General features: G+C 47.7%; 1 protein-coding gene across 1 annotated transcript; it reads right to left on the bottom strand.

Moving 5' to 3' along the window:
• Nucleotides 1-82,412: 82,412 nt before the first annotated feature.
• Nucleotides 82,413-141,774, bottom strand: WNT9A (Wnt family member 9A). The gene is made up of 4 exons (XM_032712397.1): nucleotides 141,640-141,774; nucleotides 103,216-103,475; nucleotides 97,195-97,457; nucleotides 82,413-86,105 (listed from the first exon to the last, which is right to left on the bottom strand). The coding sequence occupies exons 1-4, from the start codon at nucleotides 141,732-141,734 to the stop codon at nucleotides 85,632-85,634; spliced, it is 1,092 nt and encodes a 363-aa protein (XP_032568288.1). The 5' UTR covers nucleotides 141,735-141,774; the 3' UTR covers nucleotides 82,413-85,631.
• Nucleotides 141,775-143,800: the final 2,026 nt, after the last annotated feature.

Below are 143,800 nucleotides of genomic sequence, written 5' to 3'. Positions count from 1 at the left end.
TCCTTTTGGATCCCCAGGCACAAGCCATTTGCTCCTGTTCCATGATGTGGGAGTTGTGAGGCTGCTCTAGTACAGCTGTTGCTCTCAAAGTGTTCCCAAAGCTCCTGGAATTATAATGTGTATTTTGAATAAAGGACAAGCACCATGTTCTTCCTTTCTGCTGGCCATGGGGAGGGTGACAGTGCTCAAGTTCTTCCATCAGAAATCACCTCAGACATATCCAAGCCACGAGCTGGAGAGGATGAGATCAAGTGGTTCCCGCTGCCCATTTTATTTGGAGTGTTGGTAACATTTGGAAAAGACAGAGGATGTGGGGATGGGAGTGATGCTTGGATTCACAGCACCCAGAATCACCAGCTCTTGCCTGCCAGGTAACACCCCATGACAGCTGAAGAGCACAAATAAAACAGAAAGAAATAATTAGGGTAGAGGGAAGGAAAAAAAAAACATTTTATATCAGAACTACAGAAACTTTAAGATTGGAATAAACCTTTAAGATTATCAGGTCCAACCATCAAGCCAACACAACCACTGTGTGTTCACCACTAAACCATCTCCTCAGGTGCCACATCCACACGTTTTTGAACACTTTCAGGGATGGTGATTCCACCACTGCCCTGGGCAGCCTGTTCCAATGCTTTATAACCCTTTCCATGACTTTTTTTTCCCTAATATCCAATCTGAACCTCCCCTGGCATGACTTGAGGCCATTCCCTCTCCTCCTGTCCCTTGTTCCTTGGGAGCAGAGCCCGAACCCCCCCCTGGCTCCCCCCTCCTGTCAGGGAGTTGCAGAGCCAGAAGGTCCCCCCTGAGCCTCCTTTGCTCCAGGCTGAGCCCCCCCAGCTCCCTCAGCTACTCCTGCTGCTCCAGCCCCTTCCCAGTTCCATTGCCTTCCCTGTACGTGCCCCAGTCCCTCCGTATCTTGTCCTCAGGGGCCTAAAACCGAACTCAAAATTCGAGGAACCTCAGCAGTGCCAACACAGGGGAATGGTCACTTCCCTAATCCTCCTTGCCATGCTGTCGATGGCACGATCCAGTTATCACTTCCCAGCATTTACCAGGGCATCCCTAAAGCTGAGGAAGAGAAAGGAAGAGCAAGGCCTTCAGTTCCCTTCCCTTTAAGCATCATTTCCTACGCACACACCAGTAACAGGAACGCTGCAGTTACACAGCCAAGCGAACCGAAGACAGGACGAGGAGGAGGAGGAGGAGGGGGGGAGGAAAAAAACAGGGGGGAAAGATTTACAGCCCTTCCAAAAGATGGAATTGAAAAATGTAAAAGAGGGCAGCGCCGATTGCCAAAACGCTGGAGGTTTTTCTTCTCCTTGCTCCGTGTGTGCGCGTCGTGAGCGGGGTTTGGAATTGGGAGGGGGAGCGGGGAAGCGTTGGAATCTCAGGGTTTTCATTTCACCGTGAAACTTTAGCACGAGAAATTTTAATTGTGGATCCTTGTGGACAAGACCTTGAAATCCTACCCGGCCAAAGCTCTCCGGTCCCGGAGTGTTCTTGGAACTGGTCGTGGCTCCCAGTCACTCAGTTGCTTTATATCCAAGTCGGGCCCGTCAGTGGGATGTGGGATGGGGTGGAGGGTTTAACTGTTTGTTAGCCCTGCACTCCAGGCTTTGGCCAGGGGCTGTTTTGTTGCCAGGCAGTGTGTTCATACCTGTTTTGGAGGATATCCCTGCGGGAGTTTACCCTCTTTTTTCCCTGGCTCTGGGAAGCGGATCGGCCTTTAACGCACTTGGCACCCGCTCAAGAAGCTCTGGAGGAGGAACAGGAGTGGAGCCTCTCTGAGTAATGGATTGTGGCTACCGGGTGAGTCCGTGATAGCGTGAAACACAATCTCTTGGAGGGCCTCAAAATTATCAGGGCATTTAATCACGGGCTGGGCATGTCCCTGCTGTATTTATGTGTGTTACCGTCGCGGGGTCACTTGGGCAAGGCGCTGAGAGAATGGAAAGAAAGAGGCCTTGGAACGTCGGGGCAATAGATCTTGGTGTTCAAACTGAAATTTCCAGCAGTCCTTGGGAAATGCCAGTAGCCAGCTAATGCACCTCCACGTGATTAATCAGCTTTTTGGGGGGGGAATATTTTCATTCAGGGTACGAGGGGAGGTCCCCCCGTGACATTGATGCAGAGCAGAGGAAAATTCGGCTTTGGTTACGCCGGGAGGTGGGTCAGGAATCCACGGGAGAAATTTGGAGATTCTTATTTCCCAAGCCCAAATGTCTTATAAAACCAGAATTGTCCTGTTTCCAGCTCCCCCCCCAGAAAACCTGCTGAAAGATTGGAGAAGATCTGAAACCAAAAGGTGATTCAGTTGAACACTCAGCAAAATCTGGTTCGTGTTTTAAGGAGGCTTGAAAAACGATTTCTGCAGCAATGCTGGAATTTCCCCATTGTGTTCATTTCCCAGGAATCCATAGAAATAGTTTTTTCTTATATTCTAAATTTTCATAAAATTCTCCTCTTTATTTTTTTGTTTTGCCTTTTTTATTTAGTTTATTTTGTTTTCTTTTGCTTTGGGTTTTTTTTGGTTGGTTTTTGGGTGCTTTTTTTTTTGTGCAATTTGTTTTTTTTTTAATTTTTGTTGTTGTTGTTGTTGTTTTGGTTTTTGTTTTTAAATAAACGTAGCAATTAATTTCACCTCATCAAATTATTTTTAGCTACAAAGTTTCAGTAAATCCAAATTTCAGGAAACTGAACACCTTGATATCTACTTGCAGAACATTTTAATAGCAATGCTAACAAGGCTATAAAATTGTTACTAAAATAAGATTTTTCCTCCCCCTTCCTTCTGCCAGCAGTAACAACTATTTGTTGCAAAATCGTGCTGAAGAGCAGGGGAAAAAAATCCACCAGGGAGAAAGACAAAAAACAGGATGGCACATTTCATTACCTTGCTAATCCCACATAATATATTGGGAATACAGGCTGGGATTCATCTGCCCTGGTTTTATATGCCCAGAAATCAAACATCCAAATCTGAGCTATCAATTAAAGAGTCATAGCAGAGGAATTCAAACCTAAAATGGGTTTTTAAGTTCGTGGGATTCACTGATTGCACAGTTTTAGGGTGAATAGATCAGGCTTGGACGTGCAAAAGAGGGGTAAAGCCAAACATAGGGTGTTTGATCATCCTCTGTTCCTCCATCTCCAAAAATCCAGAGAAAAGCACAAAAATTCAGCTTTACCTCTAGGGAACCACACCCCAAAATTTAGTTAGACATCAAAATTTAGTTATACCCCAAAACTTAATTATGTCCCATGTCCAGGGCCAGCTCCTGCCCGTGAATAATTAAATGATCTCTCTAAGGAAGAACTTTTGAGTGGGTCAAATCTTTCAGATACCTAAATAAAAAATGATAGTGCTAAAATTTATTCCCAGTGCTTCCTATTTCCACAAACATCTTCCTGGATGAATGAGGAGTCGTGTCCTGGCTCATCTGATGTTTGGAGTGTTGTTGTTCCTCTGGACAAATCCCTGGGAGGGGTTGATCCAAGGCGTGGACTCACACCCTGCCTGATGAACCAGTGACATTTAGGGACATTTAGGGACAGGGACTGACTGGGAGAGGAGATCCTGGTGTGCCAAAGCAGAATCAATTCCCACACCAGTCCTGAAGATTTGAAATTGCAGTCCTAGCTCCAGAGTTGGGCAAAAGGAACATGAATTTCTTTGTCCTTTCTTTTCAGGATACTTCTGAGCAGGGAAAAGGAGGAAAAGGTGCCAGTGGCAGGAAAATGTGGGCTGAATCTTTAATCTCCTCACCTGAAAACCCAGAGCAAGGAAAGAGCTGGAGTGTCCTTGTCTTCCATGATAAACAGTTCCTCAGTGTCAGCTCCTCATGTTCGTGTCATGCTGACAAAACCTGACTGATTTAGGACAGGGAAAAATGTTCCAATTGCTGTCAACCAAAGCTGTCAACCAACATTCCTTATTCCAACCGTGTTATCTGCCTTTCTGTCTGCCTGGCTCCAATCTGCTGAATCATCACCTTTTTTTTCGTGGAAAGGAGCGTTTTCTTTTTGAAACTCTCTGTTTAAAATTAAAAAAAAAAAATGAAAAATCATGGAAAATGTAGCTGTAGTACTAGAAGCTGCTGTGCCAGATTCCCTCTTGGCCTGGATCATTATACCTCTGCTGACCTCAATAATAATTTAACTTGAGGGCAAGCAAAGAACGTGGTGTTCGCTCACAGAGTGACTGTGGCTGATCTGCTGAATAAATCAGAGGAGACCAACCAGTTGCTCCATAAATCCCCAGTAGCTCTTGGCCAGTGGATTACTCTCACCCAGTGGCACAGCAATTTAATTGGAATCTTGCACTGGTTTCTGTTGTTGCCATTATTTTTAAAGGTGTTGGCTTTTTTCCACGAGCCTTTGCCAAGATGCTCAACACTGTCACTGGCATCAAACTGGAGCTATTAAATTTTTTTTTTTCCCAGTGTGAGCACGAGCTACAAATTCGGTTTATTTCAGAGAAAAAAAGTGAAAACCTGCTCTTCTAAAGGCCCTTGGTTTTCAGCAGGGACAGCTTAGCATTTATCCCATCAATGAGAATTCCACAAGCCTTATTAATATCCCAGATTTATGTCCCCAGACGTGTCCCTGACTTTGCTGAACCACACAAATGGAGCTGGAGCAGTTTTGCCTTCTCTGGGTCCATGCAGGTACCTGTGAACCTTCCAGTTCTTCATTAATTGAGCCCAATGGAATTTTTATCCATGTTTTCCATAGCCAGATTCCATTTTCAATAGGGAGGGGGGAAAACAAAGCACCTTCAAGGCACTTCTGGTTTTGAAGGCACAAGAAAAGACGTGCCATTGCTCCCAACCCTTACCCGGGTTTTCCATGGTTTCTGTGCCTCCATGGGATAGTGGTGTGGTCCAGACTGTGCTTGGAATTACTAATAAACATTAAATTTATCTGCATAATGAAATATTTTGTGTTCAGGTGGTGTCAGGAGTGGGTTTGGGGACAAGGAAGGGGTAGAGTGGAGAAGCTGAGCTGTTTTCCCTGGTGGGACTGAGGCTTTAATTTGGGGGTTTTTTTGCTGCTACAGCTCTAAAAGACAGAAGAAGGAGAAATGAGGAGTGGGGTAAAATGAGGGAAAGGACAGAAATATTTCAGTCCTGATGCTGAACAGCTGACATGCAGAGGAAAGAGAGAGAAAGAGAGAGGAGCACGTTACCAAACCTCTATTTAAATCCCAACTTCCAAGTGAAAATGTGTTGGCTCCTCCTAAATCCCTGCAGAGATTTTGAGACATTGAAGGCAGCAGACACCCAATGATCATCTAACCTGACCTTTCTTAACTCAGACTAGAAACTTTACCCAGTGATTCCCGGAATGGGAGGAATTCTCCCCACTATGTGAGCGCATTTCTAAGATGCAGCTTTAATAAACTGATGATGGGTATCAGGTTGCCTTGTGAGAGCAGAGCACTGGATGCCACGGGCTGGTTCCCATGCTCCACTGGAGGAATGTCACCAATGACTTGTGGTTGAGCTAAGGCACATTCATCCCTTCTTCCTCCAGCTCCCACAAATTCCGGCGTTGCTGATGGAGCCGCCTCGTCACAGGTCCTGAAAAAATGATCCACAGCAGGGATGAAGGTGGCTCAGAATCCATAACCCTCATCCCACATAGCAATTATACAGCTGGGGAAGATGTTTACTCCTTTGTCTCATCCATTCCACTCCTGATAAGTCCATTTTGTAAAGGCTCTGACAGCTCAGCTCCCCATAAAAACGTCTTTTTTTTTTTCTTTTGCTACCCCAACATTTCACTGAGCAGAAAATTAAACCTTGACCATTCAGCCAGCACTTGTCACTTGACCAGCAGCTAAAGAATGTCCATCCCTGGCACAAACAAGCCCCAGCTCTACTTCACTTGGAAAAGGAAGGTTAACAGAGCCTGGATGATTTGGATGCCCAGAACCTGACACATCACGAAAGGACTGAGCTTTCTGTGCAGGTAACACAGTCATGGCCCTGTATCCTGGTCATCCTGGGCTCACTGATCATGCACAGCCTCTCTTGTGCTGCCTGGGGTTTTCCAGGTTAAATATGGGATCATCCCACTTTTGTCTGTCCTTATCTCAGAGTGTTAAGTGGTGGAACATGAGGCTCAGCTCTCCTGAACATGTAAAACAACAAAACTGGTGTTAAAAGGACAAACTGGGGCTCTTTAAAGCAGTAAAATTTTCCACCTCTTGGATTTCTCGTGGCCTTTGTACCCTCTTCTTGAAAACTGAGGGACCACAAAGTTAAAAGACCCTACAGACAATTAAAAAAATAAAGCTGGGCAAGGAAAGGGTTGTCAGGTTGTGGTGGAGTCACCATCCCTGGAAGTGTTCAAAAAATCTGTGAATGTGGCCTCTGAGGACATGGTTTAGTGGTGAATGTGGTGATGGTGCTGAATCCTGATCTTAGAGGTCTTTCCAACCTTCGTGGCTCTGTGATTCTGTGTCTGAGACACTTCAGGGTACCTTAACTAAAATTGAGCACCTCTGTGTGAGCAGGTGAATGTCTACACACACAGTCTTTTGCTGTCTCAGCTGAGAATTATATTTATCACCAGAAATCACCAACTTCTTCATCAGCACTGCCCGGAAAACTGAATAGTGTTGGTACAAACAACTTGTTTTGCTACAATATCTTGATTTCTTGTCATCACATCCCTGCCTTTTCTACTCTCCAGATTTTCTTCTCATAGAAAAATGCTATTTTCTAGTGAAAATCACTTTGACTGCTAACCATGAACTCTAGATGGGACTTTTAAGTGTCAGTAAGTCACTCTTGACTTTCTTCTTAATCTGAGAAAGAAACAGGCGCATCCAGGAAGGAGGAAAAAAACCCTTTAGAGACACATCTCCCACCCCAGAGAGCATCAAATGACCCTTGGATGAGCAGCTGCCGTGACCAGTTCAGCCACACGAGCTGAATCTCACGTTTGGGATCCATTTCCCAACAGGAATCAAGGATGTGTTTCATTTTCAAGATCCCACGTTTGCAGAAATATTGGCTTTTTGCCATTTCCTACCTTAAGCAAAAATGGGTTTCCTCATTCCAGAATAACTTTTTAACTATTAAAATAGGAAACATTTTAGACTTATTTTTCTGTTAATTCATCATTTTTAATTGGATAATGAAGAAAAATTGTTTCCCATTCACTGATTTGCTTCCTTATCACTTACCAGTTTCTTGTCAGGGATTGGCAGCTGTCGATTTGAACTTTATTTAATGCCAGTTAAAACTCCTTTCTAATTGAAAATTCTCTAATTCTGGTCAGAGATATATATAGAGAGAGTGTTAAAATTTATCTGTGAGAATTCCTGATTAGAAAACCATGAAATTGAGTCTTCTCAAGATGCATCAATATTCACTTTTTTTCCGTCTATTGCTCCTGTGAGTGTTCTCCACACATGGTAACAAGAAAGTTCTCTGGAGGAAAGACATAATTAATAATTTAGGATTTTTTTTTTTTTAAAATTACTGTGAGAATAAAGTCCCTCCAGTGTAGGATTCCAGCCCTGTGAGTCTCATGAAGGAAGAAGAGGATGTTCTAAGTCCATCAAGGATACATGTGCAGACTCACAGTGGTATCCAGAGTGGTCTGTTTTGAGGTAGATTCCTGCAGGAGAAGCTTCCAGGGATCAGCTGATGGGAACCAGAAGTTCTTCCACCTCTCCAAAACTCCATTTTCTATCACCTGGTCCTACCAGATCACTGAAAATTCACAGTTTATTTTATGACTTCTTTAAAACAAGAGATAACATTCTCTTAATTAATTGCAACATTTTAACTTCTTTCCGAAGGGGATGTTAATGGACATGATTTAAATGCAATTAAAAATGTCTGTACTCCTTAAAACAAAACAACCCTGCTCAGTGATGGTGTGCAGTTATTACACTTGTGCTGCAGTTATTACACGTGGAAATCATCTGTGCAGTGACTGTGGATCCCATCCCGAGCTTCAGGTCACTCTGGAGAGGAGAAGGTGGAGAGGACTTTATCTGGGAATGCTGAGGGGCAAGAGCAGTAACTGTAATAATTCCTCAGCCAGTGTAAAGAGTAGTAACTTTAATAATTCTTCCTCCAACTTAAAGGGTAGTAACTGTAATAATTCCTCATTCAATGTAAAAAGTAGTAACTGTAATAATTCCTCATTCAATGTAAAGAGTAGTAACTTTAATAATTCCTCCTCCAATGTAAAGAGTAGTAACTTTAATAATTCCTCCTCCAGTGTAAAGAGTAGTAACTGTAATAATTCCTCCTCCAATGTAAAGAGTAGTAACTGTAATAATTCCTCATTCAATGTAAAGAGTAGTAACTTTAATAATTCCTCCTCCAATGTAAAGAGTAGTAACTTTAATAATTCCTCCTCCAGTGTAAAGAGTAGTAACTGTAATAATTCCTCATTCAATGTAAAGAGTAGTAACTGTAATAATTCCTAATTCAACATAAAGAGTAGTAGCTGTAATAATTCCTCATTCAATGTAAAGAGTAGTAACTGTAATAATTCCTAATTCAACATAAAGAGTAGTAGCTGTAATAATTCCTCATTCAATATAAAGAGCAGTAACTGTAATAATTCCTCCTCCAGTGTAAAGAGTAGTAACTAATAATTCCTCATTCAATATAAAGAGCAGTAACTGTAATAATTCTCCTCCAATGTAAAGAGTAGTAGCTGTAATAATTCCTCATTCAATGTAAAGAGTAGTAACTTTAATAATTCCTCATTCAATGTAAAGAGTAGTAACTTTAATAATTCCTCCTCCAATGTAAAGAGTAGTAACTGTAATAATTCCTCCTCCAATGTAAAGAGTAGTAACTGTAATAATTCCTCATTCAATGTAAAGAGTAGTAACTGTAATAATTCCTAATTCAACATAAAGAGTAGTAGCTGTAATAATTCCTCATTCAATGTAAAGAGTAGTAACTGTAATAATTCCTAATTCAACATAAAGAGTAGTAGCTGTAATAATTCCTCATTCAATATAAAGAGTAGTAACTGTAATAATTCCTCCTCCAGTGTAAAGAGTAGTAACTAATAATTCCTCATTCAATATAAAGAGCAGTAACTGTAATAATTCTCCTCCAATGTAAAGAGTAGTAGCTGTAATAATTCCTCATTCAATATAAAGAGTAGTAACTGTAATAATTCCTCCTCCAATGTAAAGAGTAGTAACTGTAATAATTCCTCATTCAATATAAAGAGTAGTAATTGTAATAATTCCTCCTCCAATGTAAAGAGTAGTAATCGTAATAATTCTTCCTCCAATTTAAAGAGTAGTAACCGTAATAATTCTCCTCCAGTGTAAAGAGTAGTAACTGTAATAATTACTCCCCCTATGGAAAGAGTAGTAACTGTAATAATTCCTCATTCAATATAAAGAGTAGTAACTGTAATAATTCCTCCTCCAGTGTAAAGAGCAGTAACTACAATAATTCCTCTCCCAGTGAGCTGTTCAGAGGCTGAGGTGTAGAAGAGCTTCTCAGCCCAGAGGAGATGAATCTGTGAGTGGATCTAAGTGGCACAATAAATACAGTTTATCCCTGGATCCACAATCTGATGCTCCAGGGCTTCCTGTGCCCGCCCAGGCCATCAGTGCCCAACATGCCACCGGCGAGTTCAGGTGTCAAAGGGTTGTGGCCAATCAATCACTCCTTTGGCCACCACTTCTCCTCCCCTCAGGGAGGGGGGCAACACTCTGGTTTTTATTTTTCCCAGCCATCATTGATTTCTTTGGAAAGAACAAGCCCTTCTTTGTTTTGGGGCTCCTACAAGTTGCAGGGGGCGGGAGGGACGGGGGGGATCCTCTCCCAGGGTCTCCGAGGCACAGAGCCACAGCTGATTTTGTGAGTACACCACGTACCGCGGTGTCACGAAGATACCACAAACAGAGGAAAGTCATGCAGCCGTGTGCCTTACGGGAGCTGGGCCCCAGCTCCATGCCAAGATTCTGGATTTCCTGGCTCTCTAAAGCCCTTTGGACCACGGGGATTACACATTGCACGAGGTATCAGATGCCGAACGCTGACTTTTTGAAGGAAAAGCAGGCGGGAAACAAATCGAAATGACCTCTTCAAAAACAAACAAAAAATAAATAAATAAAAGAGGATCCTATGGATGTGTTTTTAACAATAACAGAGCAGGAAATTTTGCTCTTCTTAGACATTTAGCCAGCTTATCTGCCTGCTGGAATTCCTCAAGTGCACTTGGACACACGCTGGGATCCAGAGGGTTGGGATCCTCTCGGATTTCACAAACTGAGCAAGGTCAGCCCAGGGCAGAGGTTGGATGAGATTCCTCTCAGTGAAACCCCCCTTGTCCATCAAAAAGGGGGCTGTTCCATCAATTGGCAGTGAACTCTGTTTCAGTCAAAGATTATCCCAGAGCTGGGAGCAGAACTAGAGTTGTTCTTCTGGGCAATGAGTCAAACCCGTGTCCTTCTGACTGTGTGTCCATGGAAGACCTGGTGCACTCTGCACATCACTGGGAATATTCACCCAAAATGTCCTGGTCAAAGTGGCTTTTAACTTACCTTCCATCACTCCAAATGTCTTTGATAAATAAAATGCCACACCTGGGATCCGTCCTACTGATTTTCCTTTTTCAGGGAGGAGATGCAGCATAAAGAGAGTTCCCTGGTGTTCAAAATCCTTGCACACCTTCTCTGCCTTCAGCACAAGCAGTGCTGCCAAACTCACCTGCAGAATTTGGACCAGGAAACATCCACACAGATATTTCAGGACTCAAACTGTTCTCAGTGGGATCCAGGCAGCAAAAATAGAGATGTCCACAGTGCAGAAATCTACCTGAGTTTGTAACTCTTGGCTCTGCTTAGAGACAATAAAAAAGAGGTCTTAGGATGTAAGTCACATAATCAAGGTATCCACTTCAGGGTGAGTAAAATGAGGCTGTTCCATCAACTGGCCAAAAAAAATGTCTGAATAAATTCAGTGAGTTTATTTTCTGGGAACCTGCAGCATTTCTTGTTCATCACTAGAAGCCCTGAAGTCAGTTTAACATGTTCTCAAGCCCTGACATCAGGCTGTGCTTTCATTAACAGCTTAAATCATCACTGCCCATACAGGAATAAGTCCCATTTACCTCTGTCCTGTGCCATTCCTTCTCTCCAAAGCCACTAAAAGGGTTTCTACCCCAAAATCCCAGAACAAAAAAAAAGAATTACCCACTCATTTGGGGTTGAACTGGGAAAAACTCAAACCAAATGAAATTAGAAATAAAGCTGGTTGTAAACAAGCCTCCCCACCTGCCCTTGGTGGTCCCAGGGGCCTGAGGAGTCTCTCTGCACAGCTTTGTTTTCAGCCCAGGAACTGTCAGCACCATCCCAGATTGTAAATTATTCCACACAACCCCCTTTGGACAAATTCCCCTGGGGAATCAGTCTTGGTCACACTGGAAACCTGCCCTGTTGTGCTCACCAAAGTTCCCAGGAGCTCTGCTTTTCCTCTGGGCTCATTTTCTCTGTATCTCATTCTCTCCCTGCCCTCCATAAATGTCTTTTTCCTAGGAATGCTTTGCTGCTTTCAGGAGGGTTATAATTTCCATTTCCTCCCTTTGGCCCAAAGGGGAGCATCTGATACAAGACAAACAAGCACTCTTGCCTCCTGCTGCTCAGCTGCAATTTTTGTAAAGAACTGTCAATTATTGCACATCTATAGTTCCATCCCCCCCTTTTTTTTTAGAAAATGTTCATTTTCCAGCTGTCCTGTTGCCTTAAATAGATTAATTTTTATGCTGCTCTCTTACATTGACAGTGAGAGGAAGAGAAGGGAACCTGTATTCCATAAAAGACATGATTTCAGTCACCTTGGGTCAACCCAGGCTGATGTTGATCTGCAATTCCATCTCATTTTCTCAAGGCCAAAATTCTCATGCTTTCCTTGGAAGAATAGAGGTTGGGAAGTTAAAGGTTTTTTGGAGCATCACCACCAGGAACAGTCCAGATTATGAAGGCACAACCTGAGCCACCTCAGCACTGAACTACTCCCTGTGCTGTCGACCAAACAAATATGGAATCAAGATCCACATTCTCCTTTTCCCTTGGATACAGTGAGGAAGGGAACCTGTATTCCATAAAAGACATGATTTCAGTCACCTTGGGTCAGCCCAGGCTGATGTTGATCTGCATTTCCATCTCCAAATCTGTCACTTTGGTCAAGGCCAGAATTCTAATGCCTTCCTTGGAAGAATAGAGGTTGGGAAATTCAAGGTTTTTTTGGAACATCACCACCAGGAACAGTCTGGATTATGAAGGCACAGCCTGAGCCACCTCAGCACTGAACTACTCCCAGGGCTATTGACCAAATATAAAACCTAGATCCACATTACCCTTGGATACAGCGAGGAATCCCATAAAATGGGCATGAGGAAACTCATGGAGACAGACCAAAAATGGCAATTTTGGCTGAAATTGGATTAGAGAGACTGGAATTGTGACGGTACCTGCAAATACCTGCAGCAGCAGCAGCAGGGGAGAAGGTGGTTGCCACAGCAATGATGTGTGTTGTGCCAAACCCCACATCCCTGATAGAGAGCGCAGGGCAGGGCAGGAATCTGGGAAAGGGAGAGATGTGGGAAGCCAGATGAAAAGTTTTATGAGGTGATTATTAAACCCTTCTGCGGTGCCAAGCACGGCTCGAGGCTGCCAGCTTGTCTCCCTGCAAACCCAAAATTAAAATAATGAGGGGGGCCCGAATCACGGGCTGTCTGGTGGCTGATTTTCTATCTGTGCTGGCTGAGCTTCCCCACCCTCAGCAGGCCCAGGGAGAGACCCCAAGAACCTTCCTGCAAGGGATCTGTGCCTGTGAAGGGCTCTGGGGTGTCCTTCACAGGGATGGGATCCTACTCTGGTAATGCAAGTGGGATGAGAACCCAAAATACCCACCAGCCAGGGCTGCCAGAGACTGGCACCTTTCCCAGGGAGTGGAGAGAAGGAGGGATTGTGTCTCGACCACCTACTCGTGGAGCCGAACTGTGTTGTCGTGACTGCTTCGTTCCACAGGCACAGGGACAGAGCCCTGCAGCTCTAGGAGTGGGTGCTCTGAATTATTCATCACTGTCACATCTTGAAACACCATCTGGGGCATCTTCATCCACTTCAGGCACTTTAACAGGTGACCTAAATACAGCCCACTCTTCATCCATGAGGTACAGACGTCTGCCATTGAGAATCAGAGAATCCTGGAGGTACAGAATGGTTTGGGTTGGAAGGGGCCTTAAAGATCATCCCATTCCACCCCCTCCCATGGGCAGGGACACCTTCCACTAGCCCAGGCTGCTCCAACCTGGCCTTGGACACTTCCAGGGATCCAGGGGCAGCCACAGCTTCTCTGGGCAACCTGTACCAGGGCCTCCCCACCCTCACAGCCAAGAATTTCTTCCTCATATCTGATCAAAATCTCTCCTCTTTTAGTTTAAAACCATTCCTCCTTGTCCCATCACTATCTACCTGTGTGGAAAATTGCTCTCCCTCTTTTTCATATTTCTCATGGATGACACACAGTCCCAACCTGGCCTTGAACACTTCCAGTCAGGACAGTTGTCAAGAGATCAGTCAGGAACAGGGGTTCACAGTGTCTCCATGTGGACATAACAGCAACCACAGGTAGCTTGTGGAGATTGATTGAAAGAGATCCAGGTCCTGACAGAACGAAGAATTTTGAATCTTGAATTTAACTGTGGTTGCTGGGTCGTAAGTGAGTGTTTGGTATTGTCTTGTCAGAAGGAGGACTGAGATAAGAAAAACGGGCCATCACTCAGCAGGAGACTGATCCTACACCCACCCCATCCACCTGGGAACATCATGTGGACCAGGGGAAGAACTTCTTCAATATGGATCTTAACTTTTCCAATGGGCTGGTACAAGATTCCCTTTCTCTGACACCATCGACCTTCTGATTCTGCTGGGACCAATCTAATTATGAGTAACACGGGCAATCCAGCCCTGCTTAAATCACATCTCTGGGGACATTTCTGCTGTTTTAATTGAATTTCTTCTCTGTCTCAGGATAATTTCTCCACATCTACCTTTCATTTGTCTCAAAAAAGTGTCCAAAGGAGGGCAACAGATGTGGGGAAGGGCCTTGATTTGAAGCCATGTGAGGACACTGAGGGCACTTGATGTGTTCAGTTGGAGAAGAAGAGACTGAGGAGAGACCTCACTGCAGGTACAACGTCCTGGGCAGGGGCAGAGGAGGGGCAGGGACTGAGTTCTGCTCTGGGGGAACCAGGGACAGCACCCAGGGAATGGCTGGAGCTGTGTCAGGGCAGGCTCAGGTTGGATCTCAGTAAAAGGTTCTTCCTCCAGAGGGTGGTTGGGCACTGCCCAGGCTCCCCAGGGCAGTGGGCACAGCCCCAAGGCTGCCAGAGCTTCAGGAGGGTTTGGCTGATCCTCTGGGGCACAGGGTGGGACTCTTGGGGATGTTCCTGTGCAGGGCTGAGGGTGGGACTGGATGATCCTTGTGGTTCCCTCCCAACTCAGCATATTCAGGGATTCTGTGAACCTCCCGTTCCTCTCATTATCCCAGTGGTGGTGACCTTCTCACGTCCTTGGAGCAGTCCCAGGGATCTGGGAAGGTCACCATCACCTCACCGGGCTGGCACAGAGGAGGCAACACAAGCCTTCCCTGACCTATGATGTTGTCCACCCATGTGAACACGAGCGTTCCGTGGGATGTGTTAACTGGCTCTAAGGAGCTGGAAGGCCAGATTTCCATGCCTAGAACGAGCAGTGCTGGGAACTGTCCAAGAGATGAAAGGCAGGAATATCCAGCGCCGGGCGGAAAAGGCAGCGCCGTTCCCGGGGAGCCCTGCGGGGCTGACGTCATGGTCCGTGCCGGGATATTCCCAGCAGGAACATCTGAGTTTGGGTCACAGGTTTGTGGGGAGGTAACGTTTGTTGGTAACGTCATGGCAGCTCTGAGCAATCCATCCAGCCCCCGTTTTTCCACCGCCTGTGGATCCGTGCGGATCCGCCCGCCAGCACGGAATCGACGGGGCCGGGGCTGCCCTTTATGAAGCCCCTGCTTTGCCTTGGTCCCTTTCCCAGCAAACTGTTGGCTCACCGTTTTTCATGAGCTTCTCCTGGACAATTAACAGCTGGTGGGGCGGACGGAGAAAGACACCTCAGGGCTTCGGCGCTCGCAAATCCCACGGCGAGTTCCTGCGGGCTCCCACTCCTGCAGGAACGCCATGGCAACGGGCTCAAACTGTGCAAATTGGCTGCAAAGTGTTTTTCTTGAGTCAGTAACACAATACTTTTTCTTTCTCCACATCAAATAGACGCTTCACTCCCCCCTCAGCCCCCCCAAAACCACCCCTTTGCCAGCTCCCAACGTTGATAAGCAATTAGTTTGGTTTGGTTCAGGCTGCTTTTTTTTTAGGAGCTAAAGCTGTTGGAGTTGATGGGCTTGGAGGGGATGTGGAATCTGCTCTGTCCCAGTCCAGAGCGTTCATGTGGAACAGCAGCATCTCTCCTCTTGGACACGGAGATCCAAGGCATGGGAGAGCAGCTGTGGAGAGTGAAAACCCTTTTGAACCTCCTGCCATGGCTGAGAAGCCTTTGCATCATCAAAGGCATTTCTTCTGCTGGTCTTTAGGGCAAGACAAGATTTGGGTAGATTTTGGGGAGATTTGAGTGCTCAGGTCGTTTGGATCCAAACCTACAAAGCCCTTTTCTGAGGAACCAGATCCATTTCCACTGGGATTCAAATTGTCTTCCTCAGCACAGGTTAAAAAGAAAGTGTCAAAATGTGCTGTGACACACAAAATTGAGGGAGTCAAAGATGCTCTGAGGGCTGGAGCCAGGCTGGGAGAGCTGAGGGGATTCACCTGGAGAAGAGAAGGCTCCAGGGAGAGCTGAGAGCCCCTTCCAGGGCTTAAAGGGGCTTCAGGAGAGCTGGAGAGGGACTGGGAACAAGGGATGGAGGAACAGGATAAGGGAGAATGGCTTCAAACTGCCAGAGGGCAGGGTTAGATGGGATATTGGGGAGAAATTCTTCCCTGTGAGGGTGGGGAGGCCCTGGCACAGGTTACCCAGAGAAGCTGTGGCTGCCCCTGGATCCCTGGAAGTGTCCAAGGCCAGGTTGGAGCAACCTGGTCTAGTGGAAGGTGTCCCTGCCCATGACAGGAGGTGGAACTGGATGATCTTTAGGATCCTTTCCAGTACAATCCTGCTTGGTGCTCCTGTTCCATGTCCTCAGTGCAAATTCTGGATTCTTCTTTAGTTCAGAGACTGAGATGTTCAGTCTTAAAATGATATTCAAATGAAGGGAAGGGAAGGTATGGGAAGGGAAGGTTTGGGAAGGTTTGGGAAGGGAAGGGAAGGCTTGGGAAGGGAAGTGAATGGTGAAGGACAATTCCAGTTATAGCTCTGAATAAACCATACAGCCAAATGGAACATCAAGGGAAAGAACAAACAAAAGCTGTAGGGCAGGTCAGCAGCATCAATGGAGACATTCTTGTCTTTGAGTAGGAGAAGGGGCCTCTGGGCAGAAAAACAAATCAAAAATTATGAAAGTCGTGTCAGCAGCAGAAAGTTGGCAGGAAGCAGTGCCTGCACAGAGTGGTGCTGGGCTGCACAAGAAAAGCTGCTTATCATGTAGAATCACTTACTAAGTCCTCAAATTTGACTCCCTCACTCCTACCAGAGCAGCCTTTCCTCAGCTGAAGGGGTGACAGTCCCATGATGCTTTTTTTCCTTTTCCTCTGGTCTCAAAGGATCTCCATTTTGAAAGCAAAATTGAAGCTTCTAATCCAAATCAGGACGGTCCCACCATGAGCAGACTCACTCATTCCTTCACTGGCAAAGTTAAAAAAGCATCATAGTGAACAGGACAGGGAAAAAACCAAGTGGTTTGGGGGCACAATCCCTGCACTGGGAATTCCTGTGTGACATTTAACACGTCGTGAGTTACTGTAGGTGCACCTCCTTGACACAGACATAAGGAATAAAGGCATTTCCATTTGTTTGGATGGGCAAGGTTTGAGTGCAGATGAGTTCCTAGATGCTCTCCTGGATGAAATATTGACCTTTCCAGGAGGCAGGAATTACTCAGTTCGGTGTTCAGTGACAGCATCCTTTTTTTTTTTTTTCCCCAGGACCATTTTCCACCCTGGCCAGGAGCTTCCCATCTCTGTCCTGCTCCTCATACTCATTCCTCTCAGATAAAGTAACGTTTGCTTAAGGCTGGAAAATCTTTGGGAGCCTTTTACTTCAAGTCTTGGGTCCGGCTCTGCTGAGGAGCTCCGAGGCCGCACCTCACGTGGGATAAAATGGGAATCAGGCCATTTTCCACCAGGGAATGATCCAACCTCCCCTGGCAAGAACGAGCAGTGAGGGTTAACAGGGCTGTCCCGCCTCACTTTTAACATCATCTCCAACAAAAGGAGATGTAGGAAAGGAGCAAGAGATCTTCTGAGGGAGCACAAACATCACCACAGTCAGGGGCCGATATTTTCCGTGGTTTGAGTCATTCCCATCAATAAATGAACTTTTAACTTGCCTCCTAGCCCTGTTATCCCTTACTTTAATTACTTGGTGCCTGAGGAGCAGTTGGGACACTGAAGTCTGTCACCCCTTAAGCTGCCTGCCCGACCCTTCATTTCACCACCAGGACACACAGGCCCTCCCTCAGCCAATGGCAGCCTGGTCACACAAGTATTATGTTTTTCCTCTCGCTGTCTCCTGTTTCACCAGCGCAGGAATTACACGGCCAAGAGCACAGTAGGAATAATGGCTCTATTCATTTCCCCCTGGGACTAATTCTTACAGATGGCAAGCTCGGTGATGGGGCAAATTAGCTTCTTATTTCATTTGGAGGCTTAGGAGTTCTAAGCTCATTTTGTTGTTGTTTACGGGGTAGCTCCCGGCGGGGCGGTGCAAGCCTGTGCTCTGCTGCTGGCAGGGAAGGAGGCAAATCCTGTGCCAGCAGTGGCCAGAGGGCAGGGAAGGGGATGCTAGGAGGACCCTGTCACTGCTGAGCCCCTGCCCCTCGTGTGCTCAGCCCTGCAGCCACGGCAAAGCTCTCTGGCTGCCCGAGCTCCCGGTCAGGTGCTGACACGAACAGGAGGCTTAGCGAGCCGGGATCAGTTTGGGAAATCGGGATTTGTGAGTGCTCCCGGGGGAGAAGGTGGGGGGGAGAAAAACAAGCACAGTTTCCACTGCTGTTGGATGGCTTGGAGGAAAAACGGGGCGATCTTTGTTCACCTGAAGAGACCAAAAAAACACAGTTGCGTCCATGAATGTTTTCTTGCAGGGTCATTTTCCTCTCGGGACACACGAGACAGCAGCGGTTCCGAAGCTCAACAGAAGATCCTTGCAGAGGGAAGGCCATCCTTTCCCCTCAGCAATCACTGTGTGGTTGTGATCACCCACTGAGTTCTGGTCACCTGTGCCCCCCCACCTTCCCCAGATGGCATTTCCAGACGGGGCTGAGCCTTCCCGTACATCCCTGTCTGACTTTCCAAACGGAAAACAGAATGATGCATCCTCGGCTTCGAGTGAATCAGCATCTCCCCTGGAGATTTCCATTTATACCACTCGCCAATCTGGCCCATAATGTCACTTTTTATGGGAGATTTCGTGGGCAAAGCCTCTTCTCGTGAGTAGTGATGGACCAAGAGGAATAATAGATGTTGGGTGAGATTTTATCTTCTTCCAAAACCCTGGCAAACATGTCTCAGATAGACATTCTCAGTGAAATGAGTAACCATCATTCCTTATTTATTGTTCCTCATCCCTGGAAGTGTCCAGGACCTGGTTGGACGGGGCTTGGAGGAACCTGAACTAGTGGAAGGTGTCCCTGCCCATGGTAAAAGGTTGGAATGAGATGGTCCTTAAGTTCCCTTTCAACCCAAATTCTGTGTTCAGTGATGTTATTGAAGAGCTCTTTTCCTGCACCTCATGGTCGAGACAAAGGGTTTATTTTCTGCAGGGTCTCAGGAGATCACAGGGGATCTGTAACCTCTTCCCAGAGGGTTTATTTTCTGCAGGGTCTCAGGAGATCACAGGGGATCTGCAACCTCTGCCCAGAGAAGCTGAAGGAAAGTGAGTTCAGCCTCACATCAGAGAGGTTACAGGACTGACTTGAATGCCACCAGTGAGATGGTTTTCAATGCATGACAGACTCCAGCTTTTCAGTCTTTATCAGCCTTTGTTGGCCTGTTTCTGGGGATGAATTGCACCCTGAGTGCTCCCTCTTGTATTGACTCATTCTCTGTTCATTATCCAAGGCCTTGGTGTGTCTTTCCCAGACGTTCATCCCTACACTGTCCATGTCCTTCACCTCTCTCCAAGAGCTGTCACAGTCTGGGAGCTCCTTTGTTCCCTTCCCACCACAATCCTTATGCCTTTTCCACCACTCAGCCAAGCCCGTCCCACACCTCCTGTTACAGAGCCACAATCCTGCCATCCATGGGGATTTTCTCCTCCTTGGGATACATCCCAGAATGTTCCAGAGCCACAGACCCTGAACCTTTCTTCCACACTATGGCACGTCCCAGGAGGCGCTCAAGTGTTCAGACACGACCACGTGGAGTTCAGTTTTTCAGGTCCTTCACTCTCACAGTGTGAGAGGTCCCTCAATGACCCTGAGACCTTATTCCACTGCTCTTTCTTCCACATCCCATATTTTAGGATGGGAACTGGGAGATGTCTCCATGGCACAGCATAGAAAAAATCCACTACCTCCCAAAAACACATTTAGAAATAATCTTGCTCCTGGTCCCTCAACTAAGAGCAAGATTTCCACCTGTGACAACCTTCTGTGACTCTACTCCTTCCCCACACCCTGTGTAAAATTACTCCATAGATCCTACAGCTCTACTAAAGTTCTGCCATTAAATAACATCTTAATTCCATATTTTTCCTGTAGAATGAAACAACTGTTGCCTCTTTTCTTTACTTTTTCCTGCTGTTGGGGCTTGGAGAGACCTCACAGTTCATAGTTTTCGCAGTAGCAATGTTCACATAAAGCTCACGGGGCAAAAATGCACATTCTTAGATCATGTAGAGTGATTTACACCCATTTGTCAGTGAGGTTTTGATCAGAAAAATGTCTATCTTGTCTGCATCCGAGAAGTTTCTTGGTCTTTATAAAAATATGGACTTGTCTTTTCTGAAGTATTTCAAAATATCCAAAAAGAAAATCACTGCTGGCAACACCAAAAGAACCTGAAAATTATTTTTTTGAGGGAAAAGAACACAAAAAAAAAAAAAATGGATTAAAGACAAAGCTCTCGCAGGTATGAAATAGGTAAAGCCTGTAATAATAATTGATGGAATTATAATGGATATTATATCATATAAAACAGTTGAAAAGATGAAAAGTCACGACAACATGAAACTTGGTCGTTCTGTTTTCTGCCCAAGACGGAGACAGAACGTTTCCATCCCACAAAATACCACATTTGCATATGCACAGACACACACATATGTTTGCAAAACGCAGCCTGGGAGCAGACACAGCTCTTCTGCTCAAAGTTCCATTTCTTAAAAAAAAAGTAACATTTAAAAATACCCATCCTATTTTGAACGTAGGACTGTCTCTCCAGAAAACTTCTATTCCTGTAGAAAAGCAAAACTGGTTGTTCTGTAAAGCCGCCACCACACTTCTGGTGGAAGATTAAAGCAATTGTGTGAGGTTGCAGCTTCTCCTCAGCTTTTCTGGATGGATCCACCACCAGCACCTCGGCTTTAGAGGAAAGGGATGCTGCATGTTCCTTAAATCCATGTTTTTTGGCTCTGCTGCACAAGTGGGATGAGTTTTTGAAGTCATCCTGAGCTCAGCTGTCTCGTGCTCTGAGTCTCCTTGGCTCTGCAGAGGGATCTTGCTCCCTGTTGTACAGTGACCACCTCCAGTTCTGACCAAGGCAGGAAAAAAAAGGAAGAGAAGGAGAAGAAGAAGAAGAAAAACAATAAGAAAATGAACAAGAACAAGAAAATGAACAAGAACAACAGGAAGAGGGAGAAGGAGAAGGAGAAGAAGGAGAAAAAGGAGAAAGAAGGAGAAGGAGAAGGAGAAGGAGAAGGAGAAGGAGAAGGAGAAGGAGAAGGAGAAGGAGAAGGAGAAGGAGAAGGAGAAGGAGAAGGAGAAGGAGAAGGAGAAGGAGAAGGAGAAGGAGAAGGAGAAGGAGAAGGAGAAGGAGAAGGAGAAGGAGAAGGAGAAGGAGAAGGAGAAGGGAAGGGGAAGGGGAAGAAATAATAATAAGAAGAAGAAGGAAGAGGAGGAGGAGGAGGAGGAAAAAAAGAGAAAGAGGGGAAGAAAGAGGATAAGGAGAAGAAATAAACCCCCCCACATGTCAATTGTATTGGATCACAGAGCCAACATCATGCTGTGGTGAAAATTCCTTCCTCACCCTGATGCCTCCCCTCCTTGGCTTTCTGTCTTTGCTTGGAGCCAGCGGTTACTGGAACCACCAATTCCCATATTTTTGGGGGGCCAGGTCCTCTCCTGTGTCCACCACCACTGAGCCCCAAGGCCTGGAGGGGAAAGCCCGGCTGGAAAAGCCCTGCAAACCCCCTGCTGAAAGCAGAGTCAGCAAGATTTGCTTGCAAATCTTGCTCACAATTGCTGTGACAGCCTCGGGGCTGCTCCCACAGGCAGCGGGAAAAGGGGAGGAGGAGAGGGACGGGAGAGGGACAGGAGAGGGACGGGAGATGAGGCACCGACGACCTTTAATGACAAAACCCCGGGCAGCTCTGGCAGGGCCTTTCATTGTATAACCCTTCCTTGGGAAAGGAACGGAAATGATCAGAAATGCAGTCAAATTCCTGCACCTAAAAACCAGAAGTCTCCACGTTTCTCCAAGCTCCAGAATGAAGTGTTTGTAAAGCAACGCTGCCACTTTGGGGGTTGTTTCATTTTTCCAAGTCCAGCCTCCCATCACACTCTCTCTCTTTCTCTCTCTCTCTCTCTCTCTTCCTTCTCCTAACCTGTCACACTGAGGTCTCTGAAGCTGAATTCGTGTTACTACCTATGCTTGTAATGCCCAGTGTGCATATATAATATATAAATTGATAAATAAAGTGATATACAAATATATAAAATGATAACTTTATATCTATATTTATATATAATTTTATATATTTGTGAATATTCATATATATTATATATATTTATATATTTATATATATTTACATACATATTTTTATATATATGTTATATATTTATGTAGTATAAATTTATATATATCAACAGACTGACCAGCACATGTTTTCCCCCTTAAGACAAGAAAGCAGATGGATCAGCACTTAACTCCCCCAGAAGTACCTCCCCAGGTAAGGACCAACTTATTGGACCAAACTGTTTTCAAAGACCACTGCAGGGGTCAACAACCTTCCACAACTAATGCCAAACTTGTGGAATGACATCTCCACAAGCTAAAAAAAAAGCACTGTAAAGGTTAAGTTGGAGTCTGGAAGTGAACACACTTCTTCTCTCCTGCTGATGTGGCATCAAGATTCACTGTCTTGATGATCTTGATGATCCTCTGGAGCACAGGGTGTGGCTCTGGGGGATGAGCCTGTGTAGGGCTGAGGGTTGGACTGGGTGATCCTTCTGGGTCCCTTCCAATTCAAGATATTCTGGGATTCTGTGAAGGTTCATGGTGCTTGAAGAGCAGGCAGCAAAGGGGAGTCTGGCTGCATAATCCAGTGGTTAGTGGTCTCTGATCAAGGCCCTTTTTATCCAAGTATAAATATCCCTTATAGAAATCCCCCAAAAAAGCTTCTCAGAGTAGGAAAATGATTTCTGATGTCTCTTTTTCACCAGTTATAGCCCTAATCAAACACTGACCCTTTCCCAGCATCCCTTTTTGTTATTTCCAGTAGATATCATCCGCAGTTCTGGCTTTGGGAAGTTCATTCCAGGGGATTAATTCTCCTTAGCACCCATCAGAGATGGAATTAAGGTGCTGAAATCACCATCTCCCTTGCACTGGTTGCTGACCATTTTCCAGATGTTTCATTGTGGACTGTTGCAACATCTGCACCCCAGGAACCTGGAAAATGCTGCTCCTGCTCTTGACATAAAGTTGGGAGCAACTAAACAGAGACTTCTTGTTGTAGTTCATCAAAGATCTACTGTCAGTCCTTTTATTTCTATGCTGAGAAAAGGATTTAAAATAATTATCAAGGGGGTGTAAATTGTACAAAGGTTTTTTCTGTGCTCTGGAGAAGTTCAGATCTCCACATAAATTCTTGCCCCATCTCCCACATCTGGAGTCACAACAATGCCCAGACTCTTTAAATCATAAAACCAGAAAATCATGGAATGGTTTGGATTGGAAGAGTCCTTAAAGATCATCCAGTTCCACCCCCTGCCATGGGCAGGGACACCTTCCACTAGACCAGGTTGCTCCAACCTGGCCTTGAACACTTCCAGGGATGGGGCAGCCACAGCTTCTCTGGGCAAGTGAAGTCTGGATGGGCCAAGTGAATCGATGGGAACCCAGTGTCACTTCCTAGGGGCCTCCAAAAGTGCTTAAAATTAGTAAAGTTCGTATCATTCTATTTTTCCAAGGTATTCTTTTTATCCAGACACTCCTTTGCTTCTGTTATTAGCCTTTCTCATTGATTTTGCTACCTTTGTTTGCAAATTCTCCTGAGGATTTCCATCCAGAATTTTCACCCAGAATATGCCACCGTGGGCAGAGGGATCAGTGCAGGAAATATTTCAGCTGAAATCTGTTGGTTATTCACCTTCCTCAGGCGCAGAGGATGGAATCTGGTTCATATTCCCCATTCCCAGCTTGTTTGATCCTACCTTTGTCGAGTGAGGAATTGTTGACCCTTGAGTGAGGAATTGTTGACCACGACATGGAAGTGATGAGTTGTTCTTTTCAAAATCTGCTCTTAGTTTTACTTTTTTTTTTTTTTTCCCCTAAGTTGACCCCAGAAACGTGAGATTCTGACAGAATCCCCCCTCGGAGGTCAAGGAATACTCATGACACCATGAACTCACTTTGCCCTGCTCAACGCTACTTTTTGTCCTGTCTCAGCCCAAAAATGATCATTATTAATTCATAATGAAGCTCTAACACGATCTGTGCTGGTATTCCAAGCACTGGTTCCCAGAATTTCCTTGAATCCCAGAATGTGCTGAGTTCAAGAGGATTGCTGCATTAAGAAAGACGTCTCGAAGGTTTTACGAACCCCAAAAAGGAATGGAAAAGGCCAAATCATGGAAATGATTTGGAAATGGCAAAATCATGGAAATAAACCTTCATGGCTGGTGCAGAATCCCCAGAATCATGGAATCACAGAACTTTTAGGGTTGGAAATGACATTAAAGTTCATCTTGTTCCACCCCCTGCCATGGGCAGGGGCACCTTCCACTATCTCAGGTTGCCCCAAGCTCCATCCAACCTGGCCTTGGACACTTCCAGGGATCCAGGGGCAGCCACAACTTCTCTGGGAAAACCAGTGTCATTTTTCTGTTGCTCCATTCTCTGCCCTGGTAAGAGGAGCTTCCTTGTGCCACATCATCAGTGAAAGGCCACGGATGAAAAAAATATAAAGACATTTTTGGTCAACTTCTTCCCTCCCAGTGTGGACAATCCTTCTATGTGAGCTGTTATTCTAAAAACTGCTTCAAGTCCCAACATATTTCATCCCTCCCAGAGAATTCAGAAGCCTTTATTCCATATCCCTGCTATTTCATGGAAACTCTCAGCCAACGATGAACTCTGGCTGTTCCTGCTGGTAAATAAATGTTAGAGGTGAGGGAACTGCAGGATTTCTGCACTATTGTATTTCTGTTTATCAAACCTGGTTGCAGGGGTTATTTTCAGATGGAGTGAAAATCAAACTGCTCCTTTGTTGATCTATATTCCAAAAATCCCGGCCCCTCTTTTTCTCCTCTGAGCCGAGTTCACCAAGTCCCAGTGATTCCCCCCACTCAGCTTTTTCACCTGGGTTTCAGCTGGAGAAAAGCAAATTGTTTCTGGAGAAAAGGGAACGACCCAATGGGCAGGCCAGCTTCAAGCTGGGATAGAAATGCAGCTTAATATGCTGTCAAAAATGATTTGAAACAGATCCCTTCGTGCCAGCTGATAAAACTGAAACATTCTGCTCCGGGTTGAGCCACCGCAGGTTGGAAGGTAACTTTTTAACCTTTTCCCAGGAAAAAAAAAAATAAGAGAGAATCAAAAAAAACCCACACTTTTGAGGGGTAAAGTTAAAAAGGGAAAAAAAAAAAAAAAGTCAATATTGGAGTCTTGCCTTGAAGCATTTATAAAGGTGGTTTTATAAAACTGCTGCTGTGAGGCAGAGCAGGGGAGTGTGGAGGGCTGGTGGCAGACCAGGAGGACAAAGCAGGGCTTCTGGGTGGGATTCTGCTGGTCCTAATTCCTTGGTTTGGGTGCTGTAGGTGCTTCAGCAGTGCCAGACATCTCAGGCATGGCTTGTAGGAACCCACCCAACTGCAACCCTGCAGGTTTGCCAGAGTAGTTGTAGGAACCCACCCAACTGCAGCCCTGCAGGTTCACCAGGGGTGTGTGAACTGCTGGTGTCAGACCAGGAGGACAAGGCAGGGCCTCTAGATTGGGATCTGCTGGTCCCAATGACTTGGGATGATGTAGATGCTTCAACAGTGCCAGGCATGCTTTGTAGGAACCCACCCAACTGCAACCCTACATCTTCAACAGAGCAATTGTAGGCATCTCTCCAACTGCAGCCCTGCATGTTTGCCAGAGCAGTTGTAGGAATCCTTCCAACTTCAGCCCTGCGTGTTTACTGGAGCAATTGTAGGAACCCACCCAACTGCAGCCCTGTAGGTTTGCCAGGGGAGTGTGAACTGCTGGTGTCAGAGCAGGAGGACAAGGCAGGGCTTCTGGGTGGGACTCTGCTGGTCCTGATTCCTTGGTTTGGATGCTGTAGGTGCTTCAGCAGTGCCAGACATGGTTTGTAGGAACCCACCCAACTGCAGCCCCGCAGGTTTGCCAGAGCAGTTGTAGGAATCCCTCCAACTGTAGCCCTGCATGTAGGGCAGTGTGAAATGCCAGGGGAGTGTGAAATGCTGGTGTCAGACCAGGAGGACAAGGCAGGGGCCTCTGGGTGGGACTCTGCTGGTCCTGATTCCTTGGTTTGGATGCTGTAGGTGCTTCATCAGTGCCAGACATCTCAGGCATGGCTTGTAGGAACCCACCCAACTGCAGCCCTGCAGGTTTGCCAGGGAGCAATTTATGGCCACGACAACGTTGCACATCCAGCTCCTCCACCTGCCTGCCCCAAAAAGGAGGAGCTGTAAGAGATACGCCCCTGTTTGATTTATCTTAAGCTGATAACTCATTCCACTTATGCTGCAGCATCAAGGTTTAAAAAGGGATGACCCAGCTGACCTCCAGCCCCAGCCAGCCCCTCTCCCTGTTGGCTCCCGTCAAGGTCCTGTCTGTCAGGCGCTCGCAGACTTTCCCCCTCCGCAATCTCTGCAGCGAGAGTTTGTATACAAAGCTGTCACCACTCCGAGGAGTGGGTGGATTTTCCAGCTCATCTGTAACCTGAGTGGCACTCCAGCCCCGGGATCTTTCTTCCCAGTGTCAACAGCACGCAGCGCTGCCCTATCCCCTTACACATTATCTTCGATCAAGTTGATGGGCAGGAGGGAACAGAGCCAGAAGTAATTGTGACAGGCTGGGTGTTTTTACAGGCACAATAGTTAATGGGCTGGTTAATGTAAAGGATTAGCCCCTTCATCCCCAGGACATCTGAGAGGGGAGGAAGGGGGTGGTACTGCTCGGTAAGCCCCGGGAGGAAATGCCGTGATGGGCTCGTAACCAAACAGAAACAAATCGGGACGATCCTTCCCGGCGTTTTGGGGTTTGGCACAAGGGGTGGCATTTCGGGGTCCTGAGGCTCGTGGCATCGTGGTATGAAACGCAGAGACTTAATGTCGTGGTCTGCAGCTTCCTCCTGAGGGGAAGGGGAAGGGTAGCACCGATCTCTGCTCTCTGGTGACCGGTGACAGGACCAGAGGGAACGGAATGAAACAGTGCCAGGGGAGGTTTAGGTTGGGCATCAGGGAAAGGTTCTGCATCCAGAGGGTGGTCAGGCACTAGAACCTTCTCCCCAGAGAAGGTGTCATGACCACAAACCTGCCAGAGCTCTAGGAGCATTTGGAGAAGCTCTCAGGTACACGGTGTGATTCCTGAGGTTCCTCGGGTGTCTCTTCCAGCTCAGGATATTCTGTGATTCCCTGATTCTCTGAGCCACGCTTCAGGGGAGCAGGGAAGGGATGGGGAGGCCAAACATATGCTCTTCATCCTCAGCCAGGGGCCGAGAGGGGAAGGCCGGGGGGGAAGCTCTCAGCTGTGCCACGAGCACATCCCGCCGCCCTTCCCAAAACTCCTCCCGGCAGACGATGCCGAGTCCGTCTGTGTGCCGGGGGGTCAGGAAGCAGCTGCCCCGGGGGATCGCTGGGGCTGGAGCTGTCTGTGTGTACAGTGGACATTTGCCACATTGCCTGAGGCAGCAAAGCCCTCCAGTCCCTCCCTGCTGCATCCACCTTCCATTAGAGCAGCATTATCCGGAGGGGTCCATCCAGTGCTATTGGATCACCACTAAGTGCCCGAGCTTACAGGATTTATGGCCATATGCTCGCATGGCTTATGCATTGAGAGGCTTAGAAACCCTTCCTCCAAATTCCTCAGGCAGGCTAAAACCTCCTGCCTGACTGGATCAGCTTACAGCACGGAGACAGTCCCAGGGAGACCCTCCCCAGGAAAGCTGCTGAGCTCCAGGAGAAAAGGGAATGGTATCAGGAGCCTGGGAGACTCAGGGTTGGCTTAATAACACCCCAGTGAGGAAGGTAAATCACAGGGAGGCAGAAATTGGGGCACTACAGGACTGTGTTCCCTCCTCACCAAGCCCAAGACTGTCTGTGGCCAAATAGTTTTCAGATATGCTCCAGCATAAAATTATTTGGGGTTTCCATTCGGGATTTAACCAGGGATACTGGGATTTAAGTGTGTGCACACACCAGATCCTGTCATCTGCATTGCAAAGTGATGTGTAGCATCTCCCTCATCACTGTAGCTTTCAGCTGTGTCTCATGACAAGAACCACTCCGAAAAAAAATAGTTTAAGGTGGTGAAAATTAGGAGAAAAATTATCTCCTTCATCCCTTTCTTTTCCTAATTTCAGCAGCAAGGAATATGGGAATTAAAAATGTCGTTGCTACTTAGCTGTACTTTTTACCTCTTGTTGTGGTATATTTTAATTATTATTTCATATTCTGACATGTAGGTGAAGGGGAGAAATACAGGATAAAGTTTGGAAAGCAAGGTTGTGATTTTTCTCTCTTTGGTCATTTCATATTCACTTCAGCAGCTCTGAGAAGTGAAGGAGAGGTGGACCTGCCCCAGGGCTCTTCATCTGAACCTTGGGATTTGATGAGAGCAGGGATTTGGGCACAGGTAAGGGAGTTGATGAAGCCTCGAGCATGATTTTGGAACTGAAAGGCAGCAGCTCAGCTGAAGAATCTTCTCTATTATTACATTTTTATTATTATTTTGTAATAAAGGCCTGTGGTGACACCCCTGTGAACCAGTCCTTCATTTCTCCTTCTTCCTCTCTCCCAAACACGATTTAAATTCTGTATAAAAACACAAGTGGTTTTTGCTTCTGTTTCACAGGCACAAAAAAAAAAGCTCCCAGTTAACAGAGCTGAATTTTCTGCTGAAGGCACTTTGGATATTTTCTGTGTGTCCATATGTGCAGAAAGGTTGAAAGCCTTGTGAAATATGAGTGTCACGGAGAAGTCAAAAAGGAAAAGGGGTTGCTCTTTTCTCAGCTCAGGCCTTGAAGAGCTTTCAGAAAATCACCCAGGGGCAAAACCCCAAATGGTGTTAATAATACATGACATTAATGGGCAGTTTCTGAGAGGAACCCATTGATTTTTGGACAGTGAAAGGGCCAAAGGGGTTGTTCCAGTCCTACCTTCCAGGCAAGGGTTTTCTGACATCAGTTAGGATTTAGACATATGCTGTGTTTTGGGAAACAGGGAGTGTTGTAGCAGGTCCAACAAAGAACAAAGTCATCACTCACCAAGGGACTCCCAAAAGTGATGGAGCTGGAAATCACCCCGGATCAAAGAGCTTAAGGACAAAGCAAGTATTATCATGGTTGTTACAGATCAAGGCACCAAGAGATTAAAGGCTTGATTCTTGTATATATATATATAAATATAAATGTATACTCTATTCTACCATCATAAAGGGACCCTGAAGTGACACTTAATTGCACACAGTTATTATAAAACATGTTCTAAATGCTCTGTAGAAGGATCAGTGTCAAGAGATGAGACAAAGGGAGCACTTTTCATATTTTCCACCAATTCATAAATAAGGTAAAGAGGCAAGAAAACATTCCCAGGTTACCGAGGAAATCTGTGGCAAAGCTGTTAATGGAACCTAAAGAACCACGTTCTGATCAAGGACCTGTTATTTTTATTATTTTTTTCAGGGGTTATTTTTATTATTTTTATTTTAAGAAGTCATCTACACAAATTTATATTTTAGCAAAGCCTAGAGCTGTTTCAGCTGGAAGTGGACTTTTTTTTTTTTAAATCTAGGAAAAAAAACAACGTCCCGAGCCTCGGCGTAAGCGGGGAAAAGAAAACAAATCCCCTCAGGAAATACTTACAGCAAATTTGTCACCAACAAAGCAGGCCAGTAGTTGAAATTAGACACACCTCATTTGTAGATCTGTGTTGATTCCACCTGCAACAAAAAAAAAAGAAGAAGCCCCACAGAAATGCCTGTTTTCAGCAAACTTTGCAACGTTTGCTCTGCCTCAGCCCTAGAGAAAATCCATGCTGGCTGAATCAAGATAACCTTTTTATTCAACAAAGGGGGCCACAAAACAAACGAGAACAGTTGATTAATTAAGGTAAGAATTGGACCAAATCAATCCACGTGTTCCTTTCCAACCACTGAGCTTTGGGGTTCTGCACATGGAGCCTTCAGGTGGCTTTTCCACGCTGAGCAAACAGCAAACCTGGCTCAGTGTTCACAGCACGGACAGATGACATCAGTTTAGGATTTATTTATGCAAGGCAGGCTCAGATTAGAAGCAGCAGATGAGAAAAGGGAGGAGAAATGATGAGGGGGAAGCAAAAAAATGGTGGGGATCGAAGCCTTGGTTCAGCAAAGAGTCTGAGAACGTGGTGCACCTTAAGCACGTGCTTAAGTGCTCCTGGAGAAAAAAGCACATGTAAGTCAAGTGTGATCCTTAATTGCAGAAGAAAATGTCGCATTTATCCCCAAAAAAGCTGAAATATTAGTTGCTTTCGATTAAGGAAATAATTAGTTTCATTTTTTAGCAACTGTGCGTTTGAGAGAATCGTTGAATAATGGAATATCCTGGGTTGGAAAGGACCCACAAGGATCATCAGTCCAACTCCTGCCTCTGCACAGGACAAGCCCAAAAATCCCACCACATGCCTGAGAGTTTGGTACCTCAAAGGTTTCAAGAGCTCTGAGACTTCCTGCCAGGATGCCCAAATTATTGACAGTTTTCATTGGGAAATCGTCTGAGTCAGAAACCTCAGCTCCTCCAAGAAGAGTCACAGGGGATTGGTACTTTTTCCTGCTCTTATAATCATGTTTTTTAGCAACTTTTGGTCTTTTTAGAAGGTCTGATGTGTATTGTTGTGCAGTGGGAAGTCTCTTCTAGAAAGGCAGTAAAAGGCATCAGGTTGGACTGAGACATCTGTCCTTCAAGACTGTCTTTCATCTGTCCTTCAATCTCTTCAAGATCAGAAGACACAAATCCAAAGCAGGGACATTAAACAGTGGATTTCAGACTCACCCAGTGCTTCCCAAACATGGTGTAAGGTTTGATTTCTACCCAGGTGAGTTATTGAACCTTTATAAATTCAGCAGTGAAAATCAAATGCATTTTCTAATGCCCTTCATCACACACATCCAGTGCCAAAAAAAACAACCCCCTCCCACAGGCTGAGAGGGACACACTTCATGGGCTGAATTTCCTTCTTTCTCAAAGTATGGAAAAGGATGGTTTTGATGGGATGGGAGTTCTAAATGAGTCAAAACTGCAGAAATTCAGAACCGAGGACTGCCCTTAAAAACAGCCTTTCACAGACTCGTAGAACCCCAGAATGGTTTGGGTTGGAAGGGACCTTAAAGGTCATCTCCAAACTGATGCCCAGGACGTTCCACCTGGACACAAGGAAGAACTTCTTTCCTGTGCAGTGACCAAGCACTGGAAGAGATTGTCCAGAGGGGGTCTGGAGTCTCCCTCACTGAAGATATTCCAACACCATCTTGACACAACCTATGTGCTCTGGGATGGTCCTGCTGGAGCAGGGAGGTGACACCAGATGCCCCACTGTGGTCCCTTCCAGCCTGACCCACCCTGTGGTTGTGATTCTGTGAATATTGAAGATGATGCTCTGAACGTATAAAGTTCTGCATTAGCTTCCTGGAGAAAAAAAAAGGGATGGTTAAACATTGAAAATGAAACCAAAGCAAAAAGCAGGTTATTAAGTGGTTAATTCTAAACCTTTTATCAATAATCACCTGAAAATGCACTTCTTTTTTCGGCTTGCTACGTAGCTGTCTAGACAATCAACACCTGCTCTTAATTAATGACTAATATCCCAAATTTGTAACACAGACACGGCCTCTGATCATCTCCTTCCACCAGCAAATGTTCCAACAGCTGAGGGTGCCCCAGCCCAGTTATTGTTGCCCACCTGCTGCAGCCCCCGAGGCCCAGACTTGCTCCTCTGAGCTGAGCTCCCGAGGGCTTTGGCTGTGTTTTCTCTCCTGTGCTGAGTGCAGGGACCTGAACTGGCACCAATCCAGCACTTGCACGCTCCTGGTGTTGGGAAAAAAGAGGAGGAAAAAAAACTACCCAGGTGTTTGCTGTGTGTTTTCTTTCCAGAGAAAGGCACAGCTCTCGTGCACCCGACAGGAGTTTGTCTCCCAAGGCCCTTGGAAGGGTGGGAGTCTTTCATTCAGTGATCTCCAACTACAGATATCAGGGTCTCCCTGCAGGGACCATCTCCAATGAGCAAGAGCAGTGTCTATTTTAAAGCTGGTCAGACTCCACCACCAGCCCAACAACCCAGGAGAATCCTCAGAGCCAAGGTCTGGGGGAATCTGACTGAGGTCGGGAGGCAAAACTCCCAAAAAAGTGAGCAACAACTCTGGTCACCTGCAGGGAAACTTGTCTTTTTAGCTTCAGTCACAGGGATATGCCAAGAGAAGTCCAAGAGAAGTCCAGCTTTGATTCTAGAGGATCACAGACCGCTGGGATCTTCTCTCCAATGATGATCAGAGAATCACAGAATCAGGAAATGGTTTGGGTTGGAAGGGAACCCAAAGACCATCCAGTTCCACCCTCTTACCATGGGCTGGGACACCTTCCACCAAACCAGGTTACTCAGAGCCCCATCCAGGCTGGCTTTGAACAGCTCCAAGGATGGAGATGCTGATGTTGGGTCCTGTTTCTTTTATACTTTATTTTGTGTAAGTCAGATGCACAAGAGGGGACCTGTGGTGCCCTCACTTTAAAAGTTGGACCAAACTTAAAACCTTAATGCAAGAATGCCCCAGCTCACATTTTAAATCTAATAAACTATCAGTTTATTCCCAATCTAAAGCCTGAAGGTCATAAAAATCTACTGGATCCATCCAGGACACACTTTGCTGCTTCCTGTGACGTGTGACTTCAAAAAATCAATGACTTCAGCTGCTTGGGGTTCGACTGTGATCCAAATTTCTCTCCTCCAAGTTATTAATCCATTTTTTTTTGGACATCAGTCACCTCAGTCCATTCGAACCAGACCGTGCTGAGCATCCTCTGGTGATATGCAGAGGGAATATAATCACCCAGAGAAGTGAAAGTTGGCTTGTGAGGTCATGTGGAGCCATGGAACTGCTGATTTCACAGCAAGCAGAGATGTGACCTGATGTAATTCAATCCAGTGCCTTCAAGCAGAAGAATTCCCCTCCAGGAAAAAAAAAAAAAAAAAAAGATTCCATTGCTGAATGAGGAGAGCTGGGGTGGAGATTGAAACATAAAAGTTAAACGAGCTGAAAACTTGACGTTTGCTCCCATTCTCAGGCAAATTCCCTCCCAAACTCTCCACCCCTTCTGCGACAAGATGCAAGCAGCCTTGATGTGAAGGTTGTTTTCACACACCTAAATGTGCATTTTCAGGTGTGTGTGCACATGGATTTTCTCACTTCTTGCTGTGGCCGAGGTTTATACAACTGGTTAAGGGACATTGGGTTTAATCTTGATTTTTGACTTCGACTTGTGGGGTTTAATCTTGGTTTTTGACTTCGACTTGTGGGGGTTAATCTTGGTTTTTGACTTGGGCTTGAAGAGAGATTAGGCTGAGAGGGCAGAGTAGCAGAAGAGCGATGAGATGGGAAGGCAAAAAGAGGAAAGCAGAGGAATTTGTGGGCTTTGCTCGAGTTCATCCACCTCCTGGTAAAGGGCAAACGAGAAGTGACAGGGAGGTAACGCTGAGCAGGCCCCGTCATTCCCAACCCATTGCCCATAATTTCAGGGAGCAGGAACTCCGGCTGACAGATTTTTGGAGCCAGCCACGCTGCTGTCATGGGACTGGGGAGAGGAAGAGAGGAGGGGGGGTGGCTGGGAGAGGGGCAGAGCTGGTGGAGAGCAGACAGAGCAAGGCTGAGGTGTTGGTGGCAGCTCAGGTTCTCCCGGGTTTGGATGCGCCGGGAGAGGGAGCACTTCAGAAACTCCGGGCTGGAACGCGGCAGAGCTGGGAAAAGCCGAGCAGATTGTCCCCTCTCCGGGGTGGCTGCTCGCTCTGCATCACCTGACATTTCCCCCGACCCGGCTCTACATGACTCAAGTGCCGGGGGTTGCATTAAGGAGGTGTGAACATCATGACCCTGGAAAGCGGCCAAAGCTCGGGAAGGTCAAGGGAGGAATTTTTCCACCGAGTTCAACTGGACTTTCCATCATTTCCAGGTTCACCCCTGTGACTTTACCCCCCCCCATCCCCCGAAAAAATGAGGTGATGTGCCACGTAACGAGTGAGACCACACAGGGGTTCCTCTGTCATGGAAAGTTTGCTGAGGACATCTGGGAATTCTCCTTTGGAAAAACGGGTGCCCAGGCAGGTTCTTTTGCCGTCGCCTCCGAAGAAGTGGCCAAGACAACCTCATGGGCTAAAAATATGGAGGCAACATGCAAAATTAGAGCCGGAAAGATAAGATGGCGATTAGCAAATCCTGGGATGAGTTTATTGCTCTGGGGACCTTTTCAACCTGGGACAGACTGTTCAGAACAGCCAAACCTCAGCTGCTGCTCCTTCACTCAGAAACACAGAGCCACGGGAAGTTTCTAACACCACAGAAGGTGCTGGGAGGGTGAAAACGTTGAAATCGGGGAGGAAAGTCGACGTTGTGATGGAGAAGGAGTTGCTGCTTTACCTTGGTAGGTCCTCATCTGGTCCAGCTGCCTTTGCAGGTCCCCCCCCAACGTGCTGAAATGCATCTTCAGCTTTGCCATCAGCCCTCAGATAAATTGCCCTGGAGAGGTGTTTAGAGACCCCATAGTTAGCGAGGTGTTTGGGGAAAAAGAGCACTGAAGAATGATGAAGAGCTGGTGAAATTTTATGTTGCAAATATTTTTACAGCTTTAGCCCTATTTTTAGTTAACAAATCATCTATGGGCCAATTAGAATTTCCTTCACACATCTTAAGTACACAGAAGAATTTGCCAAACACACTGGTGCTAACCCCAAGCATTCAAAGAACATGAGTCAGCCTCTCACTGCCTTTCCACCCCCCCCCCCCTCCTCCCCTGGCCTTATTATCGACTTAAAAACTTCATCAGACTTTTACAAAAATAAATGCAGGCTCTTTATTTGCCTTCTCACGCTGGAATTTTGTTTCCATTTTGCCTTTTTTTAAGGTTTCTTCTGCACTTTCTGAGGGTTACGACTCGATTTTCTTGATCTTTCCTCCTAATTGCTTGTCTTCCAGAGTGTGGGATTCCTAAAAGTCTCTCCAGTAAAGACTGGGACAGCAGCACATACAATCCCTGGATTCCCCCACTCTGGTTGTAGCCACGTGGTCTTACCTGCTTTTATATTCCTGATGTGGAATATGCAAGTGAAAAAACACTGTGGTTACTGCTTCATCTTCCCAGTGGGACTGGGGGCATGGCCAGGCCCCTGTACGTTGGAATTTTATAGTTTTTTTAAAGGGAGAATCATTTCCCCTTTCTCCAAGCTGCTCATGGAGATTAAAATCCTTTATTCACTACCTTAAATATGAGTTCCAATGCTCTCTGAGGTGCTCCTGGGTATCCCTCCAGCACCTGGAGGACCAGGAGTCTTCCACAAGACCTGTCTGATACCAACCACCCTCGTGTTTGAGACTCCCAAGAGCCTTGAGACATCTGTTTTTAGGGAACCACGTGCCCTTTCTCCAGTGCAGAGAGATCCATGGAAATTAGGACTTTGCATGGACTTGTGGTCAAGCTGCAGCTCGTCCACGGCAGGACAACCTCCCCCTTCCAGAAGGAAATCCTAAAGGTGAAGGAGCAGGATGTCAAAAGATGAACCCAGGGGTAAGACCAGCCTGGCTGAACAGAGAGGTTGGGCCAGAACTCGGGAAAAAAAGGAGAGTTTATGACCTTTGGAAGAAGAGGAAGGTGACTCAGGAGGACTCCAAGGATGTCAGGAGGTTATTCAGGGAGAAATATCTCCAGGTAGAGAGCAGAAAGGCAGCTTGTTCAAAGCAAAGCACCACCTGTTTTCTCTCCTGGCAAACCAAAGAATGTTATTTTAGCAGCAGATATAAATTTACACGACTCATCTAATAGAAATTATCTAAGTTGTTAATAAATAATACAAGTACATAATACAAATTACATAAATTAGCAGCAATACTGTCCTGACATTTTATCTTAGGGATGAGGTCGTGGAAGAACATTCCACCACAGTGTTCCAAAATCCTCAATTTGTGCTCATGGTGAAGATCCATCTCCAGTCTCCCTAAAATTTTCTTTGTACCTTGCTGTGCTGAACCAAAATTCCAGGGGATTTTTTTGTCCTGAAGCCACCGGTGAAGTTTTATTTTTGTGCAAAGCTGTCTTTAGCTTTGAACATTAACATTCACCTTCTTATTCACGTTGTACTTATTTCTTAAGCATCAAACATCCATGCGTTAATTTTCCATGAGTTTCCATTTTGCTGATGGGGTCATGAAGGAAAAAAAAAGGGGAAAAAAAGAAAAAAAGAAAGGAAAAAAAAAAAAGGAAAACAATCCTTGTCCCCTTTGTTTTCACCTGTCCCAGAGGACTCCAGTCCTGGTTGTACCAGAGGAAAAGTCACAGACTCATCATCCAGCGCTCAGGGATGTGAAGCAAAACTCCAGGAGGATCCCACCCTTCTTTATGAGTGTCCACCAAACCCCTTGGAAAAGCAGGAGCAGAGAACTGGATGGGTGATCCTGGAAAACCAGGACCATGCACAGCTGGAGAAGGTCCAGAAAAGCTGCAGGAAGAGAAGAGCCTGGGAGGAAAAAGGGAATTTGGGGTTGGTTTGACACCTCCAAATCAAGCAGAGCTGGTCCTGTCTGGCTGATTGTCTTCACAGGGGATATGTAGAGACTTGATTTCCATTTTAAAGCTGTTATTTAAGTCTATATTTAACTTCTAATAGAGATAGACATGAGCTGTGTCTGGCTTTCCATAGGAGGGAAGCTTAGGAGAGAATTTCGGTGCTCTTTGCACTTCAGGACTCTCTTTTTATCAGCTCAAACAGGGCCACAGAAATGCTCAGCACACACAACATCCTCTGCAAAAAGCTTCTTTTTGGACCTGGGCACACGCTGAAGTAAATCCCTCCTGGCCTGTGTGTGGTTTTGTGAGAATCCAGGAAAATGCAAAAAAAAAATTAAAAAAAAAATAAAGGAATAAAGTAAAATTCACCAGATCAGCTTTCTAAGCAGTGACTTTCCCTGAGCTTTCCTAGAAACCCTGCTCTGCTTTTCCCATCTCCTGCCAAGCTCCATAGAATTGGATGAGCCCTAATCCTTCTTCTTCTCCTTCTCCACGAGCTCGTGCCAGCCCGAGGAAGTTTGTTTTTGTAACTTAACCCCCTCTTGCAAAGTGCATTTGGAGCACCTGGCTTTGCCTTTTTGGAATTCAACCAGACCTGACCCTGCTGTAGCTGAAAATTTAGCTGCCTCTTTATTTGACTTGCAGGGTTTTTAAGTCAGCTGCAGTGGGCCGGGGTTAAGAGAGTCCCTGGTGAGGAAAAACTGAGGAGGGGAGAGAGCAGCTGGAATAAAATTGGCTTTAAAAAAAATCCCTGACACGCTCAGAGACAGTCATGCCTGTCAGCCTTCCAATTCTACCTGTCCTGATGCAAAAAAACCCCTATTTTTGGGGTTGGGTTGGTTTGCTTGGTTGGATTTTTTTTGATTTTAAGCAGGTTTGTGGAGGCCTTTAATGAAATTAAACCTGGAGGCCAAGGAGTGAGTGGGTGTCTGGAGGCTGTGAAGGCAGAATCGAGTGACTAGAACAGACTTCAATAATTTGCAGACATTTGATATTAAAATGAGAGAAATCCCCCCCCCTCATCCACTGCCTGGGAACTCTGCCCTGCAGACACTTCCAATGGCTCATGTGGCTCCATGCATTCTGACCTTCCAGGAAGGCTTTTTTTTTCCTGGGATATTTCTTGATTTTTAGGTTTTTTTCTAGAGCTAAACAAAAACCCAGGAAAGACAAAATAATAATAATAATAATAATAATAATAATAAAAGACTAATTCATTAAAAAAAAAAATCTAGATGAAATTCAACCCTTTTTTTTTTTCTGCAAAGGCATCCTGGAGATGTGGAAGCTTCAAAGATGTGGTAGAACCAGGTCAGGACAAGGGGAGTTAGGGGAGTTAATGAAGTTGGGAGAAATTGCTGAGCAGGAGGAATTAAGGGCTCTGAAGTCTCATCTGCTCTCAGGGAGAAGCCCATGAGCAGAGAACAGGAAACCCAGGCTTCAAAGGGGAAAATGGGTTTATATCAGTACCTGGAATGTCCCAAGGACCAATAACAAACTAATCTGGAGGTTTATGTCCTTGTTATTGCTGAATGTTGGTGCAGGAGTTTTAAGCAAACCAGATCTTTCAAATCAGAGGCGATATTCTGAAATCCTTCAGCTCACTTTGCATCCTCCTTTTCATTTCCAATCATCAGTGACCCTCTGATGGAGTTATTTACAACAGATTCCTCTGAAACAAGTTAATTTGCCCTCTAAACTTGCATGTCTTGCTTCAGCTATACCAGGAAAACATGTAGAAGAGACCAATTTATAGAAGATATCACATTTTAGATGGATAATATTGACTGAAATGGACACTACCCTGACTCTTCCATTTAGACCACTCCCAGTTTCCACTTGCAGAATGAGGATATTACCACTGCACACCTCAGATGGTGCAGTCAGACACCAAAAATAACCCAATTCAGTGGCAGGGAGACCTCTGAAAACATTTTCTAGAGCTGCCAGACTTACAGAGTGTTGTCTCCAACACAAACTCTTTGTCCTTTAATTTAGCTCTGGATCTTCCATTCTGCTCTGAATTCCATCTTTTGATTCCACTCTAAGTGATGAACAATGTGGAATTCAGACGAATCCCTGGAATGAAACAAAGGTTTTTCTTCACAACTTTGGGACATTTTTGCCCCAAATTGGCTTTTTTCAGTGGTTGAAAGGCCATGCTGGGCAGAGCAGGAATTCTGCCAGCCTGAACTCATCGTTTGCCACAGGGCTGGGGATGAAAAGGGAAATGTCATCCTGCCTGATCCATGAACTGCTGTCCTTCGTGGCACATCCTAAAGAATCTTTGTCTTTCACATTGTCCTTTCCCATTGTCCTTTCCCAAGCACTGGGTTTAAGGTGGGTTGTCCTCACCTCCAACCCTGTTTTGAGGAAGAGGTTGGAAAAGGCGACCTGAAGTCTCCTCTGAGCTGAATTTCCCTGCATTATGCTCTGGATTCCAGGGAAAAGGTTGTCTTGGAAGTGGGGAGGAAAGGGAGAGCTTCTCCCAGGAGACTGAGGTTCACCATGCAAGGATTTGGTGGGAGCTTGGCAAATCCAGCAGAGCTCAGCTTGGAGAGACTGAACCAGGAGGGGACAATCCTGAAACCATTAAGGTTGGAAAAGACCTCTGAGCTGGAGTCCAACCCCCAGGACAGCACTGCCACGTCCACCAATAAACCTGGTCTCATCCACGGATTATTTGAACACTTCCAGGGATGGTGATTCCACCACTTCCCTGGGCAGCCTGTTCCAAGCCTTGACCACCCTTCCAGTGAAGAAATTTTCCCTCATATCCAACCTAGAGAACAAACTCCATCCCAGGAACCACTGTGCCTGGATGAGTCACTCCAATACTTGCATTTGGGTCTTGCTCCCACGGCTGTTTGATCCCATTGCTGCTTCAGAACCTTCTTCCTGCCTCCAAACTTCCCAGATTTGTCTGTTGCTGCTGTTCCTGACCTTTGGCTGCTGTTCCAAATTTTTCTCTGACTCTATCACTCCGTATCTGGGCTGCAAACCTCAACCACAGAGTGGCCCCCTGCTCAAAATCCGTCACGAGAACATATGGCAGAGCTGCTTTTTATATTTGGCCACCAGCAGTAACCTCAACGTTTTACCACATGCTAAGATGAGACAGCGTTCATTTTTAGAATCCATCTTTCCTGCCCTTATTTAGAGAGATGTTTCACCATTGGCTTGTTGGTTTTTGGTCAGTTCTTGAGCGGGTCGGGTCATTCAGTGCCATCGGGCTCGTGGGGCAAACGGTCAAAGCTGTGGGAATTAATTTGTGCGTTGTTAATCAGAGGTGCAAGAGCTCTTTACAACACCAAAAACGCTGCACCAGCGCTGGGAAGTTCTAATTATTCACTGACCCCACTTGTCACCAGGGAAGATTAGAACTGTTTCTTTTTTATATCTGTTCATTTGTCAAGAATTAGGGAAAATCAAAGGAAGAGGGGGAGGAAGGAGTGAAAAGCATCTGTGACACTTCTGCTAGAAGCAGCCCAGCAGAGGAAAAGGTCAGGTTCAACATTTTTAATATGTTTTCCTTTTTAAGAGCTCCAAAATGCAGGGCAGCTTCTGTCCAGAAGCGAACTAAGTTATCTGTGGCAGAAGGTTGAGGGGACTCACAGCAAAGATGATCTGGTTTACTAAAATAAACAGGAAAATCTGGAAAACCAGGGCAGCTGCTCCTGGGAGAGAGGGGCTGGATCTTTATATGCTGATCCCTGAGAAGGAAAGGCAGATTTCCCACCCCAGGAACAACTGAGCTTGTTTGGAGATAGAACAGCCTGACAGACAGACAGACAGACTGTTCACAGGGGGCTCACAGCACCACAACCCTCTGCCAGGAATCCACGAGGCCAACGTGTTCCAAGCCCTGCTGAGCAAAGCCCTACAAAATAAGTAGTAATGACCACAAATATGCCTGTGTTCTATGTTCCAGGGGAGCTGGCACTGCCTGGCAGTCTCTGCTGCTTGGAAAAGGAGCAGCCAAATCCAGGCAGTAGCAGTGAGGCATCTTTGCATCCTCTGCAAGGGCTGAATTTCCCGAGCACTGTTTGGCATCCAAGGCAATCCTGCTGAAATTCATTGGCAAAAGTGACCTTCTTTTTGTAAAACAGCTTTTAAAAGCTGAGCCTGTCCCTCCAAAGCACAGGACTGGCCGCTGTGTGACTCGAGCACCCAATCCCAGCAGCTCATCCATAGGGAATGACGAACTCCTGCTCACTCTCAGTGCCTTGGAACTCAAAGTTGGGGTGTCAATTCAGAGAAATCAGAACCCACAGAGACAGAAATTGGAGAAAGGCACCCAATAGGTTATTAAACAGAGGGTGTTTTCCTAGATCTTATCTCTTCTCTTCTTAGATCTTATCTCTTCCCTTCCTAGATCTTATCTCTTCCCCTGTCTTTGAATGTAAAGAGTTTGGGAAAAATTGGGCCATTTTCCTGTGCATTTAGTGCCAAAGCTGACAATGAGGACATTAAGGAGGACAATTCCACACAGCACCAGGGGTTGCTGTGGGTTTTCTTAGAAAGGATGTTTGCACATGGAGAACAAATGGTCATATTCCATTTGTTCCATTTTCCATTTCCAGCTGCAGCACATACAGAGGCACCATAAACTCAGGAGAGTGAATTCCTGCTCCTTTAGCTCCTCAGAATCCAGATTTGGAGTTGACGCCCAAAAGGAGCATCAAAGCCCTTGGCTGGGTGTCTGTTCATACACACTACCCCTAATTGAACACAAGGGCTTTCTCCAACCCATTTTAACCTACTACCCCAATTTCTGGCCCACTGATGCCTCCTGCTTCCACCCCACAAAACCTGTGGTTGATATCTCCAGTGGCTTGGCCGAGCTCAGAGGAACAGCCTTTGTTCATGGGCCACTCCTTGGACATTTAGCATCAATCCAGATCTTTGCTGAACTCCTTGGACATTTAACATCAATCCAGGCCTTTGCTGGACACCTCGGACATTTAACATCAATCCAGATCTTTGCTGACTCCTTGGACATTTAACATCAAACCAGGTCTTTGCTGACACCTTGGACATTTAATATCAATCCAGATCTTTGCTGGACACCTCGGACATTTAACATCAACCCAGATCTTTGCTGACTCCTTGGACATTTAACATTAATCCAAGTCTTTGCTGAACTCCTTGGACATTTAACATCAACCCAGATCTTTGCTGACTCCTTGGACATTTAACATCAACCCAGATCTTTGCTGACTCCTTGGACATCTAACATTAATCCAAGTCTTTGCTGAACTCCTTGGACATTTAACATCAAACCAGGTCTTTGCTGACTCCTTGGACATTTAACATCAATCCAGGTCTTTACTGGACTCCTGGGACATTTAACATCAACCCAGATCTTTGCTGAACTCCATGGACACTTAACATCAACCCAGATCTTTGCTGAACTCCATGGACACTTAACATCAACCCAGATCCTTGCTGGACTCCTTGGACATTTAACATCAACCCAGGTCTTTGAGGGACACCTTGGACATTTAACATCAACCCAGATCTCTGCTGACTCCTTGGACATTTAACTCATGTGTTTCCATGAGGGCTGAGACCGGAATTGCAGTTTCCAGCCTGGGGAAGGGTTGCCTGGCCTGTTACTCAGTTTGGGAAATGGGCATTTTAATCCTGACTAATAGTTTTTCTTCTCTCTGCTTCCTGCCTTCTGACCTCCAGAGCATCAACCCTTTTACTCACCACTTGCCCGTGGAAAGAACCGAAAGCCCGTTTGTCCCAGATAACATATTTGGGATTGTTTGATACCACACTGCTGTGTTTCCAATTAGGTCTCCTCGCTTTTATCTCCTCTGTGTAATCTCTTCGGTCCCTCCCACTAATTAGAACCTTATTTGCCTTTTTCCCCCTTTCAGCAGTGTTTATCCTTCACATTGTTTCTTGCATCTCTGCTGAGCTGAGGCCTGACTTCTGTTATCTTTGTTTTTTAAATATATGTTTAGGTTTTACTGGCACAGCCTCCGTGTTCAAGTGATCCAACTATTCATTACAGACCTCATGATTTTCCACAGTAAATTTTCGAGACAATCAACACAGATCAACATTATTTGGTGTCTCATTCCACATTCTTTCGGAGAGTTATGTGTTATGAACGGCCCAATACTTCAGATTATTACCTTTCATACACAACATCACTGGATATCTGATGATATTCTGGTGGCTAGACATCCAGATGTTTTATTTTATTTATCCTATTTGGCTTATTTTCTAGGACCAAGTCCAAACCAGCCTCTAATCTCAGGGGTTGCTCAAGAAATTCCGTGAGGGGCTGTGAAAAGTTATTAAAGAGGGGAGGGGGGGGTGAAAAGCCTGTACACAACAAATAATTCTGCAAACTCCAGTCTTGTCCTTATATCCTTAAAATATATGTTGATCAATAACAACCTTGTAACATTAATAAGGAATTTTAACGTGTACTTTTGGGAGGGCATGAAAACTCTCAGAATAAACTGATTTCTTGCTAACACAAGTCAGGAAGAGACTTTCCAAGGGCAGCTTTCCATAATCGTTATTAGGAAGGTTTTGTGCTTCTTCCTGTAGAAAATGGTACTTTCCTTTGCTTGGGAATTAGAACAGGTCCTGGATCTGTAGTTTGAGCCAGGATAGCAGTTCCCATCCCAGACCAAGGGCCCCTGAGCTAAAGGACAGGAGGTAAACAAAGAGGAAGGTAAAGATCAAGGGACTCACAATTAGGCAGAATAAATGAGCCAGTAAGTTCACAATTAACAATTTTGCTTCAGTGTGTAAAGACATTATCAGGTTTCACCTATTGAGAGGCAAGAGGTGCATCTCCATAATAAAACCATCCCTGGGATGAATCCATTTTCAGTCCATACTATTTTCCTTGTCGTTCCTGCCTGGTTTTGGTATCAAGAGACAAATGAGAGAACTCAGGGGCTTGGAATTAAACATTTGCAGCGAGCAGGAGGGTCCCCACACCCAAAACCATCAAGCCTAGTTCCACCAGACAGATCCCCCTGCTACTGATGGACGTCACCAACAGATCTTCAGGGTGTGCTTGTCCTGAGAGGAGCTGCATTGTTTGGCAGGGTTATCCAGGCACCATCCCACTACCAGGAGCTAATGCTGCCTGACCATGGCCTGGGGCACCCAGAGAGAGTGGTTGGGCACTGCCCAGGCTCCCCAGGACAGTGGGCACAGTCCCAAGGCTACCAGACCTCCAGGAGGATCCTCTGGGGCACAGGGGGTGACTCTTGGGGATGGACCTGTGCCAGGCCAAGGGTTGGACTGGATGATCCCTGTGGTTCCCTTCCAACTCAGCATGTTTTGTGATTCTGGGAACCTCCCCAGATACTGAATCTCCTCCTCCTGCCCATGAAAGTGCCAAAAGAGGGTGTCTGCAAGCAGGCCATGAAGATGATGAAGGTCCTGGATTTGAAGCCGTGTGAGGACACTGAGGGCACTTGGTGTGTTCAGCTGGAGAAGAGGAGACTGAGGGGAGACCTCACTGCAGGTACAACGTCCTGGGGAGGGGCAGAGGAGGGGCAGGGACTGAGCTCTGCTCTGGGGGGACCAGGGACAGCACCCAGGGAATGGCTGGAGCTGTGTCAGGGCAGGCTCAGGTCGGATCTCAGCAAAAGGTTCTTCCCCCAGAGGCTGGTTGGGCACTGCCCAGGCTCCCCAGGGCAGTGGGCACAGCCCCAAGGCTGCCAGAGCTCCAGGAGGGTTTGGCTGATCCTCTGGGGCACAGGGTGGGACTCCTGGGGATGTTCCTGTGCAGGGCTGAGGGTTGGACTGGATAATCCTTGTGGTTCCCTTCCATGATTCCATGAGTGTCTGAGTCTCTGACTCTTATGACTGTGATTCCAGATCTGGGCTGGGAGGAATGTCTGTGGTGGTGCCGGGTTTCCAGTTGTCCAGACCCAGAAAAAGGGGTCTCATTGCTCCCAGTTGCCATCACTGGGAGGTGGAAGCCACCCCTGGACATGTCCCAAAGCCGTGTGGATGTGGCACTTGGGGACACGGTTCAGCAGTGGCCTGGGCAGCGCTGGGTTAATGGTTGGACTTGATGATCTTAGAGGTCTTTGCCAACCTTAATAACTGTGATTCTACTGTATTTCCTTCAGCAATTGCTACTTCTGTGCAAATGACCAGCTCAGTGTCACAGGTGAATCCCTGGTCACCTGGCATTATACACCTGGATGGACCTTTCTGGATTCCTAATGGTTTTCAGCTGAAGCCCCAAATCATGAAGAGAGGCTGAACTAACCCCAAAACTGAGGCAACAGCCTCATCTTGTCAAGTGGCTCTGAAATTCCTCTCCTCACGTTTTGTAGCCTTGATTTCTCGCAGCCAGGCCCTCCAGTATCAGGGCAGAAACGAGACAAAAGGGACACAAATAAAATGATTTTCATTTTATTTTATTTTTTTTTTGGAGCGTTCAAGGAAGTTGTTTTAAAACCTTGTTTTAATTTCAAGGCTTTCCCCTCGATTCGATGCAAACCTCTGTCTTTTCTTTCGAAACTCATGTGCTTAAATTCAGAATAAAAAATAAAAATAAAATAAAATAAAATAAAATAAAAAAAAAGGTAGGAAATTTGAGGATTTTCCCACCCCACCCCACTTTCAACAGTTTCCAAACCTTTTTACTACGATGGCCTGAGAGGGCTCTTTATTTTTACAGCTGCTGCATACCTAGTTCTCCTCGCTGGAAGACGCACACGCAGCTCCAGCGATCCTAATCTTTTCATTCCAGGAAAGGAACCAGCTGTAAATCCACTGAAGCAAGATCAGGATACGGCAGCAGGGCTGTTGTTCTGCCCCCCTGCTGGTTAAGACTTCCCCTGAACTGCTCTCACACCCGGCCCTGTCCCGGCTCCGGGAGAAATCCCTTCCCATCTCCCGGTTCAGCCCTTAAGGACACTGGGATTACGATCTTCCCGCTCTGCCAAGCAGCGCTTGAGCCAGATTTGGATGAGGTTTGGGGGTACCTGGTTTCTTCCACCCTGAAAGCACCCCGGAGAGGTGCTTGGTTTGCATCCACCCCCAAAATTCCAAACAAATGGTAGGGATAAACTCACTCCGTGCACCCTCCCTGTCCCTGGGTGATGTAAATGAACTTTTGTGTCCGCAGCACAGCTCCTTCCCACTTTTACTCCAAGAGGGATTGCCGCTCTCCCTGCTGATAAATCAACTTTCTGCCACGTGGAAGGCTGGAAGAACAACCAAAATGCTGGCATTATTTGGAAAAACCTCGTGTCTAAGGGTGAGAATTCCCCCTGCACCCCTGGAAAACTGCTCAGGGAGTCACCTCGTAGCGATGGGAACGTCACCTCCAGGCTGAGCCTTTCCCAAATTTTCACGGTAACCTGGTGCTGAGTGTGTACAAACAGTCACAATGAGTGCTTAGCAACACCTCCTGCCAACCCAGGCAGGGGCAGAGGGAACAAAAATGCACGTTGAGCTCTCCAGATATTCCTGCAATGAAAATACAGCGGCGAGGAACAGTAAAACTTGTGCTGGGCTGACGGGGCTGGGGTGGAGCTCCCTCCCACCGCTCCTTCCACACAGCTCTCGTAAGCCTGACTTTGTCTTTTTGGGCTTAGCAAGTCTCTTTTGGCCTCCAGAAAGCCTTGTGTCCTCAGGAAATCTGGCACAATTTAAAGATGTATAGATAGATATATCTATAGATATAGATAGATATAAAGAGTGTGTGTGTGTGTGTGTGTGTCTCTGATGTGTGAGGAGATGGAGGATGAGGAGGCAGCCCAAAGGTCAAGAGATCTGCAGGACTTTTCCAGACACGTCATTTCTTCCCCTGTCTAGACCAAGGGTGTCCCAGCAAGGGGGAATGTGGCCGTTGGGCATGGAAAGGGATTATTCCTCTCAGGGAATGCCAGGGAATGAAGAGATCCTGAGACAGAAGACCTCAGCTCTGCTCAGGTAGGACAAAACCCCTCTGAAGGCTCAGACCTTCCACCTTTGGGACATCCACTATGATTGTTGGGTGGCAGTCTTGGAGATGAGGGTGCCTGTAACAACCCAGGAAAAATATTCCAGGGAGGCCTGAGCTAACATGGAAATGAGCTGGTGCATCCATGGGATACAGCCCTGTGCTATTCAAAGATCTAGACCCCAAAACTTTTATTCCAGAAGCATTGAAAGATTCCATGAAAGACATAAACTCCAGTCCAACAGCTACTGGCCATTTTTGGATAGCAGGGATGTTATTAATCCACCACATTTAAAGGAAATAACATCTTTTTCCAACTCCTGTTGACAATTGTCACATCATTTCTAGCTTGGGGATAACAGTGCATGGCTGAATCTCTCTTCACACTGCATCTCACCATAAAACCTGGTTTGTATCTCACCATAAAACCTGTTTTTTTGGTTGTCTGGGAGACCAGGCAGAAGATTTTCTTCACTGGGGGACAGTTTAAGGGAGATGGGCATTTATATCACCAAGATAATGTTCATTTGCCACCAGCTCAGCCGGTGAAAGGCTGCAGGTCTGTTCTTTCCTGGAGTCTCCTGAATATATTAAACCATCTTAAAATGCAGAGCTTGGTGTGTGAAACTCTGCTGGATGGGTGTTAATGATTCCTAGTCAAAACTCCAAGACAAGGCACTGTGCAGCTTCTCAACAAGCATTTAATGAGCACAGAAAACCTTGTAAATCCTGTTTGGAAAAACCCTCCAAATATTTGTGTCCTGGAATGTATTTTAAGTGACTATTATCGGGTAGCTCCTCCTACAGAAATCCTTCTTTCTATTGCTGTTAAATATAAACCAATAGTGTTCCTTCCCAGGTGACTTCTCCAAGTTCAGGGTGTGACTGTAGGATGCCCTCAGAGCTGGAGGAGAATTTAGGATCTCAGATATTTAACTACAGCCTTTATAGTGCCCTTTTGAAGACTAGCTGAAAACATTTAAATTTATTCCCATCCCAGCAGCATTTCAGCCTCAGGATTAATACCTGCCTCAGCTTCACGCAGATAACATGACATAAATCTATAAAAAAGGCAACCTGGACCACACAACACTTATTTTCTGCTTCTGCATCCACCAGTTCTCTCCATAATTTGTCTTTCCTGCTCGTGCCTGTGCCGTGTGTACAAATGGCAGCTCCAAGGAACACCAGCTGCTCTCCAGTCTCCAGAGGCAATTTCTAAGCACAGCTCATAAATACCCTCTCTTAAATTTGGCTCTGTCTGAGCCTTTCTAGCCCTGCTCTCCCCTGCCCTGCTCTCCATGTCTGCAAGGATTAAAGCTCCCCTCCCCAAAGCCCTCCCCGTGGCTTTGATCCTTTTGTCTGGACTGAAGAAATCCAAGCTGATATCCATGGAGCATGTGGGATACAGCAGCCTGGGAGAAAGCTCCCGAGTGAGAAAGCCCCCTTCTGGAGGAGGGAGATTTTTGTGGTATGGTGCACTGAGCCAAACCTGCCAGCATTCCCTGGAAAGCAGGAATGGGGGGGGGGGGGGGGAGGGAAATCTGAGCTCATGATTTGAGAGCCGAGCGTGTCGTTCGATGTTTCTATCTCGATTATTAAACAAAATATCCACCCAAAATTTCCCAGTTGCCACCCTTGGCAAAGGGGCCCTGAGAAAACGAGGAATGGAGGCAAGGAATATTGATCCACTTGGAGGGGAAGGGATGGGCTGGTCCGTGCTGGTGAGGAGGAACAGCTGGAGGGAACGGAGGGTGTGCTCCTGCACGGAGCAACAGCTGGATGCTCCATGAATCCATCCCAGCCACAGCTGGCAGAGGCACTGCAGTACTTCCACATCCCTCTTCCAGCGCTGCTTCCATGTCCTACAGGCCTCCCATCACATCCCCAAACGCTCCAAGTGCTGTTTGTCACTTTGTCCCCACGCAGCAGCGGCACAGCCCCGGCTCCCGTCCCTCTGCAGGGAAAGGATGGGGAGAGCCAGCACTTGGATCATCTGCATCCCACAGGGATGAGTAAGAGCCTTTCCAAATACAGCAGCACTCGCTGTCAGGGGCTGCAGGACCGTTCCTGGGAGCAGCAGATGATTTGTGTGCCCTGCCATTCCACATTACTCACGGAATTGGGTTCCCTCCCACTCCGAGGCACAGCCCGGTGGGTGTTTAACCACACAAAGGATCCCTCAACTCTCCCCTAAGGCACTGAGAAATCACTTTGCTCTCCTCATTCATGTCACAAAGGGCTTGTCACCATCCCAGAAACCCTTCACCCCCCACCCCAGGCAACCACCGGCGGTCAGAGCCAGCCCATCAAACCAGCTCCCTCGGGATGTGTGGGTGACTCCTCTCTGGAAGAATCCCCATCCCACCACTGTGCCACAGGAGAAGGGGTCAGGCCTCCCCCAGCCCGTGAATCAAGAACCTCCAGTACTTGTTACAAAGCCACAGGGCTGCTTGACCATCTAAAAGTTCCCTTAATGAAAACTAGAAATCAAGTTCTCCAAATAGATCTGATCCTATTTCGGGCTGAGCCCTGGGTTTGATTCTGTCCTGGTCAAACTGTCTCCTTCCCTCCCACTGGAAATCGCTGGCTGGAAGCCTTTGGCACCCGATGGAATGGGCTTATTATAAAAGTGCTAAACAGCAGAACAGTAATTCCTGAAAGCTGAAATAATGGGACAGGAGTCAGCTAAATTGCTGGAATTTTAGTGCTCTTGCCCAAGATTTGTCACCGTGAAGTGTGGAGCCCTGAAACACTTTGTGCCCTCTGCCACACCATTCAAGCTGCTAAGGACAATAAGGAAAAGGCCTTTAAAATCAGGGGTAATATCACAAAACCAGGATGATGGACTTTTTTTTTTTTTTTCCCACACTGGGGAAACTGAGGCAAGACAACAGATTTACCAGAAGGATGTGGTGCCAGTTTGAGAAGCTTAAAATATCTCCAGTGCACTAAATCCTTCTTGTTCATTAGAAACCAAATAGATGAATGAATGAATAGGAACGTTATTAACATTTATTTCTAATTTAACCTGTGGAAAAGCCCCTGTGAAAATCTGGTTCAAGGAAAAGAGGTTCCCAACTTCTGTCTTCTCATGGCAGGAGGTTGAGGGCCACAAAGCTCCCCAAGATGAAGGCAATGCAATCAGGTCACCTGCAGCTGGCACAGGTTGCCCAGAGAAGTTGTGGCTTCCCCATTCCTGGAAGTGTCCAAGGCCAGATTGGAGCAACCTGGGTTAGTGAAAGGTGTCCCTGCCCATGGCAGGGGGTGGGAATGAGATGATCTTTAAGGTCCCTTCCAACACAAACCATTCTATGATTTTATGATCTAAATCTTGTGGTTGCCCTAAAAATTGACCTCAGCTGATTTGGGGTAGATGTAGGGCAATTCTGATGGCGACACAAGATTCACCCCAGGCTGGGTTGAGAACCAAAATTGGGGTTGAACTGCTGTGTTCCACCTCTGACCCATCCAACCCATCATTAGGGTGGGAAGGCAGTGGAAGAGCAGAGGAAGGAATCAAGAGCTGCTGGACATCTCTCAGCAGGAGGTTCAGGTGAGGAGCTCAGTCCCAGTGGTTAATTCAGCCCAGGATTCTTGTACCAGGTCAGTCTCAGCTCCTGAGTGACCTGAGAGTTTTGGAGTGTTGTTTTCTAAAGCAGGTGTTGGTCCCTCTTGCTCCAGTTAATGATCAAAGTTGTGGGAAAACTGTCCCATGTCTGGGTTGCTCTGTAAGTGGGGATGGGAGAAGGGGAAAGGACAGTTATTTAGGACACTGGGCTGGAGCATGTCCAGGGAAGGGAAGGGAGCTGGGAAGGGGCTGGAGCAGCAGGAGCAGCTGAGGGAGCTGGGGGGGCTCAGCCTGGAGAAAAGGAGACTCAGGGGGGACCTTCTGGCTCTGCAAATCCCTGACAGGAGGGGGGAGCCGGGGGGGGTGTCGAGCTCTGCTCCCAGGGAATAAGGGACAGGAGGAGAGGGAACGGCCTCAGGCTGTGCCAGGGGAGGTTTACACTGAATATTAAGATAGACATTTTCCCTGAAAGGGTTGTCCAGCCCTGGCACAGCTGCCCAGGGAAGTGGTGGAGTCACCATCCCTGGAGGGACTTCAAATATGTGTACAAGCTGCACTTGGGGAGGTGGTTTCGTGGTGGCCTTGGCAGTGCTGGGTTAACAGTTGGACTTGATGATCTTGGAGCTCTCTTCCAGCTGAAGAGATTCTCTGATTCCCTTTTCTTTCCTTTATTTGGTTTGCTCTGGTTTTCCCAGAGGCTCAGAAATGGAGGTGGCTTTGCCCACAAATCCCCACTTAATCAGGGTCAGAGCGTCGTGTCTCTCCCCACTTCCCAACCGCTGAGCCTCCTCTTGCAGAGACCATTAATTAACCCCCTCTGACAGAGCGAGGTTTGGCTGCTCTGCTGAATCCCTGGACGAGCAGTGCCAGCTGTTAAGGATGACACAGCCCCTGGGTGTACTGGGAAATGGGCTGAGACCACGAAATCATCTCACGTCACTCACCACACACACAAGAGCCTTCGACCACTGCAGCCAAAACAGAGCCTAGTTCGAGTCTAGTCTCCAGCTAGACCTCCAGAAAAAAACCAGGAGAGGGCTATTTGACATTAAATTTTCCATAATATAAGTGGATCCAACTTTTTAGGTGGTACAGGTTAGTTGTCGATATTGGGAACCTTTCTCAGAAGATCTACAGATGGAATAACAGCGAATTCCATCCTTTATTTTCTAGCCAGGTAAAATCCAGATAAATAACAGGATGTTTTTAGCTGGGGACACTCCATGGCTTGCTTTCACAGACACCTTTCCAAGGAAAATGCAGCAGGTTAGAAGGAATTGTCCCGGTGGTCGAATCCAACCCTTGAATTCCCAGCTGGCTCCCCTGGGTGACACCATGTGGGTGTGAGATCAGGAGCCCAAACACAACGAGAACAAAACAAGAAATCCAAAACAAAGGCTAAGACTGGACTTAGAGCTGGTTCTTGAGAGTAATTTCTTAAATTCCACGTTTTATGGGAAGTGGGGGATGAAAGCAAAGGTTGCACCTCACTCTTTCCATCACCCACAATGACTCTGCTGTGGTGAGTTGCACGTGAAGAGCTCAGAGAATGCTGGAAATTACTTTATTAATTAACTTTATTAAGCTGCTCTGTGCTCTGTGTGATGATGTAACCAGGAATTGCAGCAGCATTAAAGATATTTGGAGTTTGGAGCCAACCTGGACAACGTGGAAGTAGAAGAGTCCCTTGGTGGAAGCTCTGCCTGATGAGCCAGTTCTGCTCCTGTTTTTGGACATTTCATTTTGACTCTCATTTCCATCTCTTTTGGGGATCTTTCCATACCCTTTCTCTTCTGGTGCAAACAATCAAAACCACAAATACAACAGCAGATGATCTTTAAGGTCCCTTCCAACCCCAAACCATTCTATGATTCTATCAATCCATTCCTAAAATCATCCCAGACAAAGTGTGTCCCCCATCACCAGGGGGTGTGCTGTGTAAAGTCATCCCTTCCTAAGATCTGAACACACTCACTGACCCTCTGAATTCCTTTACACTCCTATACAATTCCTATATGCTGCAGTTTTAGTGGGATCAATCCCAGACTCACAAATATCCCTTAAAATACACATTCAGGAACAAAAAAAAAAAAAAACAACATAGAATAATTTGTTGTAAAGACAAAACATGGTATAACCCATTTTTTTTTTCCTTTTCAAGACTTCCCTTGGTCCACCACAGCTGAAATGTTGGTTGTCCCTAGAAAATTCCCAAAGAGAAAATCAGTTAAAAACCCACCCCAGCTCTTACATCAAATCCAGGACTTAAAATAGATGAAAAATATGGGAGAGAGTTCTGCTCTGTAACTTTTAGTTAAAAGTAGTAAAAAGAGCTAAAAGTAGTAACTTTTTAGTTGTTAGTATCCCAATTAATAACCCTGACGGGATTTGAGTTGTGCCCTCACCGGGGGATCCAAGCAGCCAGGCAAGAGCAGAATTAATTAAGAAATATAACATAAATAAAATAGAAAGTCATCTACAGTAGGATTACAAGCAATAATAGCAAACTGTTGAAAAAAAATTAAGATTACAGACAATAACAGTGAGCTATTAAAAAAATGAAGATTAGGAGAAGTGGGCATTGCTCCTTTGCACTGATATTTTAAACAAAGAATTGTTTGGCTGCCCAAAAGTTTCCCACCTCTCTTGATACTCCTTGAAATTAGCATGTTATAGAATAGGAACTTTTCGTAAGAAATTAAGGAAAACAACATGTTTAGGTTTGTTTGTTGGTTTTTTTTTTCTGAATGCAGCCCAGCATAGGAGGATGGAGGAGATTCCTTTGCTGGGGAGGATGGAGGAGATTTCCTTGATACTTCTTGAAATTAAGTCGACATGTTACAGAATAGAAACTTTTCGTAAGAAATTAAGGAAAACAACAAGTTTAGATTTGTTTGTTGTTTTTTTTTTTTTTCTGAATGCAGTCCAGCAGGGGAGGATGGAGGAGATCCCTTCACTGTGGAGGATGGAGGATGGAGGAGATTTCCTTGATACTTCTTGAAATTAAGTCGACGTGTTACAGAATAGAAACTTTTCGCAAGAAATTAAGGAAAACAACAGGTTTAGGTTTGTTGTTTTTTTTTTCTGAATGCAGCCCAGCATAGGAGGATGGAGGAGATCCCTTTGCTGGAGGATGATGGAGGAGATTTCCTTTGGTGCTGTGGTGGATCAGGGGGTTCAAGTTCTCCGAGCCACCCCTGCAGGACTTTAATCTCCCCTCACCCACAGCACCGAGCTCACAAATGTCCTCTGTGCACAACAGCCATGGAAAAAAAAAAAAAAAGAAAAGCCATTCTCCCAGACTAACAACCATTCCATCATTCCTTGGGGTCCTGCCATGCCGTGGCCTCGGGCTCAGGTTATTCCATGTTCCTTCTCTGCGGCCCCGTGTGAGGTCTTGCTGGAGCTGGAGCTGGAGGACGGCCAAGGTGTCAAAGGGACACCTTTCCTGCTTAGCTGGTGAGTGGGATGTCCCAAGTTTCGGAACAGTGGAGCAATTCTGAGCTCTACGGCCCTCGTGAGCACCATCAATCCTGGATTTTCGTTCCAAACCCTCCCCGCTTTTTTTATGGCGCTTCCCAAGGCTGGGCTGGGAGAAATGCTGTCGCTCCCAGCCCGCTGAAGTTGCTGAGCTGGGTGCTAAACTTTATTTTTTTAATGCTCCTGGTGGAGCCTGCAGCAGGTTCCCGAGGAGGGTTTTGGAAATCTGAGAGTGAAAAAGAAAAAAAAAAAAAAAACCCACCTCTCAAATATTCCGACTCAACCCAAATTTAGTGTAAATCCAACTGTCCCAGAGCCTGCTGGGACAGGACTTGTGTACCTAAGTGTTACCATGGATTTCTCATGGATAAATTTATGTTTTTATTCCCCCAAAAACCCAGGGCAGTGATAAGAGTCTCTGGGTCGTGTTTCTGATCTCTCAGGTATTTCTAAAAAATATTGATTTATCAACCTACTGGTTTATCTCTCACTTACACAGCTCCAGAAATCAATGCTGAGGTTACTGATTATCACCTCAGGGGATATTCCATGTTAAAATACCATAACCAAGAAAAGAAACAAGCAAAAAAGCCTGAAATACCAGTTTAATTTTTTCTGAGCACCTACAGTTTCTCATTCTCACACTTTACTGGATGTATTTGGAGAGATGGGGATCATTTAGAATTTTGTAGCAATTCAAATAATAACAGGTACAAATCTATCTAGTCCAGAGCAGAAGTATTGTCATTATGATTTCGTTGTCTGTTCTTATTTTGTGCAATTAGTCATGAAATAACCAGAACAGACCAAACTATTATTATGATTTGGAGATATTATCATTTATTAGGGATCTCCCCTTAGAAAAACCTCTGACATAACAGAATCAAAACTAACTAACCTGTGAATTCTTTCTCCTCTCTGCCACTCAGATAAGGTTGGGAATTTGCTGGTGGGACACCTCCTTGTTCCAAAGGGCTCCTGGGTTATTTGATTTTTATGGAAAAGCATCATTTCAAAAACTCTTTGTCACTCAAAACTCTCCATTTTCCAGGTAGATGCTGCCTTAGGGTCTGTCAGGTCCAGGCTAAAATTCCCATCAGAGCCTCAAAAAGCTTCCCAAGACATTAAGTTGGTGCTTGGGAAAATAGATTGGGTGAGAAAACCAGTCAGTGACCAGATTCTGGGATTTAGGATGGAGCAGAGGTTTTATTCCACAGCCATCCCACCTTCCTACCTCTTTCCCTATGGAGCTCCTTGGCTTCCTGCAAGGTTCAACTGACCAGCTCCTTAGGCAAAGAAATACAAAATTTTACAGGTGAAAAACAACAACAACAACAAAACCCTGAAAGAATCTATTTGCCAGCTCTGGATTTTAAGGAAAAGGCTGAACTTGGCCCTGTATTTCCTTTCCTACGGGTCAGACACTCACGGGATTTCCAAATTCAACCTGTTTCAGTTTTCCTTGTGGGAGGAAAGGTATGGACCATGCTGGTTTCTAGAGGGTACCTGCAGTCCTCAGTCCTTGGAGAGGACTTTCCAGAGGGTGTCTGCAGTCCTCAGCCCTAGGAGAGGACTTTCCAGAGGTGAGGATGAACAGGAAGAGGAAGGATAAGGAGCCGTTCCACCCTCGGGTGCCACCAGCAGCAGGGAAGGAAGGACAAGACCACACATCCCTACCAGATGCTCCAGAGCCTTAATTCTTCCCAGGAGCCCCAGGGAACAGGAAAATGGACCTCACCAGCTCGCATGCACCTCCCCATCCCAACACTTCCCACCTCCTCTTGGAAAATCCTGCCCTTCCAGAGCCTTCCAGAATCAATCCCAGACTTCCAGGGCGAGGCGGTTCTGTCACCGCAGCATCTCCCCAGGCTTGTGCTTAAGCCTGGCTTGTGCTTAAGCCTGGCTTGAACCGTGGCCAATGAGAGCTGAAAGAGCACAGGATTAGCTCCCCCCACCAGGGAGGGGGCCAAGGTGCAGGCAGGAATTTCCCCCCAAAATCTCCCTTACTCCTCCAGCCTTCCCAGCCATCCCGAGGCTCAGCATCCTCCACCTCCCAGAGCTGCAGCCCAAGGGAGACAGAGGCTTTGTCCAGCTCCTCTGCTGCCCCGAGGGAAACAAGGAGGGGCTTTTCTCTGCTTGTTCCTTAATTCAGTCGGCAAACATTCCCCACACAAAAAAACTGGGCTGGGAAGAATCGATCCAGGCACCATCTTGCATTTGCCAACTGGATTAGTCCGTAATTGCCAAGTGTCTCAGATGCAAAAGGGCCCCTGATTCCTGCGTATGGCAGGTCTTTATTTAACTTATTTATCATTATTATTTCCCTCCCCCTTTCTCACCCTGAGCTGTTTCCTAAATCCTGTTTTGTGGGGAGGGTTATGGGGTTCTTTCATCAGCAAAGCCTGTGAGCCCCCCCCAGTGACTTTGGGAGGCAGGAGACTGACCTTTAGGGCTCCTAATGCTGCATTACAACATCTAATCCCACATTCCAGGGCAGGTTGGAAAACGGGGAGAGGATGGGTAGGAGAGAAAACACCACTCGTCGTGCAAAAGGCATTCAGGGCAAAGGAAAAGGGGTCACTGCAAGGGAGGGACAGAGACAAAAAATGGAGGTAAAATAGGTTTGGGAGGGGTTTTCTGGGGTTGGACAGAACTATCCAACAAACAGGGGAGCTCTGCAGTGGTTTATAATAATAATGATAATGATAATTTAATCTCCTCTCCTTGGCTTCACACCACTCCCCATCCTTCCCCAAATTATCTGCTCATGACTGTTATTAATCATTTATCCCACCAGAGCCAGGGAGGAGCTGGACAGGAGTGGGCAGCAAAATAAGCCAGGCTGGGAGAGCTGGAGGTGTTCACCTGGAGAAGAGGTGGCTTTGGGAAGACCTGAGAGCCCCTTGCAGGGCCTAAAGGGGTTCCAGGAGAGCTGGAGAGGGACTGGGGACAAGGGTTGGAAGGACAGGACACAGGGAATGGCTTTAAATGGGAAGAGAGCAGGGTTAGATGGGATATTGGGAAGGAATTCCTGGCTGGGAGGGTGGGGAGGCCCTGGTACACGTTGCCCAGAGAAGCTGTGGCTGCCCCTGGATCCCTGGAAGTGTCCAAAGCCAGGTTGCAGTAACCTGGGCTAGTGGAAGGTGTCCCTGCCCATGGCAGAGGGTTGGAATGGGATGATCTTTAAGGTCCCTTCCAACCCAAACCATTCTGTGATTCTTTGATTCCATGAACAGCTTTCCCCTCTGGATGAAGAGGGGAAAACCAAACCTATTTTTCCCTGTGGGAAGACCAATAATGCTCTAAGACAGGAAAACCTCTCCATCTGCCCACTTTACCTTCCCAGCAGGTTCATCCCACCAGTCCATCTCAAAGGGTGACAGAGTTTAGGACAAGCCAGCTCTGTCCCCATAATCTCCCTAAAATATTCCACACTTGGTACATTGTATGGATGTTATGGATTTAATGAGGCCATTATGTCATCAGACAACATAAATCTTATCTCAAGATACTGCTACAAGCACACACAGGGAAGTGGGAAGAAGAGGGATTTGGGCAGAGGAAGGAGGAACAGGGAACCCTGAGTAAACAATAAAAAACATCAGCCACAGAAGGAAAAAGAGAGAGGAAAGGATGGGCTTTAAAACACCCACATTTGAAAGTCACTATTGATACCTGTGACCTGAAGAACATCTCAGGGTCTTGGTGTGCAGCAAAAACAGAACCTGGACTTCAGTCAGTGATGTTTTCATCCCAGTCTTTTCCTTCCCAGTGGTGCAGAGTGGGGCATTCCAACCCTCTGACCATGGTTTGGTTGTTTTTAACCAGTGGCAAAGCGAGGAGCAGTGCCAAAATTTGTTAGGATCTAGGCTGCTGTTGAGTCTCTGGGAGGTTTAAATCTGGAATATTGTTTTTTTTTTTTCATGTAAAAAGATGGGAATGTCACATGGGAAAATGTTGATTTTGATAACATTGTATTCCAGAAAAAAAAAAAAAAAGAAAAAGAAAATTAATAGTTTAAGATGAAAATGTCCTTGTCTGACATGCACGGGGTGGAATGATTCATGTTATTCAAGCAATCTGGGGGAGAGAGGGTAAGGAAGGGGATTAACTTCTGGGTAAAGTTTAGAGTGAATTTTAAATTACAGAATCCCCTTCAAAGCCAGGGTTGGATCCCACACACCCTGTGTGCCTTCCAGTCTGCGTCTGCGGAGACGAACGCGCTGATACCTCCCCATCCGCAACCCCAGACAGCTAACTGATAATTAAACCTCGTTATTGCAGCCCCAGGAAGGTTCCTGGTGTCTTTCTCAGAGTCCTGACTCCCCACCGAGTCTGGTGGCCAAGTGAGAAACCCGAGGTCGTGGTTTGAGATCTGAGAGCCGGGCACGAACACGCGCCGAGCCATCGCCGCCGGCTGCTGCCAAATTACTCCTCATTCCCTCTCCTCCGTCACATTCCGGCTCCTCTGCTCACACCCCCCCTGCTTTTAAACCATTTTTCTCTTGGTTTACGTTCCTGTGAATGAAACAAAATAAACTGAAGCGAGTCAGCCCTGCCTGGGTTTGGGGTTTGCTGCCTTTCTGCGAGACGCTCACCGGGGCTTCGCTCGCGGCAGAGCCAAACCCAAAGGACAATTAAACTCCAGGTTCCCTTTTAAATCAAACATTCCCCTCCAGGTCGTGGGTTCTGCTCCAAACCAGGCAGAGAATCCACCAAAAGGGTCAGTAAAAGAGTTCAGGGTTGTGACACAACTCCTTGCAAGTCCTGGACTTTAGGGATGAATTTCTGCTCCGGGATTGGAACATCCCCATTTTTCACTCAGGTCTGCAGACAGGGGAAGGATGTTTGTTATTCCTGAGGACAGATTGTATTATTTTTTTTTTCCTGGATTCCCAACAGCCAGCAAGGAGCAAAGAGGGCTGGAGGAGCTCATTGCTTTGCTAATGTGTGGTTTGCAACAAGAGCTGCGGAAAGGCTTCTTGAAGGAAAACCAAACTGGCTTCAGGAAGGAGCCAAACCCAAGTGTTTGGGAGGGATCCGGGGCAGAGGATGAAGAGTGGGGAGGGGGAGAGGTGAAGGAGGGTAATCAGAGCTGTGTGTGGTACTTCCACATAGAAAAAAAAAAGTAAAAAAAAAGGCTGGAGGAACGGATTTGGGATTCCTCCCTTTGGAAACAGTTGGGAAAAAAGAGGAAAAAAAAAGGGAGCAGAAACCTGCATTTAAGAAGAGGTTTAAGAAATGTTTAAAGAGCAAATAGACCCAAAAAACCCCAAACCATGTCCTTGAGGGTTTGTCTCCCATCAGCATTCCCGTTCCAGGAGAGCACCCTGGGTAAGGCTACGTGACCAATGGATGTGTCCTGACCCCAAAGGCACCACAAGAATAATAGATCTTGTATTGCACTTTCCTTTGGTGGAGCTCAGAACACTTTATGGGAAAAGCTGTGTTTTCCACAAAAAAAAAAAAAATGTTCTCCAACAGGAACTGGAACCGGGAAAACAAAACAAATCAAACCTCGACTTTTAGAAAATTTCCATCTAAAATATAAAATCTGGAGGGAAAAACCATTTGATGGGGGGGGAGTTTTGCTTAAAACCAAAACATTTCATTTCTGAGAAAAGTAAAAAAGCCAAGGCAGGGGGAGGCTGAAGTGACTTGTCCAGAACACGCTGGGGGACTTGCACCTCCATCTCCCAAGCCACAGAGCAGTCTGTCTCCAGTTCAGCTGTGATGTCAGCAGGCATTTCAGGCAAACAGCAAAAAACCGAGTTCAGTGAAGTCACTGGGCTATAAAGCAGCCTCTTGAGGGGATCCCTGTGCCCACGCACTGGTGGATCACTGGTGGAGAGCAGCAAAGCAAAGAGAGTCCCAGGGAGAACATTCACTCCTCTTATCCCATCCCACCGAAGTGCCTCCAGCATTCCCTGCACAACCTGCTGTGGATGATATCACAGTACGGCCTAAGGTCAAGCCGAACACACACAGGCTGTTCCCAAGGCTCCAAAATTCCCGAGTGCTCCACTCAGGGGGTGAATTTCCCCGAATGACACCGAGCTCCAGCCTCCCCAAGACCCCGAGGTTTTCCCCCGAGCGAACGGCGCGTTAATCCCGCACGGAGTTCTGACGAAGCACACGGATCATGTCATGTATGGAGCCTCTCAAGAGGTCATCTGCCACTTCAGAGGGACGAAGGGAGCCAAGAATAGCAGAAAGCCAGGGCAGTGCATACCCCTGGGTGCTCCCCAGCTGTGCTGGACTCTGGGAGACATGTAATTTTCACACCATTTCTCACCAACGTACACTCAGACAACTCCGTCCTCCCAGCCCTGCGGTCTGAGCGCACAGATCTCCAATTTTCACTTTGTCTTCTCGTTCAGGAGGGTTGGCAGTGCCTGGAGGCAAAATGCTTTCAGTCTGCTGAGCTCCTCGCTCTGTTTTCTGTTGGCTTCTGGAATTAGCTCCTCTGTTTAACAACTGCTTCATTAAGTAGAGGGTGGTGAGAAATAACCAAGTCACCAAACCTGTCTGGATGGGTTGATTGATATTTCCTGGTGGCTTTACTGCACAACAGCTGGGAGTGAGGGGGGACATTGAGATCTGGCAGTGAGAGAAAACATGTCACAGTGAAGAAGAAAATGTGTTGGTTTGCCTCCTTCCCACCTCCTCCTTTTGTGGGAGAAGAAACCCTGGCAACCTTCAGCCCTCACCCACCTCTTCAAACAAACACACACACAGTCCTCCAGCTAACAGAGGTACTGAGGTTCTACCATTCCTGTGACAAAAAAAAAGGAGGAATTAATGATTTGGGAGGTAAATTTGCAAATTGGCTGTTGTCAGCCATCAGTCACCGTGTGAGCAGTGACAAATGGAACAGGCTCTCCTCTCAGCTGGAGCTACTCACACACCATCAATACCCTTCCCAGAAACCAGGAAAATCCGTTCCAGATGGAGAGATTTGAAAGAATTTTACACCTAAACCCGGCAGGAGGTGTAACCAATCTAATCTTTCGTCAAATGTGACAGTGGAGGATACAGAAAAATACCTTGTAAGGTGGATTTCTTGCCCTGACTTGGTGGGAGTTGGAACAGAAGTGTTGGATGTGCAAGAAGACCTTGACACAAAGCCAAGGCTTGGTCTCCACAGGAGGATGGTGTTGGATTGGGTGAGGGTGTGATGGACAGACACACCACCAGTGTGTGATCCTGCCAGCAGGTCCAACCTCTAAGGTTTTCCAACCAAACTGGGCCTAGATATTTAGATTTGACAGGTTTTCTTGGGATCTGAGTGAATTAGGTGCTGAGGAATCAGTGCCTCCTGATTCCTTCACTTCTTGTGGACCTCTGGAAGTCCTGCTGGAACTGGTGCTGAAATCCAGCCTGACAACAAAAGGGTTAACACAATACCTAAGGAATGCTTCCAAAATGCAAATAGATTTACAGTTAGACCTCTCAGTGATTTACTGGCACATGCAGACACGGAGAAACATCATCCTTTACCAGTCCCAGTGGCCAATAACTCATCACACTCAAATCCTCTCAGGTTCAAGAATTCCATAGATCAGATTCTTGGTGTGATTATCTGTTGTGGTTTGGTTTTTAATTTTTTTAAATGATGGCCCCACCATATAAGCCTTAAAACAAACTCCACACGAGGAAGAAACCTGTCAGCAACTGCCAGCAAAGAGAGGAACTGCAGCTTGGTCCCTGACAGTCAGGGATGTCTGGGGTGTCTTCTCCAAACTCCAGGTGATCCGGGTTGAGAGAATCTCCCTGGATTACAACTCAAGGGCCCATCCAAATCCTCCTCTGGGTGGACAAGAGGGGTGAAGGTCAAGTCCAGGGACCTCTGTATCAGAGGAGGAACATGTTGATGCCACTCTGGGAACCAAAGTGCCTCTTGCTGCTGGAGCCCCCCTGTGCAGACACAGGCAGGGATCTGTTGTGGAGCTTTTGTCTCCTGCCTTTCTCCTCCTGCTTTTGGAGTAGAGATGGAATCCACATCCAGCACTGGGATCACCTCAGCAAGACACTTCCCAAAAGGGCTCTCTTGCCACCTTAAAGATGCCCATGTATACCTGTGCAAGAGCCAACAGATTTTGGGACAAGATCTAAACCAAATGGAATTCACCCTTCAGGATCCTGTGTCTATCCATAAACCCAGGACACACGGGGTAGATGGGAAGAAAAATGTCTTGGAAGAGAGATTCTCAATGATTGGAGCAGAAAAGAAAATTGCACTAATTTAAATTAGGATCAGACTTGCTCGCAAACACCAAACTCCATCTACCCACACACGTACTTTTCTCTAAAACTTACCAAAAAAATTAGAAAAAAAAAAAAAGAAAAAAGATCCCAGTTTGGCTTGGAATGAACTGAGTTGAGCACAAAGACCAAAACCAGTCACTAATTAACGGTGTCGGGTTTTCTGGTATTTATGCACCATAAAAATTAATAAGGGGACTTCTCTGGGAAAATAAATGGTTTGCTGGAAAGCCAACCCCGGGCCTTCGTTGTTTTCCAGTTACTCATAACTTCCCAGCGAGATTCCTTGAAACTTCGAGCTGGGAACTTCCCAGGAACTTCTAGTAATTTCCCAGAGCCAAGATTTCCAGTGAGGAATTGCTGCAGTCTCCCTGATATCGGGTGTACGGAGACTGGGGGCAAAATTTAACTGATTTCCAAGAGCTCTTGTTCTCAGAGCACTGGGGAAGAACACACACAGCATTTTCAGGAGCTGGGTGTGTTTTTAGATGCATCTTTCTCTCTGATTTTCTGCACATCAAGATTTAGGCCCCCAAGCCTCTATTTTTAACAGTGGTAACCACCTGTAGTGGTTTTATGAAGGGCAGCAGGTCTTTTCTACAAAAGAAGCTCCAAAACCAGGGAATACCACAATTGGGAGTGGAATATGGAGAAGGATCTTGCAGTCCAGCCAGTTCTCTTCTTCCAATCTAGTCTGGAACCATGCAGAGATACCAGTTCGGTCCTTTAAACAACAAAGTTTGTATTAAATGTTTCATCTGAGCTGAAAAATCCTGTTTTCCAGTAGGTTTAGCCCTGGAAGCAAGAGGAGAAAGCTCCTCAGACAGCAAATAGGAGATTTAGATCCCAAACAAAGACCGAAGGCTTGGATATCTGATATTGCCCAACTTGCTGGTGGAGTTTCCATAATCCTTATGAGCATCTCAGTGCCTCAAGAGGTAAATCCATTCCACCACCACCATTCCCAGTTGTGGAAGAGGTCCAGAGCAGCCTGGATGGGCTGGAAGAGGGGAGAGGGTGCTCGGATCTTTCTGCTGAGCAGCCCTTTGGGTGGATCAGGAGAACTCGGGAGCTCGTGTTTAGGGGCTTCACGAGGAAAACCAGCCCTGATTCCACGTCCTTGCACTGCAGCTGGGAGACTCAGGTGGAAGAACCTGTGTCAAATCTTCAGCTGGAGCAAATTGTGATGGTTTTTTACCTTGACAGAGCTCTCCTGCTTGATATCACCCTCCTCTTTGATTTTTGTCGTGATTTCTTTCCCCCTCTCCTTACAATTCTCCCGGAATCCGTGACTCCAGCTTTTCCTCCTTCAGGAATCCACTTCTTGTAGCAGCACAGCCCTGGAGAAGGAATCCTCCTTGGCCATTTTTAGGTCTTCTTTGAGGCCTGTGGAGAGCTGCGGGTGTTTGGCTGGGGATGAAAGGAGGAACTAACTAACAATGCTGGTTTATCCCTGAGATTTTGCTGCAGCGTTTCAGTGATGTCAGAGCCAAACCTTAGGGAAAAAAAAATGGAAAAAAAAAAGTATATGTGGAGTACACAGGGTTGGGTCCAGTGGATGGATTAAAAGAACACGATTATTTTGATTACCTTGATTTAAAGCACCGGTGGAGGCGAATCATGTTCAGCCAAAGAAATATCAGGGAGACAAAATTTACTTCTCTGTTTGCAGGGAAGCAGGAGAGGAGGAAGGCAGGGAGGGAAGAAAAATGACTCTGAATCAAAAGAGGAAAATACACCCCAGCTCAACATTTTCTTCTTGCAGTGATTTCCTTTCTTGAGAGGGCGACCACAAAAGGCAGAGATGTTTAATCCATTAAAAGTGGAGTTTTCTGGACAGAATAATCTGAGTTTTGTCAAGCCACCAACCTGCTTCTCACTGGGTGGGCTCTGGCTGGGGAGGGAACAGGCTTTCAGTGGGTTCCCTAGGAACAGGTCAGGGTGCCACAGGCTTTGGGGATGGGATCTCAGAACCTCTGCTGGCAGGTTGGCAACAGGAAACGCTTTGGGAAAAGGGATTTTCCTCAGAGAGCAGCACAAATCTCAATATCTGGTACCAGGGCGGCGAGGGGGAGGAGGATTTTGGTGAAGGCACCTGGGGGAAGAGGGAGGTTCTGGCTCTCTTTCCATGGTTTCCTTCCCCAGTCATTCTTCCTATTTTCCTCAAAGGTTGGAAAGGCAGAAGATCCCCCAGTTTTTGCAACACTTGCCACAAGCCTGGCAGTGCAAATTATCTCTGGTGAGAGAATGACTTTCCTCAAGCATCAGCACAAGGAATGGATGCAGATCCCTCCTGTCCCTCCATCCTTTCCTCTGGAACAGGGAGGACACCACCAGGACCACCACGGAATTTACACACAAATACTAAAGAAAAATGAAGCAAAGGTTCATCTGTCACGGTATCAACCCCTCACCCTCCCTCCAGCACCTGCCCTGGGTGGGGCTGCACCTTCCCTCGTCCATGGGATGCCTAAATTCAGATTTCAGGACAACCTGGGTCACTCTTGGTCAGTTCTTTGGCTGTTCTGCCATGGGGAGCCTCCCTGTCTCTGTTATTTTGTGACAAGTGCTTAGGGAGCCCAGTTTTGTCCTGATGTAAGAAAAATAAGTGAAAACTCTTTAAAAAAGCAACTATTTATGGCACTTGGGGAAGGAAAAAAACGGTTTCTTACTCATATTATTTATACTTTGCTTTCATTTGCACACGGGCTCACACAAACAGGCTTTGTCAGAAAATCAAGGAATCCTTTAGGTTGGAAAAGATCTTTGAGATCCTCAAGTTCAGCTTCAACTCGTTTGCACCGGATCTTTACACAAGCAAAGACGTTTTGCCCCTCCCTCCTCTGCCAAGAAAACAGGAAATACACTTTTTATCTCTTCAGTTAAAGGTCATTTCCACACAAAAAGTTACTTTGTTCTCATCAAAATGATCATTTGTGTTGAATCAAATGGCAAAAGGGACCCTGATGTCCAACAAACCCCAGATAGAGATGGGTGAGGAGATGTGGGCCAGTAGAGAAATGCTACATCTGCAGGAGCTGGGTTTGGATGATCCGTGTGGGTCCCTTCCCATTCAGGATATTCTGTGATTCCAGAGGTCCCGAGAGGTCTCCACACTGAATCCAGTTCTGATATTCCCCACAATCCCTGGTGGGAGCAGAAAAACAGTAAAGCTCCTTCACTGTTACTTCCCACTATGGCAAGGGATAAAGGGGGAAGGGGGAAAGTAGAAAGATTGGGATTCCCTGGAAGGAAACTCAAGGAAAATCCCTCCCTGAAGCTCACCTTGATGCCAGGAATTTGGTCCTTCCTCACCAAAGTCATCCTAACCCTCTGCCCTGCATTTTTATCTCTCTTTGGGCATGCAAAGGACCAGGATCATCCCAATCTGGAATGATCAGAGAAAAATAAGCAGTTCCTCCTGTTTTCAAGGGTTTGAGGTTCAACACTGCACCTCAACTTTGATAAAACAATGCTCTGGATGAATGAGCACCTTCCTGGGCTTAGCAAGATGTTCCTGAGGGATAAAATCCATGCAGGTTTAGGATTGTCAGGTACAGGCACAAACCTTGTGAGGTGGTCTCAAAACCACACCTGAACATGGGGCTTTTTGGATGGAGCATATCCCAGAAATCACACCTGAACATGAGGCTTTTTGGAGATGGAACATATCCCAACATCACACCTGAACATGGGGCTTTTTAGATATGGAGCATATCCCAAAAATCACAACTGAACATGGGATTTTAGGAGATGGAGCATATCCCAAAAATCACACCTCAACATGGGGTTTTCTGGAGATGGAGCATATCCCAAAACCACACCTGAACATGGGGCTTTTTGGAGATGGAGTATATCCCAAAAATCACAACTGAACACGGGGCTTTTTGGATGGAGCATATCCTAAAATCATAGCTGAACACGGGCTTTTTAGAGATGGAGCATATCCCAAAACCACACCTGAAAATGGGTTTTTAGAAGATGCAGTATATCCCAAAAATCACACCTGAACATGGGGCTTTTTGGAGATGGAGCATATCCCAAAACCACACCTGAACACGGGGCTTTTTGGATGGAGCATATCCTAAAATCATAGAGGAACATGGGGCTTTCTGGAGATGGAACATATACCAAAAATCATACCTGAATATGGGGTTTTTTGGAGATGGAGCGTAGCCTAAAATCATAGCTGAACATGGGGCTCTTAGGAGATGGAGCATATCCCAAAAGTCACAACTGAATATAGGATTTTAGGAGATGGAGCATATCCCAAAAATCACAACTGAATATGGGGCTTTTTGGAGATGGAGGATATCCCAAAAATTGTACCTGAACACGAGGCTTTCTGGAGATGCAGCATATCCCAATACAACACCTGAACATCGGGTTTTTTGGAGATCTTGCAATGTCCATCTGATCCCATGGAAAAGAGGTCTTCTTGCCTGAGGACTTTCCCAAAAAGTCTTCAGCTGCCCCCAGAGCTTCGTGCCTTACCCAGGCACAAACCCACACACAAACTGAGCCCTGGAGGACACGCAGTTAATTCCTCGTTTCCCAGAAACCTCAGGCAGTTTGTCACAGGCTAATAAAGGGAATAATGGATCATGGGGGAAAATCATAATTAGGTTCACGAAATGCACCCCAGGCTTCTGTTTTTGTTTCAAACATCGGCCCCACCAGAGTAGGAGTATTTTGTGTTTCTACCATTTCCTGAGTGAAATCGGGAGGAAATCGTAAAAAAGGCTAAAAAACACCCACGAAGGAAAAGTTCCTTATCTCCACATGAAAATATTATTCAGAATCTCTGTGGATTGTTTTTGCTAATTTCCAAAATGGATGATCAAATACCGAGTGATCCCTTCCCTCGACTTGCCAATATTTTTAATAGGCATCTTAGTCAATGTTAGTACAGCTGTCCTTTCAAATCAGCTCTTCTGGTGACTCAACGCTTGGAACTGGGAAGTTTCCCGAGGTTTTTTATCTGCTCCTGGTGGGCCCGTCCTCGAATCCCGTCACACGAGAGAGCGGGAGGTTCCTCCTCATCCAAAACACACACAGTGAAAAGGACACACACAATTCAAAGAGGCGGGAGAAAAGGAAGAGGGACAAAAAAGCAAAAAAAGGAGGGGAAAAGGGAAAAAAAAAAAGACCAGCAGGGTCATTCCGTGCTCCAGCAGGTCGGCGTTTCCATGTAAAACCCTTGGAATGCCGTATTCCTGCAGCCACCCTCCAGCTCCGGCCTCACTCACAGAGAGTTCTCATCACCTGTTTCCCCTCTGAGTCGAAGTTTCCAAGGGGTTTTGGCTCCCTGACGTGCAGCTGGAAAACTGAAAGGCAGGAAAGTCTCCACGTCCCGGAGAAAACAAATTTCCCCCCGAAGCCCCGCGGAAACGGCAACAGCCAACGGAAAGGAAGAGGAGGAAGCCATGAGACATCATCCCTACTGCAGAAAACAGCTATTTTATTGGTGTTAATATTCACTTGAGGACTTAATACTCATTTGAGGGATTAATACTCACCTGAGGAATTTTATTTCTCCCTTGTGCAACTTCTCCCAAGTCGAATCGGCCGAAGGTCGCACGAGGTTCAGTGGCACAGGGGAGAAAACAGTCCCTACTAAAATCCCATTCCTCAGGTGGAAAAGGGGCTTTCTGACCCAAACACTGCCACGAGAAAGGTTTCGTGTCGATAATGTGGTTTTGTTACTCCTTAATCCTGGAAAAAAAATAAATAAATAAAAAAACTACGGAGAACTCTCTGGGCTGAATAATTTTGAAGCCTCCAGTAGCTTGAAATATCTCCAAACCTATTAAACCCTGAAACCAAAATAAACATTTTGTCCTCCCTTCAGGGCAGCAGAAAGAATGTCTTAAGTCAACCCGGCCACTTGCCTGCCAATCCCAAATTGCCCTCAAGAACATGTTCTCCAGGGCTTTGTCAAATCAGCTCGAGCATTCCTCAGGCAACAGGGGGTTCCACCACGTTCCTGGAAAGTCTGGTCCACAATCTGTTCCCGGATCCTTCTTAAAAAGCACCGGGAAGTGCCCGTTACCTGCAAGCACCGGAGCTGGGGAGGGATCAAATTGTCCATTCCGTGGTAAATCCCAGGCTTTCACAAACACCTTTCCAGTCTGGATCTGAAGGAAAGCCAAACATTTTCAAAATTTCCTACAATACAGAGAAAAGGATCCTTGCAGTTGATTAAAACGTCCGTGGCAATAAAGGTAATTTTTTTGGATGGGATTTGAGGTTTATTGTTTCTGTATTTTTAATAGGAAATATTTATTCTGTATTTATGGCGTCTGTAACCAAGATGCTGCAGCATAAAAGGGAAAAAAAAAATAGGAATAGAAACACTCTCTGAATCTGAAAACAAAAGCTTTTCTTGTTAATGGAAGTTCATCAGAATTACCATTTGCAAACCATATCAGTTTTATCAAATTACCTTTTTCCAACAGGAAAACATTCCTTCAGAAAACTGCCCGTTGGCTTTGCAATACGAAGGTCAGAAAGAGTGGGGGTTGTTCCTGCTCTCCAAGAATTTAAACTGCCCAACTATTTCGTTCCCAGAAAGATGCACTTCCAAGGAAATTGTTATATTTAAATTGAAGGAATTGAAATACTTTAATCAATGCATTCAGCAGCAGTACAGGACTTCAAACAGTGGTTATGTAGAGCCAACTCTTTATTTTCTCAGGATTTTAGTTCTTGGACTCTTTGTTTTCTAAATACATTTATTCAGTTAAGAACCTAAATGTTCCTTAAATTAAATTAAATAGTCAATATATAACTTGAGCTACTTCAGAACTTAAATTTTAAGTCTAGGCTTGATGTGGGCTTAAATCATAGAATGGTTTGAGGCTGGAAGGGACCTTTTCAAGGTCATCTGCAAGGAGCAGGGACATCTTCAACGGGTTGCTCAGAGCTCCATCCAAGTAGACCTTGAATGTTTCCAGGGCTGGGGCATCCACAGCTTCTCTGAGAAACCTGTGCCAGTGTTTTACCTCCCTTTTTATATAAAATTTCTTTCTTAGATCGACTCTAAATACCAACAACTGACATAAACACAGGCCCCCTCTGCCAAAACCCAATTCAGGCGTCACCTTCCCATTCCCTCCCATCCTAAAAGCTTATTTTTATTATCCCTTCACCACTCAAACCCCTCGACACTGATTAATAATTATTTGCAGAGGGAAGCTGCCTGCCCTGTCAGACATTTAGTATTGATTAAGAAGGCAAGGAAAGGCTGGGTGGCTCCAGCTCTGCAAAGTGCCAAGGAAAATAAAGCTGCTATTAGTGATCCTCAGCTTCTCTGCTGAGAAAAAGGCAGCATTGTGGGCTGAGAGACTGCTCACCAAAGGCAGATCTTGGCCAAAAAACCAATATCTTACCTAAAACCCAAAGATCTTACATAAAAACAATAACGACATTGGATAAAGAGGTGGGATACTCACAAGGGGAACCAGCAGAGGGAATTAAAAACGAGCACAAGAAGAAAAAGGAGAGGGGAAAAAAGGAAGGTGTTAAGACTTTCCAGCATTCTGAGAGAACAAGGTTTTATCCTCAGCCGGGGGAAAAACAGATTTACTAAACACAGTGACCTCACTTGTTTGCACAGCATCCAGTAACATGTATTTTATTACCTATGGTACCTCCATGAGAGCTTGCAAAGCCTTTCCAGCAGCCCTGGGAAGGATTTCCAGCGCATGGAAAAGACATAAAGCAGCTGGAGGAAGGAATGGCCCAGCTGGGCGAAGCGAAAAAAGGGAGGCTGCAAACACACCGGTGGGGTGGGAAGAAAACTGAGAGGGAAATTCTTGCCTGTGAGGGCGGTGAGGTGGAGAAGAGGTGGCTGCCCCATCTCTGGAAGTGTCCAAGGCCAGGTTGGAGCAACCTGGGCTAGTGGGAGGTGTCCCTGCCCACGGCAGGGGGTTGGAATGAGTTGGAAGGTCTTTTCCAAGCCAAACCATTCCATGATTCCTGGGAGCAAACATTTCTCTGCTCTGTGCAGCGGCAGCTCCCCGGTGAGGGTGGTTTGAGCTGGTGGGGGGGAGGTTCCTTCTCATCCCCTCACTTCTCTTCTCCGAGGTAAACAATGAGCGTTGCATCAGCTGCTCCTCCCAGCCAACAGTCAGCCATGGAATCCCAGAATCCCGGGATGGTTTGGGTTGGAAGGGATCTCAAATGTCACCAGAGTTGCAGCCAGCCACGGAGCAGGAGTTCACTCATCGCGGACTAAATCATTTGCAATTTCCCCTCCTTTGATTTTTTTTTGGGGGAAGAAATTTCTCAGCGGGACACGAATTTCCTAGGCTGGGAGGAGGGAGGGAAACAACCAAATGACTAAATAAAAGTTCCTCTTTTTGGTTATCCACCAGAGGCTGGGCATTCCCGGGGTGCTCTCAGCTGGCCCTTTCCAAGGAGTTCTCTCCCGGCTCCACCTGGTGGCAAAAAGGACATTTGGGTCATTGCTGTGGTCACTGGGATGGGCTCCAAGGGGACAGGGATTGAGGTGCTGCTGCTGCCACTTTGTACCAGCGTCCCCCATTCTGGGTGGCTTTGGCTGGACTCCTCTCATGAGGTGGGAATAGCCCTTTACTTCCCTGGTAAGGAAATTCAGCCCCCTGAGTGAGGGGAGGTGAGGAAATCCCAGCTCAGGAAGAAAGCAAAGGCAGCCATGGACTGGCAGCCAGGCATAGCTGGCAGCTCTTTCCAGAATTTTCCTTGGAGCTGAATCCCTCTTGACCATCAAAGATCCCAAAAGACCACCAAGAGCCTTCTCTGGGTGCAGTCAGAGCAGTGAGATCTTTAGACTGCACTTGGGAGGTCCAAGGCTGGGCCCAGTTGCCCAGACACGGACACCTCATGTCCTTTGGGATGAGCTGAAGTGTCTCCCCTGCCCTGCTTTGCTCCTCAGATGAAGGAGGGGAGGTTGAACCACCAACTCATGCCGGTGAAGGGACCTTCAGTCCATCAGTACCTTTGACACAACCACAGTGATAAGGAGTTGTGAAAAGATAAGATGCAGATAGAAACTTCCTGAGATAGCACTGGAGAAGTGCAGGACCCTGCAAAGCATTGGATGAGTCAGACAAGAAATCCTGACTAAAATATCTCCAGGATTGGTTCAGCTCCTGGTCCAAAACACAGCTCAGGCCAGACCTCAACACAGATTTCCCCGGATCCAACAATCAGAACAGCAACAGAAACATCACTGGCTGGTTTGTGCTGGTACCTACTGAGAGAAGGAAAGGAAAAAGAGAAGGAAAAAGAGAAAGGGAAAAGGAGAGAGAGAGAAGAGAGAGAGAAGAGAGAGAGAAGAGAGAGAGAAGAGAGAGAGAAGAGAGAGAGGAGAGAGAGAGGAGAGAGAGAGGAGAGAGAGAGAAGAGAGAGAGAAGAGAGAGAGAAGAGAGAGAGAAGAGAGAGAGAAAGAAGGTGCTGCAGCTCATCCCAGGTGCCAAATGATTTCAGGGTAATGAGAGGGAAAACTGAGGTAGTTTGGGTTGATTCTGGAAGCAGGAAAGAAATGGAATCAGAAAGCTTCAGTATAACAGTGATGATCTTCTCTGAGGGCCCTTTTATCTGCAGGTGACCAAAAATTCCCATAAATATTTGCAGTGGAGAACTTGGCTTTCAGCTCTGATTTTCATTAAAATATTGCTCATTTTGGCAAATTTCCTCCCTGCCATCCTTTCCTTTGGATTTCCGTACACTGAAAATATTATCTTTTTTTTTTTTTTTAATGAGGGTCCCAGCTCAAATGTGTCCTGTCACTGCTCTGACACAGCCCAAGCTCCCCCCACAACCCCCAGGGAGGGGACATGTGGTGCTTTAGGACAGTCTGGTGTGACCAGGAGGCCAATCCCACAGGGAAAAGTGGGAATAGAAATAACTGAATTTGGATTTTCACGAGGCAATCACGGCTGATGAAATTCAGGTAGAATTCTGAATTCAGAAATTCTTACATTTTCTAACATTTTTTTTCTCGTATTGCAAACAAAAAAAATCGCTTTTTGCACAGATAGAAAAGAAACAACCCAAAATATCATCCAATCCCCTGCAGTCATGGATCACCAATGTCCTGGTTATGCTGTTGGAGTATCCCATTCCAGCTCCTTTTCTGTCACCAAGCCTTGCTGAAGCTTCAGAAAAATTCACGTGTGCCTTTCCCTCCTCACTTTGCACCTTCATGACCGAAAGTGGAACCAGCAAAACCTTCCCACTGCAGCACTTTTAAATCAAAATTCCACTTACTGTCACAAAGAAAAACCCCAACTTCCCTGCGTGGAACCAACCAGGTGGACACAAAGCAGGCATTTGGCATCTTTTCTTTTGTTTATTCAGTAATTAAAATCACTCAGAGGCTCCACAAACTATCCCTGAGGGAATCAACAGCAGGAGACACCCACTGGAGCACGTAGGATTGAGGGATTGAAGGTTCCCACCACCTCGAAATGCAACTTGGAATTCCTTCCTCTGGGACCTGGAAATAGGGAAACAAATGATTTGACTGCCTGTGAAGTAATTTCTCGTGGTGGCAGATGATTAATAACATTTCAGTGCCATCAGAGCTGAGATGGACCAGGTCAGCAGGGAGAGGGAATCATGGAAAACTCAACCCAGCAAGGTTTGGGCAAGACCATCATCAGCCTAAAGGATCCAAAAGAAACCAAGGATGTTTTTTTCCCTGGTTTTTCCAAATGTCAGCTGGTAGAAAAAGAGGGAAAATTCAAAGTTAATGGCCAATGCAATCCAGGAATAAAACCCAGTTGTAAATAAACCCCCTCCTTGCTATGTCCTTGTAGAGCTTCTGAGCTGGGTACACACCCCAGGGACTCCTCACAGGGAATAAAGGAAAGTAAACAGGCACAAAGGAGGTCAATCCCACTCGAGGAAGGGAAATCTGAGCTTTTGTTGGATTTTCCTTGACTAGGGAGACAACAAACAGAAGAACAAGGGAGAGGAAGCTCGTGGAAAACACGACAGCAGAGCAGCCTCGATGGCTGGGAGGTTTCCCCAAGACACCAAATCAGGCAAAGGACACTCACTGGTGCCTCAAAAAAAAAAAAAGGCAGGAGAAAGACATTTGAGGTGTGTCAAATACTTCAAGTGCTACCTTATTAGAACTAATTAACCCCGTTTTTTCATCTTTAATTCTTCCAAAAAGCAGTGGGATTTCAGCCCTCTGCCTGAGCCATCGAGCAGGGTTAACTGGTAGGATTTCCCAGCAGATTTTGGGGGATTCCTTAGGGCTGAAGGTCCATCCAGTGGCAAACCACCTTTGTTTTCACTTCATTCCCACAGCCCTCCCCCAGTTCTCCCGGGATATCACTCACAGAGAGCCTTTAAGGAGCAGAATCATTAAATCCCAGAAGGGTTTGGGTTGGAAGGGACCTTAAAGACGATCTTGTTCCAAACACCTTCCACTAGCCCAGGTTGCTCCAGGCCCTGTCCAACCTGGCCTAATCCCTCAAGGAATTCCTCCCCTGCAAGTGAGAGGGAGAAATGAGTGATAATTTATGATGAGTGCCCTCGTAATTAGCACTTTGAAAATGAACACTGCCCGGGGAAGCTGAGAAGGCCAGAGATGAAAGAGCAGCCAGGACAGAAATGCCATTCTGGGTAGTTCATCATGGAAGGAGAGGTGGAAAACGGGCTGGAAAACAGGCTGTGGATTTGAATTCTAATATTTATAATTGCTATCCTAAAATTAGTTGGGATCTGAGCCCATCAGGGTCTGCCTGTTGACTCCTGGAGGTTTCCTGTCAGTCCCTGGGTTTGGAATTCTTGCAGAGAACGCTGCCAGCCTTTAAATTTACAGGATATGTGAGTGGAAATCAGAGGATCATTAAGATTACAAAAGACCTGTAGGATCATCAAGTCCAACCATTAACCCAGCACCACTAAACCATCTCCCAGGTGCCACATCCACACATTTTTTTGTGGGCAATTCCAGGGAGAAAACACGCAAGGAAGAAATACCTGAGAGCCAGTACAGGTACATATTGACAACCCAAGGTAGGAATAGTCAAGGGATAAAGAGGTGTAGGAAAGGCAGCACCTACCTCTGATTATCACTGATTATCTCCCCATTAACCACAGGGGGAGGTTATTCCACCTGCATTCCTTATATAGGTACCCCAGTTAAGTAATTAAATATAATTCCTTATATATTTACTTCAAAGAATTAATATAATTCCTTATATAGGTACCCCAGTTAAGTAATTAAATATAATTCCTTATATAGGTACTCCAGTTAAGTAATTAAATATAATTCCTTATATAAGTAACCCAGTTAAGTAATTAAATATAATTCCTTATATAGGTACCTCGATTAAGTAATTAAATATAATTCCTTATATGGGTACCTCAGTTAAATAATTGGCTATAGTTCCTTACATAGGTACTTCAAAGAATTAAATATAATTCCTTATATAGGTACCCCAGTTAAGTAATTAAATATAATTCCTTATATTGGTACCTCAGTTAAGTAATTAAAGGAATTACAGCAGTTCAGTCCTTGAGCATGTGGAATGAAGCAGTGGGAGGATTTTAGGGACCTACAAACACTGATAAGCCCCCGAATTAATTACCCCTACTTTGGTTCTCGCTTGACATGAGGATTTTTTCAAGGTCTGGTCGTGTTTTAGCCAAAAACTGACGAGTTTTTTAAGGTCTAATTATATTTATTCACCATTAAAAAAAACCACTTCAGGGGTAAATGTGCTGGACTTGGGCCTTGCTTTAATCCTGGCCAGCCAGGAAGGTCAACCTTCCTGAAATGTGGTTTCTCCACCAGCAGAATCAAAAGGACCAACCAATAAAAAAACTTCAGGCTTGGCTCGTGAGGATTATTTGTGGAGCACTTGAGTTTCTGCCTCCATTTGAGCACACTTTAAAAAAAAAAAAGAGTGGCAAGGAACATTCCTGGGCGCTGGAAGGTGGTCAAATATATTGTCAGGATATTAGAAAATCCCTGGCCTGCTTTGGGCTCAGGTGGAAGAACAGCTCCTGAGTAATGTTAACACGGGCCAAGGGTCATTCCCAGGGGACATTTTGCACAGAGCCACCTTGTTCTGGAAGGCCAAGGCTGTTTAACAGGGTGGGTGTGGGCTGGTTTGTGCCAGGAGGCATCAGAGTGAGAACTCTGTTTAATTAACTGTGGCCAGAAAGTCAAATCCGCTCCTTACACCCACAGTGGGACTCTTGGAAGCAGGAGAAGTAGGAGTAGGGATGACCTGGGAGAGGGATGTAGAGTGAAATGGCTCCTCCTCTTTTCCAAGTAGCTGGGAGCAACTCCTCTCCCTAACTCTGTATCCCAGGGCTTGGAGCTGGGCTGCTTAAAGGATCCAAAAAAAAAAAGCTAGGATGGTTTTTTCCCTGGTTTTTCCAAACGTCAGCTGGTAGAAAAAGTGGGAAAATTCAAAGTTAATGGCCAATGCAATCCAGGAATAAAATTCAGTTGTAAATAAACACCCTCCTCACTATGTCCTTGTAGAGCTTCTGAGCTGGGTACACACCCCAGGGACTCCTCACAAGAAATAAAGGAAGGCAAACAGGCACAAAGGAGGGAAATGCTCCATTTGGATTTGACAGCAGTTAAACCATTTATCAGCCTGGCTACAGCCCCCCCCCCCACCAAGTGCTGGAGCCAACAGCACATGAGGGACTCAAACATTCAGTGTCATCTCCAGCCAGTTTTGATTCCCACTGCCAGGGCTGGTGGTTGGCAGAAGTGGAGGAGAAAGATTCTGGTGTGAGCCTGGAGAGCCAGCTGGAAGCAAATCCACTGGGAAACACCGAAATCGTGCTGCTATCCCGTCTACATCCCACGGCAGAGGGGCAGGAGGTGAATTCTGAAATGTCCCTTTCCTGGTCACCCACACCTCAGATAATGCTGAGGGCACTTACTGGTCCCAGGAGCAGCTCTCAGAGAGAGGAAGGTTTGAGTCTGGGCAAGTCTCATCTTGATTTTAGCCCTCCTTCACCTCTCTGGCCCTGTGACTGTAATTCTATTTAGACTGAAAAAGGAGTAGGAATCACATCTGTCTCTTAAATAACTCAGTTAGAACCTCTACAAGGAGATTTCAAAAGCATCAAGACATGTTAATGATGATGATGAATCAACACCAAGTGTCCAAGGCCAGGCTGGACAGAGCTCTGAGCAACCTGGTCCTGTGGAAAGTGGAATGAGATGACCTTTAAGGTCCCTTCCAACCCAAATCATTCCATAATTCTGGGACCTGACTCCTCCATTTCATCTGTTGGTGATTAATATTATTTTTGTTCCATTAACAGTCAGATTCTCTTCTTTCATGAATATTTAAGAGGAAGTTCTGTACAAAATTTGCCCAAGCATTATTTTCTCTCTCTTCCTCCTCATTCTCAGTCATTTGTTTCCTGGATGGATTCCATAACAATTCCACACCAAATACATCCCTGAGTGTATCTGGAAGCCTGTAAGAGGTTCAGGCTTTATTTATTCCCAAACTAAAGGCACCTCTATTTTTTATTGGATTTTACTCAGGGCTCATCACACCCACAGCTGCAGGGTGACACCACGCAGCAGCGACACCGAGGGAAGCAACGGGAGAGAAGGGGGAAGAGAAACCCGCTCTATTTTTTCTGGAGACGAAATCTCTCGTTTGACACTGTTTCTAATCCCAATTTCTTACAATGCATTCCCGTTTCACCCACTTCCTCTGCGGGAACAGCTGTCAAAACGCTGCTCCATCCCCGGCTACTGCGGCTTTACGACTCCCATTAGCAGCTCCTTAAGGGGCCGGCCAGGCTGGCTGGGAGGTTTCGAGCCTGAGATTTCTCATTCCCCGATTCCAGGAAGTGTAATGAGAGGTCAGTTGGGAAGCTGAAGGAGTCAGGGAGTAGCACTGAAGGGTTTGGTGGGAGTTAAAACCAGAGGTAGATCCACCTCCCATCCCATCGTCTCCAATCTGCTCTTCTTACTTTAAAGGTGAGCAACCTGCTCTAGGAGGAGGTGTCCCTGCTCATGGCAGGGGGTTGGAACTGGATGAGCTTTAAGGTCCCTTCCAACCCCAAACCATTCCATGGGTCTGTGAAAACCAAACATCAGCCAGAGAATTTGCCTGGTTCATTTTTCCTCGTCAGAAGAAGGGACAAAGCAGAGCAAAAGCAGGAGGTGCATTTATTGTGCAGTTTTGAACTGATTTAGCAACATTTCCTTGGGTGAATAAGAAGCTGTGAGGAGTAAAAGAGTGTGATACCATCCCAGCATCAGCATGATCCTGGATAGAGATCCATCACCTCTCTTTGAGGATGGACAGTGCTGATTCTGTGGAAAGGAACCATCTCCTCAAAGGTTGGTTAAGAGCCTGGATGTGATTGCTGCACCACAGCAGGATATGACAAGGGAAGGTAAATAAATGCAAGGAGTTTGAATGCATGGGAAGGACACAGTTGGACAACCAAGAGGACTTTGGGGAAACACTCTGGAGACACAAGCCAGTTTTCAAAGGAATAGAATCACAGAATGGTTTGGGTTGGAAGGGACCTTAAAGATCATCCCATTCCAACCCCCCTGCCGTGGGCAGGGACACCTCCCACTAGAATGTCCCCCAGCACACCACCAAGAGAGCAGTAGCCCTTGTTTAATGGTCTAACGTGGGTTGTGGAGCACTTTATCAGGGATGCACTGAAAGGGCAGCTGGAGCTAAAGCTCTTTCCAAGCTCAGTGTTTCCATCCCGTGCCCAAGTGAGCCTGACACACAAACTGGGTTGTCTCTCTGCTTGTTTGAATCACTTGGACCACACTCAGTTGCCTCTACAGGGTGTCAAACAGTTGGTAAGAAGTCCCTGGACATGTGTGTGAGAGCCCTGAAGTGACTGCAGGGTGGGCAGCTGCCTCCTGCCAGCTGAGCTGCCACTGTTGGTGATGTGACGTTCCTTACCCCACCCCATGAAGGTTCTTTATGTTAACATGATTATTTGACCCCCAAGGGAGACGAGAAGGATGCCTGGAGATGGATCTTGAGCAGCTGGACCTCAGGTGGCTGCTGGGTGGTTCCTGAACTTTCTCCTCACGCACCTGGAAAAGCAGCACCTGGGAACTGTCAGGGCAGGGTGAGGTCCGATACCAGGGAAAAGACTCTTCCCTCAGAAGGTGGTTGGGCACTGACCAGGTTCCCCAGGGCAGTGGGCACAGCACCAAGGCTGCCAGAGCTCCAGGAGGGTTTGGACAACTCTCATGGTGTGAGTCTTGGGGACGGGCCTGTGCAGGGCTGGGGGTTGGACTCAAAGATCCTTGTGGATCCCCTCCAACTCAGCATATTCTGTGATTCCATGAATATCCCACAGCTGGGGGAAGAAGCACCACCTCATTCCATGCACCTGCATAAGGGGCCACCACGTGTTTTCTCAGGGCTTTGCAAGCCCAAATGAGCCCTGTTTGAGCCCTTGGCAGGCTGCAAGATGAACAACAACAGGCTCTGGTTACTTAAAGCTCAGCTGCCACGACTTTTAGGTACTGAACAGCTCCAGGGGCCCACTGTGAAGAATAAAAGGACATTTGATCAAGAAAGACAATGTGCAGCCTGGGATAATGACAATTTTTTTAATTGTTGTCATTGATCCAGACTAAATTTGGCCACATCCAACCTGTTCCAAGCTTTGGCCAGTTATTTGATCAGAGTCCCTTTGCAGTCACATCCTGACAGTGCCACTCTGCCAAGGTATCATGACTCCTCCACAGAAGTATGATGATTATGCAATTCCATGGAAAGCTGGTGGAGCCCATCAGCCTCCTGAGCTCGTTTAACTTTGCACTGCTGGCCCAAATCAGAGCACTCTCCAACAATCCCGAATCAGATCCTACTTCCTGAGCTGTTTCCCAGGGAGAGTAGAAGGTCTGGGGGGAGGAAAAAGCAGGAATCTGGGGCTTTCAGCCTTTCTGTGGACAAGTCACTCTTTCCTCGTGTAAAATGGGTGTAGAGACAGTTCTCCAGCTCATGGCACCGCTACAACACTCTCACCACCCTACAAGGCTTTATGGTCTTTGGAGGCTTAAATCAGGCTTCAAGGACAAGTTCAAAGTCAGGAATAAGGCTGAAGGAGGCAAAGGGTCTCCCACAACCACTGCACACAGACCTTCTCCAAGAGACATGAAGAAAGAGGAGCACGCTTCAAGTATAATTTAAAATACATTTATTGTTTCATTTGTTCTGGCTTTTTTTTTCTTTTATGTTATACAAAGATGTTAAATAACTTAAATACATTCTCCACAGTCACTCAGAATCAGATTTATACCTACAAGCTGTACATATGAGGTAGAGAAAAATAACTTAGGCTCCCATAAGACACTGGAAAAAAAACAAAACAAAACAAAACAAAGAAAAACGAGAAAAATACTAATCCTTCATGTTAGTATTCCCACCTCCCTTTAAAAGGAAATGCCATCCCAGGTGTGCAAAACAAATCCTAGACTTTACATTCGTGTCTCAAAGGACATCTTTGGAGGATTGGGGTGGAACAAGGGAAATTCCTGTGCTACTTTTGGTGTTGCTGCTTTCAAATGGGTCCAAGGGGAGCTGGAGGGATTATCCACAGATTTTGATTAATCCTGAATTCACCCCCGCCTCTATTAACCCGGGTGTCCGTGTCTTTATCCCCTTCTATTGTCAGCAGGGAGAAACCTGCAGCTCCACACGGGTCAAAAGACCTCCCAGAGGGACCAACAGTGATGACAAAGCAAGGACTCTTTATTTAAGGAGAGAATATTCCACAACCATCGCAAACGCAACGGCAGCATCTTTCCCAACATTCCTGAGGAACCCTGTGATGAAGGAAGCACTTGACAAGGGAGGAACCTCCTGTCCTTTTGGGTCACCTTAGCTAATGCTGCTAATTTTTCCCACTTCTGAAAACATTCAGCAACAACTGAGAAAAACCACCAAATTCAGATATTTCCCCTGACAGCTGAAATTTTCTGTGTCTGAACCCACACCTGAAGAAATGTAGTTACAGGAAGCCCATCCCGATGCCAAACTGTGCTGCAACGTCCACCTGCTTCTCCTCCCTGCCCACAAAGAAATATCCTGTTCACAAATATTTAAAAATATTCCGTTTCCTGGAACTTGTAAATAATTTGGTCGAATCTGATGTCACTCAGGGAAAAGGAGAAATAAAAGCTATTCAGTGATAATACCCACGGCCCTAAGCTTGGCTGCTTTAGTAATGAACAGATTTCAGGGGGTTGACCAGATTCAACCAGGAACTGGTTGATGATCTTTAAGATCCCTTCCAGGCCAAAGCATTCCATGATTTCCATGGATTTCTGCGGTGCCATACTGAGCCTCCTTCAAGTTATACCAACAGTATGGTCCAGAAAGGCCCTGCATCTCCTGCAGGAAAACACTGCTCTCCAGAAGTCATCACCTAGTTAGTACCCTGGAAAGTGAAAGCCGGGATGAGCTGGGCATGGAAGCCAAGCCCAAGCCAGCAGATGTGCCCCCAGAGCTGGATAAACCGGGAACGAGGAGCTTTACTGCACCTGTTCCGTCGGGAACAGAACAGACCCAATTTTCCTGCAGCATCAACTGAGGAATTTTTCACAGGCACCCTAATCCACCAGAAAATCACCTTAAGCAGCATCTACCCCATGAAAGCAGCCTTGAGAAATCTGTCCCTCCATCCGGGGTCTCATCCAAGCCCACCACGGCCAAGCCGCGTTTGCTAAACGAGGGCAGCTGAGAAACGATTAACAAAGGAATTCCAGACCTGGGAATGAGCTGGTTGCCAGCAGAAAAAAAAAAAACCCCCTCAGATGTTATTTTGCCCCTGCTCAGGTCTCCAAAGCAGCAATCCCAAAAGTTCCTTTGAAAACAAGAGGGTCCATAACTCACTCCCTGCTTCCAAAGGCTTCCTGGGATCAGTCCCAGCTCCCCAATTTTACACCGTCCCATTCGAACAGGTTAAAACTGCTCGTGTTGGATCAAGCCTGGAATTTGGTCCTCTTCATTTAACTCAGATTATTATTTATTATTACTTTTCCCCCCAAATTTTCCTTTTTTAAGGATCATTTTTCTCAGGCCAACTGAGATCAATGGCAAACACCTGGTTATTGCCAATAGGGTTTGGCTTTTCTTCATCCAGACCCATCTCAAAACCAGGATCCTCAACTAAAAAAGGGGAAAACTTGAAGATTTTTTTAATATTTGAATTACAAACGACTCATTTTCAGTGTTGATATTAATAATAATATTAATAATAATAATAATAAAAGAGCCCCTTTGACTAAACCCTGCCTGTTTCACCAGGTTTTTGGTAACTGGAAGACAACAAGAATGTAATGTTTAGGACTTGTTTTGCATGTCTCCACATATATGAGTCAGTCACACAGAACAGAAGTTTGTTAAAAAAAAAAAAAAACAGATGACGGGTGCAACAATTATTTCCGTGGGTTTTTATTTCTTTTAATAGAAAATTCTAATATAAAACAACAAACGTTTTCAGTTTGCCTTGTTTACAAAAATATTATATATTTCTTTTTTTTTTTTATATTTCTGACATTAAACTAAACGCACTATTCAATAAAAATATTCTTCCGTCAGCTAAATTCTCTTTTAAAAAAAAATTAATAAAAAAGTTATATAAATAATGGTTGCACCCCCCCCACCACCCCCAAAAACTGATCTCACAAGACTTGCTGGATCAGCTGAGGAGAACCAACACTTTTTGGGGGGACAGGGGGTGGAAGGGGGTCAGAGATGTCCCCTCCACCCACCTGCTCCTTCTCCAGTTACATCTGAGCAAAAATCTGTTTCTCTGGAGGGACAAGAAAAAGGGGGAAAAGTTGCTTTGCACTTTTTTTTCATTTTTTTTTAATATATCTATGAAATAACACCAGGGACCCAAATCCACTCTCGTAGTAGTTTTACCAAAAAAAAAAAAAAAAAAGGAGCAATTCCACTGAATTGCACTGGTGGGGGTGGGGGGGGGTGGGCTGGAATCACCTCTCTGGAAAAATCCAGTTGAATCCAGCTGGAATAAAAAGAAGGTTTTCCAGGATGCTCCCCAACGTTTGGTGAGGATTCCGTGTCTCTTTTACAGGAGCAGCACAAGCAGGAGCTCCTCCAGGAGCTCATTCAACTCCCACACACCTCGATGACCCCCAGCAAACCCACCGAGCACCCGGGAGGGTTCCGAGGTGGTTTTACATCCTCTCTTGTCTCATCCCTACGGGATTTTTCCAAAACAAGGCTTTTCTCCCCCCCGCCCCCAACCCATTCTTTCCTCGAGGATAAGGCAAACATTGGAAAACGCCGGAATTAAACACCTCCCTGCCCTAAACACGCCCAACGTGGTGCAGGGTTGGGGGGGTGGGGGGGGAGAAGAGATAATAACCCACATATGTTTTTTTACCACCCTAGGTCAAAAGGCCAAGAAGACAAAGTTCTCCTGATTTCAGAGTGTTAGTATATTTTATACACTGCCTATACATTTAACACATGTGCCTCGCTACTGGTTTAGTTATTTATAACTATTTTTTTCTTTTTTTTTTTTTTTTTTAAACCACAGGAGAATAAACCTCGCTATTTACAATATACAACAGGCAATATAACAACATTAACATAAATACAATTTTGTTGGTTTGTTTTTTTTTTTTTGTGGTGGTTTTGCATTATTTTTTTTTTTTTGGTCTTTTTTTTTTCCTGTTTTTTTTTTTTTTTTTTTAAATACTTACAGAAAGCATCCAGGCTTCAGTGCTGAGTTCTAACACACAGAAGAGCTCTTTCACTCAGTAGTTCATTCACTCTTTGCTGCTTTCTTCTAGTCAAGCTTTGACAACCTTGCCTCATTTCCCACCCAGCTCTCTCTCTCTCTCTCTCCCCCACACCAAACACACCGAGCTTCCCTATCCCATCCCACTCCAGCATTTTCTCTCCAAGGATATTTATGCCACCACCACCCTCTCTCCTGTCCTAGGGACTCATTCTCCTCTCACACCAGTGCAATGTGGATTTACTCCAGCCAAGGTCAATGGAGACAGAGACACCAGTGAAAAGAGGGAAAATGAGGCCCAGGGTTTAAATATAACAATAATAATAATAATAATAATAATAATAATAATTAATTAATAATAACAATAATAATGCACATAAGTTGCGGCCCATCCTTTAATTAAGGACTCTTTTTTTCTTTTTCTTTTTTTTTTTTTAATAAAAAGAATGGAGCCAGAAATAGGAATTCAGACCCCAAAATTCCTCGTGTCTTGAGGAGGTTTTGGGCCCAGCTTTAACTTTAGGAGGGGAAGAGCTATCCTAGAACACACATAAAAATGTAACAGTGGGTTTGCACATATGTGTGAGAGACAGAGAGAGAGACAGAGGGAGAAAGAGAATTTAACATAATACCACAATGAAACCATAAGAAGGTCCTTCTGAAGGGCTTTACAATAAATAAATGTTCAATATTTATATATATATATATATTTATGTGTCGGCATGTGTGTATATATAAATATATATATACATATACACATGTGCACGCTGAATTAGAAGTTTCTAGTCCATTTATTTTTTAAACCATTAGATAAAACTGCTCGTGGGTGACTTTCAAAGCACTGCATCCCCCTCCCCTCCCAAAAACTGGGAGACCTTCCTGCGAGGTGGAAGGCGGGAATTCCACCGTGCGTGGATTCCTCCTCCTCCTCCAGCGCTACCCAAAACCTCCAGAATTGTACAGCAAATAAGAAAACAGCCAAAAAGAGCCAGTTCACTTCACTTTGCACGGGGTGCCATGAACACCCCGTCCTTCCCCGTGCCCCCAAATCAAGATGATTTGATGCCAACGAGCCAGGCTGGAACTGCAGGTTATTTGTTACCAAGAAAAAGCAAAACAGATCTTTTCTCCTCCCAGTAGATGCACAGGAACAGCTTAAATTAGTGGCTACTGTTTGTGTGTGTGGCGGGAAAAATAACAAAACTAAACCAAAAAAATAAGGAGAAAAAGGCTTTGAAAAATAATGGTCCATCTTGGAAAATTGCTCTCATTTTCCTTGCTGATTTCTACTAATGGTGGAAAAATTCCTCTTTTGAGAAAAGGATTGAATGGCTTATACAAAATTGGTGGAAATCGCCGCTGGGCAACGAAACATTGCCACCAAAAATCAAATTAAACGCCCTCCACACTCCATTGTTTCCTTAGGAAGCTTCGTTGAGGCATCCACTGGCTGCTTCCAATCCGTTTTTTATAACAACTGAAGAATAATGTTGCATCAAGTCCTGGATTGTGAGTCTCCTCTTCCCAGGAAAAAACAAGAAAAGCTGAAGGTTGTCATCTGTTTCACAGCACTGGGATTGATCTACCACTGCAGTCAAATTCCTGCCTTCTCTGGCCACTTTACTGTGTGTCCATTGGTTATTCCAAATCCAAGAGTTTGCCTTTTTGAAAGTACAGTTCTCGAGCTAGTGGTTAAAAAAAAAAACCCAAAAACAAACAAACAAAAAAAAATAATCTTAAGGTCGTAGGGTTTCCATACAGCTTGTGTCATGTACCACTGCCACGGTTGGGAGAAAATGGAATGATGACCTAGGAAAGGAAAAGTCAACTCCTCCAGAGGTCTGATCCAGGCCCAAACTGCTGCTGTACAAGGCAGGCCAGCCCTGGGTTCCAAGAGGCACTTGGATTTCTCTTGTCCTCCTCCAAAAACACGCGTCCAAAATTCAGCCGGCGTAAGACTAAACATGAAGTTCCAGATCCAGATTCCTGAAGCGGAATTACCACAGGGCGAATATTCCGTCAGCAAGAGGTGGGAAGAGGAGAGGGGAAAAAAAATCAATCATGCACAAAAATGAGACCAAAGAATCTAGTGGTTCTTAAAAAAAAATATATATATAATAATTAGATTTAAGACAGAGATAGTGCTAAAGAACCTGCATTTGGAAGAATTATTTTAAATAAAGAATATGTGGTTGGACTGGAGGGGACAGGCACGGCTGGTTTTCTACTTGTCTTCCCAACCTCTTTCTTGGATACATTTCTTGTCTGCAGCGTGGTGGACCCACGAGTTTTTGGGGCTGTACTTGGTGACGATGTATGTGGAGCTGTCACTAAAGAGCTGACCCTCCCAGTGGGTCTCTTTGTCAGAGCCTTGTTTGCTCCCTGTGCAGAAATTCCACTGGAAGAACCATCAGGAACCATCATTGCCCAACATCCCTCTCTCCAGTTTTAGGAGAGACGAACGATCACTTTTCGTGCTAGAAAGATCTTTCTTGTGTACCTGCTCAGCTCTGCAAGCAGCTGGAGAAGCTCCAGGAATAAAGTAGTATGGATAACTTGTGCCAAAGAGAATCTGTCAGCCCGGGAGTTCATGGAGGATTGGTGAAAACAACCAAGACGTTCCAAGGAAAAACGATCCGTCAAAACTGCACGGACGACTAAGGTGAAGGTCCACTGGTGTCTAACCCCAGTGGGACAGGCACTTATTTCCACATGGTTGGACCTCATCGGAATTCAGTCTACAGGAAAACAACACCCAAAAAAACCCAAAAAACAAAAAACAACAAAAAAAAAACAAAACCAAAATAAAACAAAAAAAAAATAAACCAAAACAAAACAGCAACACAGCTGGGTCACCTGTACCCTACAAAGTGCTCATGTCTCAACACAGCGTTCAGATCCCAGAGGGTCCGTCAAACCCTGTTTGTCTCCGTGCGCGGCTCGCCCGCCGCCGAGGGCTCCCCGCCGGGCAGCGGGAGGGTGACGACGGCCGGGCCCCCCCGTCAGTCCTTGCAGGTGTAAACCTCCTCTCTCTGGGTGCACTGCTTGCACTCCACGTAGCAGCACCACCTCACCTGGCACTGGCACGGCCGCGTCACCACCCGGCTCTGCGTGTTGTGCCCCCGCCCGCAGCAGATGCTGTCGCAGTTCTTGTCCTTGTAACACTTCCTCCCCGAGGTGCCCGGCGAGTACCGGCTCATCATGCAGAAACTCGGGGAGTCGTCGATGTACACGAGGTCTGTAGTCCTTGGGATTTGATCGCTGTGCCCGGGGACGGACTTCTTGGGCGGGGAGATGTCCCCTTCCCCCGTGGCCTCGTTGGTGGTGCTGCCCACCTTGAGGGACGTCTCGTACTTCTGCTTCAGCTGCTTCCCGATCTCGTGGAAGGGGGAGAGCTGCCTCCAGCACGTGCGGACGGTGCAGGACCCGGACACGCCGTGGCATTTGCAGGTTGTCTCCACCCCGGCCTTGATGACCTGCAGACAACACATGGGCCCCAAGAGACAATCAGTTATGGGGGTAGGAATCAAAACACCAACCACATTTGCTAGAAGACACTTCAGGAACACACCAAGCCAATGACAATTCAAAATCTATCTGTTGGAAGAGGAGAGAAAAATCATCCTCAGAAATTAAGACATCAACCAAAAACATTCGCTAGAAGAACATTTCAGGAACACACCAAGCCAATGACAATTAGAAATCCATCTGTTGGAAGAGGAGAGAAAAATCATCCTCAGAAATTAAGACATCAACCAAAAACATTTGCTAGAAGAACATTTCAGGAACACACCAAGCCGATGACAACTCGAAATCTACCTGCTGGAAGAGGAGAGAAAAATCATCATTCTCCAGGAAATATTTGTTCTAGAAGGGTCCTCAATTTCCAGAATATGACATTCACCTGCCAGAACTTTGCTTAATTGGCTAACTGACAGTACCAGAAAGGTGCACAAAGGTTGCCCAGTGTTGCCACTCATCACGTGGGCAGAGATCTGAAACTGTGATGCAACTGAGAGATTAATACATATTTTAACACTTATTTATCTATGCCAATAATAACACGTAGATAAGCTGTAGTAAAAGTGGAAGGAGTCAGTTTAGTGGATGTCACCTGCTCCAGAACATGAGCATGGGCAGCAGGAACCTTCTCCACACCACAACACGCTGGAACCACCTTAAACTCAAGCAATTTGCAGCACAGGCTCAGTGAACACATGGTTAAACTGTGCTGTTCCCACCAGCAGTGACTGGGCTTAACATCCCACACAGCTCACTTCGTGACTGAGGAAAAACAGTCATGTTGCTGAAATAAATATATATATATAAATATATAAACCCTCGAGAACAACAGCCTGAATCACCATCAACAAAAGCAGCTGCTCCCAAAACATCCAGGGAGCTTCCACCACTCCAACCTGTGTTCGGGATATTATTCCAGACTGTGGTAGCATGTTCAAAAGGACTATTGAGTGTAAGGTTTAGTTTCATATCCTTTCTTAAATAACTGGTTTTATTTATTTTGAAGTTCCAACTCTTACAATTGGTGTTGTCATGAGGAATAAGAGTCATCTCTCAAGGCCCTTAAAAAAGAGAAATAATTTGTTCAAAATATCCGAAAGTAAATGTGTATATCTAATTTATTCCCAAAACAAAAAGAAAGGGGAGTCTCCACGGAGCAAAATGTCCAAATCTTGTTTGGGGAGAGCTTGCATGGGAATGGTTCTCTTCAGATCACCACAAAATGTGAACAGAGAAGGAAGATGAGAGCCAGTGGAACCACAATGTTCAACATGAGACGGAGGGAACAGAGAGACAAGGCTATTTTCAACAGGAAAAGCAGCACAGGGAAGAGAAAACAAGGAGAGAGTCAATGGTTCTTGATCTTGGAGAGAGACAAAGGTGGTGACAGCCCCTGGGTACTGTAAAGGACCCCAAACCCATCAACTGACTGATGCTCAGCAGAGGATCCCATCCTTTTCAAATGAATTATTCTTCAATTAAAGATGCTTCATGGCACAAAAGCACATCCACCTCCTCGGGAATGGCATTGGAATGTCCCAGCCCACCTTCCACAGAGAGGGATTTACACCTGGGATTTACACCTGGGATCATTCCATGGGCTCCATGAGAGCAGACACGTGATTTGGACAGTCACAGATAACCTGCCTTCTGTCCACAGATTATAAACTGATATTTATAGTTCTGATTCTCCCTTCCCCCCAAAATAAGCTGTATTTTGACTTTAAATGGGCAAGGTACAACCACCCCCTAAAATAGCAGGTAATAAGGGTTTGTTTTACAGAGCTGGCTCCTAACAAGGTCCTGCTGGAAGTGCCCTTCCTTTGGGCATCTGTGGTATTTGACAAAGAAGAAAACAACCTCCCCCTCTGCCCATTGTGGCATCTGCCCACGTTGTGGCCTCCTGACAGCACAGGACTGGCTCCAATCCACTTCCTGACCATCCGGTTCTTAATGATTTGGCTGCAGGAATCCTGCTGAGCTCCATGTGCAAATGTGCAATAGGTCATGGACTCGGAATTGGGGCCTGGCCCAATCCTGCTATTCCAGAAACATTTTTAGAAAGACAATATGCATCGCAGAGCCCGGCCAGTGGTCACACTTCATTCCTGTGACAGCCAAGACCTTTTCAAATGCAACCCAGTAATCCACAGTAGCATTCAAACGAGTGAGGGGTTACAGAGAGGGATGTGTTGCTGCTTAGAGCCCTCAGCTGGGCCGGCCTGGTTAAGGGCTGTCACGCTCTTGTGTGCCAAAGTGTCTGGCCAAGTCCACAAGAAATCCCACAATGTCAGACAAGAGTGTACAGAACACGTTTCAACACTGAGGAGGGAGAGAAAAAATCCAGCCCTCACTCACACGGTCCCTCATGAAAAGTCACATTTCACTGCCTGTCCAGAAGCAAGAGCTGAGTTCATGTGAAACAAAGCTCCTCCACCTGATTTCACACCCAGATCATCAGCAGAAATTGCTGAGATCCTTGGAGAAGGGCTGCACACTGCAGCCATTCATCAGCTCAGGCTTTTCTCAACCCTTCCACCCCCTCCTCAAAGCATCTGCTCCACCTGGAGAAGGAGACGCCCACCATTATACAGGAGATGGGAAAACGAGAAACCAACGGGAATTGGCTCAGCTGGTGGACAAGCTCCTGGATTTAGAGCTGATTGAACAGGACAGGGTCAGGAAATTCAGGAAGGGAACCTGGAGACGGGGCTGCTCTGGTCAGGAGCCACCTCTCTCCAGAGCTCTGTGGGAGAGCTGGCATTGCTGCCAGGGCATCCACATGGGGCCGGTAGACAGGGCACAGCACGTGTTGGAAAACCAGATCCTGATGGATTGGCAGCTGATGGACGGAGTCAGGAATAAGCATGTAGGTTTAGGCACTTGAATCACAGCAGCCAGCCAGGGTTGACCTCACTGAGGCAAACATTTTAAACACCTCCACTTGAGGAACACCTCTGAACTCCCATCTGACTCAGCAGAGCCAGAGCAGGCAGAGGATCCTGCAGTGAGGCAGCACCTGCTCCACTGAACAGCTCTCCAGGCTCCCACCAAGTGTCCTCACCACATCTCTGCTCCATAACGAGAGCCTGGGGACCCAGCTCACACAGAGGCACCTCAGTTCAGCCACTTCAACCTGTGAGAATCCCACCCTCTGGGGTGAACTCAGGTGTCTAAACAACATCACTTCAAATAATGCTGCTGAAAAACATCGCTCTTCACCACCAGCTGCCCCTCCGGGGGTCTCTGAGAGGGTATCAATGTCCATATTTAGGCAGATGAACCTATTCTCCTCATCTGGGCTCCAACAAAGCCCCTAATGAATCATAGCCTGGTTTTTCCTGACTCACTTCTAGCTCCTTGTTAAGCTGGGACAGCTCTGGTGTCGTGCCCTGGTGGCCCAAAGCATAAAAGGTTCCCATTGTCCCCGTCCTCATGAATGCCCCGGTTCATGAAATCCAGCGGGGGTTTTCATACGGCCACTGGGCGAGCGTGGGGCATCCCAACCGCCCCATAAACCCGCTCCTGGAAGGACTGGGGAATGACTCAAGAATGTTACGAGGCAGCAGGAGTGAAAATCCTAGAAAAACCTCCTGCCCAGCAGCCTCCCCTGCTGCTGTCAGTCACGACGCAGCTCCCGCAGGCGACGCCTGACGGGGAACCGCTGCCCACGGGCCCCAAACCACCCACGAGCCAGAAGGAGTCTTGGCAAAGCCCTCCTGCTTCTCGTCTCGCTCCCCAGTTTCCACAGAGACCTTCCCTCCTCTTGTTGCAAGCTCCTGTCACAGGCACTTAAATCCACCTCATTTCTTCAGGAAGCAGAGCAGGGCTGATCCAAGTCAGCAGGTTGCTTGGAGCAGCGCTGGAGAAAGCTTTCCTGGCCGGGCCCTGGGACAAATGAGGAGATGTCTAGAGCATGCTTTCAAACCTGGAGGGGTTTCCAGGACAGAATAAAACGGCTTTTATTACCCAAAAAGTCCTGGGGAGATGAGGTAGAATAAGATTTTATCATAAACTTATAATTTTGTGTTGAAGGTACCTCATAATAAGGTAGTTCCTGCTTTCTTTTCAAGGCATATCACGGCTCAGAGCCAGATTTACTTCCATCCTACACAGACCTGAATCTCTCCTGAACACAAGGCATCACCACTGAATACTCATTTCATCTACACCAAGGCAATGGCCACCTGGAATGCCTCTGTTTTCTCACAGATGCGAGGCAGAATGAATCAAATTAAATCCAAAGCACAAAATATTTCATGTTCCCTCTGGTCCCAACTCCACAGTTACCACACAGCAGTAGAGTTGTAACTCAGGAGTAGAAGAAATAAGGAGTATCCTTTGAGTTAGTTATATGCTGTAAAGAGCTTCCACCATGACAACAAAGCCAAACAAAGACAACCAGCGGGTCAGGGATAGCATCACACATGGAAATTATGTCCTCCCTCTCTCCTCTGAACAACCACCTGGTCTGGTAGCCTCAAACAGAGTAGTCTGGGAGGGAAATGAAGCTTTTTGAGCTGGCTTGACTCAGGAACACACATTCCCATTGATCTCGCTGTGAGAACACCAAACACCGGCAGAGGTGGAACGAGGAAAAACAAAGCGAGACAGAACCATCTTTCCTGGCGTTTGCTGCTCCGAGGAAATTAGATAGGGCTGCTGGACCGGCTGCCCAAATGGCTTTACAAGAGCCATGGGGAGAAGGGATCACAGCAGAGCATTGCTATGCAACATGTAATCCTCCCTCCCAACAATGGTTTCGCTGCGAAGCTCAGACTAAGTGCCCCCGTAATGATCAGTCTCAGACATGCTGCAACACACAATTTCTCAGTGTTTTAGCCGAGGACAGATTCCCATTCATTCCCAGCTGGGTCACGGGGCCCCGGCCGTGGTTTTCAGACAACGCTCTCGTCTGGGCAGCAGCAGTGGGAATTCCTGGGTTATGGCTCCGCTGTCGTCACGGCCGGGCTGCGGCTCCCAGGCTTCCGACCATTCGCTATGGTTTGGGGCAGAGGAGGGAGCACTGAGCCACCAACACCACCACCCCCCCCCCCCCCGGAGCCAGCTCATCCAGGGAAAAGCCTGCCCGTGCTTCAGAAAGGGCTTTGGGATGCTCCTCCACGAATCAAACGCCTTCCCATCCCCTCCACACAGATCCCTCTCCGATTTAAACAGGCTTAGTCATTCCCTCAGCCCGAGTGTTACTGTTTGTTTGGACAGCGGCCACGGTCCCCACACAGCCAGGAGACCAGACTTGTCCCTTAGCACTGGCCAATGCCTTTGGCTGGATTAGAAGCTTTCCCTTCTTTTTCCTTCTATCTTGTTAAAAAAAAAACAACTTCTGAGCCCGTTCTCAACTTGTTTTTATTCAGAACAATTTTCCCTCTCCATCACCCTTACTTCTTCAAAAATATGGACATTCATATTTTAGGGACATATGTATTGAAATACAAACATTTAAGCACAGACAACGTAACCCTACTTAAAACTGAGAACTTTAGAAGTGTTTTTCTCCCCTTTAGTATTCCTAATGTGCTTCACATCCACATAAACAATTAACTGCAAACACCTATGGACAACAGCAAGCAATTTTTTCCAGAGTTTTGATTTCCAGGCCTTAGAAAGACTTTGGCTGAGCCAGTGTCAGCCTGAAAAGAGGGGAAAAATCCAGAAAGCATTCCATGGGCATTCCTACCTGTCATAACCTGCAGCAATTAATACCAGTGGTGGCCCTGAAAACCGATCTGTACATCGAGCCCAGGGCTCGTCTCAGGACGTTATCTTCTAGGTTTGGTTTGTACCTTGGTAAACATGTGATGGGATTTCTCTACTGCAAACACAACCCTAAAGGATGCATTATGTCTCCTTTTTTTTTTTTCCATGCAGCAACTATCTTAAGGTCACATATTCGTCCCAAAAATAGCAATTATTACACATCTCGAGGGTGCAGAACCAAAAAAAAAAAATCGGTATTAACATATAAATTTGCCTGTTAGACAAACTCTGGAATTCGACTGGAATCATGTTTACTGGGAGGAACTGGATGGGACTGGATGGTCAGTGCTTGTAAACACAGCCTCTGCAACAGGAGACCAGGGTGCAAGGCTGTGCTTTTGCTACGCCTGTGTGTGACCTTTAGTGAGTCACTTAATCTTTCGGGGTCTCAATTTCCCCACCCTGTAAAACGGAGATGCAGAAATGAAGAGGGTGCTGGGCTCTGATAACCTGTTATGTGATAGCTCATGAAGTTCCTCAGACAGATGATAGCTGGGCAAACATCTCCCTGATATGGAGAGTCCATCTCCAGCACGCTCAGCCCCTCCAGAGAGATCCCTGCCAGCACTGCCGGGGCGGGGAAAAGCCATTCCTTGCACGGAATTCCAAAATAAGCAAGTCAACGGCAAGGAAAAGTCCATGCACCTCCCACTATCCTCTCCAGAGCATCCCATATGGTTCAAGGTATAAGGTGTTTCAGGTATAACGTGTCTCAGGATGGGTCTGGACCCAAATCCTACAGCAAGGCAGACAAGGATCATGGCAGGGGGCTGGAACGAGATGATCCTTAAAGTCTTTCCCAACCCAAACCACTCGACTATTCCATGATCCTTCAGAAACACGCCCATATTCTGCACAGACCAAAACATCCTGTGCAAAACCAACCAAGCCTCATGAAGGGAACTGGTTTCAAAGCAAGATATTTCCTAAAGAGAGACCTTTTTGAGGGGGGGGGGAAGACTTTTTTGCTCTCTGTTTCATTGCTTAAAGGGAGACCTTTTTGGGGGGAAAAGCCTTTGTTTTGTTCTCCATTTCTGCCCTTCCATAGTTCTGCCCTCCACACTTGTGGCTCTCACGGGTCCTGAAGGCAAAGGGTTGTGTCCCTCCTTCTGGAAGGATAAAGGAAAAAGGGAATGAGAACAGGATAATTTTTTTCCTTGGGTAACAGCAGCCCCCTTTAATAGTGCCCCTTGGATCTGTAAGACATGCTTGACCAGACATACCTCTGGAAGAGGTCAGCACTCCTGGGATTAAGAAACTTAGCAACGCTCCAGAGAGGGAGCTGGAAAGTCATGTTTAATGATACTTTGCTGAGAAACTGGGCAAATTTAATTAAAACATCACTTACTCAAGCCCAGTGGAACTAATTGAGTGCTCTAATATTCCGACTTTTCATTAATGGGTTACAAAAGAGGGCTGCACTTGTGTGTACAAGGGGGAGGAAGGGGGGGAGGATATAGAGAGAAGATGAGAGGTTTAGCAAGGCTGCCTGGGCTTCTTTTAATATAACTAAGAAACTTCACTGCTGGCAATGGGGCTTTAATACAGTTGGTTTCTCTCACCACCACCACCCCCTCGACACACACAACCATCTCCCCCCAGCACACACCCTCTCCACCCAGGACCCCTCGGAAAGAATGGCTGGATGAGAAAGAGTAGATTTGGCAAAGGAAGGGAAATTGCTTTTTTAATAAGTGGTCTATTCAGAGCTCCTACTTTTCAATAAAGAAGGAGGCTGGAGAAGTCCTGGTCTAATTACCTCATCCTCACACCAGACAAGCTCGCCCTTTCATTAACCACTGAGCTCATATCATATAACTTGGTGAGCCACCACGGGCACAACATGTTCAGTGATTAGTTCATTGGTGGCAGCAGGATTACAGGCAGCCCATCAAGGTTGTAAAAAAAAAAAGAAAAAAAGCAGAAGTAAAATCATAATTAAAGGAGAACTTCCACCAAGAGACACTAAAACTAGGTGGGATGGGATAATGTCACCCTTCAGAAACACACGGATTGTTTGCTGGGGTGACACCATGGAGAAACTGCTCTGTTGACCAGAAGGTTGGTTGCCAAACTGCTCAGCTAAGCACAGGTCCTTTTTTTTTTTTTTTCTGCTGGGTCTCAAGGGACTGTCTGTATGTTTTGCCATGGGTGGGAGTGATTAGATGGGAAAAATGACATGGGAGAGACCACCAATGGATATTCCTCCACTCCCTTGGCGAACACACGCACACACAACGATCCACAGGCTCTCAGTGCTCCAGTTCAAAATTATTCAGCTCCAAAATGGCCCAAACCAAGGCTATCTGCACTCCTGTATTGCCTTTGATCAAATCCATATGAGTTATTGTTCAAACAGCCAAACTAGGTTAGTTCAAATGTGCTTTCAGGCTGTTGTAGTCGCTGGGCTAGCAAATCCTGCTCAAATAGTTGGAATGGCAGGAGTTATGGATGGGCAACTCCTTTTGAAGACAGACAAGTGGAGAAAACATGCTGAGAATCGTATCTAACCCACCACCTTCCTCAAGGAAAATATGAATAAGTTCAGCAAGGTAAACGTGGTAGTACCTGGAGAGCAACCTCATTCTCCAACGCTGCACTTGCACTGGGACCAGGAGGAAGGACACGGGTGGAACCTGATATTAACCTACAGCCAAGTGTAGATTAATCTACACCCAATCCACCAACCACACCAAGAGGGTCAATGCTCAGGCTTCAAACTGGTTTCAATTTTGGAATCTGAAGGAAGCACTGCAAGTTTTGACCTTGCAGTTACAAAACGAGTTTTGAGTCGTCATTTCTGATCATCTTAACGACACCAGATTGTGCCAGTGGTTTAGGTCCACATATCCTGACTCTACAGATCCATGTTCTCCTGACCCTGAAGCGCCATCCTCCTAAAAACTTCCTTCTCAATGTGAAATGCATTTGTTCTGTGCCTGGTTTCACGGTGCTGGTGTGGATCTGGTGCTTGGCTTGTCCTTCAACCAGACCGTGGTCCAATTATTCCAGCAGCACAAACAGAGGAATCATTTCATCTGCTGCTGCCAACAGGCAAGGAAAGCTGTCAGGCAGCAACACCAACTCGACTGACACGTTGTGGGTGGACAAAAATAGGAACAGCGAGTGGATCACTGACCTGCAGCAAAGGTCTTTGACTTGGATTGCCAGGAGGGCTCTGAGTGTCTGGACAACCGTCACAACTGTTACTCAGCTGTTTAGCTGCAGATATTACACTGAGAAACCACTGCCAATGACCAGAGCCCGACTGTGCCAAAAAAAGGGGAGGTAGAGGATGCTGGAGAGTCCTGCATCTTCCCCTGGGAACTAACTCGCAGTGGGATCAAGAAAGGGAAGGAAGAAAGGGAAGATTCAAGCGCTCCAGCTCATCCTTGTTTAGCTCCAAGTGACATAGTGTAGAGCACAGGTGATAGGTAAGGACACCTGACCTAATTCCAAGACTGTTCTCAGCCATATGGGCATCCTGACTGCAGCCGCTGGGGTTGGGAACACTGGGAGTTGGGTCAAATCCATTGGGCAAAATTTTTAGCCCCACCACTACTGGTAGATATTCATGGAATCACAAGAACATGCCAATGGCACCTAAAGCCACAGTTTTGATGAGACTGTATTATCTGCCTGTGGAATGGGAGGAGAGCCAGGACATCTCACAGCAACATCCAGCGTGAAATCACAGCCTCCATGGACCACCCTCCACTGTCAATCCCATCTGCCACACAGCCAGCTCCAAAGAGATGGGACAGGCCCTCAGGAACAACCAACCACAAGGACTAAAACGAATTTCCATCATCCTGCAGAGCCTGTTTCACACGTCAAAGAGCTGCAACAGGAATTCACAGACACTGAGCCCCTTAATCCAGAGCAGAAAAGCTTTCAGCCAGAACCAGACAGCAGTTAAATCCAGGATGTTTCTAATCCTGATCTCGGCGCTGTCTAGGAGCACCTGGTGGTGGGGAGAGGGGCAGACTTTCTGCTGGCCAGCCCTCCCTGGTGGCATTCCCCGATGGCCCAACTCTGTCGCGAGGAATGACATTTTCTACATACACACAGGAACAACTGAGCTGGGGTGGCCATTCCTAGAATGCACAACTGGCTGGGGCTGCATTTGCCTGGGAAACTGGAGACCCAGGTCCCCCATCCCAGCCCCAAGCCCGCATCCAATCACACAGACAATAACAAGGCTCGAAGGCTATTTCTGGCCTTACAGTATGTCCCCCTCGGAGGTTGGTGCAGTGAAACCCTGATCCTGAGCACCTGTGCTGGCCAATCTGAGGGATTTTCGTGTTTGGGCAACTCTAGGTACAGCCAAGCAGATCATGGGAGAAGGTGGGAAGCCCCTTCCTCTCCCCCTCCCCTTGCTGGGATGACCCAGCAATTGCAGACACTTCGTCCTTTACATCAGTCGTAGAATACCCCGAGTTGGAAGGGACCCACAAGGATCACTGAGTCCAAATCCTGGCCCTGCACAGGACAACCCCAAAAATCACACCATGTGCTCAAGAGTATTGTCCAAATGTTTCCTGAACTCTGGCAGTCCTGCAGGGGGGCCCCTGGGCAGGAGGGTAAAGCCTCGTGGGAAGAGCAAGTAGGAAGTTCTCCAGCAGAGAGGATAAGGATGGGAAAGGAAAAAGGGATTTGACACACAAGAACTGTCACCTGCAAACACATCAGCTCTGGGTGACATGGAAGGTTTCTGCCAGAAAACAAAGCCGAAGGGACTTTTGGGTCTGAGGTCAGTCAGAAATTAATCTGTCCACCCTGGTCCCCTGCCAGGTTCTCCAGCCAGTGTTAAAGAAACCTGGCCATGGAGATGATCTACTGTCCATGTTCTACTGAACTGCTCAAGAAAAGTGTCCCCCAACCTGTGTTGCAGCAGCATAAATCCCTTCCTCCGTGTCCTACCTCATGTAAACCTGAAGAACCCGTCTTTCCATCCCTTTGTAGTGTAAGTCCTGTCTTCCTTGTGGAAAACCAGCAACCCTTATCCTCACCTCCTATTTCCTAGACCTGGGTAGTCCCATTCCTTCCCCTCTGCTCCCTCTCCGACATTTTGCACAACTCTCGAAGCACAGCGACAAAACCAGGGCACAGTCCCACGACCGAGACTTCACCACTTCACCCTTCCAGAAGAATGATCCCTCCACGCATTTTCCACCCCACACTCCTGCTCCCACACCCCCAAGGCAGCCCCTTCATCTTGCCCCCACCCACCCACCCACGACCCCCGAGCGGCCTCCAACGCACCTTCATGCCCACCAGGTTGTTGTGGAAGTCCACCCGGGCTCGCAGGTCCTTGTTGGGCTTCCTCCCCAGGAACTCCTTGACGAACTTGTTGCTGTACTTGAGGTTGTCCCCGCAGCCCCCCCACTGCCAGGCCTCCCTGTTCTCCAGGTCGGGCGCCTCGTCGCACGTGCAGCGCTCCATGCGGCCCGCGCTGCACGCCTTGGCCATGGCGTGGGTCAGCCCCGCCGAGGAGATGGCGTACAGGAAGGCTGTCTCCTTGAAACCTGCAGCGGGAAGGAGAGAGAGAGGCTTTAGCTGTGGCTGGAGGAAAGGTTAGAGAAAGGAAAAAAAGCAGTAGGATGCTGAGGGAAAACCTGTCGTGAGAAGAGCTTGAGTCGCGTCATGGAATCACAGGGCGGGACCACAGCGGGGCATCTGGGCCCATCTCCCTGCTCGAGGAGGGTCATCCTACAGCACATGGCACAGGATTGTGTCCAGATGGCTCTGGAATGTCTCCAGCGAGGGAGGCTCCACGCCCTCTCTGGGCAACCTCTTCCAGTGCTCGGTCACTGCACAGGAAAGAAGTTCTTCCTCATGTTCAGGTGGAACGTCCTGGGCATCAGTTTGGAGATGATCTTTAGGGTCCCTTCCAACCCAAACTATTCTGGGACTCTGTGAGTCTGTGAAAAGTGTTTTTTTTAAGGACAGCACTTGGTTCTGGATTTCTGCAGTCTTGACTCACTCAGAGTTCCCCTCCCATCAAATGTTATCATCCTTTTCCATGCACTGAGGAAAGAGGAAATTCAGCCCATGAAGTCTGTTAGCCTGTGAGGCATCAGTTTCTGCCCGTTGCCTCTTGCCCTGTTGCTTGGCACCACTGAGAAGAGCCTGGTCCATCCTGTCACACCCTCAAAGCACATCAAGCTCTACGTGCATCATTGATGGCGAGGAGGACACGGTGGGGGACAAGGAATGTGTGGAGGTGGCAAAAGCCAGGATTAAAGGATGTGAATAAAGTCTGTGCCATCTCTGTGGCTGTCCCTCTGTGCACAGCCTGTGCCTGGAAACAGAGTTGAGTAGGAGTTGTACCACCCTGGGAGTGTCCAAGGCCAGGCTGGACAGGGCTTGGAGCAACTTGGGATAGTGGAAAGTGTCCCTGCCCACAGAAGGGAGTTGCAGTGAGATGTTCTTTAAGGTCCCCTCAAAGCCAAACCACTTCATGATTCCATGAAGGGTTGCACAGGCCATGGAGGTATCGTGGGACAGTAATGCTGCTACCAAGGGGACACCAAAGGGCAGGAACCCAGCACAGATTCCAGTCTGACAGCTGGGGCAGGAACCACAAGTGCTCCTTGTTCTTCCCCTTCTCCCTGAAAAAAAGTCATTGGGTCCTACTCCAGTCCAACAAAATTACCAGAAGGCACCTGAGGGCTGGGACTCCAACACAGCACCTCACTTGAGTGCCTCAAAAAGCAGTTTATACCTCAAACCTTCCCTGCACAACCCCCTTCTTTACACCTCCACACTCACCTGCAGGGATGCGACAACATCCACTCCCCTCACCAGTTTAAGTGACACTCAAGAGAGCCCCAGGATTTCAATCCAAATCACAAAGGCCAGAAATAAAAAGCAAACATGGCAGTATTTATAGCTGCCCATTCTCCGGCCATGGAAGCCGTAAACGACTGCATATTTGAGATGCAATTCCAGCCCAGCTTTGGATGGGGCTCAAGAAATCCCCCACTCAAAAATAACACAAGTGGCTGGTGCCAGTAGTGGATATATCTGTAGGCTGGTGTGTCAACCGAGGACATGCAGAGACACTGCCAGGTCATTTTTGGAACTGTTCCTTGGGAGGTCCATGATAGTCCAAGCTCATGGGGCACTTCCTGGCCCATTCCCAGAGCCTGCCTTCCCAAAACACTCCCAGGTGCACAAGGGCTGATGAAAATCCAGCCCAGGGGACTGAGGTTTGGTCCTCCCAAGGGTTCTGACTCAAACCAGGCTGTGGTAGGAATTATCCAACTGTTCCCTTGCTCACCTGGAAAAGAGGAGCAGGAACCTTTTCCTCACTTGAAGGAAAGTTAAAATAAAAAAAACTCGACTCCACACTCACTGAGGGCATTTTAAGGACTAGTCAGGGTTGGGAAGCCAAATTCATAGTTTTTCCATCTGTTTTTCCCCCGAAGTTAGACCACATCCTCTGACACCACAGAAACACCTCCAGCATTGCAAACACTCTCATTGGAACTGCTGGGAGAATCCTTTATTTTAATTCACACACCAAAACCTCATGGATTCTGAACTCCTCTGGGTAGCAAATGCCTTCTAAGCAGCTTTCACCCTTTGTAGGGTATTTTTTTCTAGGTTACACCCTAGGTCAGCCTGCTCACATGCCTGCCAGAGGGATGCCACTACTAAAGACAGATGTTCCCAAGCCTCTGTGTTCCTGGATAGTAGAACTGGCTTCTTGCCACTGTGCTACAAAATGAAGAGTTCCCAGTGTGCTGAGAGAGTCCTCAATGGAACAGGGTGTGTGAACTCTCCTCTGAAGGTCTGAGACACTGCAATCATGACATAATTTGGGTTAGAAGGGACCTTTAAGTCCATCTCGCTCCAACCCCTGTGCCACGGGCAGGGACATCTTTCTCTAGACCAGGTTGCTCCAAACCCCATCCAACCTGGCCTTGGGCACTTAAGCCCCAGCAAACTGCCTGGATGTGGTTTGGTTTATTAGCCCAGATCCACAATCTTCCTGATTGGAAGCACTGGATTCCCGGTGGGTGTGAAACCTCAGTGGTGAGTCAGCGCTGTGGCACCAGGACAGAAATCCAGGAGAAACGGTTCCTCTGCCAGGTTCTCCCCTTCCATCAACCTCCACCCATCAGCCTGGGCTCTACCCTTCCCGTTCTCCAATCCCTGGAAGCTCCACAGACTCCCAGTGCCCATCTCATCGCCTCAGGTATCGTCCCACCCACAGGGGCAGCTCTTCCAACCCAACTCCACGTGACATTTGGCTCTGGCCAGGCCCAAAGCCATCTCTGCCACGCACTGTTTGATTGCACCAAGATATTCTGTAACAAGATAATGAGCTTCAAATCAATGCAGGCATTCTGACCCCCGCAGCACTGACAGCCTGCAGGCCGCAGCTATCCAGTTTCAGCCATTTCCAAAATTGTTTGCGAGGATCCAAAGAGGATAACGAGTCCCTCAAACAATCCCCTGTTATTTTAAGAAACGGGCTGCATCAGCCCAAGCTGCAAACCAAGCAGCCAGGCTCTTCTGGTGACCAAGTTTAAAACTTTCTCCCTCCGCTTTTAAGTGAAAAAAGTGGTTCGGTTTTTTGGTTTTTGGGGTTTTTTTGCACCCCCCCTTTTTCTTTACTCCTTAAGAAGCTGCTTCTGGAGGAGAGGAAACAAGCCCACCCCGAATAGCTGTGTCTGAGAGGGTGATACATGTGCCTCTTTGCCCTGGGGTATCACTCGCTGCAACGCTGAACCAGGAACCAGCAGCTCCTGGAGAGGAGGAGAAAGATTTACAGGGCAGGGTGTTGCTCCATGGAACAGCACCTGAAGGATTTACAGCGCTGGCGGAGGGCAGAGATGGTGCAGGGATATAAAACACGGCAGAATGAGACAGCAGGCAGAGCCCTGCAGCCCTCGGGGCTGTCATTTATTACCCGGGTCCCTGACAAGGGGTGGGACCAGGGGGGTCCCGACGGTGTTTTGAGGCAGCTCAATTTGGGGCTGCTCCTCGTCCAGGGCTGCCCAGGGGACAGGCCCGTCTGAAGGAACAAGCTGTGGCCTCCAGGTGTCAGCATGAGAAAGTGCTTGGCTTTCCCAAGGCACCACTAATCCAGGGACTCCTCTGGCATGCGGGGATATTTTTAAACGTCTTGCAGCTCTCTCTGGCTCTTGGACCTCTTGGGTTTCATAAGGACTTTCCTTGTTTCCACCACTCAGTGACAGTGCATTAGTTAAGCCCTGGTGCTTCTGAATTACTCCTCCTCACTAATTAGCGAGGGAGGGAGCCCTGCAAACCTCTGCTCTTGTCTTTAAAGACATCAGCCCCCGGGTTTCCAGGTCCATCTCTGAGTGTGGGACTTTCTGGAAGTCACTGAACCCCTCCTTTTTTGTCTGTAAAATGGTCCTGCTGCATTTTAGCTGCAAGCTGGAAATAACAACGGGATTTACTGTGAGGGTGGGGGAAACTGGACTGTGTGAGACAGCACAAAGGAAGGAGGTAAAAGTACCACCTGATCCTCCAGTATTCAGATGGTCACCTCCACCTGAACTGCTGGGAAGAGGTGTGGGAATTACCCTCCACACACAACCAGGAGCTTTTCCCTGGGTAGGGCAATAACAGGACACAAATATTCACAGGCTTTGCCCGGTGCTGTGATGGGGCTCCCCTTGCCCTCTCTCCAACAGGACAACACAGAACAGCCTGGTTTGCCTTGTTTCCCTTAAGAAGACATTTTCTCAACTCCTTTTCTGGAAGGAAAGGAATATAGGAAAAAAATAAAAAGGGGGGGGGAAGAAGAGGGGGAGAAAAGAAAGAAGGGGGAGAGAAGAAGAGGTGGGAAAAGAAGAAGGGGGAAAAGAAGGAGAGAAAAGAAGAAGGGGGGAAAAGAAGAAGAGGGGGAACAAGAAAGGGGTGAAGAAGAAGGAGGGGGAAAAAAGAAGGGGGAAAAAAGAAGGGGAGGAAAAAGAAGGGGAGGAAAAAAAGAAGAGGCAAAAAAAGAAGGGGGGAAAAAAGCAGGAGAATAAGAAGAGGGGGGGAAAGAAGAAGGGGGAAAAGAAGGAGGGAAAAGAAGAAGGGGGAAAAAAGGGGGGAAAAGAAGAAGAGGGGGAACAAGGAAGGGGTGAAGAAGAAGAAGAGGGGGTGAAGAAGAAGAAGGGGGGAAAAGAAGGGGGAAAGAAAACGGGGGAAAAAAGAAGAGAGTAAAAAAGAAGGGCAAAAAAAGAAGGGGGGAAAAAAAGGGGGAGAAGAAGAAGAGGGGGGAAAAAGAAGAAGAGGAGAAGAGAGGGGGGAAATAAATAGGAAGGAAAAATCGGGAGAAAAACTAGGAAAAAATTAGGGAGAAAATCAGGAAAAAATCAGGGGGAAATTACGGCAAAAAATCGGGAAAAATTAGGGAAAAAAAAGAGGGGACAGCTTTGGGAGTTTCAAAACCTTCCTCTCCAGCAAGAGCTCAACTTCCAGCAGAAACGAGGAGCAAACGCAGCCACTGGCTGAAGACACACACACACACACACACACACAGACATCTCCAGCCTCCAAGGACAGGAGCTTCCAGCGGGAAGCAAGACGGGAGAAGCACATAAATTACGGCCATCAGCCCACAAATCACCCTCATTAGCACATCCTTCGCCCCGCTGGGCACCGCCACGGCTGAGCTGGAGCCTCCTGCGAGCTCTTTTTTAGACCTCTGTGTCCAGTTCTGGGCCCCCTCAGTTCAGGAAGGATATTGAGGGGCTGGAGCAGGTCCAGGGAAGAGCAACAAGGCTGGGGAAGGGACTGGAGCACAAGTGCTGTGAGGAGAGGCTGAGGGAGCTGGGGCTGTTCAGCCTGGAGAGGAGGAGGCTCAGGGGAGACCTCCTCACTCTCTGCAACTCCCTGACAGGAGGGGGGAGCCAGGGGGGGGTTGGTCTCTTTTCCCACCCAACCATCAGCAAGACAAGAGGGCTCGGGCTTCAGCTGTGCCAGGGGAGGTTTAGGTTGGAGATTAGAAAGAATTTCTTTGCAGAGAGGGTGCTCAGCCATTGGAATGGGCTGCCCAGGGAAGGGGTGGATTCTCCATCCCTGGAGGTTTTTAAGCTGAGACTGGATGTGGCATCAGTGCCATGGGCTGGTAACCGCAGCGGGGTTGGATCAAGGGTTGGACTTGATGATCTCGGAGGTCCCTTCCAACCCAGTTGATTCTGTGATTCTCTGGGGAGGCGGGGACGCCCCAGCGGTGCAGGGCACACCAGGATGCCAGGGGAGGGGATGGGTGCAAGGGGGTGGCACCACCCCAAAATCTCTGCCCACCCTACTGACCTCTCTTGAGCAGGCTGGCCCGGTAGCGGCCCTCCAGGGTGCAGTTCCAGCGCTCGAAGCGGAACTGGTACTGGCACTCCAGGGCGCTCATGCTGATGGCCTCCACCAGGGTCTCGGCCACGCCCGGGTCCCGCCGGCACATCCTGCGCTGCTTCTTCTCCAGCTTCAGCCGGTCACACACCTTGTAGTGGGCTTTGACCGCCGCCTCCTCCATCTCCGAGGTCAGAGGGAGGATGGTCAGGGGCTCGTTCCCCGTCAGCCTGCGAGGAAACACAGAGGGGGCAGAGCACGGTGAGGGAAGGAATTTTAGGGAGATGTTCTTTCTTCAGGGGAAATTTCAGGGAGAAACTCTTTCTTCAGGGCGCGGTGAAGCAACTGGAACAGGTTGGCCAGAGAGGCTGTGGATGCCCCATTGCCTGGAAGTGTCCAAGGCCAGGTTGGATGAGGCTTAGAGCGACCTGGGCTAGTGGAAGGTGTCCCTGCCCGTGTGGGTTGGATCTCAGTGGTCTTTAAGGTGCTTCCAACCCAAATCATTTCGTGATTCTATGAAACACAGCCCATGGGATCAGGATCTCGTGGCTGAGCACCCATGGGGACTTGATGTCTGGGCACAGAGGGATTTTAAAGCAAAGCTCCCCTCAGTGTGCGTGCAGAGCGGGAGCAGGAGAAAGGTAAAAAGCAGTATTAGGATTTAGGTTCCCTACCAGCTCTCACAGACATAATAGACATTATGTTTGGACAAACCCTTGGCCATCTTCACTGTAGGACTGTGTTTAAAACTGAAATTGGAAAGAAATAATCGAAGGTTCCCAACTGCACGAACTCGGGGAAAACAGCAAAAATACATGAGCTCTACAGTCTAAAGAAAGAAAAAAATCATTTTGGCACATCAAGCAGAGCCAGAAACCACCTTGGAAAGGGGCAGAGGATGGTGTGTCCCACCAAACCCCAAGAGACACACTGAGAAAGCACATAAAGCCTCCCTGCCCTCAGCAGAAGAGATCCTGACATAAAACCCAGCGAGCCACAGCCTGAGGTTGGAGAGCAGGATACACTTTCCAGGAGATACTGCCAAGAGCTTTTACAAGACAGAACGAGCTCAAAACCTAAAAAAAATGCCCTGAAGAAGTTCATGTCCCGTTGCCCCCTCCCCTCCCTTCTCCCAGCACGAGGTCCTTGATTCTGTACAATGTGCCACAAAAGCCCAGCGAACTGTTCCCGGTGTCAAGTGACGGAGCTGCTGGAAAAGGACCAGCCTGGCATCAGCCCCGGGGAGCAGAGAGGCTGCAGGAACATCTGCTGGGCTCAGGAATGGTTTGTTGGCCAGGCTGGCTGTACCCCACTCTCCTGGCTCTGCCCTGCTCCGGCCAGGTGCCAGTCCAGGCAGTCAATGGGAATCACCAGGCAGGGCTTCGGAGGACCTGGACACACATTCCCCAGGCAAAAAAAGGAAGAATGGCTTAAATCTGGAATTCCAGGATCGCTGGGACATTGCAATCCCGAACAGGGGAGCATGGGGATGGATCACAGGCTTGGATATCTCCATTGCTGCAGGACCACCAGGGAAAACACTAATACTCGCCCCCTTTGCTGGATGCTGATGGATCCTGGAAACTCTTTAAATTCCCACCTGTCCCACAGGAGCAGTGCTTTCTTGTTTTTAATTCTCTCTGATAAGTGGGATGCATCCTGCCAGGAGCACAGCTGCCAAGGGCAGGCAGCTTGGATGCTTTAACTCCCAAACCCTGGTGCACAGAGGGCATAAAATCCCGCCCTGGGTCACAGCCAGCAGCATCCAGGACAGATCCAATCATTCCTGATGCACTGATGAGGTGATTTAACATCAGATATCTGAGGGAGGGGGGGAAAAATAGCTGAGCTGGGATTTTTAGGAGAACAAAGATGGGCAGGGAGATGTTCTCCTTCAGTTACCTTCAAAAGTATTAAGAGCTCCAGAAAAAACCTGCAGTGATAAAAATTCATTGGGAACATGGAAAACTGGAGCAATCCAGGGTAAATTTGCCAAAAAAAAAAATTTTTCCCCCAAATTTGAGAAAAAACAATCTAAAAGACCAAACAGGAAGCTCCACTTGAGGCACAAATGTTAACCCCTTCATTTTTGGTCTGTCTCAACTGGGACAGAGTGGGGACTTGGTCTCATCTGCTCTCCAAGGAGAGGGGACATCACCCAGCCCTGGTGCTTCGTTAGCAGGAACTCCCAGAAGGTTCATTTATGAGAAAAGTACCTTAGTCTGAGCTTCAGGAATCTCCAGGACATTCATTCCTGGCCTTCATGATACTCTGAAGGTTCAGTCCTGTGAGCTTTCATGGTTGGCACAAGAGACCCCTCGGCTGGCAAAGGAGAGAGAGGGAGGCAAAGCATTTTTGACAGCTCCCCCTCCCTATTTTACCTTTCCATCTGAGCAGGTGCTGTTCAGCTAAATGGCCTGGAAAGCACGTGCTCTAAGTATCATGGCTATTGGAGCAAGGAGGGACACAGGAATTGATCCCACAGCCATGATTTCTGCGGAGCAACTGGTGGTTTTCAACTCCCTCCCCACCTTCCCCCTGAGACGCTTGGCTTCGGGATGCTTCAAATTATAGTTTCCAACAGATCAGCCCCCCAAAACTTGGTGATAGCACAGCCCAGTCACAGGGATCTCCAGTAAAAGTCACCTAAATATTATCAAAATAAAGATCCAGGGACAGGGAGAAGGTAGGAAATGGGATTTATGGTGCTGCACAGTGGCACAACACTTAAGGAGCAAGTGGAAGAACAAGCCATGCAACGTATGGAATGAGCCTGGATTAGTGCTCAAGAGCACCCCTAGAACAAGACAAGGAGTAAATTCAGGAGGAAAAAAGGGCTTTTCCCAGTCAACGAGCAATGAAACTCTTCCAAGTGAAGAATTACCCTGAGTAGAAGCCACACACATGGACCCACACACGTTTTCCCTCCCCAGCACTGGATGGGTGCCCGGGGAGCGATGCGGCGGCCTCGGCTCTCTGCACACACATTCCAGAAGCCCGGGAAAAGGGGTGAGGTGGCACTTCCCCGAGCATGGCATCAATAACAGAGCGCAGGCAGAGCCAGGGAGCTCCACCTGACACGCTGCACAAGAACCTCCATAATCCCATAAAGCCCTTTTATGCAACCCCGGGCTGAGCGAGGTCCTGTGAGGCAACCGTGTCAGTCGGACGCTTTCTCAGCTCCTCACAAAGGCCAAGCTGTTCTTTCCAAGGAAATATCTCAGGGGAGGGTGTGCTTTTTGTTTTTTACAACCCCAGTCCACAACTGTTACGATTAAACTGCCAGCCAGGGCTCTGGGACTGAGTGACTTTGCATCGAGAGGGGGCTGAGTGTGAGGTGAAGTGGACACACCTTCTAGAGCCCGTGGCAGGGGGGTTGGAACTGGGTGATCTTTAAGGCCCCTTCCACCCAAATCATTCTAAACTGGATTTTAACGTTCTACAACACGGTGTGTTTGACCACTGGGAACCTGGAGAGAGACCAAACAGCTCGCTGCACACAGCCCAGGAAGCTTTGACTCCCTGCAAGTTAACCCCGGCCCCTCTGAGAGCAACATGAACCCACAAAGCCAGGACACTCAGCATAATTCAAGCTTTGGCCTAATCTTTCCTGGCTTTTTCCTCACACTTGCACCATCCAGACCTCAGGAAGGACCTGCCTGACCTGTGCCATCCCCACCACGCTGAAAGGAACCTTTGTGACATCATTTGCACCAATCCCCTTCCAGTCCCACCTATCCCTACTCTTAAGCCAGGCAGCCAGAAGGTTCCTTATCACCTGCTGGAATTACCAGACTCGTCCAGTTTGCACACACGCTGCTTGGTGGCATTTGGCTCCTTCAGTTGGGAACTTCCATCCCAAATTGCTTTGTTCGCCCGGAGTTCGGTCTCCAGGACTTAGGAGAGATCCCAAACACAGCCCAGCTCACCCTGAGAGCTGTGCAGCCAAGTTTTTATCTGTGGCACCCTGGAATTATTCCTCCCAGACACGCAATCCAAGGCCAGGCCCTGCTTTCAGCTCATCTCAAAAGCCAAGGGTTTTTATTGCCCCGTCAGCTCACACCTCCAGCGGCCTCCCTGGATTTTCCCTTGTTTAAGTGGGGACTTTCCTGCTGGGAATTTAAAGGGGGGGGTGAGGACACACAGAATTAAGACACCCACACAGACCTGGGGGTGGGTGCTCTCTCATTTTTGGGGAGTTTCCTTTCCAAGGGCCACTGGGGGCACAGGCCAAGGTGAGCTGCTTTCCTGCAAGGAAAAGCCTCTGCTATTCCCACCTGGAATGCCAGGCCTGCTGAAATATCACATTCCTGTCCCAGCGCTTCCTCCTGCTGGGAGATTTATCTCTGGCACATCTGCACAGTGACTCAATTGCTTCTGTTTTCACTTCCTATGTGACTGCTTTTCCTGCAGTGTTGCTGCTCTTCCAGCCCTTTTTCCTCTCTTCCCAACACTCTTTCTTCTTTTTAATAATTAAAAAAAAGCTCCTGGAGAATTGACAACTTCCAGCCCTTTTTCTTCTCTTTCCACCACTGTTTCTTCCCTTTAATAACTAAAAGAAACTCCTGGAAAATTGACAACTTTCAGCCCTTTTTCTTCTATTCCCACCACTGTTTCTTCCTTTTAATAATTAAAAGAAACTCCTGGAAAATTGACAACTTCCAGCCCTTTCTCTTCTCTTTCCACCACTATTTCTTCCTTTTAATAATTAAAAGAAACTCCTGGAAAATTGACAACTTTCAGCCCTTTTTCCTCTCTTCCCACCACTATTTCTTCCTTTTAATAATTAAAAATAAAAAAGCTTATTGGAAAATCAACAGCTATTTCTTCCTTATAATAATTTTAAAAAATTCCTAGAAAATGGACAACTTCCAGCCCTTTTTCTTCTCTTCCCACCACTATTTCTTCCTTTTAATGATTAAAAAAAACGCTTCTGGAAAATTGACAACTTCCAGCCCTTTTTCTTCTCTTCCCACCACTATTTCTTCCTTTTAATGATTAAAAAAAACGCTTCTGGAAAATTGACAACTTCCAGCCCTTTTTCATCTTCCCACCACTATTTCTTCCTTTTAATAATTAAAAAAAAAAAGCTTCTGGAAAATGGACAACTTTCAGCCCTTTTTCTTCTCTTCCCACCACTGTTTCTTCCTTTTAATGATTAAAAAAAGCGCCTGGAAAATGGACAACTTGAACATTAACCTTCACTACAACATCTAAATTAATGATTCCACAACTCAAGCAGTCAGATTGACCCAAGCTGGACACCAGGACTAGATTATTATTATTATTATTATTTTTCACATCCAATAGCCTTCAGCTGCCTCCTCTCTCTCCCACCACCAAACTCCCACGCTGTGAGGAAGCTTCTAAAAAATTATTTGCCAAAATTATTAAAGCCAACTGAATATCTGAAGCACAAAAAGCCCAAAATCCAAGAAAATAATCCGAATTTCACGGCGAGCGATGAAGATTTGATATTTGGAGCAAGAGTTGGCCAGTGAAGGATCAACCACACCATTCTGCACTGTGTTGTTTGGTTTTTGAAGTGTTTAGAGGTTCAAGTGTCACCGTTTTGCTCACACTCAACGTCCTCTGGAGGAAACCATCTCAAGAACATTCACCAGCCTCATTTCTGCTCTTCCCAGAGCCGTCAAAAGCACTGGTAGACCCCCAAAATCGTTTCATATCACAGAAAGTTTTCTCTTTTCTACTAAATAATTAATTCTCTATTTTCTTTCCACCCTTCAAAGTCAGAACTAATTTTTTTTGACGTGTCATTGACCTCAAAATTCAGGCATTTGTGTCTATTCCACAAAACCTGGAGCCACTCAGGCTGGCTTCAAAATTCTCTGCCATTCTCTGAGCTAAAAAGCCAAAGGTTTCCTACCCTGGCTGATATATACACGCTAAAAAAAAAAATCACACATTTCCTGAAATATTTACATAAAAATAAGGTTATGGGTTCTCCAAAGCTCAGCAGGGATTTCTTGGCTTCCACAATGACATCTCAGCCCCCTCACGAAGATGGTTCTGTTGGAGTTCTCCACTTCAAGCTCAACCTTTCCTTGTGTAATTTTCCCACCCATCTCCTCTGGCAGATGCTGGGACATTGTGGGGGTCAAAGGAAGTGGCAGGAGGAGAAGTCTGAGGAAATCCAGACCACCCAGGGCTTTACCAGGCAGAGGTGAACAGCCAACATTCCACCCAGAAATCAAACCCAGCTTGGCCAAAACTCATCTAATCCTGGCCCTTTCCAAGGCTTTGGATCATCCACAGATCCTCACACTCGTGTCAGTTCTCTTCCTTCAAGGTCATTCCCAACCAGCTCCACTCTGGGCTCCCCTCTCCTTCTGGATCTCCATGTCCTTCTCCATCAACAACAGAAAATTTTTGGAGATCCTTAAGCAAAGCAGCTGGAATCTCAAGCAGCACAGACAGCTTTTCCCATCATGGTTTTGTCCCAGCTGCTGTTTTGATCCTCACTCTCCTCTCAAGCATCAGGGCAAACACACTCAGAGCCTTGTTTTAGGTGGCAACCACTCAAACAGGGCTTTTCTCATGAGTCAAGTGTCCAAAGCTCAGGTGCAGCTTCTGCTTGCACAGAGGATTAACAGCCCCCACCACCAGAGACTACTACAACTTTACACACTTCTACCAACTCATAGTAGGGACAACAGGGCCTTACAACCTCACCACAGCCATTCCCTACTCATGTCCCAACAGAGCACGTATCTGATGTGTTTTTCCAGTGGAAGGTGTCCCTTCCCATGGCAGGGGGTTGGAATGAGATCATCTTTAAGGTCCTTTCCAACCCAAACCATTCCATGATAGAGGGAAACGCCTCTGAGTCCTTGGATCAGCCTCTGAGTGGTGGGAATTAGGAGGACAGAGAGGAGAAAAGCTACGGCATGAGGAACTTCCAACCCAACAGATCCCACTCACCAGGGAAGGACACACCAGTCTCCATCATATTCAAAGTGAAACATGCTCAAACAGATTTTTTGGGGGGGTTTTTTTGGGGTTTTTTTTAGGAGAAAAAGGTGCAGATTCTTGTAGGTGTCAGTCATTCCAGCTTGATTTCAACCATGCCTGGAGAGATCTATACAGAGGTTTCCTCTGAGCATCTTAGGATGGACAGGTGGACATGTAAGGACCCTGCTACCCACACCTTCCAGGCTCTCGGGTGCTGGCAAGAGTTATTTCCAGCATCCAAAAAAAAAAAAAAGGAGAAACAACAGCTGCTTCTGAACAAAGGAATTTGCTGGTGAAAAATCTTCCTTTCCAGCACAGCTTTCCTGAATGCTTCCAGCACTCATGGCAACCACTCTGATCTCAAAGCTCTCCTCAGGCCCAGGAGTTACCACAGAGATGCTGGAGTTTCCCATTTTAGCCTCCACACAGGAGCTGGGAGACTTCCAACTTCTCCCAGGCTGCTGAACAGAGAGGAATTTCCCCAGGCCACTTGTCCTGGATTGAGGACAAACACCATCCCCCCCAAAAAAGGGGTTGTCACATCGCTTCAGAAGGGATTTTTCTGTGCATGGAGCAAGACAAGGATGGTTTTCTCCCAGGTACAGGATGGTTGTTTTACATATAAATAAACCTCCAACAACTTCCTGCCCAAACTTGCCCTCAGCTCCTCCTGCCCGAATTACCAAAAAGTTTGGTACATAGTAGATGAGGGCAAATAAATTCCTTCAACTGCAGGAAAAATATCAGAGTGAATGAGCAAAGAGTTCCTACGTGGAAGGCTGGAGATGTTCCTGTGATGGTACCTTCCTGCAGAAGGTTTTTGGGATCCATGTGCCACGAGGGTTTGCACCACAAGAAAACACTTCAAGCTGCTGCAGCATTTCCCACTCACCCAAAGCAGGAGACCTGCACAGGTTATGAGTTACAGGTATCATAAATTGTTACATATTTATAAATGTATTATAAAGTTCCTTCACTGAAGGAAGGAATTGCCTTCCCTCTTGCCTGGCACAAACAGTCAGAAAAACCCCCCAATGGAGAAAGGAATCCAATTTGGGTCTTTCAGCCCTTGTTGGTGTATCTGAAGCAGAAGGCTGAACTACCCCTCCTTCTTTCCCTTCCTCTCCTCGCAACAAACCTTATTCAGGAAGTTTCTGGTCCATCAGAGCAAAAGACATTTTTTTATTTTAGATAAATAGTAGAAGAAGATCCACCAGATTGGAAGTGACACGAGGACAAACATCAGGAGCAGCTCTACAGGCATTTCCAATATTCCCTCACAATTCCTGCGTGCTGAGCAGTTCCCAGCATCAAACCACCCTCGGAAAACACCTCAGGGTTTTTGAGGAGGGGTTTTTTTACCCAGGGAGGCCGCAGGTAGCTTGGCCCCCAAGACCTAATTCCACTGGAACAATCCCACTGGAACGACCCATTCCGCCCGTGAGGGAGCAGAGGTGGAGGAAGGAGGCGTGGAGGGAAAGGCTGTTTCCTCTCCCCTTCATCCTCTCAAGAATGAAACAGCAATCAGGGAGCTTTAAGAAGGATTTTCAACCCAACTTAAAACCAGCCTGTGCCAGTGGAATGCACGGGCCAGGCGGCAACAGGGGCTTTCACTCCCGATTTAAGAGGGAATTAGCTCTGCCCTTGGCAGCCTGTGCCAGGAATTACCCCCCTGCCAGTGTCCCCCTGCCCAGCTGGACAGCTCCTAGACCCCCACCCCACCACCCACCCCTGCTCCTTATCCAGCCACTGCTTGTTTTTATTTAATTCATTTTTTTTTCCAGCCTGACATCATTTCTTTCGGCATGAAACCCAAGCCTGGGCAACCCAGAGCTGTGAGTTTTGGGGCAGGGAAGCAGCAGTTAAGTGGGAGAAATGTGATGGAAAAGGAAGACATAAACCCGGAGAAGAGAAAAGGAAAAGTTTGGTTTAACCTCTTTAGCTCCATATGGTCCAAGAGGGGGAAAAAAGGGAAAAAAAGGATGTTTTCAGAATATAGGTGGGGTTTTTTTGTTGTTTGGGTTTTGGTTTGGGTTTTTTTTAAGTTGCTGAAAATCCTGCCATCCTAGATCTCAGCTCCCTGCTCCAGCACAAAACAGCTCAGCTCCACTCCTGATGTGGGGTTAGAGTAGTTCCTGGTCTCATGCACATGATGTCATTCTCTGAGTTGTCCTGTGCAGGGTCAGGAGTTGGATTTGATCCTTGTGGGTCCATCCCAACTCAGGTTATTCTATGATTTTCACCCAGAATTGGGTTTAACAGCTTTCCATTACGCGACACGGGGAAAAAAAGGGACATTCCTACATCACACTTATAGAAAATATACATGAGCATCCTCCTCCTGCCTCCCTTTTGAATATTTTTTGGTGGGATTGAGGACCAGGAGAGGACCACAAATGTAATGGATCACAGGACAGATACAGCAAAAGAATTTATAGCAGATTTTCAAGACAGGAAACAGGCCACAATGTTCAATAGCCTGATTTTCTTGCAATGAAGTCGAGCCACATAAAAACTCTTACATCTACTCCTACCATGAAACCCAATTTCCTAAAAGCCAGAAAGTCATCTGTGCTATAAACCCGCAACAACAGCTTTGTTTTCCTGTTGCAAGCAAAGAAAACTCAAGTTCATGGTCTTATGAGCTTCCCTTGTCTAGGAAGAGTTGCACAGGGCAAAGGATATTTGGATGTGAAATCTAAAACAAAGCGGACCAGAAAATCTCCATAAATGTTTGTTCCCTGTGCCTTTTTGTTTTTTTTTTTTTTCACTGCTGCTGCTTTATATTTATTCCTTAATTTTTACATCACACACGGGGTTAATTTCCAGATCCCCAAAACACCTCCTGTCCATCCTTCTTGGCTCTCTGCAGATCAAGCCACTGCCATGAAGCCCAAGCAAGTCCTGCAGATCTGCTGGAAGCTCTGCAGGGCTCACTTTGCTCAGGGCAGTGCAGGGATCAGAACTTTTGATTCAGACCAGGCACGGCGTTAAAAAAATAATAATAATAACAAACGTTGGACGAACGGAGCCTTTTTTCCAACCAGCACCTCATTAAACTTCAAGGCTCATCGCCACCGGATGTTGTGAAGCCCGAAATGATGAACAGATTCCAGAAGGGATTAGACAAATTCAGGAAAAGGGAGGGTTCATCCAGATGGGTGATGGAACACGAGGGCTCAGGAAGCCTTTAAAGCCCTGCCTGCCAGGAGCGAGCGGGACACGTCAGGAGCCACATCACTTGTCCCACTTCTCCTTGGATTCCCCAGATGTCCACGTCTGGCTGGACAAACCATTGATTTCACCCCCTATGGGGAGTCCTGAAGGAAGGAATTACCTTCCTGTTGTGTCCTCAGCATCTAAAAAGGCACCTGGAAGATGCCCCTTGTTTTGGTTGCAGCATTGAACCCAAATGCTCTCTAAACAGCATTTAACCCAACCCAGAGGTGCCAACCACACACCACATGGATATTTCTGCAACTGTGGCCTTCCAGTACTTAGAGGGGGACTATAAAAGAGAGGGAGAGTGACTTTTTACGTGGAATACTGACAGGACGAGGGGGAACAGTTTTAAACTGAAAGAGAAATTTAGATTAGACGTTCCGGAAAATTCTTGGCTGTGAGGCACCGGCACAGGTTGCCCAGAGAAGTTGTGGATGCCCCATCCCTGGAGGTGTTCAAGGCCAGGTTGGATGGGGCTTGGAGCAACCTCCCAGCAATCCCTCCACGTCCCCAGTGAGCTTCCCACCCACGGCAGGACGTGGGAATGCCTGGCAGGGCCGGCCATGTGTCCGTGTCAGTCTCTCCCGCCGCCCCTGCCAGGGAATGATCCGACTCCATAATGAACTGCCCATTTGTCTCCCAAACACCTCAGCCAGCCCTTTTGTTCAGTTTGGGAGACAAAAGCCTCGGCAGCTCCACAGCAGGCACGATCCAGCAGGATTTGGGCTGCTCCTCTCTCCCTGCCTGTGGGATAAATCCTGTGGGATAAATCCTGCCGTCCCTCCCGAACACTGCCCGCTCTGTTCTCAGGAGCAGAGCTGCCCTTGCCCAGACCACAGCCACTGGCAGCCAGGGAAGAAACTCCTTGTAGCCAACACAGCAGCTTCCCAAGCTGCCTGGAGGTATCCCTGTGCGCACACACACACATACAGTGGAGCAGCAGAGCAGCTAAAGAGAAAATAAAAGTTTACTCTGCAACAACACAAACAAAACGAAACCTTTGAGGGAAACGCAGCGAGCGCAAAGAGCTCCTCGAGTTCACCAGGACAGAAAAAACAACTGGAGAATGAGCCTCTTCCTCCTTCCCCTAATTCTACACTCAGGACCTGGAGGTCCCAGCTGGAAGCAGAGGCTGGCTCCTAGTCAAACTTCTGGATAAATGACAAGCTCTAGAAACGAGCATGTGGATTCGGGGGGGGGGGGGATGTTCACCTCTCCCTCCCCTCAAAACACGCTCCCCAGCCCCTATTAGATATCGCAGGGAGGTCAGCTCGTGCAGTATTTAGATGGTTGGGCGGGTTGACACATCATCTGAGCTATTTTGGGAGCAGTTTACGGGTCTGCAATTCCTCCCCCGCACAGCAGCGATAGCTTTTCCACTCTAATGTCACATTATCCTCGTGGCAGGTTTCAAAACTAAACAGGTGAAAAAACAAACTTTTGGGGCTCTGGAGAGAGCAGGATGCACCAGAGACAGCGTGGGGATGGGATGGGAGAAGTTTGTCCTCCTTCTGAGGAAGGAGGTTGTGGGAATGAATTGTGAGCACGGAGGTTGGTTCCTCACAAAACTCAACAGGAAGATACTCAAAGGCTCTTGCCTGGAGGTTATCCCATGACTAAAGGGGTCTCTTGAATGTCTTTCTGAAGGAGCTCTGCAGTCCTGAGGTTCTACAAGCTTCAAATGAGACTTCAGTGGTCAGAGCTGCAGCGAAACAAAAAAGCCCCGGCCAAGGTTTCAAACTCTTCAGACAAGGACAAGCCACCAAGTGCAGGAGATTATGTTCTTGCTGAAGTCAACCAACACCACAAACTACTGTCTTCTGCTGCAGATGCAAGGGCACTGTGTGATCCTTCCCTCCCTGACATCCTTCGGGCATTGCTTTTCCCTGGATCTCCCCCAGCACCCCAAAACACTGCTCACCCACACCACAGTTTGTCCAGACAAGGGGAGGAGGGAAAGAGCCAACAAGGTGAACATCTGCCATGGATCCCCTGCTGGTCCTTCACCAAGACAGGCCTGGATCCCACAGCACTACAGGAATGCTGCCACCCTTCCTCAAAGGACTCAGGTTTTGTGGAAGGGGAGCAGATGCTGCCACAGTGGTTAAATCCCAGGTGATGAATGAACCAGGACTGAGAGCCAAGCTGCTGTTCACACACCTGTGCTGCTGGTAGGACCCTCACACCACCCTCAGCTACCTTCTGAAGGTGACCTGACTACAGCACCTCAGCCAGACCTGCCCCTGCCAACACTTCAGGTGAACACCCTCAGAGCACTTGCTGACTTCGGCACATGCATCATTTTTTATGCTGCTATATAAGGTCTGTACGAGCAAAAAGTCACATCAACCAAAATACTACAGGCCAGGAGAGCCAAGGTTTTATTCTGTGAGTGCTGCTGAGCAGATGGGACTGCATATCATCCACAAAAAAAATTTTAAAAAATCAGGGAGAGCAATTTTTTACACAGACAGATAGCGATGGGAGAAGGGGGAACAGTTTTAAACAAAAAGTGGAGAGATTTTGGTTAGATATGAGGAAGGAATTCTTCCCTGTGAGGGTGGGGAGGCCCTGGCACAGGTTGCCCAGAGAAGCTGTGGCTGCCCCTGGATCCCTGGAAGTGTCCAAGGTCAGGTTGGATGGGGCTTGGAGCAACCTGGGCTAGTGGAAAGTGTCCCTGCCCATGGCAGGGATTTGGAACAAGATGGCCTTTGAAGTCCCTTCCAACCCAAACCATTCTCTGATTCTATGATCCACCTTCAAATCAATGCATTTGCGCTCAGTAATTAGAAGGAAAAATCCTTTATTATTAAATAAATCCTTTATTATTAAAGCAGCACGTGGGGAACACTCAACCAACCAGTCTTAAGGCAAGCATTTCTTTCCTGTATTGATCATCCATTCACCAAAGTGGCATTAAAAAGGCAGGGGGGAGGACAACAAGCCAAATGTTATTCATAGCAAATTCTGATTAGATTATGAAACTTTAAGAAGATCTTAACAAGTGGACAGTGTGCATTTTACATAATTAGCTTGTTACTTATAAATGCCTCCCAGAGTGCCAATGGCAGATTTTCACCACCTAAAATAGCCTAAAGCTGCTGGATTCAGGAGCTCCTGCCATCCCAATTTAGATCAACTCCAACACAGAAAACCACGAGGTGGTTTCGTTACACCAAGATTAAGGATTGAATCGGCTCTTGTGTGCCTGGAGCTGGGAAGGGGTAAAAGATTAGAGGGCAAAGACATATTATGTCACTCTGTACCTCGCCAGCCCAATCCTCACTGAATGTGAAAGCTGTTCCTCACTGCAGTTTGAGAGATTTCGAGTTACTTTTTGGGGGGGGGGGACAGAGCCTTGCTTTAAGGCTGGCTGTAAAGGTGCACATTGTGGGATGCCACAGCTGCATCCATATTCATCCAGCAGAGATGATCCATTTGGCTGCTGCCCAGCTCCATGAGACACATCCTTCATCAAACTGGGACTGTTTCACCTCAGTTCCAAGAAGGAGCTTAGAGCAAGCCTTGAGTCACAACCACTGCATAAAAAAAGGTGACCTCAGAAGCAGCAAAACCAGGCAAAGAAACCATCTGAGCTGCAAGTTGTTCACGTCTGAGGAGGAAGCCCCAACAAAAGCAGAGCTACACTGTTATTCCTATCCCAATCCCTGCAACATTCCTTCCCAGTTCCTGCAGAGAGAGAAAGGGAGAAACATTTTCAATTCTAAGGTGAAGAAGTGCAAGAAAACTGGATGCTGGAAAGATCCTGAGGAGAAATTGTCTCGTGGGAAGGGGATCCAAAGGCTTGGAGTTATCCCAGCGTGCAAAGATCATCCAAGATGCCTTCAGCCAGTTTGTGCAAGTTCCCATTTTCTAAACCATCCACTGACAACAAGCAGAGCAGAAAGACAGTCCTTAAATCAGGGGTTACCCAAATAAAATGATGCCCCATCTTCCCATACTGAGAGAATATTGAGAGATCAATAAAGCTGCCACGGGTAATAAACACTGTGTCCTCTCAATATTCCATATAATGGCCAAGGACTGGAGGAGGAAATGGTGGCCACGTGCAGTGAACAGTCCCAAATAAATTGAGGGAACAGGAAAATATTTCTGGTACCTAATGGGATCCTACAAGAGCTGGAGAAGGACTTTTGACAAGGGCATGGAGTGACAGGACAAGAGGGAATGGCTTTAAACTGACAGAGAGCAGGGTTAGATAGGATATTGGGAAGGAATTCTTGGCCAGGAGGGTGTGGAGGCCCTGGCACAGGTTGCCCAGAGAAGCTGTGGCTTCCCCTGGATCCCTGGAAGTGTCCAAGGCCAGGTGGGAGCAACCTGGTCTAGTGGAAGGTGTCCCTGCCCATGGCAGGGGGTTGGAACTAGACAGCCTTTAAGGTCCCTTCCACCTCAAACCAATCTGGGATTCTGTGATTTCCCTTTGTCTGAACAGTTTTACTCCTCAGACCCCAGAAACGTCACTGGGTGCACCCTCTTCAACAAATCTCCAGCACAGGATAGGAATCTTTTCCTTTAAAAAGATTCCCAAATTACAGCTGAATGGAGGGCACAAGGTTCCAGCCGACTGTGAGGAACCACAGTGAGGCCAGAAACTCCAACTGAGAGACATCCCATTAAATCTACTCATCTGGGAGAAACCAAGTGGGAAGAATCAAAGCCAACTGCTGCACTTCCTGCACTCAACTGCAGAATGCTGACCCAGGAGGATATTCTGCCCTACAACAGAAATTGTTTGTGTGGTCTGAAAATACACTGGGAGATCCAGCTCCCAGTCCAGGGCTGGATGAGGAGTTCCTCCCAAATTTAAAAGACATTTAGCTGACATCTCCTTTGAAATAATTATCAATATCCCCAAACTCCTCTTGAATTCAAAATGATACAGAGTCCATCTGTGAAACAGATGAAGGGATACGGAAGTTTGGTCTCCTAAATTACTCCTTGGGAATTCCTTGGAGAACTGGAAGTGGAAGAAGCAAAAAAGAACTAAATTGTTCCATGCAAACTGCCCACATTTCAGCCCCTCAAGGGCTGGGAAACATCAGCATAATTATGTGGAAGCAGTAGGAAATCAATCCTATTTAAAAGGTTATTCTGCACGAGATATTCCTGTCCAGATTCCCATCTTGCCTTCATTCCCTCAGGACAACTAGAGGGAAAGGAGGCAGTGGACCACGGGAGGAGCAAACTGATCCTACGAGCACCATTTCTGAGAATTCAAATCCATTCCTGCAGGGCCACAACAGAGAGCAAATTCAGTGAGAGAAGCTCTTACACTTGTTCCCAAGCCATTTGCAAACCTCATTTTCCAGTCTTTAGGTTTCCCAACAAAACGTGGGATGACCTATAGTAATTCCAAGTGCTTCGAAGTAGTGAAAGGAAAGCTCCAGCATCAGAAGGGATGCTGGGGGTAAGTGGACTCTTGACAGGTTTCTCCGAGCTCTGTGTCTCAGACAGCATCCCAAAAACACTCAGGAGGAACCAAATGTGTTTTCCATGGAGTAGAGAACGTGGATAACGAGTTCTAAACCAGCCCTGGGGCCAGGCAGTTAATGAGAACGGGCAAGAAATATTCAGTAATTGCCCAGTCGCTGGGAGAGGGGAGGAACTCGCAGAACAAACCCCGCGTGGAATCACGAGCCAGAATTCCAGGGCAGTGCAGAGATGATTGAGGTCACTCCTCCAGTTCACCTCCGGAGTTTCCCAAATTAAACTGTGAACAGTAATTGTGTATTAAAAGGTATCTCCAGATACTTTGGGTTCTGGCACGTCTGGATTCACTTGCTGATGCACTTCAGTAATTATGGTCGATTTTTAAATATATTTGTCAGAAATTATGTTCTAAGGAGCAAGCAAATTCCAGGGACTCCAGCCTATATCTGGGATACCAGGGAAATCCTGGTATAAATAAAAAGGTAATATGTTTGACAGTCAGGGAGAGTTTGTCTGATATGGAAACGGTACAATATGAAAAATAAAAATTCAAACTTAAATTATAATTTTAAAAATAAAAAATAAAAAAAAAATTAAAAATAAAAATAAAAAATAAAAGTAAAAGTAAAAGTAAAAAATAAAAGTAAAAAGTAGAAGTAAAAAATAAAAATAAAAGTAAAAAATAAAAGTAAAAATAAAAGTAAAAAATAAAAGTAAAAAATAAAAGTAAAAAATAAAAGTAAAAAATAAAAGTAAAAAATAAAAGTAAAAAATAAAAGTAAAGTAAAAAATTAAAAAATAAAAATAAAAAAATAAAATAAAAATAAAAATTAAAATAAACCTCCCCACACTGGGCATATCCCACAAGCAAGAGAACTTTGCTGCAACTCTTCACAACCAACCTGAGTCTCCCTTTTCAGCTCAGCCCTTTATATCCAAACATGACCAGTAATAAAGAACACCCAGAACCCTTCTCAAACTACTCCATCAACAGATGCTCATTAGAGTTAATCACAACCAGAGCAGCTCCAGCCTGAAATGGAGTTTCCATCTGTCTTCAAAATGCACGTGGGCTTGCTGTGCAATTCCCACATCCCACCTACTTCAGTGGGTCTGGAGTCAATATTCCCAGGACGATACAGGGCACAACTACATGGAACTGATCAGAATTAGAACCAACAGGGTAAAAAAAAAAAAAAAAATTAAAAAATTAAAATCAGACGATTTAACTTCATTTCCAAGTGTCACAAAGGTGCTCAGGTATAGAATAAAATCTCAAAAACAAATATGAATAATGATAGTCGAGCAGAAGTAAATTGATATTGCCATTTAAAAAAAAAAAAAGGATATGTCCACGAATAAAATCTCCCCAGCAGGTTTCTTCACCCAGGGGATAAGCAGGACCAGAGCTGGCCATTCGATAAGATAACACAAAGATAATTCAGGGCAAAAGAAGTTAAAATCTGGCCAAATCACCATCTCTACCCTGCCTGCACTTAAATTTAGCAGGAATTATGTTTTCCCTTGAATCCTGGGGCAAAGCACGTTTGAAGGGAAGGGTATGAGCACGAGTTGAAGGGGCGTAATTAGGAAACTCAGGGAATTTTTGAGTTTTAACAGACACACCCCCCAAGATGGGCTCTCCCCTTGGTTTCTGGTACAAGCCGACCCAGAATTCCCAGAGCTTCCAGCAAATCCCTGCAGGGCCACGTTGCTGAGGCAGCAGCTGAAACCCAATAGCGTCGCCACGAAACTTGGCCACGTCCTTCTCCTCTGGTTTTACGTCCTGCCCTGGGAGAAGGGATCACATTCCCCAGCCCCTTTTTTCTCCCTTGGAGTTTGAGACTTCCCAGTTGGCCCCGTGTCAAGAGAACTGTCCCACCCACCCCCCCCCCCAGCCTTGGTGTCTCACCTTCTGCCAAGCCCTGCATTGGCCACCCCGGCTCCCTCCGGCCCTCCCGGAGGTTACGGAGGCATCCAGTATCCCCTGAGCTGCATTCCCGAGGGACACCACGCCACAAGTCTCACACCTCACTTCCCTGAAGGGCAGGTTACGGCTCTGGAGGCTGAACCACAGGAACAAGAGCGGCAGGAGATCACTCGCTCTGCCAGCTCTCGCTCCGCCACAGTCCCCAGAGTGACGTTTGTTTTCTCGGTGGTGGAGAAAGGAATCCCTCCAGTTTACCCCTCTCCAGCCCCAAAATAGCAGTGGTTTGAGAGTGCCCCAACAACATGCAGCTGGAGCAAGAAAAAATACTGAAACTAAAAATCAGGGAAAGGCATTTTACAGCAAGGGAGCAACTGGGAGACGTTCACTTTGTTGTTACAGGCCGACTAGCAGGTCTCAGCATGAAGGGAGCAAGAATAACCCATCCCAGCACACAATTATTGTCATTTGTCGTCAAAAATATTCATTTCTTTCACCCTGTGACAAAGAGTTTAAGCAAGTACTCAAGACTGGTCTCCTAAGGTCATGATTTCCCACCCAACTTCTTGCTGAAGGACGTCCACGTTGAGAGCCTTGACATTCCAGTGACAAACTGATCTACCCTGGAGCTGTCAAGGAGCAAAGGGAACTTCAGCAAAGCAAATGGCAGCTTCAAGGAGGAAAGTAAGGCCCAAAGAACACAAAGATAAGAGGAACCCTTTCTGCTGGGGCTCTGTAACATGATTTCTTCGTGAATCAAAAGCATTCTTCACATTGGAATTTTCCTCCGAGGTAAAGAGGGCTTGCAACTACTTAAAAAAAAAGCCCTCCAAGTTTCCAAAGTATTTCAAGCGATAAAACCAGAAGTTACAGCCTGAAAATAAATCATAACAGTATTATGCACACACTTGAGGGGAAAAAAAACAACAGATATAAACCTACACTGGAAAAATCTTACACTTAGCGCAGCCAAAATGCCAGTTGATACATGTCACATTTGGGCGCTCCAGGCAACGCTATCACAATGGCTAATGCAGGCAGGCAGGGCTCCAAGGCGAATGTCCAAAGCCCAAGAGGACACACAGATGCTCCCTGGAGCCTTAAGAGAACAGTGATGGCATCTCAGGCCTTTTGCTGAAGCTTTCACACACACGTCCAGCATCTCGAGCGGCGGCGCAAGTCAAAGCAAGGCTGCGACCTTTGGGACGCCGTTACCGGCTAATCCTTCCCGAAGGAGGGCCTCCCAAAACATTTAGATTGAAGTATCCATGAGATTAAGATGTTTATCCCTCCTGTGTCTCTGCACAGTTGTGACTTCAGTGTCTCCTGGCTGCGAGAGCTCGGGAGGACCAAGGGCCAAGAAGGGGAGAGCGTTGCTATCCCGTCCCTTCGCCCGGGTCGCCCTAACAAATGTCCCTGTGTTTGCTGGAAACCTGTCACCAGCCTCCAGAGAAAAGAGGGAAACAAAACTAGGGGAGGTTTTGCCCCAGACGGAAATACCTTGTGTGGCCAAGTTGACAAATCTATTGGGTGGCAAGAAGAACTAAGAGTAAAATGTGAGACCGCAGAAGGTGAAATGTTAAGACTCTCCAGGTGTTTGGATGTGGCTTCAGCCAGAAGAACACCTTTAGGTCACCCCAGCCCATCAACAGCCCAAAGCTGCCTCAGCACAAATGCTAAGAAGGAGGTCAATTAACTCCTGCTCTGACTGGAGAAACTGCTCCAGCAACCACGTGCAGAGATGAGTGTATTCCCATCTCCCACTCCAAACTGGAAGGGTGTTTGGCACCAGAGTCTCCACAGGGAAACCTCATGGAGACACTCAGAATATCCTGAGTTGGGACTCACAAGGATCATCCAGTCCCGCTCCTGGCCCTGCACAGACACCCCAACAATCACACCACACCCAAACCCTCCTGGAGTGCTGGCAGCCTTGGGGCTGTGCCCACTGCCCTGGGGAGCCTGGTCAGTGCCCACCCACCTTCTGGGGGAAGAACCTTTTCCTGAGATCCAACATAAACCCCCCCAACAGCTTCCTGCTGTTCCCTCAGATCCTGTCAGTGGTCACCAGAGAGCAGAGATCAGCCCCTGCCCCTCCATCTCCCCCTGGGGAGGAAGGTGTTGATGGCCATCCCTGGAGGAAAAGGCTGAGCTCTTCCCAACACGGTTTGCAGCGAGGGAATGAAGGTCTCCAAAGCGACTTTGGCCAAGTACCCCAGGAAAACATACTTAATGTGGAGAAGAAACACACTTTATACAAAGCAGAGAAGAATTCAGTTAACAGGAGGGAGGATGAACACAGAGCAGCCAAGACCATTCCTCAGTGCACATGGAAGGGGTTTATGACAAGGTGACCAGTCAAAGCCTAACTCTTCTGCATCCTAAAGCAAACAGGATTTGAAGAGTTCAGCAAGCACAGTTTGCAAACTCCGGAGTCAGGACACTCACACCAGACACATCACAGATGAGACACCAGAACTTTGTTCCAGCACAACAAATCCACGCTGAGTCACACTGCCCAGAGATGTTGTGGACTCACCATCCCTGGAAGTGTCCAAGGCCAGGATGGAAAGGGTTTGAAGCAACCTGGGCTAGTGGAAGGTGTCCCTGCCCACGGCAGGGGCTTGGAACGAGATGATCTTTAAGGTCCCTTCCAGCCCAAACCATTCTAGAATTCTACAGTCATGCCTTCGAGTTGGATGCTGCAGGAGAGCATGGGACAAGTTATCCAGTGCTTCCATGAGGTCTCTGTGCCAATACCTGTTGTGGCTTGTTTAGGATGGTGATTTGGTCTCCTGGACAAGGATGGTCCCTAATAATTTTACGTTCCTACACATCTGGTCATAATAAATGTGTGGGTGGATCAGAGGGAGAAAAGGTCAGGACACCACTGGCCATCCCCCAGACAAGGTTTTATAGCCTCCCCCCCAAAAAAAACCCCCATTGATTCCACACTGAAGGCCTCAGACCTTGCAAGGCAGGTTTAATTTTAGAGCACACTCACGGGATTTGCTTACATAATTTTCTTGATTTGGAAGGCTTTCTATTTTTCTTAGTGAGAAAAGCTGTCCAAATTTATCACGTTAAGCAGGGGGGGGGCCTGTAAGGATCTTAAAATACATTGGCTGCGATTCCCCTTTGAAAGTTTGCATATCACAATTAGGGCAACGTGGAATTAGAGCAGCTTTAAAAAGTGAGGTGGCAAAGAAACCATTAAAAAGGACAAATCCTTACCAAATTATATTGGCACCTAAACACAACGACCCACAGGGTGTCCAGAGGCTGCTGAAAACAGGGCAGCAAGAGATCAAGGAATGTTCCAGTTTGAACCCTTTAAGCAGGATGCATACAAATCCCACAGGAGAGATTTTGATTGACTGGAAGAGTTTGAAAGTGATTTTGAGAACACCATCTTTCTGTTAAAGGCACATTTATAACTCCTGGAGAAGATGTTGGTCTTATCTAACTGGACAAGAAAGAAATTTCCCCTTTGGGTATCCTGCAAACCAGTCCCCAAAGTCCCAGAGACAGGACTTGGCAGCAGCCTTGATACTACTCCCCATTTAATTCCAACTAAGCTGAACAGAAATAAATCTCGAGTAGTATCAGGATCAAAGCAAGGACTCAACTTCTCAGGTTTGTTCTCACCAACCTGCAATCACAAAAAGCCATAAAAGCCTTACACCAACATCTCACTTGACCCATTACTCCCAATTTTCATACTGATCATTTTTGTAGGTGGAAGTTGAGTGTCTCCTATAGCAGACATTTCCAACCCTGTGGACAAGTTGCAGGAGTAGAAGGAAGGGGTCAATTTACAGAACCTGAAAATAAAGGAGACTTTATCAATCCCATGAATGCCACAGGCCAACATCCCTCAGATCCAAGATTCACAGGAAGCAGAACTCAGTTTAAATGTTACCAGGTATCTTCCACCTACTGCAGACCCATCTCAGGGGCTACTCCAGCAGGTCCCTCCTGCCCAAAGGTCACAGCAATGCACAATGGAACAAGTTATACCTCAAGCAGAATCATTTAATTTGGGCCTCAAATACAACTCAAGCCTATGAAGGTCTTGCCTTTAGGTTTCCAGCACTTCTGAGTACTTAGAGAGCAGCCCTGGAGCTCCCTGCCACCTCTGCAGGAAGCCACAAGGGAGGGGAAAGCAATTCCCACTTCCAAGGCAGCTTGTTAGACTCCCACTTTGGATGATGGTCACCCACACGAGCTTCCTACACTGCATGACCTCAGAGAGGCCTCCAAAAAGCTGTCCTAGAATGGGTCATAGAATCACAGAATGGCCTGGGCTGGGAGGGACCTTAAAGATCATCTCATTCCAACCCCCTGCCATGGGCAGGGACACCTTCCACTAGCCCAGGTTGCTCCAAGGCCCATCCAGCCTGGCCTTGAAACATCTCTCAACAAGACCTTGGTGTCTTCTCAGGAGCAAAGCCACAACTTGGCTGCTCACACAGCAGAAGTGATGTGTTCTCCACAGGCACTATTTTCAGAACTTCCCAGAGCAATAGCCCCAAAAAGTCTTTAAGAAACACCAGAGATGTCTCAAAGAAGGAACCAACAACACCTCATGGTGTTAAACTCACCAGGCATTGCCACCAAAACCTGGGGAGCTCCTGGGTCAGGTAACTAAAAACCTGAGGATTTAATGCAGTGTATTTCTTTTTGAGGGTACTCTTTGAGCAAGAACAGAGATTTAGGTCAGATATTAGGAAGAAATTCTTTACTCAGAGGGTGGGGAGGCCCTGGAATGGATTTCCCAGAGAAGCTGTGGCTGCCCCATCCCTGAAAGTGTCCAAGGCCAGGTTGGAGCAACTTGGGATAGTGGAAGGTCTCCCTGCCCATGGCAGGGGGTGGAACTGGATGGGCTTTCAGATCCCTTCCAACTCAAACCTTTCTATGATAAGAATAAGAAAAAACCTCCCAAAGTCTGACCATTGATTTACATCATTGCTGCAGGAAACTTAACCAGGGAAACCAGATTTAATGCAGAACCACATCAGCTAACATCCACATTGGCACTGGTTGTTCCCATCCCGTGGCCAAGCCTGAAGGCAACCAGGGACTGAAGAACAGCATGGTGATGTCCTTCAGTCATGGACAAACTGCTAGAGAGGGAAGGAGGAGTTCCTTGGTGGTAAGAAAATGAGAATTAATCAGCTTATGGTTCAGGCAGAGCCCTAAGAGAGATGCAGACTTTGCACAGTGGGTCCTTTGAGGGATCCTGAGCTGCAGCACAGAGGGGTCTCACAGCCCCCACACCCCAGGGCAGCAGCATCCATGTCCTGCTTGTGTGCAGTGTCTATTCCCTTCTCCACAGCCTGTGGGGTTTCTCTGTGAGAACCACAAAAAAAACCCAACCTAAAGAAACTAAAGGTTTTTGTCCCTCCTCCCCCCCCCCAAAAAATCCTTATATAGCTGCCAGCTGCTGCTGTGACCACCCAAACTGCTCCCCCGTTTCTCAAGTGATGCTAAACTAAGTAGAGGAGCTGAAATATCCCAAGCAGGAGGGGAGGGTGAAGTTACACAGGGCCATTAGTAAAATAAACCTTCCCTGGCAGGCTGGAGAAGCAGCACCAAGAGCAATGCTGGCACTTATTTCAGTCACTGGGTTTAACCCTTCCTCTCCTCAGCCACCATCCCACGAAAGGTGGCAGAGCTGTGCCAAAGAGCCATTCCCACCCCAATCCACCGGTGGCCAACCAGCAGGGATTAAATTTGGGCCTAGAGCAGCCAAACAGGGGTCTCAGGATGGTATTAAATCAGATAATGGGCTGCAGGGACACAGAGTGTGGATGGAGAGCAGAGGGTCAGCGTTACCTCCTCTGCCCTTCAGAGAGCAGAGTCCAAATGTTTAGGGTCAGTATGAAGGAAAAAAAGTATTGTGATGGTTTTTTCCCCTCTGCTCAGGAACCTTCCCAGGCACTGGCAGGATTCCCCTTTTCACCCCAACACACTCATCATCTGACTCTTAAAAAACAGAGGAAAACCCCATCCCACCAAAGTCCCTCCCAAGCAGGAATTATCCTGCCTGTTTGCCCCCGGGGCACCCCACATGTAATGACTGTTTTTCACTCAAACTTCAGGGAAACAGAGGCCGAAGGCTTTTACAACCACAGCTCATCCTCAGCTGCAGAGTTAAATTACTGAGCTGAGAGGGTGAGTGTGCTGTTGGTCAAGTATTCCCAGTTCATCCAGTGCCTTCAGGACAGCAGAGAAAAACTGGGGTGTGACTCACTGCCCTGCATTTTTAAGTGAAAAAGCAAAAGAGCTCGGTTTGGGGAATTACAGGAAAAAAAGCACGATCGGGGAAAGAAAATAAGAGTGAAAAAAAAAAAATAAGGGAGAGCAAAAACCTCTAAAACACCCTGGTTGGGCAACTGAAAGCACTGGATCAGCAGATGCAGAAGCTTTTCAGAGGAGCTGGTTCACACATTAGCAGAGGTAAAACGTTTGCAGCTTTTCTATGTGAGAGGCTGCCTATATTAGTCATCTGTAAGGGGACACTCCAGCAATGCTAAGTGGAATGAATCGAGCACAGGAATGCAAAGTGGGGTGGTTAAACCACATCACTTTTGGAGTGCCTCCTCCAAACAAGGCTCTAAAGTGCCCTTAATTCAGTTTAGCCCGATTTGCATTGAAATCAAGTCTGTTAAAGTGAATTAAGGACCTTTTAATCCCCGAGGAGAGTGTTTCCACCGGGGCTAGTTAAGAGTAATTGAACTAATCCACTTTAAAAGTCAGTTCAGATTAGTTGTGCTAAGTGGCTGTGCAGATGAGGCCTGGGAGCACAGGGACTGTCTCTAGGCTGCAATAATCACATCAATCTGCCTCTGGGGCTGCTCTGGGAGGACGAGGAGAGAGTCTGGGAGGGATCCAAAACACTCAAATAAGAACACTAATAGAAATGTCTCCCTGTGCTTGACAGGTGCCATCTGGTTGCAACCAAAGGCATTTTCCACATGTATTTTCTGTACATACCATAGTCCCCGGGCATGGCCAAGGGGAAGCTGGTTTTTATGGGCAGCTCCGGGACCAGGTTACTGCTCCAAGAAGTGCTGGCAGCATCTCTCACCCAAGCCATGCTCGAGGCTCACACCCCTCACTGAAATAGGAAATATTCTCCATTCCCCTTGTCCTGAAGGAGTCACAGGACGTGCCTGGGCTCAGTGGAGGGCTGAAGGGACCAACTCCACCACAAACCAGTGCTGGGGGTGGTTGTTATCCCCATTTAGTGCCATCACACCCACCCCACTCCCAAATTGCCGCCCGCTTCCCGCCGGTTTCCACCGCAGCTTTTCAACTGGTTAGAGCGAAAAGCAGTTCACAATTCCCACGGAAACAGGGAATGGGAAGCTAAAGAGGGGCAGCAGGAAACAAAGAGAGGGCTAAAATCCACCCCAAACCACATCCTGCCCCAGTTTTTACTCCCCACACACACACACACACCAGGCAGCAGCACCGAGCAGGCTGAGCACAGGTTTTGCCTTTCTAGGAAAGCACCGAGCCCCTGTTCGATCCAAGCCAGTTCTTCCCCAAGCTAAGAATAATCCCCCCAGCTGCTGTTTGATGTCCACATTGCCATGGATGCAGTGTTTTTTCTCTGGGAGATCCACAGGGCACGGGGAGCGGGGGCTGCGTGTGTTCGCCCCAGTTAATGTTTCCTGTGCGGTTCAGGGCCATTTTACCTACAGGTATGTTTATTCCACTACTTTAGCAAACCAGCAGACTTTTTAATGGAACTGTTGATATTTTTCCTGGCTGCTGCTCCTCCTGGAGAGGCGAGGCAGTGTACAAATGAAGTTCATTCCCAGCTCCGGCCCGAAGCTACTCTTCTCCTCCCGGGACCGCGGGGAATTGAAGGTTTCCATTGCACTGGTCGGGTTTCTTCCCTTCTCCAGCCTTCAAGTTTTAGATACACAAACAGAGGCTCTGGGGCAGCTGACAGTAGCGAGAGAAATGTGTGGCTGGTGCTTTAAGCAAGGGCAGCAGCTGCCCTGGAAATCCAGCCACACATCCCCCAGCAAGGCCCTGCAAAAGGAGAGCAGGTGCAACGCTGCACCCCTAAAATGAAGCCGCCACTACCCATCTTGTTTTGCAGGCAGACCTTGCAGCCTGGTGTCTCCTGCTTATAAACACTTCAGAGCTCGCTAAGCCATCAGTAGGACCCCCATACTTTTGTCTCTGAACCCCTTCTATTGCTGCAACAGGAGCAGGAACTCCAACCCAGAGGGTTCTGCTTCATCAGGCAGCTACTGAAAGCACTTTCAGATGTGCTCCACAGTCCAACAGCCCTCTGGGGCCCTGAGAGGAATCCAAGGATGTGCACCAAGTCCCTGACTCAGCTCACAAGCCTGTTCACTGTGAAAACAGCCCTGGTTTACAGCTGAAGTACCCCGAGGTGCCCAAAGCTCTGCAAATCCTGAGCAACCTCTGCACTCCCCTTGGGTAAAACTCCCCCCAGGCCTCTGAACACACCCAGACAGAGCAGAGCCCAGCTTTAGAGCCACTTCAATCCAAAGCACTTGAGAGGACCCCTCCCAAGAGCTCTGGTAGCAGAGTGAACAGCCCCCCACACGCAGGCAGGAGCATGTGTTGGGACAAGGCCACCCAACTGCCCCTGTGCTGCTCATCTGCCCCACAGCAGCTGCAGCAGAACATCCCTGAGAGCAGCTCACCAGCCCCATCCCTCACTCCCTGCTGGAGCCTTCAGCCTCTGGAAGCAGATGGGATCACCTTCCCCCCCTCCACGAGGTGCCCCACAGCTGACAGGGAGAGCACCCAACCCCAGCCAGCTGAAAAATACACCCAGTGGCATCAGGGAACAGGGTCATCCAGCCCGGTGCAGGCCCAAACTGAGGGATTTTTGTCCCAGTGAGTCAGACAAGGCCAAGCTGTCGAGCTCACCTCCCCCCTCCCAGCGCCAGCTCCCGCTCTCAGATTTTCCATGAGCTTTGCAGCAGCACAAGGGCCTCAAGGGATGCAGGGATGAGGGAGGATGCCCTTCCTTAGCCTGGTACCTCCCACAGGGCAGTGCCTGGGACAGCTCTAGTGAACCCAGTCCATGCACTGGGGAAGACTGGGAACACAAAATCCCCAGGGACAGAACTGCAGTTACTTTTAAGGCATCTCCACTACATCCAGTGAGATCTGTTGCTGCAGGGTTGGTGATCCCTCTGCAAGCTCAGCAGACAAATGCAGTATTATTCCTGGTCCCACTCCCCTCCAAACACTTCCTTAGCCCAGCACGTGTCCTGCACCTTGCAGAGACACAGGATTCTGCCTACAAACACATTTTCATCAGCTACAGAAATCACTGCAGACATCCCAGCCTGTACCACTGACCACAGGCACTGCTCAGAGCTGCCTTCAGCCCAGTTCACGAGCCCAAGAGCAGCTCTTCAGCTTCAGTCCTCCCTTGAAACTCATGCTAAGCCTCTGGATTTCCAGAGTCAACATGGGACAAGCCAGAAGATAGAAACAGTCACCAGGGATGCAACACAGCTGTGCTAATGAGCCAAGGGAAGTGTTGGATCTTTGGTCAGACCCTGTAATTCAGCTCTCAAGTGGCTGTTTCACCTCTGGCCTGTCAGATCAACTTGTTAACCACAGAGTGGGAAATCGCTCCCTGCTTGCTCCCAGCAGGAGATTCATCTTTGGCAGGGGCTGAAAACATCCCTCCCCCCCACCTTTGATTACAGAGAGGCCCAGGGATGCAGAGAGAGAGAGTTGGGCTCTAAGTTTGCCAGGTATTTCAAGATCTCACCTTACACTGGAAGAGGATTAGGGCTGGAAAAGAATTTTGTCAAGATTAAGCCGAACAAGTCAGTTCTTTTAAATCAAGTCTCAGTTCTGCTGAACTGTCCCCAGAGGGGTTTGGGCTCCAGGATTGGGTTTCTTGGCACAGGAGATGGGCAGCACGGGAGAGCTGTAAGCTGAACTCTGTGTCCCTGAGCTGGGAATGGTCCCCTGAAGGCACTGCCCACACTGGGAGAAGTCCCTGGAGCCAACACCAGTGGATCCAGCTCTAAGTGGACCCTCACCCCAAGTGTAATCACTCAGCTGTTTCCCAATCCCACCAGCTGCTCTGACCCCCAGCTGGACACCTCATCCCTGAGCTGAACTTGGCTCCCAGACACTGATGTCACAGCTCATGGATTCACATCCCATCTCAGCCCTGAGCCAAAGCTGGGTCAGTGCAAGAAGCTCAGCCCTACAAAAGGCACCTCTGCAGGAGTGCTGTGATGTGCCCCAGAAGCCTCCTTTGAGAGCACTGAGGGAGTTATCCAGGCCTCCTCAGGCCTGGGAGGGTTGGGATCCTCGTGCCTGAGGCTACAGAGCAGTAGGACGTAAATAAGCAGAGAAACCCCAAAATACAGTGGCCTTGCTGTGTTAAACTCCAATGGAAGCACATTTTCTTTGCTTGCCCAGCTACTTTGCAATGCTTTGACTGATGTGCCCTCAGCCACACTCCCCCGCTGCCTTAGAAGGGGCTCTGCTCCCACAGGAGACAGGGAATCAGGATTCCATGGGAATCAGGAGGCACTGAAGTCAAAGCAAGATTTGGGGGAAGCAATCCCTCCAGGAAACACTCTGGCGGAGCTCCTGCAGGCACAGAGAGGAGCTCCACTGCCAAGGCCAGGGAGGGGAGATTCCCACCAAAACCACGACCCCTGGTAGCTCAGGGCTGGTGGTTTTCCACACCCATTCCAAGTGTGGCACTGCAAAAGGAAGCCACTGCAAGCTCTGCTGCAGCACAGCCGAGGAGAACCACCTGAACAGCCAGAGGATGGAACATTCTGCTGTGGCAGCTTCAGAGAGCTGTTGTGTGTGCCCACAGCAACCCTAAAACAGAGCTGCAAAGCCCCACGGGGTCCTCTGAACCAGAAAGCAGCACCTTCACCCCCAATCTCCAGCTGCCATCTCAACAAAAAGCGCAGTTACACCCCCCAGGGCCGCCTGGCTTTGTTTTTGTTGCAATATCAAGCATCAGATTGCCGATCTTTTAAATAAAAAATAATCAATCTTGGGAGATGACATTCAAATGAGGATATTCAAAGGCCTGAGCTCACCGTAACAGTCGGAAAAAAAACAATGCACCCAGCTGAGCAGGGTGAGGTTCATCCTGGGAATTAGCTGTGGGCAAACAGGGAGCGGGGCACGGAGATGCCTCGGGGGCTGTTTCTCTTCAGGGATCAGGTCTGGGAAGGCTGCAAAGATCCCAAAAAGCCCCGAGAGGAACGTGCCAGGCTGTGCAGGCCGGAGTTCAGCAGATGGAGAGCCCTGTGGGGGATCAGCGAGCACCAGTGCCCTCCCACACACCCTGCAGCAACACAGGGCTCCCTCCCCCGGGCAGGGCTGGGGACCTGTCACCTCCTGCTGATGGATGGCACCAGGGAACAGGAGGCCCTTGGTGGAGGTGGAATTTAAAGGGTAATAACTTGCTCTGACTGGGAGTTAGAACAGGTTTTCTCAAAGATACGGGTGAGCCCCCCCAAGGAGATGCTCGGGTGGCACCACTGGTGGGTTTGGAGCAGAGCCACGACCAGTTCCCTTTAAGGAGAATCCCAGAATGGTTTGGGTTGGAAGAGACTTTAAAGCTCATCCAGTTCCACCCCCTGCCATGGGCAGGGACACCTTCCACTAGACCAGGTTGCTCCAACTTGGTCTTGGACACTTTCAGGGATGGGGCAGCCACAGCTTCTCTGGGTAACCTGTGCCAGGGCCTCATCATCTTCACAGCCAGGAATTCCTTCCCAATATCCCATCTCACCCTCCCCCCTGTCAGCTTAAAGCCATTCCCCTTTCTCCTGTCCCTCCATCCCTTGTCCCCAGTCCCTCTCCCTTTAGGCAGGCTCCCTTTAGGAGCCCCTTTAGGCACTGAAAGGAGCTCTCAGGTCTCCCCAGGACTGTTTAAGTTCCAGAAGCAGAAAGCCCAGTGTGAGCTGTGGGCTCTGAGTATCAAAACAATTCATCTTTGCTTTCTGTCTCACCTACCTGCACATCACACACAATCCATGGGGTCAGACTCCAGGCCCACCCTCATGCACTTCAAAATAAACTCTTTTAATTTTCCACTATTAACAATGGAAGGAAAAAAAAAAAATAAGTAGACCAAAAGTAGATGGAACTCTAACACTTTTGCTTATCAGGTGAACTCTTCCAAAAGCCCCTGGACTTGAAAACAATAGTTGCTTGACCCCATTTAAGCTGGGAGGCTGCTCTACCATGTGGTTTTAGAGATTTTCAACAGCAGACCAAGGTTCTGGCTAAACTTCTACCCCGTTCCTCAGCCAGACAGGACCATCTGACAGGTTTTTTAAGCTAAGCTCAGACATTATATGGGCCTCCCAGGGCTTCATTCACATTTAGGGGAAATGACACATCGCTCCCCAGCACAAGGAGCCACCTCCTGTTCCACACAGTCAGTGGCCAGTTCTGCTACTTCAGGCTCTGGAAGGCTCCGAGCACTTTTTCCAGGAAAGGAAACTTTTGCTCCCGTTGGGAAGCTCCCCCCTCCAGTGCACAGCAAATGCAGGAGAAGTCAGAGCGAGTTTTGCCCCGAACTCCACGAGCACCTGGCAGCCCAATTAATGCTGTTTTAATCAGCCAGGCCAAATCTGCTCATAAAATCCATGTCAGCTCCCATAGAGCCCCAACATCCCAACCAGCAGGAACTGCCCCCTCCCAGGCCAGCACAGACTCAGCAGTGCTGTCACATACTGTTGAGTTTGCATGTTCTGCAGGGCATGCACAGAAGAGCTCTTTTCCTCCGTGTTCTTTCCAAAGAAAGAGTTCAAGTTTTTTTAACCTGTCGTTTCCCCTTCCCCCAAAAGAAACCCTTCAGCAACTTGAATTAACAAAACACTCCCCACACCTCAGAGAAGAATGATTTAAGGTCACGAGCAGACTGGAAGAACTACCAGAGCACGGGCAGGGGCTGCTGGATCCATTTGGAACAAGAGCTCCCCTGCAACAGCTGAGAGGGAAGAAAGTCAGGATAGATTTATTTTTTTTCTATCAACTCCAGCAAATCTTGTAACTGCTGTGTTTATCCATGCAGTCAAAATACTCCCTGTTCCACTCAGAGCAGTGCAAACATGCATTACAATAAAATGTAAAGCTTGCTGAGCTGATAAACTTCATAAGTGTATTTTCTGACAGTATCTCGAGAGATAAGACTCATTAGCACTTAGAGCCACGATCTGAGGGAACCTTAAAAAGCGCAGTTAAAAACGGGAGAAGAGGGAAAATTCGTAATTAGATGTCAAAAACCCAGCTTCTATAAGGGTTAACCCTTTCCACCCAGCATCATCATAATGCCTAGCCCCTATTCAACTTGACCTGAGCTGGCTCCTGAGCTCTGGGGCCAGTAAGCCAGGAAAATATATCCCACCAGTCCCGAGTTGGACCAGGACCTGCAGCCACGATCTGCAGGAGGAGCAGCAGCCCCCTCATGGATATTTAAGAGTGCAAACAACAGGCCCCTCTGCTCGAGGGCTTCTCCTCAGATTGAGAAACCAATTGTATTAACACACTACAAGCCACCAGAGAGCTTTTTTTTTGGCTGCAGACAGCAAGGGCTGCTTCAGCGTGGAGGGGAGCCAGAGGCTTGGCGTGTTTGCAGTCTGGAAAGCCAGGTGTGGGAGACTCCTTGGATTGCTTCAACACACCCTCAGGGAAGCTGGCAGGTTGCTACCTGGATAGTTTGGGCACTTGGGGTGAAGTTGGTGTCTAACAAAAGGCTGTAGCATGAATTAAGCAAGCGCCATGCCCACCCAAGAGCCAGCTGGAACCACACGGTTGGAAACGGGGAGAGAGCAGGTCAAGACAGTTTTAATGCATTGAATCCTCTCGTCCAACACCTCAGACAGCAAAAATTCAGATGAGCCCTGATCCAGCCCAAGCCTTGAAGGTGCCACATCACTCTGTGTGACTGGAGCAGAGATTTGGAGCTTCTGGCAGCAGAAGTCCTTCCACTTCTGGTCACCCAAACCCATGTTCAAGGTTGTCACCCCAGTGGGGATATTTCAACATAACATCTCCAAAACCTTCAAAATCCCCTTCCAACTTAAGTCCCTCCTAGAAGGCATTGATGCACAGGGATGCAATAGAAATAGGGCAGGTTAAATCCACTTTTCAGCTCTCCTGAGCCAAGATTTGCAGGTCCCACCACCCCTGTGCAGCTCTGATCAGCTCTGCCCCAGGAATTCCCTCCTGCAGTGGGAACACCAGTGATGCTCAGTGGTTTGGTACCTCCTCTGGCTACTCAGCCCCCTCCACAGGATCTTAGCTCAGCAGTGCCTTCTGATGAGGACTTTCCATCAAAAAGAAGATCTTAAGGAGTGTTTAATTATTAACATTTATTAGGAATAAAGACACTGTCAGCATCTCCTTAAGTGAAGGGAATGGAATGGAGCATCCCTGGGAGGGAACATCTATAAGAGAGCTGGAGAGGGACTTTTTACACAGACAGAGTGACAGAAGGGGAAATGGCTTTGAATTGAAAGAGTGCAGGGTTAGATGGGATATTGGGAAGAAATTCTTCCCTATGAGGGTGGGGAGGCCCTGACACAGGTTGCCCAGAGAAGCTGGGGCTGCCCCTGGATGCCTGGAAGTGTCCAAGGCCAGGTTGGAGCAACCTGGGCTAGTGGAAAGTGTCCCTACCCATGGCAATGGATTGGAACTAGAGGGCCTTAAACCCAAATCATTCCATGATTCTCCAGGAGGCAATTACACCCAGTCCTCCAGCACAGTGGATTAAGCAGAAAAATGAAGTGAGCAGCAAAATCTGACCAAACTCAGCCTGGTCAGAAAGAGTCCAACTAAGCAGCATCACAGTGACTCCTCCACGTAGTCTCCCAGACCTTCCACTTAACTTCCTCCCCCTTCCCAATCCCACAACTAATTCAATTACCTGCCACTGAATAAGCCTCAAGGCAATTCTCATTACCCCGGATAAAGCACAAGGCCTTTAATTATTAAACACTCCCGGGCTTTTTGTGTTGGGGTTGTGGGGTTGGACTCCCTTTTATTGTTGTCAGCAGCTTCCAGAAAGCAAGTTAATCATTGACCAGGCCTTTCACCAGGAGCCCAGAGTCCTGTGGATTCCTGGTCTCTAGCCCTGCATCACACCAGGCTAAAGAACTGCACGCCTGCTTTGCCAATTATACATTCAATATTCTCCCTAGAACAAGCCATCTTCTCCCTCCAGGGGGTCATTTACAACACTGGTGACCCCTGCAAAAAAAAAAAAAATAAATAATGCAATATATTTGGACACACAGGCTGTGAAAGTTCTCACCACTGAGTTCAGAGAGAAACAGCCCCAGTGTCTCTCCAAGAGAGGGAAACTGAGGCACGAGGCAAATCTCAAGCAACACGGTCAATCCAGTACTTAAGGCATAAAAAATACTAATCTCTATCTAAATTAAGGGTTGTTCCATCCTCTAAGTACACAGCAGGCAAAAGGAGCTTTCAGGTACTTCCCAGCCTGATCTGGGACAGATCCTGGTTCCCAGGGATGAGGATGTAAGGTCTGGCAGACCTCAGCTATTTTTCCAAGTGTTCCTGGGTTTGCCACCACCCTTATGGCCACTTCATCAAATCCGGTGCCACTTCCAAGCACCTCCAAAGCAAATGCTGCTTCTGGGCACGGGGCTGCCCGTGGCCAAGGAATGGAGGTTAAACCTGCTTTGAACTGACCCAGAGAGGCCAACTTTGGGAGAGGAGCCAGGCAGGACTCAGAGCAGTCCCTACGTGACAAGAACAGCAAAGGGAGGGGGGAATAAAACAAACGGAACCGGGCACACCCTTCCTAGGAAACCCTAAAAACCCGGCACCTCAAAACCCACCTAGAAGAGGGCAGGGCGGGATGGCAGAGCCGCCCTGGCAGCCCCCGGGAGCCGCCTCTGCAGGCTCCAGCTGTGTTTGCCTGCGCTCTCGCATTCCTGCCTCGCCACCCGAGCCCAGGGTTTTTTTGGGTTGCTCCGAGAACCAGCTGCTCCGTCTCACACACGCCAGAGGCGAGCGAGAGACGCGCCTGGAAAAGCCGACGCGCCGCAGCTTCCCCGGGAGCTCCCGCGCCTTCGGGTGGCCCCACACCACCATCCAGTGACAGGTACAGAAAGCCGGGATGCGCAAGAGCCCCGCCGGCACCCAGCGCGTCCCACGGGCTGGAAAAAACAAAACAAAACAGGCAGCGGAGCCCGTGGGATTGCTTTTATTGGAGGTGACATTCGAGGTGACGCCACACGCTCCGAGTGACAGGTCGGACACGCGTGGCGAGTCTCACCCCTGGCAGGAACTCGGAATCACGGGATATGCCGAGTTGGAAGGGACCCACAAGGATCACCCAGTCCAACCCTCAGCCCTGCACAGACCCATCCCCGAGAGTCACCCCCTGTGCCCCAGAGGATCAGCCAAACCCTCCTGGAGCTCCGGCAGCCTTGGGGCTGTGCCCACTGCCCTGGGGAGGATGTTCAGTGCTCGACCACCCACCCGCTCAGTGTTCACAACCCCCTGAACACCCCTTCAAATCCAATATCCAGCTCTTTTCCAAGTGCTTTTAGCAAAGTTACACCCCGAACTACAAAGTTTCTACCCGACAGCACCTACCTATAGTTAGCACATAACCTATAGTTATGTCCGTGGGCACCTATTCTGCACCTGCCAAAGGGAATAAAAATATATTGCACTTCCCACACTAAAAACCCCCCACTGGGCAGCAAAGAACCTGCTCTGCCAGGGGTGTGTTGGTAAATTAGGGCAAGCTATGCTTCCCCTCCCTCCCTCTCCCCCTCGTGAGCATTTGAGGGTTCCTGTTGCCTGCGTGCAGAGCTCAGCTCGGTTACATTTATGAAGAACATTGCAATCTGTCAATATAAACACTATGTAAGCATGAGCCACTTGTAACATTACTACTGTCTTGACAAGTGTTTGCAGAGGGGGCAGAGTTGCTCGGCTCCTTCTGCTGCTCTGAGCAAAGCCGAGCAAATCCCGACACGCTGAAAACGCTCCTTCGGCAAAGAAAAACAAGGAAGGGGCGCATCCAAACTGAATCAGACTCTAAATCAGAACACCCAGAAAGAAACAGAGGGAGGTGTGATTTATGGCCTGCACGGGTTGTCACCTCAGATCGGGCAGCTCAGGAAAGCAGCAGCTCCTCCAGGCTGGTTTCCCTTCCTTCCCACCAGCACCGGGGCGCAGCAGGATTGAAGTTCCTCAGCCTGCCTGTCACCCCAGCACGGCTAATCTTGTCATCTGCCACTTCCACAGCGCAGTAGTGCAAGACCCGACACAATTCCCAGATGCTGCTCTGGCATTTCCACCACCCCCAGCCACATCTGAGAGAGGAAAGGGAGGAGGGGAGGTGCCCACACCCAGAGCGTGCAAGGCACAGGGAAAGCGGAGCAGGAGGAGAAGTGAAATGCAATGCTTTCTCAGGGATCCCGGCAGTCTGGGGCTGCTCCAAACTACCCCCACCAGCCAGTTGGAATATGGTGCAAATTAGTTTTCAGACAGCCCAGCTGCAGAGGCGATGGCTGAGCATAAAAGCTCGGGGAACTTTTGGAACAGCCAGTGCATCTCACACTGCTCTCAGCTGACACTTCTCTCAAGGCAGTGCTTCCCCCTCTGGTGCAGACTGAGCCTGTAACAGTCTCCTACACGTTCTCCTCCTCAAAAATGCACCCATCAGCATCATCGGGTACCCTGATGTGCAGCTCTAAACACACAACAAGCCGTCGGGGCCGTGCTCAGTTTTATAGACATGGGTTTTCCTTTTTAGCATCAAGAAGTCTCTCATCAGACAAGGCTTGGGATCTGTAGCACCAGCACATCCCTGCAGCCACTCTCTTCCAGTAGTTAGGGCTGACTATAACCCCTCAAACCCCTCCTGAGCAGGTGCCTGCAGGGTCTCAGCTCTGCTCACGCCACACACCAGCATCCCCTCAGGTCCTGCCATTGCTGGGTATCAGCTCCAGGTCAACCTGGCACCTGCTTCTCTCCTGCTCCAGGGAGGAGAGCAGCAGCACCCAGGGCACCCCAAGGCTAGGGAAAAACCTGTCCCCTCCCTTCACCCTGGACACTGAACCATTTCCTTCAGCACATCTCCTCCATGGCAGCAGCCAGAGCCTCCTCTGCACCACCATTACCTCACACACACACCCCAAGCTCCGCTTCCAGAGGGCATTTCTCATTCTTGGCTGCTTGTGCATCCCTCCAAGAACACCACAGCCAGCCTTCCAGGGAAGCAGGAGCCTCCAGCCGTGCTATTCCCACCCCAGCATCCCCTCCTGCCCCTCGGGACAGCCCCAGACATAACTCCATGCTGACACAATCTTGTTATCGCGTAACCAGGGCCCCATTTCTGTCCCCACTAATTCCCCACCAGGCCACACATTTGGAGACACCGAATTCTTTCCCTGAAATAAGACATTGGGGATGGGGAGGGGGGGGAAAGGGATCATCCACAGCTGTCCCTATCCCCCTGCAGACCGTGGAAGGGAGCAGCCAAGCTGCAGCTACACCACGACATCTGTTTAACACGGTCTGTGCCCCTCCACCTCCTCTGACAGGGGTGGCAGTGCCCAGAGCAGAGGGTCCAGCAGGCCACCAAAAGGTGTCCTGGTGGCTTTGGTGATGCCTCGGAGCGGGAAGGAGCATCCCTCCCCCTGCCTAGAGAAACTGGTGCATCAGCTGAGCCCAATTCAGTATTTTAGCTCGGGTGACACATTCAGGTGCTCAGGAAAGATTTATTAGAATAAACAGATGTGCTGCCTCTCCTGGAGCAGCTTCTCCATAGGAAGAAGGGTCAATACCCACCTTCACAGGGCGCTGGCAGAGAACACAGAGTTCTGCAGGAACATCCAGCTTTTTACCAAGGAAGATTTCCTTCCTTATCGATACACAGAAGCCCGCGGTGAGGAGGGCTCAGCTCTTCCACACGCACTTGTTAAATCACACCAGGGATTATCAGGACCTGGGATCTCGGCTCTGACTGCTCCCAGTGCCCCCCCGCAGCTCAGCAAGTGCAGCCTCTGCTTGAGGCCTCTTGGAAGAACAAAGAGCAGATTAACAGCAGATGCTGCTCCTTCGCTGGGGCTTTAAACTCGGGATGCTTTGCATAAGCAAACTCCACACCACAGCAGCCCCGGAGCACTTGGAGTGCACATCTGGCTGGGTGCACATCTGGAACCTCCTATCCCCTCCTTCTTGCCAGAGAGGGAGTCTCAAATCCGAAACAGCAGCTGTACCGAGACAGAGAACAACCCAAAGTGCTCAGGACAGACCCAGCCGTGGCTCAACGTGTTCCCCTCTCAAGTTAAAACCTCCCCCAGCCGGGAGAGAAATCCCAGAAGGAGCTGGAATGAGTTACCTGCTGCACTCCAGCAGATACCAGACTGTACAGATTAAGAGGGGAGTTAGAGCCAAGCTCCTTACAAACCCCATCGGTCCCCACGGCACAATTCAGCTGCTCAGTGCCGGTGGTCTTCAGCAGACACACGAGCAACGGGCTCAGTGCAGCCCCCCGTGTGCTGCCGAGGCAGAAGAGGGCTTTTCCTAAAAACCTGCACACACAGGACAAGGCTGTTCCCTCCGAAAAAGCAGCCCCAGCAGCAGGAAGTTAAATGGTTGTGGAGTTGGAAACAGAAGATGTAAGTAGCACTGTTTGGAAAACTTTGCCAGACCACAAGCAATGGACAAGCCTCAACACCAAGATTTGTTTTACTGGAAAGAAGGGGGGAAAACCTCAAAGTCTGCTAAAACATTCTCCAGGGCTGGTCCAGTGGCTCCTACCAGCGGTCACAATACAACATTCCCCCCACCCAAATAAAAAAAAAAAAAAAAAAAAAAAAAAACACGAAAAGCAAGAATCAGCACTCTGGAGAAAATTTGCACCAAACCCTCTTGTACGACTGCTCGCGTCCTACTCCCGACAACGTTTTGGGACAAATAGTTTTAAAATGAAAGAGGTAGTGACACCCCAAAAAAAGCAGAGAGGGAAAGACACTGAGAGCTGAAGCCCCGCGACGCGGCTGCGGGAGGGAGCGGGTTTTATCTGGGTCCTCCAGCTCAACCCCGCGCCCACGGAGAGGGGATACGGGGGAAAAGGGGGATAAAGGGGATAATTAGGATAAGGGGTCGGGAATGGGAAAGATCGGGATCCACCTGCCGGGCCGGGAGCGCCCCCTGCCGGCCACACCCTGCCCCGCGCACAGGTGAGCGCCGGGATGCGGGGACCCCCCCGCTCCCTCGGGAATCACCTTCACACCGTGGGAGGGTGGATACGGAACGCACCCCTCCAAAAAAAAAAACATCACCGGGGTGATGCCGGCACCCGCTGGCCGGCACCTGGGGTTGAGGCATGAGGTTAAATTGGGCGAAAAAAGAGTTTTCTGGCGGGGGTTACACCCCGCACCCCGCACCTGGCGCGCTACAGGTCCCCTCCATGCGGGTCACCCCCTCGGGAAAAGGGGGAACAGAGCATTCTCTCGACCTCAGCTGCTGCTTCCCGCAGCCCGGCAGCCCCGGGTGGGCTCCCGGAGAGCCCGACTGCGCCGAAGGAATTCGGGGGGTCGCCCGGCTGGGAGCGGGTGGGAAGCGGGACGGGCGCGCCGGTGCCGGCTGTCATCCCGGGATGCCCGCACCCAGCGAGGGGAAGGAGCGCGGCAGCATCCCCGCCTCGGGCGGGACGGACGAGGCTCAATTAAAAAAAAAAAAAAAAAAAAAGTATAAAAAGCATTAAAGAAAAAAAAAAAACTAAAATAAAAGTTAAAGAGCAGGAGCACGGGGGCACCTACCCGAAGTAGGCGGCGGAGGGCCGCGGGGCGCAGGCGAGCAGCCCTAGGAGCGCGCAGGAGGAGAGCCATCCCAGCAGGACGTGTCCATCCAGCATCTTGCAGCGGCGCCGGCGCTGCTCATCTCGTTCCCCCGCCGCGCCCGCTGCGGCCCCGCCGCCCGCCCCGCTTCTTATAGCGCGGCCGGCACCGAGAGCGCGGCCGGCCGGGGCGGGCCGGGGGCGGGACACGGCCAGGGGGGAGGGACGGCGGCAGGGGACACCCCCCCGGGGGAGGGACGGAGCGCCGGGGCGGGGAGAGCGAGCGGGAGAGGGAGCCGGCGAAAGGGGGGCACCCAGATGGGTGCGGTGCGGATGGGCGGGGGAGGGATGGGGGGGGAGAGGGGTGGGTGTGCGAGGGTGGGAGCGTGCGAGGGTGAGAGTGTGCGAGGAGTGGGTAGCACAGGGATTGGGAGCCGGGGAAGTGATGGGGGACAGTGCGAGGGGCGGGTGTGAAAGGGCTGCGTGTGCCGGGTTTGGGTGCTTGTGAAAGGATCGGGGTGTTGTTGTGCAAGGGGTGGATGTGCCAGGGATGGGCAGCTGGGCAGGGGATGGGCTGTAGTGCAAGGGCCAAGTGTAAAAGGGCTGTGTGTGCCAGGTCTGGGTGCTTGTGAAAGGATCGGGGTGTTGTGCAAGGGGTGGATGTGCCAGGGATGGGCAGCTGGGCAAGGGATGGGCTGTAGTGCAAGGGCCACATGTGCAAGGGGTGGATGTGCCAGGGATGGGCAGCTGGGCAAGGGATGGGCTGTGGTGCAAGGGCCACATGTGCAAGGGGTGGATGTGCCAGGGATTGGCAACTGGGCAAGGGATGGGCTGTAGTGCAAGGGCGACATGTGCAAGGGGTGGATGTGCCAGGGATGGGCAGCTGGGCAAGGGATGGGCTGTGGTGCAAGGGCCACATGTGCAAGGGGTGGATGTGCCAGGGATTGGCAGCTGGGCAAGGGATGGGCTGTAGTGAAAGGGCCAAGTGTAAAAGGGCTGCGTGTGCCAGGTCTGGGTGCTTGTGAAAGGATCGGATGTTCCAGCGGTGGGTAGTTGTGCAAGGGGTGGATGTGCCAGGGATGGGCAGCAGTGCAAGGGCCACACATGCAAGGGGTGGATGTGCCAGGGGTGGGCAGTCATGCAAGGATCAGGGGCAGATGTGCAAGGGGTGGATGTGCCACGGACTGACTGCTGGACAAGGGATGGGCAGCAGTGCAAGGGCCAGGTGTGGAAGGGCTTCATGTGCCAGGTCTGGATACTTGTTCAAGGATTAGGGTAATGTGCAAGGGCTGGACGTGCCAGGGATGGGTGTGCCAGGGACAGACAGTGGCAAGAGGGCCGCATGTGCGAGGGGTGAGTCTGCGAGGGGTGGGTATGCCAGGGACTGGCAGCTGGGCAAGGGATGGGCAGTGATGCAAGGGCCAGGGATGGGGAGCTGGGCAAGGGCCAGATGTGCAAAGGGGTGGATTTGCCACACCTGGTCAGCTGAGAAAGGGCTGGGGAGTCGTGAAAGGGCTGGATGTGCCAGGGATGGGTAGTTGTGCAAAGCCTGGCTGTCCCACAGCTGGGCAGTTGTGAAAGGGCTGGGTGTGCAAGGGCTGGATGTGCCAGGCATGGGCAGCTGTGCAGGAGTTGGGCAGCTGTGCAAGGGGTGGATATGCCACATCTGGACAGCTGGCAAGTCGTACAAGGGTTGGGCAACCAAGGGGCAGATGTGCCAGAGTAGGGCAGGCATGGAAGGGGCTGGATATGCCCGGGATGAGCAGCTGTGCAAGGGCCAAACAGTCGTGGGAACACCAAGTGTTCCATGTCTGTGTGGTCACACGAGGGCTGCAGCCCCAAGTGCTGACCCACCCTTCAAGAACTGGGCAGTTGTGCCAGGGCTGCACAGTTGTCCAAGGGTTAAACGTGCCACTCAGTATTTCAGGGACTCCACAGCCATGGAAAGACAAGGTGGGCAAGGGCTGATCGAGCAGGCAAGGGCTGAGCACTGGTGCAGGGGCTGGGAAGTGGTTAATGCCCTAAAAGTCACCCTTTGTGGCAGCGTTTTTCCAGGTGACGTCGCTGGCATCGTCATCCCCGGGGTGATTTCAGCGCTGCTGCCACCCAGCAACAAAAAGCTTTCCCTCCTGAGCGTGTGTGTG

This window comes from Chiroxiphia lanceolata, chromosome 1 (assembly GCF_009829145.1).
Source record: "Chiroxiphia lanceolata isolate bChiLan1 chromosome 1, bChiLan1.pri, whole genome shotgun sequence".
NCBI lineage: Eukaryota > Metazoa > Chordata > Aves > Passeriformes > Pipridae > Chiroxiphia > Chiroxiphia lanceolata.
Note: the sequence above shows the minus strand (reverse complement) of the source record. Positions and strands in the feature narration are given on the sequence as shown.

Coding starts and splice junctions, on each gene's coding strand:
- WNT9A (XM_032712397.1), bottom strand. CDS start 141,734: ATGCTGGATGGACACGTCCTGCTGGGATGGCTCTCCTCCTGCGCGCTC. Junction 103,476..141,639: donor CCCTCCGCCGCCTACTTCGG/GTAGGTGCCCCC, acceptor GTTTCCTCGCAG/GCTGACGGGGAACGAGCCCC. Junction 97,458..103,215: donor GGCCAGCCTGCTCAAGAGAG/GTCAGTAGGGTG, acceptor TTCCCGCTGCAG/GTTTCAAGGAGACAGCCTTC.